Raw genomic sequence first — 141,495 nt, 5'->3', positions numbered from 1 at the left:
TACAGGTACCTGCCAGCTGTCCTCTGGCCTCAACAAGCACCAGGGACAGAGAAGGTGAAGGGGTGCTGGCGGTTTAGGGAACAGAGACATCGGAAAAGTCATTAGCAAGGGTTTGAAGGATGGGAGTGGTCGATCAGGTCGGCCAATTCTTCTGCCTATCGGCTTTTGTACTGGTGGCAGCATGCAGCGCTGATATTCAGGTACCAGCCCCCTCCCCGTGTCCTGCAGAGTTTACCGAAATTTGTTGACAGGCTGTGTTGCAGGAGCAGGGCCGGAGGAGGATTTAGGAAGGGTTGGTTAGACCCAGGTCTGGGTGCACCTACTTCTCACTCAGATCTTGTTCTGTGGCTGAAGTAATGTTGTGTTTGAACTCTTGGACAAATCGTGTCTCCCGGGTCAAGTGCTGGGGTTCATAGCACCGGCTTAGGAAATCCAGGTTTCACCTCTTCTCTCTCAGTCATAATATGAGGGCTGGAAAGGATGGGAAAGCTCCCGAGAGAGGAATGAAGCTAGGAACACACTCTCGGGACTTAAGAGAAAGCGGGGCTTTTTATTCGCACCGCTATGTACAGTGTTGGCTCTCCAACTCCGTGTTTACGCGGTGCTGGGTGAGAGAAGCCCCTCTGCCGGCAAGCACGGGTACCCGGCAACCTGGGGACAAGGTTCCGAAGACTCGGTGGGACGCCGTGGCTCCTCCCGGAAGGGCAGAGGACACCGAGCTCGACGCACGTGGACGGCGTGCGGCTCCGGTCACCAAGCTGTCCCGCGGAGCTCAGCGACCAGGCGGACCGGCGGCGGGCGGTGGAGGGGGCTGCGTGCAGATGCCCCACGCCGAGCCCGGCAGGAGGCGGGCAGTGTGACAGCGACTCACGCACGTGCCACGCGCACGCAGAGGGTGCCCCGCAGCCACGCTCCTCGGACGGGACGCGCCACGCTCCACCCGTCCAGCCCGCCCAGTCCCACCCCCGCTCGCGCGGCCTCGGGGAGAGCCGGGAGGCGTGGCCCGCGGGGAGCCCGCCCCTTTGATGTGCGCCGGCGCCGCGGTGATTGGCTGGGCGCTTGTGACGTGCGGGGACTGCGGTGGGCCCGGGTGCTGCGGCTGCCGCAGCGCCCGCCGCGGCTCGGGCTCCGGCTCCCAGGCATTTAAAGGGGACGCGGCGGCGGCCCCGGGGATGGAGGGCAGGTGGAAGGGACGGAACAGAGGCACATCATCCACGGTCCCTCAGGACTGGAGGGACGCGTGAGCCGGAGCCCAGAAATCCGGGGGTGGATAAGACTGCGTCCTCCCCAATTCCCGTAAGTACCCCTTGCTCCATCCTGCCCCCCAAACCCCTTAACTAGCCCCCTTCCCACTACTTTCACTCCAAACTCAACCGGGACAGACAGCGCGGCCGCCGCTGCCCCGCGTGAGTCCTGGGCTTCGGGGGGATCGCGATCTCAATGTTGGAGTGGGGGCCGTGTGGAGTTTGAGGGTGTTTCATGCGCTTGGTGGTGGGGTAGTCCCTGGGGCAGAGAACTGAGCCCCCTTCTTCACCAGGCTCATGGAGCCCAGTGCCCCTTCATCTTCGGGGACTATCCTAGCTCCCCGCCACCCACAAGTCCTCCCTTCTCCCGGAGCTGCGCACCCCCCGCCCGCATTAGAGCGAAGTGCCCGCCAGCTGGGGGTGTGCCAGAGTGCTTGCTTTCCAGTCACCTCTAAAAATATCTCTCCTGCTACCCCACCGGCAGCTGCCATCTCCCTGCCCCTACCCAGTGAAGATCAACCTCTGCTCGTCTACCCAAGCAGGGGACCCCAGAGGCGACGCCTAGTCCCAGATTCCTCACCGGCACCAGGGCATAGATCATTACTCCCTAGCGAGCCAGGACAGGGAACATTACAGAGTCTCTGGAGCCAAATGGGAAGGTTCAGAGAGTAGAGACCCCTGAGGTCTAATCCTGGTTCTGATGCTGTGTGACGCCCATGATGTCAGCCGGACCTCTCTGAGTCTCTTTGAACGAGAAAGGCGTTCGTGAAGTTGTGAGGGTTAGGGAAAGGAATCCCAGCTTAACTGTGAGATCTGATTTCTAGTGGTGGGCATATACTTAACTCTTGGAGCAGAGAGCGCTCGCTACTGTGATATTTCTGAAGTCCTCACCCCCATTCTCAGCCTGCATGTTTCTCGTGGAAAACTCCTCAAACTTTTCTACCCTATCCTCCATTAGGAGAATTCAAGCCTAGAGCTTAAGACACACAGACCTACCCCACCTTCCCACAGATTTAACTGAGTATTTGTCTCTGGGAGAGGTGGTGGTGCACACCTTTAATGCCAGGATTAAAGGCAGACCTCTGAGTTCCAGGCCAGCCTGGTCTACAGAGTGAGATCCAGGACAGGCACCAAAGCTACACGGAGGGACCCTGTATGGGGAAAAAAAATTGTGTCAACGGAGGGAGGGAGCAGGCTGGGAGCCTGTGATCTATGGAATCAGGGCCACAAAAGTTGGTCTTAGGTGGGACTAGAAAAGAATACTTTCTGCCCCAGAAAATCTGCTTCCTCTCCCTGCTAACATGCTGAAGAAACTCAAATCCTGTCTCCACAAGGGATTTTTGTTGTTGTTGGTTTTTTGTTTTTGTTTGTTTTGAGACAGGGTTTCTCTCTGAGTAATCCTGGCTGTCCTGGAACTCACTATTTAGAGAGGCTGGCCTTGAATTTAAGAGATTCCCCTGCCTCTGCCTCCTGAGTGTTGGGCTTAAAGGTGTGTACCACCACTGTCTGGCACCACACAGGATTTTATCACTCATACAAACCTGTCAGGAGTGAGTGACTTGTGTGTGTGGTTGTTGTTTGAAACAGGAACTTTTTGTGTAGTTCAAGCTGGTCTCGAACTCGGATTCTCCCGCATCACCAGGCCAGGCTACTGCCATTGACCTTTTCAAATGTTATGAAGCCAAATAACAACTAGGGATGAGCCGGGCGGTGGTGGTGCATGCCTTTAATCCCAGCACTCTGTGAGTTCGAGGCCAGCCTGGGCTACCAAGTGAGTTCCAGAAAAGGCACAAAACTACACAGAGAAACCCTGTCTCCAAAAAAAAAAAAAAAAAACACTAAACAAACAAACAAAAAACAACTAGGGATGTATGCTTCCCCAGCTGTGGGGCTGGGATGTGGGGTGTCACAGTGAGACTGCCTTAGCTTCTGGGAAGAAACCCAGGAGGCCTGGCTTACTGCTCTGCAGATAAAAAAGAAACAAGATCACCAGGAGTGGCAGTGCTGGACTCTAATCCCAGCACTTGGGAGGCAGAGGCAGGCAGTTTGAGGCCAGCCTGGTCTACATAGAAAGTTGCAGGCCAGCCAGGGTTAGGTAGTGAGGCTGTCTCCAACACAAAAATGAAGATTTCTGTAAACGCTCACTAGTATTAGGTAAAAACATAATTGTGTCTACTACTGTGAGACATGAGAGGTTTTTTTTTTTTTTTTTTTTTTTTTTTTTTTTTTTTTTTTTTTTTTTTTTTTTGGTTTTTCGAGACAGGGTTTCTCTGCGTAGCTTTGCGCCATTCCTGGAGCTCACTTGGTAGCCCAGGCTGGCCTCGAACTCACAGAGATCCGCCTGGCTCTGCCTCCCAAGTGCTGGGATTAAGGCATGCGCCACCACCGCCCGGCCGACCTGAGAGGTTTTAAGCATAAGATTAATATAATTTTTTAAAAGGAAGATAGGCAAATAGTTGACCCCCGCCCCCCAAGAGATGAAAATTTATTTAGCAGGGCAGGGTATTCATTACTCAGGATGCTGAGTTCAAGGCCATGTTGGGTCACCCTGTCTCAAAATTAAAAGCAAAAGTATTGGATTAAGGGTGTGCTGTATAATACCTGCAAAGACTGGTGGTCAGTCCTGATTATGGAAGGGACGGAGGGAAGGAAGAAATGCTGAGAGAAAAGAAAGTTGGTCTGCGTGGCTGCTGGAGGCCATTTGTGTCTTTGTATCTGCGGGGGGTGGGGGGCGCCCTTGATCTCCTCCCTCTGAGATTGCTTTTTACAATGGGTGTGGCACCCCCCCCCCCTTCTCCTCTAACGCTTGTCCTGGGACAAAGGTTATATCAGCCAGGATTCTGACTGACAGTTCCCCTAATATCCCCTGCATGCCATTCCCTTGTCCTTATCCCCATCCCCTTCTCTTCCACTATCTCAACAATGTTGTTTCCCAGGACACTACCATTTTTTTGCTGGTGAGCTTTATGGCCTCCTTCCAGTCAGTAGCTATAAATTGGGGGTGGGGTGGGGGCAGCACTAAAAGTCACTTCCCGTCTCTGCTGAAAAGCTTCGCTTTGAGGAACCGAGGGTAGCCAGTGATGCGTCTCTCTATAAAGACGGTTCCAGAGCCTGTGTCCACCTAGTCCTCTCCTCGTTTCTTCTGGAGGCAGTTGCCTCTGCTGCCCTGGGATGGTCAGGGAACGTCACCTTGACAAAGTCAGAGTTTGCCGCGCCACCTATTGTCACCACTAGAGGGCAGCAGCCAGCCAGCTCTTTGCTGTCTCTTCTCTGGTATCTTTCCGATTCCAAGCTGTATCTTTCCAAGTTTAAGAGGCTGACTGACCTCTGGTCTCTCAACCTGGGGGTGGAGAGGTAGGGGAGCAGGGAGGCACCAGAAGCTGTAGATGGTAACCTGCGTAGCTGCAGTGATGAAGGCCCCAACCAAAAGATCAGACCGGGTCACCTAAACTCTAGTAGAGGTCTTGTTGGGTAGTGACGGAGGTAAGTCTCATATCTCATGTAGAGCCCAGGGCTCTCAGCCTCTAGACAGTGGTGAAGCATTCATGAACCAAAGGCCACAGTGTTTAAACAACCCAGCCTCTGGGAAGTGAATGAATCCCTCTGTTCTCTGCCTTCAAGGGTCTAACGAACCATGAATGAGATTGGGAATAAAGGTGACTGACTGACTGACTGGTAAACTGTGACATTGCCCTACTCGTGTGTGGGCAAAGGTCATACGGGAGGAAGAAGCCCTGGACCAGCCTCTGAGATCTGGTTTGGAAAAGCCTCAGCCACTTGGAGTGAGTGGCTTTTGAGCAAGTCCCTTAGCCTGTCTGGATCTCCAGGTGTGCCCCCTTGTTACCTCTCTGGTAAGCCCGGGAACTGGCCAGGAGTGTTAATAGCAAGAGCTTGCTCTTGCTGAGAACCTGGGAGTGACTCCTGTGCTTGAGGAAATAGAGTCGGGTGGGCATCAGTGGTAAAAGGGAAGCCGGGTTTTGAGACAGGGTCTCTACATATCCCTGGCTGTCTTAGAACCCACTATGTAGACCAGGCTGGCCTCAAACTCAATAGATCCGTCTGCTTCTGCCTCCTTCCCAAGTGCTGAGGTTAAAGGTGTGCGCCAACACACCCCAAATGAACAGGTGTGGACTTTTGTGGGTTTTTTTTTTGTTTGTTTGTTTCAGGAGCTCTGGATGAAAGCTTGAGACCAACACAGTTCCTAGAGGTGGTGCCCAGGATAATATCCTGACAATGACCGGGTGTCTTCCAGCTGTTGGCCTACGATGCCTATCTAGGGTAAGTGGGACCCTTCAGGATGAGGCCTCATCCCCCAGCTTCTCCACCCTGAGATAGGAGGAACCCTCCTCTCCAGTCCCGTTCAGATTTGCCCTCTCCACTGGCGCTCTGTGAATCCCTAGACATTTCTCTGGTGTGGGTCCTGGTACCTTATATCCTCAACAACAGAGATCTCATGTCACTGAAACTCCCCCTGGCGACTACCAGAGGGATACAGTGGAAGGGACGGTCCTTTTAGGGGAGCCAGAGAGCCTCATTCCAATCCCAACTCTGAAATGACTGAAACTGTTGCTGTTTTACCAAAAGTTATCAGAAGTAATAGTGGGCGAGGGCTTGGGATGTAGCTCAATTGGCGGGATGCCGTTGGATCACTGGGATGGCAAAAACAGGAGGTTCAGGGGTACCGACCGCTACAGGGCACGTTTGAGGTCAGCCTGAGCTCCATGAGACCCTTTCTTTAAAAAGAAAGAAGTGGGTGTGATTGTGTGACGGGAAACCAGGTTCCACGTGGGTGAGCTGGGACAGGAAGCTCTTGCAGAGAGGCAGACGGACAAGCAGTATGGTGGATATTCTAGGACTTCCAGGGTCTGTTACTCTGCCCCTCCCGGACAGCTGCTGGCCAACAGAGGTGGCAGGGCCGCGTAGATGGGGGCTCCCGCTGTGTCTGTGTGCTTGCCTCTCTCTTTGTGCCCCAATACTCCCACCGATCCCCCATCCTCTCCCATGCTGTTCCCCCTTGGCCCAGAGTCCCACTACCTAAGGTGCCCACACTGTTCCAGTAGTCCGCTCTCCCCTGCCTGACTTCCTCCTAAATATCCCCTCCTGCTAGCTACCTGCCCCTCCCTCCCTCCCTGCCTTTGCCAGACACTGCTGCTCTCTTCCCTCTCCCCTACCTGTCCCCCAGGTATGTCGTGGCCTGGCGAGGGGGGCCCCCATTGCTTCTCCTGCTGCCTGCTTGCTTCGGACTCTGGCAGACACCCCACCTGCTGGCACGTTCTTCCCAGGGAATTGGCAAGTGATTAGCAGCAGCACAGGGCCCTACCGTCGCTCCCTGGAGGAGCCACATCTCATCCCTAAGCCCCTCTGCCCAGGGCCCTCTGGCTGGAAGCTCCCAAAGAGCCTCCCTGGGTCTTGTGTGGTCTGCACACCTCCCTGGTCCTTTCAAGGGCTCAGATCGAGTTCTCTGGCCAGGACCTAGCAGGATCTGGAACCTGGCTTTCCAAGCCTGGCACTTGAGAGCTCCGTCTAGGCCCCGGGGAAAGACCTGACACTCATTGCCCACCCGCCTTGGTGACGCCAAATCCGTTAAGGAACCCCAGGGAGTGATCCCTGACAAGCCATGCCTCCCTTCTCCTAAGCTGACAGCTGCTAAAGCCCCAGGGACCCCATGAGAGAGGCAGAATCAAAAAACCAAGGAAGCCTTTGGCTTCGAGACCAGTGTGGACCCCTTGCGTCAACCCCCCCACGATTAACTGAGAGACGGGCAAGGGACGGCGGGGTGTGGGCCCCACATCGGTTCCAGCTCCGACTTAACCAGCCTTGGGTCCTCCTCAGGTCTTGGATGTGCCAGCGATCCTGGCTGTGGCCCGCTAACCAGGCTCTCCCCGGCCGGCTCCCGCCGCGCCACCTTTCGCTTGCCCCCTCCTCCTGCTCCTCTTCCCCCTGCTCCCAGGACGGCAGGATGGCTGCGCCCGGCGCGCCTCGCTTCCTCCTGACCTTCGACTTCGATGAGACCATCGTGGACGAAAACAGCGACGACTCGATCGTGCGCGCGGCGCCAGGCCAGCAACTACCCGAGAGCCTGCGAGCCACCTACCGCGAGGGCTACTACAATGAGTACATGCAACGCGTCTTCAAGTACCTGGGTGAGCAGGGCGTACGGCCCCGGGACCTGCGCGCCGTCTACGAGACCATCCCCCTGTCGCCAGGCATGGGCGATTTGCTGCAGTTCGTAGCCAAGCAGGGCTCCTGCTTCGAGGTTATTCTCATTTCGGATGCCAACACCTTCGGTGTGGAGAGTGCCCTGCGTGCCGCTGGCCACCACAGCTTATTCCGCCGCATCCTCAGCAACCCATCCGGGCCCGACGCGCGGGGACTGCTGACGCTGCGGCCCTTCCACACGCACAGCTGCCCGCGCTGCCCCGCCAACATGTGCAAGCACAAGGTGCTCAGCGAATACCTCCGTGAGCGGGCCCGCGACGGCGTGCACTTCGAGCGCCTCTTCTACGTGGGCGATGGTGCAAATGACTTCTGCCCCATGGGGCTGCTGGCGGGCGGGGACGTGGCCTTCCCGCGCCGCGGTTACCCCATGCACCGCCTCATCCAGGAGGCCCAGAAGGCCGACCCCAGCTCCTTCCGCGCCCACGTGGTGCCCTGGGAAACGGCCGCAGACGTGCGCCAACATCTGCAACAGGTGCTGAAGATGTGTTGAACATCACCTGCGAGGGGTACCCGGGGACAACCGGCGGAAGGGGGGGGGCAGGACTGGGAATTGGTTAAGACCACCTGGTTTCACTCCTTCCTCTTCGCTCTGCTATGTTCCTCTGGGCATTTCTGGAATTTTGTCCGCTTGTGGTCTGGGAGCGGAGACTAGGAGCCGTCCCTATCTATGCAGTTACCACAGCTCGGCTGCCTCTTCTCCAGGGAGTGGCGAGCACCCCTTGGAAGGCAGGCAGTGTCCCTCGAACTGAGAGGAAGGGGCTCCTGGCAGCTGGGAGAAGGGATATCTCCCCACTACTTCAGCTGCCGCTTCGGCCGCGTAACTTCCCCTACCTAGTCTTCTTTCAATCGGACTCAGGAGGCCCCCCCCGCGCCCCGCCCCCAGTCCGCATGCCAGCGCCGGCTTCCTCGCGCAGACCCGCGATGCTCTCGGGAGACAGCTCCAAAGCATCCTTGATGTTGGGCCAGCCACCGCGATCCCACACCGCTGCTGCGCGGGTCGCGCCTTGCTTCCCTTCCCCCGCCCACCATGCCAGACACCCCCCAAAGGAAGAAAAAGCCAGAGGGAGCAGCCAACCTCCTGCTGGTGGAACGAGGCAGAACCAACCAATGACCTCGGAGAGTGTGACCAATCTCACTCCATCCTCATCTACCACAGCAAGAGACCAGGGACTTCACCAAAGCCGTCCTCCGCCCCCCCCCCTCCCTCAGCCCTTATGGAACAGAAAGCCATGTTTTTACGTAGAGCCAGGGAAACCCAAGCCCCTCCCCCTTCTGGTATTTCAGACCTATAAAGGAGGTGAAGGGGGGACAAACTGACTCATTTCTAGCGCCGCCGCCGCAGTCCGAGGGAGGGGTGAAAGAGGTGCCCTTAGCTGTCAGCCACATTTAAGTGGAGGAGACTTGAGGAACCCAGACTGAACGCAAGCAAGCAGCCAAAGGGTTTTGAGAGATGCCGCGAGTGGCCGCCTGTGACGGCTGGGGTCTACTGGGAACCCTAAAGAGGACTGGGATGGAAAGGTCCTCCTGGGTCAGTCTGCAGGGCTCTCTTGATGTCCCTTTCCATCACAAAACCCTGGCCCTCTAGCCCTGCGGGGCAAGAATCAGGAGGCCATCAGTTTTATTCAAAGCTGACAATTTGCTCTTTATGAGCTAGGGGTCCTCTGGGCAAGGTGCCTGAACTTCTTGGCTTTTAGTTTTTTTTTTTCGGGGGGGGGGTCCCCATCTGCAGCAATTCTCTTGTGGACCACCTCTCTCTAGCCTCTCCCCCGACCCCAGACACACACTTCCCCACTGCTGTGTGGAGCAGGGACCGAACACCATTCACAGCCCAAGAGGTAGACAAGTCCTTAGTCCAGCCTTGGCTGTGGAGCTGGCTTCTTGGGACTCAGGAGGCCCACAGAGGCAGTGCTGGATTGGTGCAGGGACAGATCTGTCAGCAGCTGGGCTCCACGTAGTTCCCTGGGAAGAATCCAGCGCCCTCTGAGCTGACCCCCTCACACCAGCCGTCAGAGTAGCGGCGTGTGACGCAGATGACGGTGCCCTCGGAGAAGGAGAGCTCGTTGTCCTTCTGGCGGGTGTATGGGTATAATGTCACCACTGCAGGGCAGGAAAGAAAAGCTTGCGAGAGGGGCCCTCTGCTCCCCCAATGGTACAGGAGCCCTAATACAGCGCTCCAGGGAGCATGTGGGGAGAAGACTGTAGGAAGAGCATCTGAGCCTTCACATCCCTCCCCAGCCCAGGCAATATTCAACACCAGGCCAGCTGCTCTTTTCCTAGCAGGCTTCAGAACTCAGTTCACAAAGGAAGGGGGTGGAGAGACAAAATAGGGTCACACCTTCGCAGGGAGAGCGAATGCCCCTGGGTCAGGGCAACAGAGGCCAGAAACCTGGCAATAGAGCCTGGTGCTTTTCAGTCCTAAGAGGACGGTACCTTTCTCCAAGTAGGCAGCAGGGACCCAGCTGGGCTCATCTGGTCCAAAACCTGGTGGGGGCGGAGGCAGCAGCCCCAGGTCATCCCCCTCCAGAGCTGGAGGAGGGGGCAGGGGCAGTTCTGCTTCTGGGAAGGCAGAAAAAAAAAATACATGTGTGTGTATGGCGTACATGTATGGTGGCACCGTCCTTAGGATCTAACCAGTGAGTATCGTCACCCACAATGCCCCCAGCCCATTGGTGGTGCTTGGAAGGACTCGGCACAGGGTAGGCAGACCCTGCTGGGCAACCCTTACCCAGGCGGGGTAAGCCTATAACGCCCGGCCCTGTCAAAGTTAACTTTAAATGAGAAGCTTCAAACACAGGGCTAGTGTAAAACAGGCTCGGTTCGCTGATTCCCTGGGGTTCCGGAGGAGCACAAGGTTGGAGCCCCAAAGGATGGATGAGAATCTCTAGTGGGTGGGGGTGAGGGGGGATGGGCACTTCTTACCTGGAGGGGACTGGGACACCTCCAGCGGAGGAGGCGGTAAGAAGACCTCAGCGGAGGCTGCTGGAGGAGGCGGCGGGGTGGCCAGTGCTAGAGGTGGAGGGGGCGGGGTGGCCAGTGCTAGAGGTGGAGGGGCGGGGTGGCAGGAGCTAGAGGTGGAGGGGGCGGGGTGGCAGGAGGTGGAGGGGGCGGGGTGGCAGATGCTGCCTGTCCCTTGGATTGGGGGATCCCACCGGCACCTTCCGCACTGCTAAAGACCAGAGAACACGCAGATGAGGGGAGCCTTCTAACAGCATCCTCCAAGGGGCCCCTCCAACCCAAAATCTGGCCTCATTATTTTTCCCACCCAGCGGTCCTTAGTTCTCAACCCCAGAGGTCTGGCAGGAACCCCCCCCTCTAAAATTCCACCTACTGTCTGCCCCCCACTAGACTCAAGCACTCACCCCGCCGAGGCCAAGGAAGACGCGGAGGAGGCAGCGGAAAGCTTGCCGTCGGGCACGGCGGGCAGCTGCACCGGCTCGGGGATCCGGGGTGGTCTCCTGGGGGTGGAGCAGGGTGGCATGAGGAGGGAGAGGGGGCCTCTGCTGAGCAGGACCGGGGTAGCTCGTGGAGGGAGAAGCTGGGCGCCAGGCTCAGGAGCACCAAGGCGCTAGGTGCTGCGGGCAAGGGGGGGGTGGGGGCAGTTGAGAACCACAGGGCCTGGGCAGAGCTGATGGGAATGGCCGGGCGGCCTCACCCCAGCGCGGCGGAGGCAGGTGTAGCAGGTGCCTTGATGCTCTTGCGAGACAGGGTCCCGGTCCGCGACAGCTGCGTGCTCAAGTCCTGGGGGGAGGGTGACATCTGAGGCTAGGGGAGCAAGCCTCACCCTCATCCCTAAGAGGGATTGGGGGAGGGCCGAACGAGACCTGGGAGGACTAGCCAGACTCAGCAAGTTCCTACTTCCACTTTCCAACCCGCCTCCCGCCCTACCCCCACCCCAGACGCGGGTGTCCTTGCCGGCGCCACAGGGCCTTAAGTCTGCAGCGGGTCCCACGGAGCCACCCACCCCCACCGAAAGAAACCCGCAAGCATAGACTCGTCTAAAGGCCACTTCCTCTGCATAGCCACGGAGACTTTGCACCCCCACACTATAGCAACTCTGCAAGGATCTGGGTGGCTCGGTGGTCCTTAGCTATGATTCGAGGTCTACTTCAGCAAGAGCTGGAGGAGACGACGTGTGGAGAAGGGAGACACATCACACAGAACTCGTTTCCATAAACTTATGGGACTGACCTCCCCAAATTCAAGGCAGAGGGATGGCAGAACCTAAGACACTTAGGAGAGTCGTTGATAGAGGGCAGCCCCCAATGCAAGAGACGCCTCTGACTTAGGGACTTCCCCCAGGATGAGCACCTGGGGCCCATGTTCTCTGTCACCCTGCCTCTCTAGAGACAAGATAAAGGGAACCTGAGGCATAAAGGAGAGGATGGAGGCTGGGCATAGAGTTCAGGGCTGGGCATAGAGTTCAGGGCTGGAGCTTGTGCTGAGCTTATGGGAGACCTGGGTTCCATCCACAGCACCGTCAAAAGAAAAAAAGATGAGAAGGTTGGACAGCAGAAAGAACTTACGGGGACCTGGGAGCTGAGGGGAAGACTTGTTCTCCCTTGGGGGCGGGGGACTGCCATAATGCAAGAGGTTAAGACCCAGGAGAGCTTCGAATCTGCTAGGAAGCAGTGGTGACAAAATGAACTATGTCCCCTCCACCAGCTGCTCTCTGTTGCTGCCTCCTGCCCCTCCCACCAGCATTCTGGGGTGACTTCTTAGAGCCGTGACCTCAAACCCCCAGACAGAGGAAGTTGCTGTTCTCATGTGGCTGAGAAGCGGTTCTCATGCATAGGTCCTGACGCCATCCCTCCACCCTCTTCCCCTTCACACACACACCCAGTGCCCATGGTGGGGGGCAGCTCATGATCTTTGGAAGCAAGAGTGTCTGAGTATGGAGCAGAGGGCAGTTAGGGACCTTGGGAGAGTGAGGGGCTTAGGCCATGTCTCCTGGCCATGGAAGTGTGAGAGAGGAAGGGGCCGTGAGGGAGGGCTAGAGCTTGGGAAGGAGACAGGCGGGAACTCCATGGCAGGAAAGGGTGGGCAGTGGGGACGGTAAAACGTGGAAAGGGTAAAGCTTCCCTTTACCTTGATTCCATGGCCAACGTCATCCAAGCAGCCAAAGTTGAGGGGTCGTCTGTGGTAGGGAGTGAGGGGAGGTAGGCTCTCGGGAGGGATGACCTTCTGGCCAGGGGGCAGCCGCATGACAGCAGCCAAGGTGCCGATCTCCCTTCTGGCCACCTTTTCCATATGCATGTTCACCATCTGCGTGACAGGGTTGGGAGGTGACAGTGAGGGGCAGCCTGTCCAACACCACTCCCTTTAAGAGAGGGAGAAACCTTGCACTCAGGAGGCAGAGGCAGGTAGATAGGTCTCTGTGAGTTTGAGGTCAGCTTGGTTTCTATGATGAGTTCCAGGCCAGCTACGACTACACAGTGAGACCCTGTCTCGAAGGAAAGGAGGAGGAAAGGGGATCATGGGAGTCAGGGAAATCCAGAGGAGGTTTTGTGTCTTCGTTGTCCATCCATTTGTTCTCCCCATCCCCTCCCCCACCCCCCACCCGTCCCGGTAGCCATACAGCAATTGGGAAAAGAGCAGCAGAGAGGATGAAGGCACTTTGGAGCAACTTCCTGGTGGAAGAGAACAAGGTTATTATTAGCTGTCCAGGAAACAGAAGAAGAAAAGGGAAAACAACATCCCTGGGGAGGCTGGGAAGGGATTGAAGGACAGGGCAGCCTTTGGAGTAGAAGGACACAGTGTGGAGGTGGCAGAGAATTGTAACTAAGTCAGCTCTCCCCTCTAGGGGACAAACGTGTGAATTAGCTTCCTCTTGGAATGTTCCCTCAGGCCTTGAGGGGTGGGACCTTGGATCTTCAGGAGGAAGAGGAAGACACACCCTATACGATGACCCCTTGGGGACATATGGTCAGACCAAAAGTGTAATTTCATGTGCCCTGCAGGGTCAAGAATCCAGGAAGGAAGGCTGAGGGTATTTGTGGGCCAAGGGTAGGGACTCTGTATGATGGTGTCAGAGATCCCTCTGGGGCTGAAGATGGGCTTGCCTAGCCGAGGGGAGGACACTTACTAATCATTGCCTATAATCATTGCCTATATTCCAATAACGGGAATGGCCTTTAGTCTCTCCTGATCTCTGCAGGTACTGTGACCGGCAGACAAAGCTTTTAGATATCCAGGGAGAAAGAGAGAGAGAGAGAGAGAGAGAGAGAGAGAGAGAGAGAGAGAGAGAGAGAGAGCTTTCAGAGAATTTTGCACTTAATGGGGTATCAAGGACCCCAGTAAGACATAGCCATGATGGAGGTCTCCAAGGTTCAGAAGGTGCCAACATTCTATAGTCAAGTTGGCAATGTGGACATGGAGAATATTTGAGTGGGACGGAAGAGCCGGGCTGAAAGGGGACGCCTCCCCACACCCTTACCTGGCTCAGCGTGCTGATCTTGGCTTCTACCTGCCGCAGGGCAGCGCCCTGTAGGTCCAGCATTCGAAGAGTATGCCCAGCCAGGTTACCCACTTGGTAGGCCACACTGGCCAGGGCCTGGGTGGTGAAAGCCATGGTCTCTTCTAATGCCTTCCGCTTGTCTGTGGCCTGAAATACACACAGCCTTGGCTTGAGGCCAGCACATTCCACTGCTTCCTAGGCAAGGTCTGGTGGGACCAGAAGAGAATTTAAGGAAGGCAGGAGCTGAACTTGGAGAACGCCACAGTCCTTAGATGCTTGTGGTAGCTTCCGGAAGGATGATGTTGTAGCAAGAAGGTTACAAGGGGTGTTAGGTAAACATGTCTGCAGCCTGGGAGAATTGCCTGTGGGGATGGGGAGGGGTCCTCTCCTCCAATAGTTGAGGTGAGGATTGAGTTGAGAGGACCTGACCCTACTGCCTTCCTCAGCCAAGTGCCTCTTTGCAGGCTGGATGGTGAGGAGTAGACAGGAAAGAGGAAGGCGATGCTGGCCTGAGGAGACATAACTAAATTTAAAAACCAACCAACCAATACCACACCCTTACCCTAAACCTGCGAACCAAAGCCCCCTCGGAGGAAGGCCAGAGCCTAACAGCCCCCAGCTGGCCTTGAACTTCTTTAGCCGCCATCCACAGGCAGGTGTGTAAGAACTTAGAAAAGGACTCTGTGTCCCAGAACCAGAATGTTTTTCTTTTTTTTTGTGACAGGGTTTCATGTAGTACAGGCCTCAAACTCTGTAGTAACCAAGGCTGGCCTCGAACTCCTGATTCTCCTGCTTCCGTCTCCGAAGTGCTAGGATTACAGGTGTGTGCAACCACATTTGGCTTTAAAACACCCCTTCCCCTTTACACACACCCGTTGCTTCTCTCCAGCCATCCTGGCCACTGGGGTTCTGTTCTCTAACAAGCTGGATAGTTTCCACCTTGGGGCCTTGGTGCCTGTACTTCCTGTCCTTTTTTTTTTTTTCCAGCTCCCGCCTCCAGCCAAATATAAGCACCACAAAAACAGAGAGCTGGTCCATCCTTTCCTGCATCCTTTGCTGGCATAGTGTCCCCACCACACCGAAGATAGGAAATAACTATGCATTTGTTGGCCGATGGGCAGGTCGAAGGGGAACCCAGCATGAGTTAGGCAGCTTCCTACTGCATGCCAGACACTAGCCAGTGCCACACTGCCAGTCAGTGGAAAAGGGGTGGCCAGAGAGTGGCTAAAGACAAAAGAACTCTTTTTTTTTTTGGGTCCCAGACCAGACTTGGGGGCTGGGTAAACCTTCTTGGGTCTCTTGCTTCCCCAAGCCGCTTCCTCCTTGGCCATCGACCATGAGCCTGCCGCACTGAAGCCTGTCCCTTTCTGGAGGCGGGGGAGGGGCAGAGACGAGTCCAGAGCAGAGGAGGCAGGCCAGGGTGTATACCCTGCGGCCTCCTGGCTCGGAACTTTGTGTACTCCATAGGACCTGTCCATAGGACACTACGAGAGCTGTGTCCTCAGTGACAGCTGGATTCCTCTTGTGTAGTCTGAACTAGAACCTTCTGGAAAACCCATGCCATGGTCCTCCCCTCCCTGCTTTTCTGTTCTGACAGCAGGAAAGCGATGTTCATTTGTGCCTATTTACATATAATCTGCATATGCAATGAAAATTTACATTTCATCAGCATATGCCACCCAAAGCCTTGAATAGGCAAAGAAACTAGAAAGGACTACAGGCTTTGTTCTAGATCTTGGTTTAAAGGGTAAGAAAACCGACCCCCTCTGCTCCTGGACTGTTCTCTCCCCAGCACAGCACACGGACTTAGCAACCAAAACAAGAGTTGTCTGCTCTGGGTATCTCCAGATGTCTTTACCCTCTAGCTTTGGTCTTGGCCCACAGTGAAGTCAGGATGAACAAGGGTCTGGGACCCTTCATCTAAGCTGGGTCTAAGCAAATGACCCTGTTTGCACACTCAGTCAACCCTGACTGAGAACCCTACACTTGACCCATCCACCTGCTGCTTTTCCCCTTGGGCTTCTGACTCCTCGTTAGTGGGGACGGATAGGATGGAGACCTTAGAAAAGACATCACCCTACACTTTCCTCTGTAGACAGACAGGCAGGGATGGTCATTGATTGTACGGTCTAGGAGGCAGCACTCTGCACAAAGGAATGCAGGGATTCCAACCTGGGTCAGGGCTTCTGATCCCCTGAGTGTCTGCGAAGGCTGTCACCCCAATAGAGTGGGTTCTGTTAGTCCATCACAATGGAATGGTAACAGCAGCAATAATAGCTGCATTTATGCTGCCCTTCTTACAGGGTGGTGGGCCTGGGCAACTGCTTCAACACATTGTTCCAGTTCATACTTGTTTGGAGAAGGTATAGAACCTCAGAGGAACTCCATCCACCCCCAAATGCTGGCACAGGCCTGTAATCCCAGTCTTCTGCAGCTGCGGCAGACAGGTCAGGAATTCAAGGCTAGCCTGAACTATAGAGAGACAGAGACAGGACAGAAAGGAAGGAAGGAAGAAAAAGAGAGAAAGAAAGAAAGAAAGAAAGAAAGAAAGAAAGAAAGAAAGAAAGACCAATGGGAACCTCACCATAGATTCCTAAGTGGATAAATAGAAGACCTGGGGACTCAGCCTTGCGGCTTCAATTCCTGTGTGCACACCAATTGTACACATGGGGTTGGATCCACCAGAAGCACTTGGGGGTGTGGGAAAGGACGGCTTCCATCCCTGCCAGGGGAGCATGCCGAAGTGCTGGGGGTGGGGGGGCAGGCCGGGGCAGAGCTGGTTTATAAGCCACATGCCAGATCATCTAGCTACAGTCTAGGTGTACATCTAGCTACACTCCGCATCACACACACACACACACACACACACACACACACACAGCAGAATGACATGCTAGGTAGCACTGTGGTCTAAAGGGTTAGTAACTGGACTCTGAGTCAGAACTCTGGCTGCGTTTTGTTTGGGGTTTTGATTTGTTGTTTTGGGCTCTTTGAGGCAGTGTCGTGCTATGTAACCCTGACTGGCTTGGGCTCACTTATGTGGAGACTATAAGGCAGGTCTTGAACTTTTGGAGATCCCCCTGCTGTAGCCTCCCCAGTGCTGAGATCATGGGTATGGACCACCACAACCAGCTAGAATTCTGAGTTTGAATCCTGTCCTGGTGACTATCTTGGAGGCCTCTGGGAGCACAGTTTAACCCTTTCCAAACCTCAGCTTCCTCATTGTGACCCTTAAATGGTCCTCACCTCACAGGACTGGGGACAAAAAGAGGCTGTTGGGGGCGGGGTACAGAGAGATGCCCTTTCCCATAGGCATTTGCTCCTCTTCTCTTCCCAGACCCCTTAGTATAGGAAGGGGCCCCTGGTGTTGTCTCACAGTTTGGCCAGGGGTAAGAGGTCAAAGACTTCGCCTGTCACTCTTAACGGAGCAGAGGAAACTGAGGACAAAGAGTGCAGATAAACTGTCCCCAGTGACACACCGTATCAGACAGGCAGAAGGATGGAGAGGCAGGGGCCCGGGAGAGAAGGCGGGGAGGCCATGCTTGGTTCTGCTGTTCCAGAGCTGGGTCACCCTGGACATGTCACCTCCCCTCCCTGAGCGGCTGTTTGCACACTTGGAATTCCAGTCTTTGTCTCACACGGTGACTGTGAGGGTTGACAGAGGCAGATGGGCAGCTACTAGGTCCCCTGCCCCTCTCCCCTCCCCAGGAACCGAAGCTAAGGAACAAGCATGAGATCCACAAGACTCCTCCAGGCTGGAGTGAGGCTTAGCTCAGCAAAAAAGCACTTCCCAGACAGCCCTGGGCTCCCTTCCCAAGGCCTTGAGAAACCGGAACAAGAGGACACATGACACACACAACAGCCAGGTGAGGTGGTGGGAGCCTGTAATCCCGGCACTGGGGGCTCAGACAGGAGGACCAGCCTGAGCTACAGTGAACTGGACAGTCCGGGCCACACAGGGAGACCCTGTCTCAAAATCCTCAAATAAACACAAATTGGAGTCTGCTCTCTAGTGCCTCCCTCCTCATCGGCTCTCAGCAGCCAGGCTGTAAGCCCCCTGCCTCTGCATCAGACCTCTTCTCTCATCCCGATTTGCTCCGACCCTGCTCTGCTCTCCCTCAAACATCAAGGAACAAACTCCCGAGGGTGGAGGTTTTCCTGACGACTCCCCTAGAGCCAGCCTGCAGAGGGTACCAGCGCCCGCCCGTGAGAGGAAAGGCTCTTGTAGGTCTTTGTAAGGGATGAGCTGGGGCACGGTGAGAGAACAGATAAAGTGTACAGCGATGTATACACATCCTCTACCTCTGAGGCTATGTCCGAAGAAATGCGGTGGCGCTTGGGAAATGTACGCTGTTGAAGCCTGAAGAGTCCTCAGCCAAGGCCAGAACAGGCACCTGTCAGAGGACCCTGCGAGGGGGACCGGGCGACAAGTCCCCTCCCGGGATGGGTATCCCGGCACGCGCTCTCTCAACTTACCTGCACGTAGTTATCCTCGCAGTAGTTGGCCACCCGCAGCAGGGCGCTGTGGTTGCCCCGCAGAGCCTCCCGGCCCGTGGGGATGTCAAACTCTTGCAGCTGCTGCAGCTCCGCCATGGCTCCGGCCTCGGTGGGGTTCCCTGGGGAGCCTGCTGGTTTTGAGCCTCACCCTGCCCCTGATTGGCCCGCTCTGCTTTCCCTCCCTCTCACTACTTTTGGTTTCCTCTGCGTGAGAGACCCAAACTTGCCTGCAAAGGGTAGGCATGCTCGTTCCGGGACAAGAGGAAGTCAGACCCTGGGTCCTGGGCCTGTGTCTCTCTGTCCCCAGCTCAGGAGAAGGAGGGGGAAGCCAGGGGCCTGTTCGGGGGGCTCAACCTCCCAATCTCACCGGGCAAAGGAAGGCAAGGTCGGGGCATCTGTGATGGCTCCCTGGTCCCGGAGAGGAAGCTAGTCGATGGGGGGAGGGGGTCATAGGGACAGGAGGAAGGGGCTGGCCTGCAATGGGGGTGGATTTTCCACTCATGGAACGAGGGAGGAAGGGCAGAGGGTGGGGGCTTCCTTGGGAAGCTTGGGGATGAGTCACCAAGGGATGGGGGAGTGGAGGGTGGATAGGATATGGAGATAAGTCATGGGGGGGGGGCAGGGCTGGCAGTGCAACAACAATGGAAAACAGCCCATGCAGCAGCAAGAAGTATCAGGGTTAGACACCAGGAAGACCGTCTAGAATTCCTGGAGAAGCGTGGGCAAGCCTGTGAAGGGTCAAGTAGGGAGTCCCGTGACCTGTGCTTTGTGCCTGATGAAGGTAGGAGAAGATGAAATTGACCAAATAAGAAGTATGAGGGACGCAGATGAGCAATGGGTGCGGGACACCACCATTCCCGATGGATGTGTGGGTCTGAGGTATCACTGGCGGACAGAGTCTTGAGTGGGGCTCATTGTATCGACTGAGAGGCGGACGGGTTGATGATTCTGTCCTAATCTCGAGTTCTTGGCGCTCCCAACTGGGAGTGGGACTTGATCCTGGGGCAAAGGACGGCCTTCTACAGCCCCTCCCCCTCCCAGTTCGTCATCCTCCTGGCAGAAGAGGAACCCTCACTGACCACATCAGTTCCTTCACATTCCCTCCAGAGAGTCCCTAGCTGCTGGACTAATGTCATCCAGAGCAGGAGCTCAGCTCTGCTAAATGTCATAGTCGTCGTCGGGTAGCCCTGGACGGGAGAGGGAAAGGGCAGGCTGTAGTTGAGTGTTGGGATCTGAAGAGAAGGCAGTTCCACACGCCAGGGAAGGCGTGGAGGCCAAGAAGCAAAGGCCATGGCATCGGGGTGACCGCAACCCCTGGATTGGAACGTTGAGTACTGGAAGTGAGGGTATGTTCTTATGGAGTGAGTGAAGAGTGAGCCTGGAGACCCTTGGAAGGTGACATTATGGAACCCCCTAATGGAAGGCACAGGGCTTCTGGATACGGAAAGCTAGGAGCTAGTGTGGAGTGTGTTGTCTGGGGGGGACCAGACTTGGAGCAGGCTCTGTGATGGACAAAGACAGGCAAGGGGAGCATGTGGGCTGGACTGAGATGTGAGATGGGGTTGGATTGAGGGGGGGTCACTAACGGAGAGCTGCTGATGTGGTGGTGCAGGGGCCCACAATGGAGGTGGCCTGTTTTTTTGCTTTGTGGTTAGAACAGTCAGTGTCTGCTGTGGAGGAGTGAAGGGCTGGGAGAATCAGGACTTATGACCCTGAGCTCATGATCAGCTTAGGCATTAGAGATTAGGCTTTGCCGACCATCTGCTTTATCTGAAGATTTTCAGCTGATGAGGCGCTAGCAGGTTCAAACACCATCGTGTCTGGGTCCTGGACTGGTGATTTCGGAGAGAGTGCTAGCAGGTAAGGAGGCTTTGGGGGCACTGGGATGGGGTCTAGTCTTAGTATTACCGGGGCTAAGCAACAGGCTGGTTTACCCTGGAGGGATGATGGCAATGATACTGTCAGAAATCAAAATAAGAAATATGTTATGTACCAGGCAGTATGGCAGTGTTTCCCATGCATTATTTTCTCATTTATTTCATGTGTATGAATGTTTTCCCTGCATGAATGTATGTGCACCACATGCATGCCTGGTTTTCACAGAGGTTAGAAGGGGGCATTGGATCCCCTGGAATTGGGGTTATGGATGGCTGTGAGCCAACAAGTGGGTGCTGGGAACTGAATCCTTGTCCTCTGTAAGGGCAATCAGTGCTCTGAAATGCCAAGCCGTCTCTCCAACAACCCCCATGCATTATTTTCTTAGTTCTCACAATAACAGTGGGGGTAAGGAGGTAGCTCAGTTGATAGAATGCTTGTCTAGCATGCTCAATACCTCGGGTTCCATCCTCAGCAGCGTACAATCTAGGTATTGTGGTGCATGCCCAGAACTCAGGAGGTAGAAGCAGAAGGATCGGGAGTTCAAAGTCATCCTCAGCTACATAAAGGGTTTGAGGCCTGGGCTACATGAGACGCTGTCTCAAAAAATAAAAGCAACGTGCCTATTATTATACTCATTTGCTGATGGGAAAACTAAGATTCTTTTTTCTTTCTTTTTTTCGAGACAGGGTTTCTCTGTGTTGCTTTGCGCCTTTCCTGGAACTCGCTTTGGAGACCAGGCTGGCCTCGAACTCACAGAGATCCACCTGGCTCTGCCTCCTGAGTGCTGGGATTAAAGGCGTGCGCCACCACCGCCCAGTCCAGAAAACTAAGATTCAAAGAAGCTGAGTGACTTGTCCAAGGTCACACAGGAGGGAGCAGCAGAGCTGGGGGTCGCAGCTGGCCTCTAGCTGACCCATAGTCTTAACACTAGGCATACTGTCCCCTTGTCAGGACCTAGAGACAAAGCATCCTCCTGAATCCTTTCATGGAGCATTCACTTTTCGTCCCAAATTTCCACACTTAAAAACCCATTTTCCCTTCCTTTTTCTGTTTCCTTCTTAGAAAGGTTCTTATCCAAGGGCAAAGACTGAACTACCCTATCTCACTGGCCACTTCCACTTCTCCTAAGCCTTCGTTTAGATAGAGCAAAGGGTGGAGGGATACTGTGAGGAAATGCTAGCCAATGAGGGATCTTGATTGCGGGGGTGTGGTCAGGGAGAGTGTGGAATTGGAGGCGTGGAGGGGGAAGTGCTCATGACTGTGGGATCCTGTCAAGGCTCTGGTCTCCCTCTAGGGCAGGATGGCCCAGGATCTCAGTGAGAAAGAGCTGCTGAGGATGGAGGTGGAGCAGCTGAAGAAGGAAGCGAAGAACCCTCGTGATCCGGTGAGTCCCTAGTCCCTCCTCCGGCTTCTTCACCTTCCTGTCAGAGTTAAGAGGAGACATAGCCCCAGGACAGATCTCTGGACTGGGGTGGGATATAGAATACAGTTGGGGTCCCTCTCACGTTCCTGGGCACAGGGGAGAGACTGAGAGCTGTGGGGAGCCCAGTGTGTCCAGCACTGGCCCCAGGCTGCGGTGGCCATGCATCCCTTCAAGTGTTTGAGGGTCAGGTCAATGGACTCACCCTCCTCCCCCTGCCTCTTTCCTCCACCTCCTCTTTCTCTTTGACTTCAACCTGTAGCTAGAGTTTTCCTGCCTTGCCCACAGTCAGGACAAATCTTTGTCACCCGCCAGTCCCACAGCCGCTCAGACCCAACCAAGTAAACACAAGAGACTTATATTGCTTACAAAACTGTATGGCCGTGGCAGGCTTCTTGCTAACTGTTCTTATAGCTTAAATTAATCCATTTTTATAAATCTATACCTTGCCACGTGGCTCGTGGCTTACCGGCATCTTCACATGCTGCTTGTCATGGCGGCAGCTGGCAGTGACTCCTTCAGCCTTCCTGTTCTTTCTTTTCTCCTCTCTGTTAGTCCCGCCTATACTTCCTGCCTAGCCACTGGCCAATCAGTGTTTTATTTATTGACCAATCAGAGTGATTTGACATACAGACCATCCCACAGCATCAAACCTTCCCTGCCCATTTTCCTAAGATTCCATGTCATGGATTCTGAGAAACAAACAAGAGCTGTGACCATGTTTTGTCATCTTACAGATTTCCAAGACCGGAAAGGAAATCAAGGATTATGTAGAGGCCCAAGCTGGGGCTGACCCTCTTCTCAAAGGCATCCCAGAAGACAAGAATCCCTTCAAGGAGAAAGGCACTTGTGTGATAAGCTGATGGCCCAGAGCACCCCCACTTTTTCCCCTGTTCCTCCTCACCCAGGCCCAAGTGTGCTGGGATCCCCAGGGACCAATGTTTACCTTCTCTTGAATTTAAAATGAGTAAAGATGCTGGGAAAAAAAATGCACACTGAGTCAGTTCTCAATCCTGCTTCCCACCCTGTCCTCCACCTGCCTGCCTTTGCCTTTTTTTTTTTTTTTTTTTTTTTTTTTCCTTCCAGAGCTGAGGACCAAACCCAGGGCCTCGTGCTTGCTAGGCAAGCGCTCTACCACTGAGCTAAATCCCCAACCCCCCTGCCTTTGCTTATGATAGGGCAAGGGGCAGAGAGACACAGTGAGGCCGTGCTAACCAGTGCGGGGCCTCCACTGGGAGATGTGGCGAGAAGAATGTAGAATTGAAGGCATGGAGGGAGACCCCACTTGAGGAGAATTTCCCAGCTGAGCAGGTGGCACATGTGTGGCAGGTCAGGAAGAATCTGCAGTGCCCTGAGGCCCCAGAGGACAGTTCTAGGGAGCATTCACCTAGAAGGGCCCCACCCTGACTTTTCTTCCTCTCCTCCTCCATGTAGTTTGGGCTAAAGATTGGGATGAGGGCTTCCCTGGCCCATGGCCTATCCTGATATACCCTTCCTAGTTATTTAGACCACAGCAGGAGGTAGGAATTCAGATGGGAGAGTGCTTGCCTGGCATGGAGGAGACCCAGGGTTCCATCCCCAGCACCACATAAACTGGGCATGGCAGCCCTTGCCTAAAATGCCAGCCCTGGGGAGTTGGAGGCTGGAAGATGAGAAATTGAAGGCCATGCTTACTACATAGGAAGTTTGAGACCAGCCTAGGCTATGGAGGACCCTGTCTCAATAAAATAAAACAAAAGAAGAAGCAAAACAAAAAACTACATTAGCTGGGATGGCCTGAAGACTGGGGTAGGGGCTGGGGAGAGATTTTGTAGGGTCATGATCACATGGTTTATTTAATGTACTGAGTTTCTGTTATGTGTTAATGTATTAGGCAGTACAGCCAGAAGTATGTGCAAGACTAGCTGGTTCATATTTTCATGGAATGTGGTAGAGAAAACCTAAGGAATTTGCAGTGACGCCCATAGAAGTCACAGTCCGGGAGAGTCAAGGGCCGTGCAGAAGCAAGCACACAGCAGATGCATGTTCAGGGCAGTGAACAAGGTCAGGGTGATCACCAACCAGAGGGCACAGCGTAAAGACGGTGAAGCAAAGAGGGAGACCCAGGTAAAGTCTGGAAGGATCCTTCTGTGTGTGTGTGTGTGTGTGTGTGTGTGTGTGTGTGTGTGTGTGTGAGAGAGAGAGAGAGAGAGAGAGAGAGAGCGCATGCTCAGTGGTTAAGAGTGAGTGCTGTTCTTTTTTTTTTTTTTTTTTTTTTTTTTTGCTTTTCGAGACAGGGTTTCTCTCTGTAGTTCTAGTGCCTGTCCTGAATCTCTCTCTGTAGCCCAGTCTGGCCTCGAACTCAAAGAGATCCACCTGGCTCTGCCTCCCGAGTGCTGGGATTAAAGGTGTGCGCCACTGCCGCCCGGCGAGTGCTGTTCCTGAAGAGGACCCAGTTTGATTCCTGGCATCCACACTGGGTGGCTCACAACCACCTATAGGTCCAGGGATCTGATGCATCTGGCCTCCAGGGATGAGCACACACCTCCCCCCATTATTAAAAATAACACACATACACAATTAAAAATAAATAGTAAGTAAAATATAAATTAAAAAATGTAAAGAACTATTTTCATGATTCAGTAGCACATTCCTATAATCTCAAGAATAGGGAAGCAGAGGAAAGAGAATCACAAATTCAAGTCCGGCATGGGCTCCATAGTGCACTCCAGGCTAGCCTGAGCTACTCAGGGAAACCCTGTCTAAAAATAGAGGAACTTTCTTCTTTACCTTAAGGGTAAACAGAAGCAGAGGAAAGTACTTAAGTGGCCAAGGGGCTGGCTCAGTTAGCAGAAGATCAGCCAGGTCCTGCTCAGGCCTGAGAACATAATTGTGGGCACAACTCTGAGGCTTTGTCAGCCAGGAGCTCCTGTCTGGAAGGATCATAGACAAGCATTCGTGGTACAGAGTACTCCCTGAAATATAAGAGAGGTTTGTGGGATGTTACAGGAACCCCCAGAAGGGCTCCCTAACCAGCTGAATGGGCACACCGAGTCCTGGGAGAGGAGATAGAAAAGGTCTCAGATGGAAGTAATTCCTAGGAGAACTGAATGCAAAAGGCTTATGCTAGGAATACATGAGGGGTGACACTCCTTGGGAAAAGGATATTGCAAAGAGAGGCGCAGAAAGGAGATGCCCAGCATGGTGGCATGCAATTCCAACATCAGGGAAGTTGATATAGCATGGTTTGAGGCCAGCTTGGGATACATAGTGAGACTCTGTTGTAGTGGGTAGCTGTTCCAGCTTTGACCTGGAAGTACTACCCCCAGTGAGGCTTCCGGTAACTGTCATGCCTACCTATGGCCTGCCTCTGAGGCGAGGCTGAGACAGGAGCCCTTAAGACCTGAGATCTGGATGTGCCGGCCCTTTTTTGGTTCCTGGTGAGCCTGGGTGTTGGATGGTACACCCAGCAGAGTTCTCCAGAGAACACCGCTGGACTGCACTTCACCTCTCCCGGACCCTGTAACTTATTCCTTTATTTGTAAGTTACCCCCCAAAAATAAACTTCCCTTTTAACTACGTGGAGTGGCCTTAATACTTCCACCAATACTCTGTCTCAAAAAATGTGTATATATTATCTTAGTCATTGTTGTATTGCTATATAGAGACACCATGACCAAGGCAACTCTCGTAAAAGAAAACATTTGATTGGGGGCTTGCTTAGAGTTTCAGAGCTTAGTCCATTATCATCACGGTGGGGAGCATGGTGGCATGCATGGTACTAGAGCGGTAGCTGAGAACTTTACATTAGGATACACGGGCAGTAGGCAGAGAGAGCCTGGGCCTGGTGTAGGCTTTTGAAACCTCAAACTCCACCCCTAGTGACACACTTCCTCCAACAAGGCTACTCCTATTCCAACAAGGCCACACCCCTTAACCCTTCTAATCCTTTCAAACAGTTCCACTCCCTGGTGACTAAGCATTCAAATATATGAGCCGATGGCTATTCTCATTCAAACTTTTTTGGTTGTTATATTTTGCTGTCTTTTGAGACAAGGTCTCACTAGCTAGCCTGGAACTTACTATTTAGACCAAGGTGGCCTCAAACTCACAGAGGTCTACCTGTTTGCCTGTGCCTCCTGAGTGCTGGGACTAAAGGCATGCATCCCCATGCTCAGCTGGAACTGTATTTTTAAGGTTTTGCTTTTTAAGACACATTTGATTTATATGTATGAGTATTTTGCTTGAATGTATGTGTATGTACCATGTGAGTATCTATTGCTTGCAGAGGTCAGAAGAGGGCGCCAGATTCCCTGGAATTGGAGTTATAGACGCTTGTGAGCTGCCATGTTGGTGCTGGGAACCAACATGAGTCCTGTGCAAAGCTGGACTGCTGCGCCATCTCTCCAGCCCCCAAGAACTGTATTGTAAATGGACCAGCAGTCAGGTGTGAACCAAAGGCCAAGAGGAAGTCCCCGGTCCTTAGGATACTCTCTAGAGGTGGAGTGCGTGGTCAGGAGGGTCTCTTATTTGTTGGGCTGGGCTACATAACTTGATCTGCTGAGAGTGACTTCCTGATGTTAGAGGGAGACTTCCTGGTGTTTCATTTGTCTGTTTGTTTTCTTACTGGTGATACAGTCTCATACAGTAGCCCGGGCTGATCTCGAACTCACATCAGTACTTCTGCCTCCACCTCTCAGTGTGGATGACAGGCGCGAAATCTGTTCTTTACAAGGCTGGAAGTGTTTTACTGAGATCTTCTCACTAGGTAGCCCAGCTATACTTAAACACCAGATCCTCCTGCCCCAGCTTCTACAAGTGTTACACAGTATACCCACTTGTGTTTCCCTAATACCGTAATGAATGTGCTTCTCTGAGCACAGAGCACAGCTCCCACTTAATGGAATTATGGTGCTGGGTCCTGGCACACCATTCCTTCCTCTTGTGCCTAATTCCTGAGTGAGCAGGTTAAGAGGACAAGAACAGGAGATGAGGAGACGGCCCTGGGTAAAGTGCTTGCTTTGCAGCTACAACGCCATGTTTTTTAGAGGGCAGGCATGAGGTAGCCTGGTGGCGCACGACTTAGGTTCCGGCACTCAGGAGGTAGAGGCAGGTGGAGCTCTGTAATTTGGAGGCCAGCCTGGTCTAAAGAGTGAATTCCAGCACAGGCAGGGCTTTTTGTTTGTTTGTTTGTTTTTTGCTTTTCGAGACAGGGTTTCTCTGTTGTAGTTTTGGTGCCTTTCCTGGATCTTGCTCTGTAGACCAGGCTGGCCTCAAACTCACAGAGATCTGCCTGGCTCTGCCTCCCGAGTGCGGGATTAAAGGTGCGCGCCACCACCGCCCGGCACAGGCAGGGCTTTATAGTGAGAATTTATGCGGGGGGTGGGGTGGGGGGAGCAGAGACAAGTGGATTTCCGAGGCTCACTGGGCAGTATACTGACCTCCTGATTGATGAGTTCTAAGGCAGTGTGAGACCCTGTCTCAAAAAACAAACAAACAAACAAAAAGGTGAAAAGTATTTGAAGAAAGACTCATCCTCTGGCTTACACACATATATACAAACACACAAAAAGAGAATGAACATGATCATTTTGTGAATGGGTCACTGATGGGATCTCACAAACAGAGAATGAACATGATCATTTTGTGAATGGGTCACTGATGGGATCTCACAAACAGAGAATGAATATGATCATTTTGTGAATGGGTCACTAATGGGATCCAAGCCACCCTTCCTGTCTCAGTCTCATAGCTCTCCAAGGGTTTGAACCCTGAGTGGTACCACTGGTTCTTCAGAGTGCACCAGGCAGTTTTTCCAATGGAACCTAGCCTGGGCACAATGGTGTCACCCAGCAAGGCTGAGACACTGCACTGTCTTTCCCAAGTCAGCCTATCACACTGCCAAGTCCACTGCTTACAGATTCTGATCACACACCCTGGAGCCATCAAATTCTACCACCATTGGCTGCTTGGCTTCCTTTTAACAGATTTTTCTTTGGTGTTTTTGTTTTGTTTTGTTTTCAAGACAGGGTTTCTTTGTATAGCCCTGGCTGTCCTGGAACTAGCTCTGTTGACCAGGCTGGTTTCGAACTCACAGAGACCCACCTGTCTCTGCTTCTCCAGTGCTGGCATGAAAGGCGTGTGCCACCAAAAATACACCCAACCACAGTTTCCCCTCCCTCCACTTCTTTCAGTTCCCTCCCCACCTCGGTGGTTTTATTTTGAAATATCTTTAAATTTCCATAAACATTGCAGAATTGCAAAAAACAGAATTCCCCTCTACTACCCAAGTTGCCCAATGGCAACCTCTTTTATGGCCACGGCATTTATTAAAATGAAGAAATTAAGAAATGGGCATGGTGGTGTAAGCCTGTAACCCCAGCACTAGTGAGAAAGAGGCAGGAGGATTACCAATAAGACCAGCATGTTCTACATAGTGAGTCTCAGGCAAGCCAGGGCTACACATTGAGACTTTGTCTCAAACAAACACTAGGAGGCTGGAGAAATACTTCAGTGAGCAAAGATACCTGCTGCCGAACTTGAGGACCTGTGTTGGATCCCCTCCAGGTGGAAGAAGAGAATCAGCATTTGAGAGTTTTGCTCTGACATCCACGGGTGTCAGAGGCCCTGAAATACTGACATGTGTGCGTGCACACACACACACACACACACACACACACACACACACACACACACACACAGGCATTAGTACAATGCTATTAACTAAACTCATGACCTTGTTTGGATTTCTCCGGATTTTTCTCTAACGTCCTTTCTCTGCACCAGGATTCATCTTAAGTTTATTGCCTTTCTTTCTTTTTTACTGGGAAGAGGTTTTTTTTTTTTTTTTTTTTTTTTTTTTTTTTTTTTTTTTTTTTTTTTTTTTCTTGGTTTAAGACAACATGGTCTAGGACATCATGGCTGTCTAGAAGCCTCTCCATATTGGAGAATACAACACTGACTCCTAAGTCACTGCTTATTTCAGTGGAGACAATCTGCAGTTCCCTCAGTGACCCACCACTAGAGACCTGTCTCCGGGCTCACCCCAAAGGGTCTAGCCTCAATATCTTTTTAGATGTTTGTCTTCCGCTGTTAGTTGTGTTCCAAAACCTCGACCACCTGACCTCAGGAATCCTGGAAGATGGAAAGGCCTTTCAGGGCCACCGTTCTCAGGGTGAGAAAGGGGAAGCAGTCTGTACAAGGCAGCCAGCCTCCGGAATGTGGTTAGGAGATGCATGGCTCGGGAGATGGAGTAGGAAGGAATGGAAGAAATAGGAGAAAGACAGAGAAAAAGTGTCAAGGATGCTTCCTTCGACTTTATCGTGCTCCTTGGGTGGTGAGTGAAGGGTGAAGCCACAGGTACGGAGACCACCACATACACGAGTGCTCTCTCTCTCTCTCTCTCTCTCTCTCTCTCTCTCTCTCTCTCTCTCACACACACACACACACACACACACACACACACCACACCACACACACACACACGCACGCACGCACGCACGCACGCACGCACACACACACACTTTCTCAGAGATTCCCCTAGGCATCACCCCTCACTTACTCATATCATTGACAGATGGTAGCTGATCTTCCCTGACAGGCCGAATGATCAAGAGGGCTGTGTATGTTTGAAAGGAGGCCAGAAACAGAGTTTGTAAGAGCCCCAGGCTGAGGAGGAGGGCCAGTGAAGGGGACTGAGAGCTGTTGGGTCAGAAAATCCAGAGGGTCTAGAATTGGGGAGGAGGCCTGTGCTAAGTCATTTTCAAGTTTCAAACTTTTGTTTTCTTTTCAAGACGGGATCCAATGTAGCTGGGACTGGCCTCAAACTCGCTGAGTAGCAGAGAATGGCCTTGAGTTTCTGATCTTGCTGGACCTTCTCCCTCAGCTCCTCAAGTGTTGAGATTATCGGTTTGTGCCAGGCCATGGGGCATGCTAATTCCTCACGACACTAATTCTCCACAATTGTAAAGCTCTCAGGCTCTCATCTGTAAAGGCTTTATTGCCTCCCTCTCTACACAGTAAGGTAAGGACGCTTTGCCTCTGGCTAGCCACCCAAGGCTCCAGCTTCCTGGGGAGCGCCATCCTGCCCGGAGCATCCCTGTCTTTACAGCAATCTATGTGGATTCCTCTTCTTAAAGTCCTTCTTGTTTGCTTTGGCATTTTTTTTTCCTAGAAAGGGTTTCTCTGTGTAGAACTAGCTGTCCTGGAACTCGCTCTGTAGACCAGGCTACTCTGGGACTCACAGAAATCCTCCTGCCTCTGCCTCCTGAGTGCTGGGATTAAAGACGGTCACCACCATGCCTGTCTTGTTTTGGCTTTGAGACAGCTTTTCAGTACTTAACTCCAGGTTGGCCTACAACCCGTTATATAGTCTAGACCTCCCTCTAACTCACTGTCCTGCTTCAGCCTTCCAGGGGTCAGGATTAGGGGTTCAGTTTTAATATTTCCATCAAAATTTCCATCTTGACTGGTGAGATGACTCAGCAGGTTAGAGACCTTGCTGCACAGGCCTGATGACCCAAGTTCAGTCCCCAAAACTCACAGTGGGAGGAGGGGACCTCAGGAAAGTTGTCCTCTGATCTCTGCAAGCACTCCTTCCTCGACCATGCATGCCCACAGTCATATGCACACATCACACCCCCACGTAAAAATAATACGGTGTGTGTGTGTGTTTTACTTTTAATTTTGCACGTGTAAATGCTTTGCTTGTATGAACTGTGTTTATGTCTGTCGCCATGGAGGCCAGAAGAGGGTATTGGGTCCTCCCGAACTAAAGTTACAGGTGCTTGTTAGTTTCCATGTGGATGCTGGGAATAGAACCTGGGTCCTCTGCAAGAGCAGCCAGCTCTCTTAACTGATGTTGCTCCGGCTCCGATTAAATTGTTGGGTTTTTGTTTTGTTTTCCGTTTAAGGACTTCAGACTCCTTGAGGGCAGGGGTCAAGGCTTGCTTTATCTCATTGACCCTAGAGGGTGCTGGTCAACTTGTGTGAAAGGAGTCTATGTTTTGCAGTTCACAGGCTTACTGTGTGCCAGACAATGTGGTGAGTGCCGCACATACATTATCTTACCTGCAAATGGAAACCAAGACAAGGAAGGGCAGGCTGGGGAAGGTAGACTCCAAAACCAACTTTGCTGGTCCAAGGGTGCTGCCCTCTGCTGGTGACTTGGACTGGGACAACATGCTACACAAAAGGTATTCTGTAGTACCTTCCAGAAAATTGAGTCAATCTCTTTTTGGGAAGAAAACCATGAGAAGGGACCTCTCAGACTCTTAGGAGAAAAGAGAGTTCCCTCCAAAGGTACAGGGGCTAGGAGAGAGGAAGAAGGGGGCCAGAAGAGAACTGGAGCTAGAAAAAGAAGAGAAAGATGATGGGGAACGCTGGTTGAAACCAACTTTTTAAAAATAACATACATCGGGATGGGGGAGGTTGCTCAGTGGTTCAGAGCACCTGTTCCTCTTGCAGAGGATCTGGGTTCGATTCCCAGCGCCCACGTCAACGCCCTCTTCTGACCACCTAGGTGCACAGGCAGGCATGCATACATGCAGGCAAAACATTCATACATAAAATAAAATGAATAAGTCGAGAGAGAGAAAGAGACAGAGACAGAGACAGAGACACAGAGAGAGACAGAGAGATGATCCAGGTGTGGTGCATGCCTACAATTCCAGCCCTCTGTTGGATGGAGGCAGGCTATATTGTAGTGAATTTAAGGCCAGCCTGGGCTACTTGTCTCAGGGAAAAAAACCAGCAAGCCAAATAAAAGATACTTATCCTTAACATGTGAGAATACATTCTGATATTTTTCTAGGTGTTTTGTTTTAAGATTTATTCATTTTACTTTATTTATGTGTGTGTTACCTGTATAAGTTTATGTGCATCATATGTATGCAAGTGCCCTTTAGGGGCCAGAGGGCATCAGCTCCCTGGAACTGGAATTATTGGATCCTGGGACTGGGTTTCCCTGTGTAGATCAGACTGGCCTCAAACTCACAGAGATCCACCTGCTTCTGCCTCCCAAGTGCTGGGATTAAAGGTGTGTGTCACCACCACCTAATTCAGATCATGTTTCTTAAACTTATATTTCAGCGGTGTGTGTGTGTGTGTGTGTGTGTGTGTGTGTGTGTGTGTGTGTGTGTATTCTAGTTTTTGAGGCAAAAAGTTATCTGACTGACAATCTTAGCACCAACAAATAAACAAACCAACAGAAAAGCAGGAGGGGGGGGGCTGGAAAGCTCCTGGCCAGCAAAGCTGAGCTGGAAGTGAGGATTCACTGCAGATGGAAACAGAAGGCCTGACTCTATGGAGTGGCAACTCCCCCTGAGTGCAGAAACTTCCGACACCACAGCAGACAGGTCTCTGTGTTCCCCGGACGATCTCCAGGCACCAGAGGTTCCATCACTCAAGACTGTTCCGTTGATGGACAGCACCAATTGCTAGAATGTTCTTCCCAATTGCCCTCCAACTTCCACCCCTCAGTTCTCATTCTCTCCCTCTGTTGCAATCCAGACTAGAAATGCGTAAGCGAATACATTAAGTAGCTGTCATGTTCTCTTTTTCCCTCACTGCATTAGCATTTCTTCTTTCTAGTATCTGAGCTTCTAGGACTTCACTAGTCTGGTCGTCTTTTTAGAAGTCAGCATTATTGAACACAGCAGACAAGACCAGACAGAGACGAAGGGCTTCTCCTCCTCCTCTCGCTCTCCCAAAGAGTGTGTGTGTGTGTGTGTGTGCGCACGCGCGAGCGTGTTCCTGGTGAGTTGGGTGGAGGTTAATGTGTGTTTGTGTGTGTGTGTGTAGGTCAGAGAACAGCCTCTGGGAGTCAGTTCTCTCCTTCCTCTTTATGCAAGTTCCCAGGTGGAACCCAGGTCACCAGGACTGTATGGCAGGTGACTTCACTCATGAGCCATATCACTGGCCTCTTTCTTTCTCTGACAGAATCTCATGGAGTCCAGGCAGTCCTCGACCTTTCTGTGTAGCTGAGGATGACCTTGAACGTCTGATCCTGCTGTTCTTACCTTCCAAGTGCCGGGATTATTGATAGGCCGGTGACAACACACCTCCCTAGGGCTTTTGTTTGTTTTACAAATTCTCAAAACACTGACAGGCAAAAGGCCCCACTGTTATTCTTTTACCAAAAGAGGCTTAGAACATTCAAATTGATTACCCAGATATATTTAGCCAATGGAGGGAGGATGGCTTTATCCAGATCTTCCTTTGACACCTAGATGTGGACTGGGCTTGTAAATGCATCCTTGTGTCTAGTAAAAGCAAAACCATATTGCTGGATAGCTTTTTGTTTTAGACCAAGTCTTTTTAAAATTTATTTTCATTTATTTATTTATTTTCATTCATTCATTCATTCATTCATTTATTTATTTTGAGACAGGGTCTTTCTCCATCTCCCTGGCTGTCCCAGAACTCACGATGCTGACCGGCGCTGCCATCAGGCAGCTATGTGGCATCCAATTGAGCTCCTTAATGATCCGCCACATCTGCCATGTAATGGCTGTTTTGGGTTTCCAAAGCAAGGTGCCCACTCAAGTCTGAGGCGGTTTTCCTCTTGATTTTGCTGTTTAAAAACGTGTGTGCATGTGGCTGTGAATGTGGAAGCGAGAGGTCAGTCTTAGGTGTAGTTCCTCAGGCATCTTTCACTTTCTTCTTTTAAAAAGACAGCTTCAGCCGGGCGTTGGTGGCGCACACCTTTAATCCCAGCACTTGGGAGGCAGAGCCAGGCAGATCTCTGTGAGTTCGAGGCCAGCCTGGGCTACCAAGTGAGCTCCAGGAAAGGTGCAAAGCTACACAGAGAAACCCTGTCTCGAAAAAATAAATAAATAAATAAATAAATAAAATAAAAAAAAAATAAAAAGACAGCTTCTCTTATGGGCTGGCCAGTGAGCCTCCAGAGACCCTCCCGTCTCTGCTTCCCCAGCGTGGAGAACTATACACAAGTTCTGGGGATTGAACTCAGGTCCTCATTACTGTGTACAAGAACTTTTCTGGCTGAGCCATCCACCCTCAGTCCATGGCTTTGTTCTTTTTCTGCAGTTTTCTTACAGATTTTTAGAATTTGTTATATTTACTTATTTAGATTTCTTTATCACTTGTGCATTACACATGCAAATCCCTATTCTGTGGCTTACCTTTTGTCTTCTCATTATGCCGGGACACTGAGGGCCTTGCACACTTTACCACTGAGCAACAGACATGCTCTCTTTCTTATTGGTATCTTCTAATAAGAGCATAGAGTGGCACACTCATCTCGCGAAGCGTGACACTCTTGGGTCCTTAATTAAGGCTTTGTTTAAACTGAGATGCAGGTATTCCCCTAGGTTGTCACCCCAAGCTTCCCGGCTTTCTTCACATTCAGGTCAACAATTCACGTGGGATTCACTGCTGTGCTTGGTGTAAATTAGAGAGGATTCCGATTTCATATTTTTCCATATAAACACAATGGTCCGATGTCAAGGAGGTCCTTTCCCCTACTCTATTGTGCCAACTTTTATTATTATTTACATTTTCTTTCCGGGACACCTTTGTTATAAATTGACTACTGTCCATAAAGGTGGGGCTGTATCTTGGTTCTCTATTCTATTCCATCGGTATGTTTATCCATCCAGATATTATCTTAATTTCTTTAGTGTACTGTTGACAAGCAGCTTTATTCTCCGCGAGCGCAAGTCCTTCCTCCTCTCATGCTTAGATATTTTTTGAGGCTGGGATGGCTCATTCAAACGGATTCATTCAGACGTTTTAAAGAGTGCGTGGGGTCGGGCCGGGAAGAGGTGTGCTCTGAGGATTCATAGGAGAGTCTAGCGAGGCTCCTTTTTGTTTCCATGGCATTCTCCCAAGGGTGGGGACCTATAGCCACGGTGCCAATCACTCTGTAGGGAGACCATAATGCGTCAGCAGGCTCCCTCGTCACTTACCCTACTGGGAAAAACACATCTCAAAATCCAGATACGAACCCAAAGATGACAATACTCCCTGCACACATCTTCACCCTGTCGTAGAGGTGCGCCTTTTCCCGCAGGTCCCACGGCCTCGCGCGCGCTGCTGCAGGCGGAAACCCTTAGCGAATGTCTGTCCTCCGCTTGGAGGAGCACCCCATGGACGGCGAGAAACGGTCCTGGGCAGCTGTCCGCTAAGGGACTGTTGTCTAATTGGAAAACGAACCTCGCTAGGTGAGCAGCGCTTAACCAAAACCAAACCACGGGTCTCTGACCCCCCAAACGCACCAGCCTCCGGGTACCACTCGCTTGTGACCAATCAGAGGTCTCCTGGCGTCACTTGCCCGCCCCTTAGCCATGTCCGGCCACTTCATTCGCTGCTTACAAAGCAATCCCGCCGCGCGTTCGGCACACCAGCCAATCAGAGGATACGGGGCGGGACCTCCCAGGCGCATGGAGTGAGGCCGTACCCCGCCAGGAGAGCCTCGGGAGCCTTCGAGTTCTTTCGTTTTTCCCTCCGGGGTAAAGTTATGTTCAGTCTTCCATCAACACATGTATTTTTCCGCCTGACTCGGCGCGCGTGCGCAGTGCCACCCAGCCCGGGCTGTTCCTGAAATGTAAGCGTGTTGAACCCGGGGGAAGCCGAACAGCCGTCCTGCAGGTCAGTGCATCCCGCGTCCAGCCTCGAGTTGCTCGCTACTTCCTGCAGGCCCCAAAACAAGGAGTGTAAGGCCAAAAAAGGTTCAGTGAGGTCCCACCGAGATTTGAACTCGGATCGCTGGATTCAAAGTCCAGAGTGCTAACCATTACACCATGGGACCTGCTGGCGGCTTTAGGCGCCCGGCAGCCTTCTCAAGCCACATGACGTTGGGTAACCTTTCTTAAGCTTCGCTACACTTGGTTTGGGCCGCTGGCCGAGGGCCGCCATGGCGGGCAGACACGGAACCACCAAGATTCCCCTGTCCCCACGAGTTCCAAACGTTCCCGGCCCCGAGGCGTCACTGCTTCCGGTGCTCCTCCAGGGGTCCCGGCCCTTGCCCCCAAGTCCTGGGGGGCGGCGAGTTGTCGGGTCGGAGCGAGTCTGGAGAAAGCGCCCCGGACTCCGGGCAGGAGGTTCGGCTCGCGCAGCCTCGCGCTGTCTGCTTGTTTACTGTGTTTCTAGGAGGAGGACCGTGGCGAGGGCGCTTTGGCCCAGCGGGGAAGGACGCGGACTGGCACATGGTGGCACAGCCGTTCAAACCCCGGACACGCCTGGGATGCAAACCCGGGATGCCGGAGAGTGCGCCCCACCTGGTTGCGGCAGCCAGCGCTCCACGCAGGCCAGGTTATCTGCACGGTTGATCGGCGGCGCTTCCAGTTCTGCTCCCCCGCGTGTGTGCGTCTGCACTCCGGCGCGCGCCTCTGAAGCCGAAACTTCTAGCATTTGGATCCTTAGAAAGATACAGACAGACAGACAGACAGACCTTAGAAAGATACAGACAGACAGACAGACAGACCTTAGAAAGATCCAGACAGACACACACACACACACACACACACACACACACACACACACACACACACACACACACACACACCCCAAGACACTTCCCTGGGCTCTCTCGTGCATCGTTGACTCTAAATGTGTTTCTGCAGGTCAGTCTAGGAACAGTTTACGTGTCATTTTGACTCAGCAATTTCACCATCGGGGGGCATTATCCTACTGGGCATCCGGCTTGTTTAAGGAAGTTCTCGACTCTGTATTGTTTATTATAATACAGTGAGAATTGCCAAAATAAACAATGGCTATTCTGTAAGTGCTGTACAAGAGTTTAAGAAATTGCTGTGTGTGGGGGCACCTCACACAGAGGTGTTTGTGCTCACAGAGAAGCACTAGGGGAATCAGGGATGTTAAACACACTGGGTTGTGTCCCTTCCCTAAGAGAGATGTATATAACCTGTTTCCACCTAGAAGGCTGGGAGTGGACGTGATTAACAGCCTGGTGACCTTTGTGCTATCTGTGTGGCAGAGACCCCACCAGATCCTCCCCCAGACCCTTATCAGTAGCCTGTTTTCCTCTCAGTCCATCTATAGAAACAAGTTGTTTGTTTGGTTTTGGTTTTTCGAGACAGGGGTTGTCTGTGTAACAGTCCTGGCTGTTCTGTAACTTGCTCTGTAGACCAGGCTGGCCTCGAACTCAGAAACAGGCTAGCTTCTCCCTCTCGAGTGCAGGGATTAAGGGCTTGCATCACTATAGAAACAACGTGTACTTTACAAAGAGTTTCAATGTAGTCATGTCTTAAGCTTTGTTGTGCACATAAGATTGAGTTAATTATTACCAGGAAAGTTTTCACCAAATTGTGCTGTGCTTAAATATACCTAAGATAAACTCCTTGGTGTCAGGTTCTCAAAGTTTGAACCAGCACTGGCTAGTGAGTCGTGTTGAATAGAACTACCTTCTTGCCTCCTGTGGATCATTACTCTGCTGGCCTTGGTGGACACAGACACACAGACACACAGACACACACACACACACACACACACTGCAAACTTGTATTGAGACAAAAGACAAACCAAACAAATGCATAATAAGATGCCATGCGTGTGCAAACAGAAGAGCGTAACAGAACTTATATAATGAATGTGTGTGTGTGTGTGTGTGTGTGTGAGAGAGAGAGAGAGAGAGAGAGAGAGAGAGAGAGAGAGAGAGAGAGAGAGAGAGAGGTGTATGTAAAGGAGATTTATAGAATGACTTACAGGCTTCGGTCCAACTGATCCAACAATGGCTGGCTGTGAAATGAGTTCCTTGGTCAGAAGCATTACTGTGTGGAATACCGTGACAGTGGATAAGGCATTCTGTTAGTTCACGGATGGTGGTTTTGGCAGAAGGGTTATGCACAGCAAAGGTAAATCCCTAACCTGAATAAACATCTACGCCTGTAAGGACAAAGTGTTGTCCTTTCCAAGGAAGAAGTGAGCCAATGTAGTCAAACTGCCACCAGGTCGCCGGCTGGTCACCCGGAATGGTGCCATATCTGGGGCTCATTGTTGGACTCTGTTGTTAGCAGATCTGGCACTCAGCAGCTGTAGCCAGGTCAGCCTTGGTGACTGGAAGCTTCCAGCAGATGATGTGGCCGGGTTAAAGGTGTGTCTTCCCACATCAAGATCTAGATTAGAAGCAGATCTTCCCACTTCAGATTTAGCAAAAATTCCTCACAGGTGTGCCCCCCAGTTTTAGATTTTAGTTAATCTCAGGTTTATTCACACTGACATCCAAGAACAGCCATCGCAGGCAGCTCTCACTTTCTTAAGGAATCCAGTGTTTCGCAAGTCTGAGTGACAGCAGAACTGTGCCCCAGGACAGATGCACTTACTCTCCAGGCTCAGGGAGTATGTGTGTGTGTATGTGTGTGTGTGTGTGTGTGTGTGTGTGTGTGTGTGTCTGTCTGTCTGTCTTTAGCTGCCCCAGGGCAGATGCACTTAACTCTCCAGGCTCAGGGTGTCTGTCTTTAGCTTGGCCAGATGGACTTAGGATCCAGAGACTGATGCCCAGAAGCCGGAGGTTTTAGAACTGGATCCAGTTTTGGTAGTGTCCCAGACACCCATTGGCCTCAGTGCGGTAGGGCAGTTGTGCCAGGTCCACGGACTCCTCAAGTGACATGCCAACCACACTGGCCTTGCCGTTCCTGGTCGGCTCAGTCCCCTGGCTTTTTTTTTTTTTTTTTAAATTATTTTATGTTCATTGGTGTTTTTGCTTGCATGTGTGTCTGTGTGAGGGTGTCAGGATTTCTGGAGTTGCAGTTATAGACAGTGGTGAGCTGCCATGTAAGTGCTGGGAATTGAACCCGGGTCCTCTGAAGAGTAGCCAGTGCTCTTAACCACTGAGCCGTCTCTCCAGCCCTCCCCTGGCTTCTTGGCCACTTTCCTGAGTTCGTTTGGCCCACCACTCCTAGTGCTGGCGGGGAGTTATCCGCTGTCCTTCTGATAGCTCCTCCTCAGTATAATGTATGACTTCCTTTACCCCTGCATGCCATCAGGAACGTGGTCAGCCCAAGTCTAGAACGCTCTGTTGGCAACAGTCTGATCTGGGGAGTGAATGCACAAGAACTTTTCTAGCTGGGTGTGGTGGTGGTGGTGGTGGTGGTGCAAGCCTTTAACCCCAGCACTCAGGAGGCAGAGGCAGGTTGCCTCTGAGTTGACCTGGTCTACAGAGGGAGTTTCAGGACAGCCAGCGCTACACGGAGAAATCCTGCCCTAAAAATAAATAAATAAATAAATAAATAAATAAATAAATAAATAAATGGATAAATAAAAAATAAATAAATAAATAAATAAATAGGAAAAGAAACAAGTTTGAAACCCGTTTTGAGAACCAATTCTACCTTGAGCTTGTTAGGGGTTCCCTTCCTTGAAGGTTGAGCCTGAACACCAGGCATTTCCAGACCTGTTTTCCTGCTTATTTTATTCTTATGAAGGCCGGATATGATGGCGCAGGCCTTTAATCTCAACACTCTGGGGGCGCAGGCAGGATGATCTCTGTGAGTTCCAAGCCATGCTCCCCCCACCCCCAAAAAGGGTTCCCTGACTCACAGAGGACACATTGGCATTATCTCTCTCCTCTCTCCCTCTCCAGGGTTTCACTATGTCGCTCCCCCGCCGCCCAGCACTGTGTAGACCAGAGATCAAAGGCATCGTTATCACAACTGGCCTGGCATGGTTTCTCAAGAGCTGCTGTAGGGCAGGAATCTATCCCTGCAGGGTGTAGGCGACAGTTCCTTCTGCTTTTACAGGGGTGACAGTGACTCCCCCCTTCCATCCCCACTTCTCCCTGTTCGGGTTCGCCCTCTGCATTCCCTCCACGTTCTGTCTTGGCTTAATCTCAGCTCAACTGACATGCTCACTGGAACCCCCTTCTTTCATTCCTTGGGTGACGGAATGAAATGAATGGATTGCTTCCCTTCTTGCCTGGGATTCGGTTTTTCTCACCCACTCGTTCACTCCATTTGGTGTGGCTGGGACTTCTCAGGAGAGCCTCTGGGCCTTGCCAGTCTTCAGATGTGGCTGGTGTCTTCCCAGACTTGGGTCACTGAACCACTTGCTAGGGCCATAGGGGCATCCAAAGGAAGAAATGTTCCCGTTTTGTGCTCAGAGACCCTTAAAGTCACACTGTCATGTAACACTACCCTTGGGAAGATGGGGACAAAGTCTACTCACCCAATTAGGGAACCAATGACAGGCCAAAATAAGGAAACCCCTGTAAGACGAATTTATAAACAGTCTTATTAATAAAAAACCCCAGAGCCAGATAGTGGGGTTAAAACCGAGAGATCAGAAAAGCAAAAAGAAGCCAGCCATGTTCTCACCATTTGGAGAGCCTCAGCCAGAGACCTACTTCCTGTATACCCACGCCTATATGCCATTCTGTTCTGCCATCTCATTTCCTCTCTCCGCCCAGCTACAACTCTTCCTCTTCCTGTCTGTCTGTACAGACCTCCAGACCATTGTGGTTAGTGCTGGGATTATAGGTATGTACCATCAACACCTGGCTCTGTTCCCAGTATGGCCTTGAACTCACAGAAATCCAGACGGATCTCTGCCTTCCAAGTGATAGGATTAAAGGCGTTTGCTACCATTGCCTGATCTCTATGTTTACTACAGTGGCTGACTTTTTCTTCTGATCCTCAGATACACTTTGGGGTACACAGATAAACTATCACCACAAACCTCCCAAGCCCATGGTAGTGAACCAGTGAGCTTTATTGGTGTTACTTACAGGGTGTTATTAATTGGGGTTACTTATGGGTGAGGGGTTACCATAGGAGCAGAAATGACCGAAAAGTCAGCTGCATCATGAAAGCCCACGGTGTCACAAAAGCTGCATCCCCAGAGCCCCTGTACAATTCGCAGGCAGCTCTGCGGTTGGAGAGTGTCTGTTTCAGGCAGTGCAGCTCATCTGAGAATTGCCTTGCAGCCGTCCATACCGCATCTATCCATACACTTGGGAGGGAGGGGCCTAGTGTGTCTGGTGGGTTTCAGGGTCTTCCTGAAGCCTTTGAGTTGAATGGAATGCCTCACACGCCTTTAGGACATGGGGTGTTCCTGAGGAAAAGGGGTTCCTGGGTCATAGCAAACTCTACCAGAGCTCCATCTTCACTGACTCTCTCCTGGAGAGATGGTTCTAGATCTGGAAGTAGAGAAGAGACCATGCTTGAGCATGTTGATGATAACCCCGTCAAAATGGAGGCTGTGAGAGCTGCTGTGAGCGTGTCTGGGGTTCCCACACCTTGCTTTGAGTGCTGGTGATCTGAGCTCAAGTCCTCATGCCTGGGTAGCAGGCGCTTTGGCTTGAGAGCCATTTTCCCAGCCCCTGACTTGGGTTTTGGAAAAAACAAAATAAACAAACAAAAAAACTCACTGTATACCCGATTCGCAGATCCTGAATTCAAGGCTGGGATTAAAGGCCCTCACCACAGCCAGCCAGCTGGTGTATCCCGCCCCCTTCATCCTCCCTTTTGGTGTTTGGCTTTCTATGGACCAGCTCTGAGCGATAATTCATTCAGGAAGTAAAATATAAAGTGAAGTGTGTTCAGAGTGTCCAAAATTTGCCTCGAGTAAATTGGAGTAAATGTAAATTTTAAAATTAGAATTATTTTTCATGACTTAGAAGTTATTTTTATTCTAGTATATTCTATAATATTAAATATTTATTTTATATTACACATTAATTATACAAAAATTGTAATAAATAAGTATATTTTAAAGTCAATGTTTCAAAGCTTAAAATCAAACCAGAAGTGGTGGCTCACACCTGATATTGCAGCACTGAGAGGTGGAGGCAGGAGGATTGCCATGAGTTTGAGGCCAGCCTGATCTACAAAGTGAGTTCTAGGCCAGGCCATCTCAACAAAATAAGATCAGAGTTATTCTGGTTCACATTTACCCGTTCAGTCATCCAATCATTTATTTATTTTAAATTTATTTATTTATTTATTTATTTATTTTGGTTTTTCGAGACAGGGTTTCTTTGTGTAGCTTTGCGCCTTTCCTGGAACTCACTTGGTAGACCAGGCTGGCCTCGAACTCACAGAGATCCGCCTGCCTCTGCCTCCCAAGTGCTGGGATTAAAGGCGTGCGCCACCACCGCCCGGCTATTTTAAATTTATTTTTGTGCATATGTGTGCCTGAGTGTGTGTATGCAAGAGCCTTGGAGGTCAGAAGAGGTTTCCAGCCCCCTGGAACTGGAGCTACTGGAGTTATAGACATCGTGACTCATCCTGTGGGTGCTGGGAACCGAACCCAGGTCCTCTGCAAAAAGCAGTAACCACTCTTAAGCACTGAGCTATCTCTCCAGGCCCCTGTCCATTCACTTAAACACAGACTTTCTCATAGCCCAGGGTGGCCTTAGCGCTCTTATCTCCCCTTCTTGAGTTCTGGGATTACAGCTGTGCATCATAACATCTGGCTTTGAATAACATTATTGTAATTCGACTTGGTGAAAAATGAAATGATTGCAATTTTAGCGTTATGAAACCGAAGGCTGGGGCACATTGACAGTGTAAAGTTTATTTGTATATGGAATGATTCCCACCATCATGCTAGTTAGCCGCTTATGATTAGCTGAAGCAAGCATATGGCTATCTACCTTTATTTCCAGTTGATTTGATGAAGAATTTTCAGGTCAGTATTCTGTAGCAGGAATCTTAAAAGTTCTTATTAATAAAATCAAACCTGAGGCCAGTTACTGTGGTCAATGCTGGTAGATCAGAGAGACAGAACAAGCCACAGCTAACCTCACCTGGTCAACTTCTCAGCTGGTCTTGTTTCCTCAGACTGGATGCTTCTGTGTCCTCATCCCAATGGCTCTCAGCTGAACTGCTGCTTAAAAGCCTGAATGCTTAACCAGCCAAATGCTGAACCAGCCAAATGCTGAACCAGCCAAACGCTTCTAGTTTCTGGTCCTCACGCCTTATATATCTTTCTGCTTTCTACCACCACTCTCTGGGATTAAAGGCTGGCTTTCTGGGATTAAAGGCGTGTGTCACCATGCTTGGCTTTTTCCAATGTGGCCTTGAACTCCCAGAGATCCAGAGGGATTTCTATCTCTGGAATGCTAGGATTAAAGGCATGTGCTATCACTGCCTAACTAGTGGCTTTTCTGTTCTCTGACCCCAGATAAGTTTATTAAGGTACACGATATTTTGGGGAACACAATATCACCACAGTATTCTTTATATAATTATGTTTTATACACACACACACACACACACACACACACACACACATATAATTATTGATTCTTTGGGAATTTCACATGATGCACCCCAATCCCACCCACCTCCCAGCCCCTCCATATCCTCCCCGACCCCTGCAACATTCCCCCCCAAGAAACCCAACCCCCCCCAAATCAATTAAAAACAAAAGAACACAAACAAACAAGAGACCCACCCCGCTCATTCCTTTCCAACATTTCTTCATTCACCCCAGTGGGTCCTTCGGTGTGTCATGCAGTGTACCCTTTTGTCCAATTAGCCCCACTCACAAAGTGTTCATTGCCTCTGGCATGCCATCATCATTGGACCCTCAACGAAACCCCTCTCAGATACCCTGCTGTTGCCCCGAGTCGTGGAGATCCTGCGGTTATCATTGTGAAGGACCAGTCCCTGCAACTCACTCCAGCATCATAGACGGGTAGATGTTAGGGTGGGCCAACCCAAGGCCCAGGAGGTGGGTCTGGAGGAACGCTGAGCTGGTTGGTCTGGGCCACTGGGACTGCCCCCTCAGTCGAGGGGCAGAGCCAGCTTCCTAGGCCTGTGCCATCGGGGCCAGCTCTCCTGCTGCACTGTCCAGCCAGGGGCAAAGTTACCTATCCCAGGGCCAGTGAGGATTTCAACACGCATGGTTCCTATGACCCCCTGTGGCAACACGGGCCATGGCCATCATCACAGACCCCAGCTACAGCAGGAAAACGGACCCAGACATGGTCCTTGCAGCTCGGGCCCAGGTTTCACCATGGCCCCAGTGGCAGCCCAGGCCCTGAGACTCCAACACAGTCTCAGGTGGCTATCCAGACCCCGGGCACCCACACAACCCTTGATGGTAACAGGAGCCACAGACATCAACTCAGCCCCTGGCTGCTGCTGGGCCAGGGACCCAGACATGGCTCTAGGCAGCACCCGGTGCTCCGACAACACCATGGTCCCCTTTGGCAGTGCAGGCCACCCAGATCGGCATGGTCCTGGTGGTGGACTAGCCCTCAGACAACATGGTCATAGGTTGCAGCCTAGACCCTGGGCATCCGTGTGGCCCTTGGTGTTACCATAGGTCACAGACATCAGCACAGATCCTGGCTGTGGTAGGACCACAGACTCAGACACAGTCCTTGGTAGCAGCCCGGGCCCAGATGTCACCATGGCCCCAGGTGGCATTACAGGCCACTCAGATTGGCATGGCCTTTGGTGACACCATGGGTCACAGACCGCAGCTGTGATAGGACCATGATCAGGTCAGTATTCTTTTAATCTTGCTTAAATAGCGTTCAGTGTCCACACAGTGAGTAAAGAAGTTCTATCATGCTTTGTTGTAGGACTGGTCCAGCCCTGCTGTGTGCTCAGTCCCCTCCCCCAGCCCCACCAGCTGCAGTACTGATGCTCATCTGACTAGAACTCAGCTTCCAGCAGCCCTAACTACCAGCCACACTGTGGTCTGAACCAGGCTGTAACCTCTCCAGGCAACGACACTAGCTATTCGTGTTCATTGACTCTACACAAGAGAACCGAACAAAAATGTGTGGACGATGGTGATACTAAAAATGATGTTCTGATCACATCATTTCATCTTTGTGTGTGTGTTTGAGACAAGGTCTCTCTGCGTAGCCCTGGCTGTCCTGGAACTCATCATGTAGACCAGGTTGGCTTTGAACTCACAGAGATCTGCCTGCCTCTGCCCCCTGAGTGCTGTCATTAAAGGTGTGTGCCACTATCTACTTTTATTTTCACATTTATTGATGGTATGTGGGAAGGGGGGGGCACGTGCTCATGGAGGTCAGAGGATGATTATGAGAGTCACTGCTCCCCTCCCACCATGTGGGTCTCAAGGGATCAAACTCGGGTTGTCAGGCTTGGCAGCAGGGCTTTACCCACTGAGCCATCTCGATGCCTCCAGCAGCCATTCTCGTGATGGAGGGTCCCAGTCAACATCTTCCTTATCATCGGCTCAGGTGAGTGAGTTGCTCTCTGTACAGGTGTTTCATAAATGGGTCTGTGGTCCTACCCCAGCCCTGTCATCTCCACCGCCCTGATCAGGGATTGGCCCATTGTAGGAGTTTTCCTTTCCTGGAGTCACTCGAAAATAAACACACTGAGGCTTATATTAATTACAAATGCTCGGCCAATAGCTCAGGCTTATTACTAACTAGCTCGTACATTTTAAGTTAACCCGTATTCCTTATTTACACTTTGTCACGTGGCGGTACCTTTATTAGCATGGCACGTTCATCTCCTGCTCCCTCTGCATCTGGATGGTGACTCCTCTGACTCTGCCCTTCCTCTCCCAGCATCTTCCTTCTCTCTGTGTCAGGCTGTCTCACCTAATTTCTTCCTGCCCAGCTATCAGCCAATCAGCTTTTTATTAACAACAAAAGCAATACATATTTACAGTGTACAAAGATTGTTCCACAGTAGCCCATTTTTAACGTCTTCTAGCTGAATAACTCAGTACCTGAGCTACCCATAGCCCTTGCTCCAGCTACCAGCTGGTTTGCCCCTTGTGCCTCTCATTAGAGGAGTCTGTCTTTGGTATCCCTAATGGCCAGTCCTACTAGTTGTGTTGCCCACAGCCAATCTGCTTTGTTTATTGGGTTTCCTGTTCCTTGAACTTCTAAGTGGAGCACTGAAGATAGTTCTTGAAGTAGTGGAGAGCTAGCTTGAATTGGACTTGAGCATTGGTGTTGGCCCGGTATGTGTTATAAGACTTCTCCAGGGCAGCCATGTCCGGATCCTTCTGTGGTTCCCGTGGCTGGTGCTGTACAGTCACCTCTGGGCATGAGCCCACCAACAGGCTCCCCAGCCCATCAACAAAGAACTCTGCAAAGAGAGGAGGAACGGGAGACACAGGGAGCTGCAGTCAGCCAGGCTTCCCCAGCCACACTTGAGGGGAGCACCTGGTTCCTAACCACAGGGAAGGCCGGCATCTTGTGGAGCCGGACCCTTGGCTCCAGGGAGTTCTGGAGTTGGAAGGGAAGAAACAGATAACTTCGTTTCTCCATTAGGAGTGTGAGCAGAGGTACCAACGGTTTCCATTAAATGGTACTGTGGGTTCTGGAGTGGAAGTGGGGGGGGAAGTCACCAGGTGCAGTTTTAGGGGGCAAAGACTTTCTGAGAGAAGAATGTGAAGCAAGGTCACAAAAGTAAAGGACAGAGCTTGGGGAAAGGAAGTGGGGTGTCTCCAATGGGCAGAGGCAGCCTAGGGGAGACACAGAGAGCTGAGGATGGCAAGAGGGGCCATGAGCTCCATAGTCTAGGGGCGAAAGGGGAAGGAGATCCCTGGTGTAGCGAGAAGGGGTTTCCGAGGAGGACCCCCTCCCCACTCCCTGCCTCACCCCTCCAAACCTCACACCTGAGTGAGCCACTCGCTGTAGGCGGGGATCAAAACCAACTCTCCGGAGTTGTTCTGTGTGAGCCAAGAAGAAGTTGACGACACCGCTGGTCACCACGCATCTGGGGAAGCCATCGAGGGCCTGGAACCCTCCCCACCTCTGGTGAAGACAGCCCCCCTTCTCGCTGTGCTCCAACAACAGCCTGAACTGGAACGCGTTTCCCTGCACGCTGCCACCAACCTAGTCAGCAAACAGAAACCGGGGCCTGAGCAGGGTCAGAAGCCATCCTTCTAGGAAGCCTCGCTGGACTGCCTCCCGCAGAAGTTGCACTCTGTGGATCTAGCCTCCAAAGGACCCTCAGTGGCTCTGCCATGTGGCCACAGCTCTTTTCATACTGCTGCTGGGTCCTTTGGATCACTGAATCCCCATCTCCACACGCACATACAAATGTGTATACACATACGTACATAACTGCTTTGTAGCTCAGGCTGGCCTTGAACTCCCAAGTTCTGCTTCCACCACCCAAGTGCTGGGATCGCAGGCATGCACCACTGCACACAGCTAATATTTATATCTTTAGGGTTTGTTGTTATTGTTGTCTTTGTATTGTTGTCTCACTCTGTAGACCAGGCTGGCCTTGAACTCACAGAGATCCTCCTGCCACTGCCTCCCCAGTGCTGGAATTGAAGGTGTGCACCACCGTGTCCAATTGTATTTTAAATTTAAAACAAATGTCACGGAGGATGTAGAGATGTCTCAGAGGTTAAGAGCACTTGTTCTTGCCGAGGACCTGAGTTCTGTTCCTAGCCAGCACCCACAGGGCAGCTCACACCCATCTGCAACTCCAGTTCTAGGGGATCCAACACCCACTTTTAGCCTCTGTGGGTACCAGGCACACTCATGGTGAACAGATATAGATGCAGGCAAAACAATTCTACACATAAAATAAAAATAAATCTAAAAAATAGTTTTAAATGTTATGACTGAACAAGAACACAGTTCACTTAAACTTCATACAGTCCAGAAAAAAATTAGAAACGACGTATAAACATGCTGTTTTAAAAACAGAACAACTGTGAACTTTTTAGCATGGGGTACAAAATTTGCTCAAAGGCCTGGAGAGATGGCTCAGAGGTTAAGAACACTGGCTGCTCTTCCAGAGGTCCTAAGTTCAATTCCCAGCAACCACATGGTGACTCACAAAATTTGTTCAAAGAAAGCAATTAAGGGATCAGAAGCAGAACTCATGCACTCTCGAGGCAAGCTGTGAACGCCTCCTCCACCTCATCTTTCCCCTCTGCTCCTCCCTCAGACACGGACATTCCAATGTAGCTAGAAGTTTCTCCAGTCTTCCCTGGGCCCTGCGGTCCCATGGCCTGCTTATAAAATAACCACACAGAGGCTTAATATTGTTTATACCTGCTTGGCCATTAGCTCAGGCTTATGACTGACTAGCTCTTACACTTAAACTCAGCCCATTTCTGTTAATCTATATGTTGCCACGTGTTCCGTGGCTTTACCTGTGTGTCATTACACGCTGCTCCCTGGACGGTGGGCTGGCATCTCCTCACTCAGCCTTCTTCTTCCCAGAATTCTCCTTGTTTGCTTATCCCACCTATACTTCCTGCCTGGCTACTGGCCAATCAGCATTTTATTTATCAACCAATCAGAGCAACACATTTACAGCATACAGAGTGATATCACTCATCATTTCTATTTTCTCCATCCCTCCTCATCACTACAGACTGAGGCTGGCTGAGCTTGGCCATTGTCCCTTACCACATCCAGTTCCGTTTTCTCCAGGACATCCACCAGTACCTCAATCTTGGTTTTGTTGTCGAAGAGAAAGTCATCATCCACCCAGAGGACATATTTAGTGTTCACCTGTGAGATGGCCAGGTTCCTACCAGCAAACCAGCCCTGCAGGTGGCATGGGGTGGAATCAGCAATTGTCATCTGGGGGTAGGGTTTCCTGAATTCTCAGTGGCCAGGCTGCCTCCCATCATGGGGGACGCTGGAATCTGTGGGGATTCCATAGTTCAGACAGGCCGACAACTGCTGGGTCAAAGAAGTCCGTGCCTCAGAGAAACATGGCAGGGACAGTGAGTGACCTTCTGAGATCATAACAGACCACTGATTCAGAGACTGAGACAAAAGGTGGGAAGCCCCTCTTTGGTCCAGTGGCCTCTGGGAATGGACTGGAGCCCTTCTACCTCCTGGGAGATGTTGCTTTGGGGAACATCTGCTATCAAGGATAGCTTTCCCTTTCTATCTTTGGGGGAAGATGGGAAGGAAAGAGGGAGGAGAAGAAACAGGCCTTAAGGGGGAGGGTAGCTTGGGCACAGTCACAGGGAACAGAAGTCTGTTGTTACCCCTCACACCACAATCAGATGTCAGCTCCCATAAGAACCTCTGTCAATTTCCACACCAAATGGGTGAAAATGGAGTAAAACTAACACTTCGTTAATGTGCAAACGTGAGATTGATACAATTTCCCTCTGCATCTGAATGAGAGAATCCCCGGCCCCTCTTACCACAGGACTCTGCTCCCTAGAGCAGACCATGGACGCTGCTGAAGCTGGGGCTCTCCTGTTCTGGGAGCCAGGTGTTCCCAGTCTGAGGGGAACGTACCTTCCCGAAGGGCATGGAGTAATACTCCACATAGTCATCTTTAATTTCCAGGGGCTCCTTGCTGTCATCGGCCACAATCACAGTTAAGTCTGGGTAATATTTTCGAATACTCTGCAGCAGGATCTTAAGCTTGTGGGGACGGAGGAAAGTCTTGGTGGCAATGGTCACCAGATTCCTGAGCTTCCTCTCTAGAGAAAAATTTAAAAGTGGATGTTGGAACCGGACTCTGGCTTTGCTCTGTTCAGCTGGGTTTTGCTTTGTTTTGTTTTCTGCCAGGCCAGGGATTGAACCTAGGGTCTCATGCATGCTAAGCAAGCATTTAACAACTGAGCTGCACTCCCGTCACCTGATGGCTTCTTTCTCCTCTGACCTGTCAGCGTTGGGGACCTCAGGCCTTCTGTACACAGAAAGTGCTTAATTAGAGTTTGTCAGCTGCACTGGGAAATTATAATGTATAATGGTGGTCTTTCTTTGGACCACCAGCTCCCAAATAATGACACGGAGACTTTTTATTAATTATGAAAGCTTGCCAGTCATTGGCGGCCCACACCTTTGATCCCAGCACTTGGGAGGCAGAGCCAGGCAGATCTCTGTGAGTTTGAGGCCAGCCTGGTCTACAGAACAAGATCTAGGATAGGCATCAAAACAATACAAAGAAACCCTGTCTCAAAAACAAAAACAAAAAACAAAAGAAACAAACAAACAAAAACAAACAAAAAAATAATGAAAGCTTGGCCTTAGCTTAGGCTTGCTCCCAACTAGCTCTTATAACTTAAATTAATCTGTTTCTATTAATCTACATTCTGCCATATGGCAGAAGTCTGAATTCCTCTGCATCTGGCTGGCAAATCTCCCGCCCAACACACACACACACACACACACACACACACACACACACACACACACACACACGTGCTCAGATTCTTCTCCCCAGTTCCTCTCTTTCCCCGGAAGTCCCACCTATCCTCTCTTGTCTGGCTATTGGACATTCAGCTATTTATTAAACCAATCAGAAGATGTCGTATGCAGGTGAGGTAGACCAGAGACACATGTTCACACGGTGTGTTCAGAGATCCCACAACAGTACAAGGTTACCCAAGTGGGTGAAATCTTTTCACCCCTGCTTGGCTTTACCATGCCAATTTCCTGCTGTCTGATTCTTCATTTTCTATTTCTCTGTTAGCAACCCCTTGTGTCCTGCTTCCATCTAAATACTAGAAGTCACTTAAGGGGTTCCAGAGGAAAGGTTCCCGAGCCTAGGAAGAGAAGAAGCGGTCTAAAGGACTCAAGACCTACCCTTGCCATCACTTCTAGGAAGAGCTTCCAAGGAGAAGTCTCCTGGCCTCTGTCTCAGGAAGGCACAGTTAGAAAGAAGTCTACCTGAAGACCAGAGGACCTGGACCGGGTTGTGCACTTTAAAGCATGTGACTCATAAAAATAAACAAACAAAAAACCCACACAGCTTGGAGAGGCTGGGGAGATGTTCAGTGGTTGAAACACTTGCCACTCAAATGTGAATTCCCCCCAAGTTCATATCCACAGAACCCTCATACATGCTGGTGGACGGTGGTGACATGCCTGTAAATCCAGCCTCAGAAGATGGATTCAGGAGATCCCAGAGCAAGCTGGCCAGGGAGAGAGTGGCTGTGGCTTTGACAGACAGACCCTCTTTCAATGAATGAGGTGGGACAGTGGTGGACGATAATTCCAGACGTTCAATAATATTCTCATCCCCAACTCGATACATAGTTTGAGCTCACCCTGGGCCACATGAGATCTTGTCTCAAAAAAGGGCTGGGGCGACTGGAGAGATGTCTTAGCAGGTAGGAGCACGTACTTCTCTTGCAGAGAACCAGAGTTTGGTTCCCAGCATCCATGCCAGGTGACTCACAACCACCTATGCCACCAGCTCTAAGGAGATCCAACCTCTGGCCTTTGTGGGCACCCATACACAAGTGCACGTGTGTACACACAAAATAAAAAATAATAAACATGAATTATAAATAAAAAATGATCCCTCTGTCTCAGTTACTTTTCTAGTGCTGTGAAGAGACACCATGACCAGGGCAGCTTATACATAAATCATTTCCCTGGGGGCTTGCTTACAGTTCCAGAAGGTGAGTCCATGACTGTGGTAGTTTGAATGTAACTGGCCCCCATAAGCTCATAGCGAGTGGCACTATTGGGAGGTGTGGCTTTTCTGGAGTAGGTGTGACCTTGTTGGAGGAAGTATGTCACTGTGGAGGTGAGCTTTGAGGTCTCATATATGCTCAAGCCACGTCCAGTATCTCAGTTAACTTCCTATTGCCTGCACAAGATGCATAACTCTTGGTTACCTCTCCAGCTCCATTCTGCCTGCATCCACCATGTCCCACCATGCTGATAGTGCACTGAACCTCTGAACTGTAAGTCACCCAATTAAATGTTTTCCTTTATAAGAGTTGCCGTGGTCATGGTGTCTCTTCACAACAGTAGAAACCCTAACTAAGGCAATGACCCTCATGACAGGGAGCAAGACAACAAGCAGGCAGGCATGGCACTTTAGAAGTAACTGAGAACTTTTTTCTTTTTAAGATTTATTTAATTTTATGTGCATTGGTGTTTTGTTTGTATGTATGTCTATGTGCGGGTGTCGGATTCCCTGGAACTAGAGTTACAGACAGTTGTGAGCTGCCATGTGGGTGCTGGGAATTGAACCCAGGTTTTCTGAAAGAGCAGTCAGTGCTCTTAACCACTGAGCCATCTCTCCAGACCCCGAAAGCTAACATCTTATTCACAAGTAGAAGAAGAAAGAAAGAGAGACTGGGTCTGGTATGCACATTTGAAGTCTCAAAGCTCACTCCCAGTGACACACTTCCTCCAACAAAGCCACACCTCCTAATCCTTCCCAAAACAGTTCCACCAACTAGAGACCAAGCCTTCAAATATGTGAGTCTATGGGAGCCCTTGTTATTCAAAGCACCACACCCTCTAACCTTCACCCAGCCTGATGCAATCCTTGAGTCCCAAGGACAAGAACCTTACCAGGTCCAGGGTCATACAACTTGGGTACAATAGGTTGGTTGATGGTCACTGGAAACTTGGCCACTGAGGACTTGGACTCCAAACTCACTGGAAGGGAAAGAAAGGTAAGAGCCCAGGTAGTGTGACTTCTGATGAGACCCTGCTGCCCCAAGGAAGCCAATGAAGCCCGCAGCTGCAGGGAGAGTCCCAGTTCGGAGGAGACTGAGGACCCATGCAGCAGGCTGGGCATCCTGGCTCCTGCCTGTGCATTCCTGGGGCGACCTGCGGTAAGGACATGCTGCTGGAATGGGCTGGAGATTCAAGGATCTGGATTAAGTTTGATTCTGCCAAGAGCTATCTGAAATAAGTCCCCCCCTCAGCTTCTCCAATGACAAGACCAAGACAGCTCTGTCCACTGCACCTTGTCACAAGGGTCATTTTCTGAAGGGTGGAGGATGCGCACTATAACTACGGAAATAACCTGGGACATCCAATCCTCCTGAGTCCACCTCCCACGTGCTAGGGTTTTAGGCATAGCACCCCCATGCCCAGTTTTAAGTAGCGCTGGGGAATCGAACCCAGGGCTCTGTGTATGCTAGGCAAGTCCTCTACCGACTAAGCTAAATTGTTATTTGCTCATATTGCATTTTCCTGATTACTGTGCTATGCAGGCTACTCAAAAAAGAAAAGAAAAAAGAAAGAAAGAAAGAAGAGGATACTTTTAACTGATGCAGATAGAAATTGAGGCTGTCCAGAGGGAGACAGGATTTGTTCTCCCAGGAGTTTCTATAATGGGGGTGTGGAGAGAGACAAGGTTCCAAGGGGAACTGGAAACATCCTCTCTTTCCAGAAGTGCTCAGGACGAGGTATTGATGCACAGGCTGGTTGGGCTGGTTGCCTTCTCAAGGGAAGCAGAGGCAGCTTTAGAAGCTGCAGAGAGGTCATCAAAATGGCTCAGCAGGTAACTAAAGGTGCTTGCTGCCAAACCCGGTGACCTCAGTTTGGTCCCTGGATCTCTCCTTCTCACACAGTAGAAGGAGAGAACCAACCTTTCAAGGTGTTGCCCAACATCCATACACCCGCTGCAGCACGTCCATGCCCCCCAATAAACAACTGAATGGAATTTAAATAAAGACAAATAAAGATAAAAGTTCCAGAGGACGGCTAACAGAAGTAGATAAAGTTGGCCAAGCATAGGGATGTATGCCTATAACCCAGCATTATGGAGGCTGAGGTATAGGAACTGATTATTTGAGGCTAGCTCAGGATATACAACAAGATCCTGCTGCAACAAATGAACAGACAAGTAAAAAACAAAAATAAACTGAGTGTGGTGGTATACGCCTATAATCCCAAAACTTGAGAAATGAGAACAGAAGACCTGGAGTTCAAGACCAGCCAGCCACAGCTACATACGAGAGTTTGGGATATCCTGGGCTACATGAGAGCCTGTCTCAAGAAACAACTAGGCTAGGGGTGTAACTCAGTTGGTAAAGTGCTTGTGTACCACACAGGACGCCCTGGCTTTGATTCCCAGCATTGCATAAATCTTATTGGAGGTCCATCTCTATCATCCCAGCACACAGGAGGTGGAAATGGAAGAAGCACAAGCTCAGAGTTCGATGTCAGCCTGGGATCTCTGAGACCCTCTATCAAGCAAAACAAAACTCCATCAAACTATAGAAAAACTCGGATGGTGCTAAGGCTTGGATCAGTGTCCCCAAAGGTCCACATAGCATAGGCATAGGCCACTGTGGCGACACTGGGGGCTGGAGCCCTTAGGAACTACGGTCTGATGGGAAATGTTCAGGTCCCCTTAAAGGGCATGCCTTTAAGGTAACAGCAGGGTCCACTTCCCATCTCTTCTGTTCCTGTTTGCTTCCTGGCTTGAGATAAGAGGTAATATTTTATCATACTATGCTGCCTCGCCACTAGCCAATAGCAAAAGGGCCAGCTCACCATGGACTGGAGCCTCCCAACCTGTGAGCCAGAGGAACCCTTTCCTCCTCTGTGTGATCCCAAGTATTAGCTAGTGACAGGACAATGACTTGGTGTCTGCCATACGCAAGGCGAGCAGTGTCAACGACCTTTCTCAAGTCCCTCCATGGGGTCAGTGGCAACAGGGGACACTATTGGGGGCTATAAATAGGAAGGTAAATGTCTAGGCTTAGAATCTGGCACACAGGAAGAATCTTTGGAGCAGGCTGGCTTCACGGAGGAGGAAGATTTTGAGAGGGATTTGGTGCTATGTTCCAGCCCCCTCAGCATTTTGCCGTCGGAAGACAGACTCTCACCCATGTCCACCTTGTGAAGCTGGTACACCTTGCTGGTGTATGTCACATGCTGAAGGATGAAATTCAGGAGCTTCTGGTCACTGGTGGAAATGGTCAGCTGCTTCTGGCCTCTGCCCTGCACCACACTGTCTGGGACATCAGCAAGGGTGTTTAGTGTTCCCAGAGACGCTCTCAGGGTGACCTGGGGGTAGCATTAAGAGCACTCATATTATTGTGCGGCTGTCAGTTACCCCCATCCATCTCTAGAGGTTCTTTGTCCTATCCAATGAAACGTTATAGTCTCCCATCCTCCAAACCCCGATTCTAAGTGCTGCAGATGGACAAAAAGCCATTCACAGGAAAGGCAAGTACCGAGGATGACCAGCAGGGGGCAGAGCACCCAATGGAAGAGACCCATCAAGAGCGAGGACAGGATAAGGCTAGTTGTAAAGGGAGTGGACGATTCTTCAGCTATGGCCCTCTCCCTCACCTCTAAGACCTAGAGACTCATGGATTTAAAGGACTCATTTCTGCAGACATCTTTATCTTTGGGTTTATGGGACACTGTTCAAGACTTCTGAGTTATTTCTTCTCCTTCTCTTCCTCCTCCTTCCTCTTCCTCTTCCTCCTCCTCATGCCCTACCTCCTCCCTCTGAGGTCTTACTGTGTTGCCCAGACCATCCCTGGACTCCAGGGCTCATAAGATCTCCCTGCCTCCTGCCACTACCCCCCTAGTAGCTGGGGTCACAGATGGGGCCCCTTTGCCCGGCTCCCCTGCTGCCACTATTGATTACTGCTTGTCAATCACTCTCCCTCCTATTCCCTCCGACATTCAATACGAGTTTCCCAGGACTTGGTTCTGGGTCTTTTCCTCTTATTGTAGCACAGTTCCTTGCCAGAGGATTTTTATCCATCATTCATTTTCAAGTGGTTTCAAAATGTTTATCTCAGCACAGTTTGGTGGCACATGTCTTCAGTTCCTGCACTCTGATGTCTGTGAGACTGAAGCTAGCCTGGTCTACATAGCGAATTCCCGGCAGTCAGGATGAGGTAATGAGAGACCTTGCCTCAGGAAAAAATAGTGAAACAAAATGTTCGTCCCCGGCTCATCCCCCTGCCTTCACCCTGGGTGGTGGCTTGAATGAACAGCTCCCACAGACTCATATGTTTGCATTCGTGGACCCCAGTTGGTGGAACTGTTCAGGAAGGATTAGGAGGTGTGGTCTTGCTGGAGGCAAGGCTTTGAGACGTCAAAAGTCTCCTACCATCAGGCAGTGGTGGCGCACGCCTTTAATCCCAGCACTCGGGAGGCAGAGCCAGGCAGATCTCTGTAAATTCGAGGACAGCCTGGTCTACAAAATGAGTTCCAGGACAGCCTGTTACACAGAGAAACCCTGTCTCAAAAAACCAAAAAGGAAAAAAACAAACAAACAAACAAAAAACATAGCAAGTAAGGCAAAAAGAAAAAAAATGTACAGTTTGAAGAGAAAAAGAGCAAGCCAGTGAGCAGTGTCCTTCCACGGCTTCTGCTCTCAGCTCCTGCCTTGACTTTTGACGATGCACTGTGATGTGGAACCATAGCAGAAATAAGCTCTTTTCTCCCCAAGATGCTTTTGGACGTGGTGTTTAGCACAGCAATAGAAACCCTAACCAAGACACCCTGCTAGGAAGGCTCACATGCATCTCAAACGTAGTATATTAAAAACTAAACCACTGGGCTGGAGAGGTGGGTCAGCTGTACAATCACGGGAAACAGAATATGGGGCCCGGCAACCACATGACAAGCTGGGAATTCTGTGAAAGCCTGCAACTCCAGCTCTGAGAGATCAGATGTACGTACATTCATGCACACACATATACACACACAGACACACAGACACACACACACACACACACAGGCACACACGCACAAAGTATTACCCAGGCGTGATGACCTGAGTTCAATTCTCAGTACCCAAAACAAACAAACAAACAAACCAACGAATAAACAAAAGAAAACGTGTTAAATCGTTTCGTTACTAATAGAAACCGCTGTTGTAAGTCCATCATCCCCTCTCACCCAGTGTAGGAGGCACTTACTTCCATTCCAGCTCTCAGGTGCCCAAAGAGTGGCTTTTTTTTTTTTTTTTTTTAAAGACAGGGTTAGCTGTCCTGGAACTCGGAGTGCTGGTATTAAAAAGGTGTGGGCCACACCACCCAGCGTGGCCCTTCTTGCTCGGCTACACCGGCAGCCCACCTGGGAGCAAGTTCTGCCCATTAGTTCTACCTAATGATGCTGCAGCTGGAAGCAAGCTTTTCTCCATCCCCACAACCCTAAGGGCTCCTCCTCCACTCTTTTCTCTGGTGTCTGCAGCAGCCGGGCATCCTTGTGGGAAACCGACTGGCTGGGTGGTACCACCACTCCTGCCGAAAACTCGGGCCAATCAACGGATAATTCTCTGAGAAGCAAGTTCGTAGACCACGAGGGTAAGAAGCATTCAGCCACACCCACACCGTAACCAGGCACAGACAAGCACATGATAGAAGGGCTAGAGGCATGGCTCAGTGGTAGAGCATTTGTCCTGCATGTGTGAGGGCCCAGATTTCATCCCCAGCACACTCACAAATACATGAATCACAGATATGAGAAAAATGACGGGGATGGGATGGGAGGGCTTGTGCGGGGGGCAGAGGAGGCCTCTGAGGACACAGGGCAGCTCATTCACCCCTTCTCCACCCTCCGGTCAGTCTCTGGGGATGAAGGATGCAGATCCCACTTCTGAGCTGAGATGGCACAGCGGGTAGGGACACTTGCTGGGTACGTGTCAGAACCTGGATTTGAGTGCCCGGTTCCCACCTAAAAAAGTCAGGCAACCCCCAAAACTGAAGAAAAGAGACAATGAGGCTGGAGGGTCGTGGGGGCTGGCTAGCTATCAGCCTAGCCAAAACACAGTGAGCTCCCCAGAGTCTCAAGGGAACAGGGTGGAGAGCCCTATAGTAGAGGACAGCAATGAGCTTCTCCGGCCTCCACACTCTGCCCTGTGTAGGTACATCTGCACACACACTCCCAGCCTCGTTCCCTGGGGCCCTTTTGCAGGTCCTGGATGAGACTATACCTCACCCATCACACCCCCCACCCTAAGACCTCAACCCAGAGCTGCGCTGAGCACCCCGGGGAAGGCGGAGCACCCTATACTTTTCCTGTCAGAGGCCACACAGGCAGCAGCCGTGGATGTGGCAGCCGCCGCCTCCTAAAGCGAAACAACCACGGTGACAGCTGTGAGCTCTGTGTGGCTTTGGAAGTACTCCCTGCAGCCACTCCAGTGACTGCAACACCCCCATGCGCTGGCCCCATGTCCCACTTTGAATTCATGTGGTGATTCATCTGGATCATCAATAGGACTCGGTTGGAGGCTGAGATCAGCCATAGTCGTGGGGCAGTGCCAAAAGCGCTGGGCTGGGGGCTCTTACCTCATAGACTGGGGCATCCGGCCCTTCATACTGGAGGCCTGAAAGACACAGGAGAGACCAAACAAAAAGTCTGAGAGAATACTGACACCCCCTAGTACACTTCCCTATCTCTGACTCCCACATACATCTGGAGAGCCCACCGAGTGTTATTTTCTATCAGACAGCAGTTGACCTACCCCAGTCCCCATTCCCAGGGCTGTGAGATGGCTCCATGGTCTCAAACCCACACGGACCTAAGGCTTCCTGTGCTCACCTCAGCTTTGGGTTCTGTGAACTCACACAGCCCCTTCCAGACGGTCCTGCTACTGAAGGGAAAGCAACAATGGAGTACGATGATGTTTTGTTTGTGCTCTAAAAAATAAAGCTTGTGCCGGGCAGTGGTGGCACACGCCTTTAATCCCAGCTCTTGGGAGGCAGATCTCTGTGAGTTCGAGGCCAGCCTGCGCTACAGAGCGAGATCCAGGACAGGCACCAAAAAACTATACAAAGAAAACCTGTCTCGAAAAACCAAAGAAAGAAAGAAAGAAAAAAGAAAGAGAGAAAGAAAGGAAGGAAGGAAGGAAGGAAAGAAAGAAAGAAAGAAAGAAAGAAAGAGAGAGAGAGAGAGAAAGAAAGAAAGGAAAGAAAGAAAGAAAGAAAGCAAGCAAGCAAGCAAGCAAGCTTGCCTGGAGATCAGAGTGCAGAGCTAGCCACTAGAGGTCAGGCAGTGGTGGCACACATCTTTAATCCCAGCACTTTGGAATAGGAAACAGGAAGTGATATGGCTGGGTGGAGACAGGAGCTCGGCTTTTTCAGTCTGAGGATTCCTAGAGCTAAGAAGTCTTTCTAGTGGCTGGCTTCTTTATTTCTCTGATCTCCAGGCAAGCTTTATTTGTTAGGGCACAAACAAAATATCACCACAATGGAGACATAATGAATAACCCTTAGATGAATCTGGGAAGAGTTGCACTCTCAGAAATAGAAGTTTAACTTGCCAGGAGGTGGGAGAGGGGATGTGATGGTCAATGTTAATTATCAACCTGGCAGGATCTAGAATCACCTGGGAGAAGGACATCTGGGCATGTCTGTAAGGTACCGAGAAGACCCACCCCCTGTAGGAGGCACCATTCCCTAGGCAGGGGATTCTGGATTGTGTGAATGGATAAAATCAGCCGAACACTGGCCTGCCTGCACTTGTTGCCCTCTTCTACTGACTGGCCACACACAGAACATGACTAGCTGCTTCAGGCTCCTGACGCCTCGATTTCCCCACCACGACAGTCTGTAAACTGGAACTACGAGGTAAAATAAACCTTTCTCCCCTGAATTGCTTTTTTGTCAGGGTGTTTTATCAAAGCAAAATTAAGATGAGGGAGTTATTGGTAAATGGGTATAATGTTTCAGTGTGCATGTAGAATACACATTGCAGGTAGAGTGCTTGCCTAGCATGCACAATGCCTTGGGTTTGATCCCCGGCACCACATAACCCTGGGCATGGCCGTGCAAGCATGCATTCCCAGTACTCAGGTAGTAGAGAAGAGAGGGTCAGGAGTTCAAGGCCCAGCCCATCAAGGATGGAGGAAGAGCTCATGAGGCCACACCCATCTGTGAGGAGCTATCCGCAGTTAATGGCTGGAGAAGGGGAGACAGTTTCTTCAGTGGTGTAGCTGCAAGTAAGCTGCTCGAATAGTAGTGCGTGACACCACCCCAAACTCTTGCAAACAATCCTAGTAAAACTCATTGGGTCATATTTATTTATTTTTAATTTTGTAGTTAATTTTTTATATTTTATATATATATATATATGAGTGTATTTTGCCTATATGTATGTATGTATGGGCAGGGTTTTGTTTTTGCTTTTTCGAGACAGGGTTTCTTTGTGTAACAGCCCTGACTGCCCTGAACTTGCTCTGTAGACCAGGCTGGCCTCGAACTCACAGAGATCTGCCTGCCTCTGTCTCCTGAGTGCTGGGATTAAAGGCGTGCGCCACCGCTGCCTGGCTTGTCAGGATATTTTATCTACGTAACAGGAAACAAACAAACAACAAAATGACCCTCCAAGGCTTTCAAATCATTTGTGACAGTATTCCTTGAAACTACTAAGTGGATTAAGCAATTTAATATTATTTCATTCAAAATAAAAAAACACACAACAAACAGACCGGAGAGATGGCTCAGCAGTTAGGAGTGCTCACTACACAATCAGAAGGATCTGAGTTCAGGTCCCACAAGTGCCTGTTATCTTACATCTGAGGGGTGCAGAGACAGGAGGATTGCTGGGACTTGCTGACTTCCAGCCTAGCAGAGAATTATGAACTCCAGAAAACCTGCCTCAAAAGGAAAAGGCAGAGGTAACAGAGGGCATCGCTAACACGGTCTTCTGACCTCCATACACATCTACATGTATTCATGTACATATATACTCACACAGACACAGAGATGCATAGATACTAAGTCTTCTTAGATAAACAAAAGTCAAGCAAATGTGTGTGTGTGTGGTTTGTTTTTGTTTGTTTTTTCTTGAGACAGGGCTTCTCTGTGTAGTTTTGGTGCCTGTCCTGGATCTCACTCTGTAGCCCAGGCTGGCTTCAAATTCACAGAGATCTGCCTGGCTCTGCCTCCTGAGTGCTGGGATTAAAGGTGTGCACCACTGCCGCCCAGCGATGGTTTTTTGTTTGTTTGTTTGTTTTATAAACAAGTTACCCAAAATGTAAAATCATTTTTAAATGGCTACTGGAAATCATTACCAGGGTTAAGGGTATTCCTCACAGGCCTGGTACTTGTCTAAAAAGCCTTGGGTTCAACCAACAGTGCTCTCCCTCTGGGCAAGATTTATTAGTTATCTCACAGGAAGTAATTAAGTGTGACCTCAGCTTGAACGGAAGGCTGGCAAGCAGTAGAGGAGGAAGTTTAGCTGTCACTGGGCCAAGGGGGCTGCTTCTCCCTCCCCTTGTTCCGTCGGGAAGGCTCGGCCACAGATCTGGCACCTGCCTGCCTTCTGTCCCGGGCACTCGCTCTCACCTCCACCTGTTAGCAGTGTGAGTTTGGATAATTTGGGTCTCGCGCATGGAGACTCGCTGGATCCCGTGTGCCACTGTCACCCAGCTCAACTCAGGTCTTTTCCATGGCTCATGGCAGGGGCTGTTTGCCTCTGGATGCCAAGAGCCCATAGCAAGGGAGGCATTTACCAGATGGTGCGGGGTCCACCCACCACTTCTGCGGGGAAAATGCGCATATTGCTTACGGTGTCTCCTGGCCTTGCTGCACTTGGCTTTGAAAAAGCAGGCGATGGAGAGGCAGAGGGATGCGTAAAGACCCCATGAAGGCTAGTTTTGTTTTCGTTTTGTCTTTATTGTTTAATCTTATTTGCTTTAATTTGGGGTGTTTGGTATGGAGGTGTGGGGTTAAAACTGTGTAGCTGAGGCCAGCCTCAAATTCCTGATCCTCCTGCCTCAGTCTCCTGACTTGTGTGTGAGTACTAGTGTGTGCTGCCACACTGAGCTTGGAAAGGAATTTAATTGTTATTTCATTTTACCTTTTAAATTTTTTATTTTGTGTGCAGGGAGTGTGTGTGGGGGGTACATGCATGCCATGGTTCATGTGGGCAGGTTAGGAGCCTGAGGAAGCTGGCTTTCTACCACGTGGGTCCTGAGTATAGACCTCAGGTAGCAGCCCGGGCATGGACACCTTTTCCTACCGAGCCATTTCCTCTTCCTGCCCTATGAGGGAGTTGAACCGACCTAAGCATTCTTTTCAGAACATCCTCCCTGGAGATAGGTCCATCTATTCGCTCTTGGTGCTAGAGGACCTTTGAAAGCCAATTATTCCCTACGATTCCCCCAGAGACCCACAGAATTCCAATTTCCATATTATCTTAGAGCCACAGGGAATCTGCAGCTACAAAGAGAGATTCTGGGTTGTGGAATCAGAGAGGAAATCCTGTGGAAGCCCGTAGAGGCTCTCTAGTGAGACCTTACTCAGGGTCAGAGAATCGGGGCTTGCTTTACCCAGCAGGGCTGCATAATGGGATGATTTGGCCACAGGCATGGTTACCAGGTGTTCTGAAGGGTCTACACTCAGCTGCATGGTGTGGGCTTTGATCTTAAAAGGGGGAGGTCTTTTGCCTCGCCCCTTGGCATTATATAAAAAGCCCTTTGGAATAAACCTCCAGGTGAGTAGGTATTGACCCAGGGCCTTCCCAAAGCTATCCTGTCTCTCTCTCTTTTTTTTAAATTCCACATTCTATTTATTGATGATAAAAATTCTCATGTGAAAACCCGAAGTATGATCTGAGCATCCAGCCAGCCACCTTTTAAATAGTAAGGTGTTTTTTTTTTTCTCGAGACAGGGTTTCTCTGTGTAGCTTTGTCCCTTTCCTGGAACTGGCTTTGGAGACCAGGCTGGCCTCGAACTCACAGAGATCCGCCTGCCTCTGCCTCCCGAGTGCTGGGATTAAAGGCGTGCGCCACCACTGCCCGGCCCTGTGTCTCTTTCTTATTGTCTCCTTCTATCTTTCTATCTAATGCTTTCTCATTCCTCTCTCCACCCCCTAAGAACCCTTCGAAAGGTGGACGCTGGTCTCCCATGGACTCCCACAAAGTCCCACAAGCTTCCTGCGTTGTGCCAAGTGTGCAAGGACACCCAGTGAATGGCTGGCTGCAGCCTTTTGGGACGCAGGTATACCCACCTGGGATGAGAATTGTGTGCAGGGGAATCACCTCCACTCCATGGACTGGGTATCCAAAGGGGAGATTGGGTGGAGCCAGCAGAGGTGGTGGGCGGGGCAGCCCTTTTCTTCGGGAGATAGCAAGAATGAGTCAGTGTACAACAAAACACATTTTAAAAATCACCATCGGCAGCAGCAGCAAGAACAAGTGAAATTATCACCTGCACATACATACGATTTAAAATAATAAAAAGTAAATCTTGATGAAAGAATATCTGCATTCCTGACAGACCAGTTATATTTGCCTGCTTCCTGAGGTGGAATATGTCTATGCCAGAAACAAGTATCAAAGACTTCAATGCAAGCAGGAATCAAGATTCATGTTCAGTTACAACCAACTATCGCTGCCTAAGAAGTATTTCTCTAAAACCTCTCGGCTTTTAGTTACTTTTAAAGGGGCTGTCACAAGTGACTCCATCTTATTGGTCTGAGACAAGTCTTGCCATGAAGCCTAGGATATCCTTACACTTGTAATCCTCCTGTTCTCGGCTTCCCACATTTTGGGATTACAGGTAAGTACTACCCTGCCCAGCACGTACAATATCCCCTTTAAGAAAAACCAGCCAGAACTTATTTTAATTCAACCACCCATCTTGGTGTCCATCCTTTGTAACTGAAAAGGATGGACTGGGGCTGTGGCAGGGCCTTTGCCTAGCACATGCAAGGATCTGGGTTTGATTTCCAGCACCACGGGAAAGAACCGGGGGTGGGGCATGGAGTGCTTGCCTAGCTTATAAGAGGCCCTAGGTTCAGTGTCCAGCACCGTCAAAAGATAAAAAGTGACCCACTGGAGAGATGGCTCAGCGGTTAAGAGCACTGGCTGATCTTCCAGAGGTCCTGAGTTCAATTCCCGGCAACCACATGGTGGCTCACAGCCATCTATAATGAGATCTGGTGCCCTCTTCTGGTATGTGGTAGACAGATGGTATGTTCCCAGCATAGATAGTCACCTTCTGTGCTGGGCTGGGCACCTCGTGGCTGCGCCACCACCATGACTGAGTGAGCGGTGTTGAGCTCTGTTCCTTTTCCTCTACTGATTTTATTGAAAAGTTTTATGTGCACAAAACCCTCCAGATCTCCCTTGGAGGACTCTATTCTCTACTGTCTTCCTCTCTTTATTCCTGATGGTTCCTCCTGGGGGTTCCCCGAAGGAGGGGGAGGTCCAGACTTTTTTCTTAGGGCTCCTCACTCCCTTAAGCGCTTGGAGTGGGTGTTTGTTCTCCCTGGTGACCCCAAGAGCCCCCCCAGTCCGCATCACCTCCTCTGAAAGTGTTCAAATTCCGCCTGTCTCCTGACAGTCACAGCTGGGAACTCATTCTGGCTATAAGCACCCTGAAAATTGTATTTTCTTCGCAGCTGGCCGGAGTCACAGTCGCACTGGTTTTTAGGAAACAGCCTAAAACATACAAGGGACACAGATACACGTGGATGGCTGAAGGGAGTGAGGGGACCTTAGCCCTAATCTTGTGTGACACTCACCCTGAAAGTCTCTTTTCCTACGGGGCTCTCCTAATGTGGGGGGTGGGGCTCACAGAGACAGCTTGAGGCAAGCAGGAGGGAGGGTGAGGGGAAGGACTGAGAGGCTCCTCCCTTTTCTTCCTTTTCCCTTCCCCTTAGAGACGAGCTCTTGTCTATGTGGCACAGACTGCCCTCACACCCATGGCACACACCCTACCTCAGTCTTCTGAGTGTACCACCATGCCTAAGAGCCCTCTCTGGAACTACCCCTCCACCTAGCTTCTTTAAACCCAAGAGCCATGGGCACTGCAGGTGGCAGTAAGTCCCAGTAGGGCAGACGCCAAGAGGCGACATCTTTCCCCTGAGGTTATGTGGTTTCTGGGTGCTGAAGAGGACAGAGACTGCGTCCCACAGACCACGCCTGGTCTCTGAGAGTCACTTTAGTCATCAGTACCTGTTCAGAACTGCCCATAAGGCCTAGGCCCCCAGGGAGACGCAGGGAAGAGACCCAGAGTCTCACCAGATGCCTTCGTAGGTAAAGAGGTTCCTCAGGTGCTCCTCAGGTAGAAGCTTCATCACTGAGCCACCCGGCCCAGGCTTCGGGAACTCTGGCTTGAAGCTGCTGAGCACTGCTTGAAAGGGCACATTTCTGGACATAAATAGAAGAACCACAAGTCCTAGGATTGTGAGTGAGATCTTGAGGAGCCACAGAAATCTGGAGCTGGCAGAACACACAGAGAAAAAGCAAAATGCATAAAAAATGTCTGACCTCAAGGAGCTGGGACGACAGCTTAGTCAGAGACGCCGCACACGAGGACCTGAGCTCAGTCTCTGGCACCCACATAAAAAGCTGGGTACGGACCGGGAGAGAGCTCCGCGGGTAAAAGAGGACTTGATTTCCAGAACCCACAGTGGGAGGACCGGACCAGCTCCCTCCCACAAACTGTCCTCTGACATCCACACCTGAGCCATGGCATGTGTACATATACATCCACACGCACATTCAATAATGATCATTTAATTTGTTTTGTTTGAGACAGGGTCTCACCATATAACCCTGGCTGGCCCGGAGTTAACTGTGTAGATCATTCTGGCCTTGAATTCGTAGAGATCTGCCTGCCTCTGTCTCTCATGTTGGGACTAAAGGGGTGTGCCTGCCGCCTTGGTACGTGCTTGCAGCCCCGAGATGATCAGGACAACAATGGAGGGTCTTGGGGCCTCACCGGCCAGCCAGTCTCCCCTAATGGTGAGCTCTAGGCCAGTGAGAGGCTCTCTGAAAGAAGGTGAAAGGGATTACTAAGGACAACTCAGAAAGAGAGAAGGAAGGAGTAACAAAGGACTTGGGAAAATTAAGGGATGGGCAAAACAATCTCAAAATGAGGGGTGCAGAGAAGCTCACGTATTAACCACTTTTGTGTCAAGTCGATTAAAAGATTTGCTGAAAGCATCTGAAGTGGGCTCTCTTGGCCCCACGGTTTCAGAAGTTCAGGCAGTCATTGCAGAGGCAGCCCCAAGGAGGTTCCTCACACCACAGCCAACAGGAAGTTGGGGAAGGGGAGATCTAGAACTCTGCGTTTGACATTTATTTATTTATTTATTTATTTATTTATTTATTTATTTATTTATTTATTTATTTATTTATTTATTTATTTTACTTCTTGCCCCAGGCCCAAAGGACAGTACCACCTACATCAGAGTAGGTCTTTGTTTGTGCTGGGACCCTCTTCCTAGGGAGACTAGAGCAAACACCTGTTCACTCTAAATAGAGACTAACAGCATACCAGCATAATGATCACACCGAAGACCAACCTGGCGAATCAACGACTTTATCGGGAAAACGAGTGAGAGGTTTCTCACAGAAGAGACAACCCGAAGGCAGCTGTATCACCAAAGAATGGACCCCAACATGGGTCAAAACTCATGAAAGTCGTAACCCCGGAGCTCTCTGCAGAACTTGCAGGCAGCTCTCCGGGTCTGAGCGTCTCCTCCAGCAGCTCCGACGCTGGTGGAAAAGCCCATCCCCAGCAGCTGCTCGCTGCATTCGTAGTCTTAGGAGGGCCCTGAATATCTTGTGGGGTTTTTTTTGGGAGGGGTAATCAAAACAATCTCACAGCATTTATTGTCACCTGATAATAACATAAGGGCCACTAAAACAATATGAATAAATGTTTCGGACTGTGCTCCCAACAGAAGACGCCTTTACTGTACTTCCGCTTCAACTTCTCAGTGCTTGCCAGTTTCTAGTTGGAAACACCCTGGAGCAGAGTAATATTGTCTCCTTTCAGCACCATCCCACCCAGATGTCTCCTTGACTCTGTTGTAGAGTCAATTTCTTCTGCATCATCTAATACGAGGTCCATGGACCCATCAAAGCCAATAATACAACCCTCTATCCGCATATTCACTTGCTCATACGGCCAGACCTGAATCCCAGACCTATTTGGCAAGTATCTGAAGATGGAGTTGATGAGCTACCCATCACCTTCTGCACCTTCTGGCCCTGGCCACCGTACGCCACGGTGGAAGTGAGTAGGAAGGCGCCTCAGAAAGCCATCTTGTTCCGTGTGTTTGTTTGGTTGGTTGGTTGTTTTTTGTTTGTTTTTTAAGAACTTTTGAGACTTGAGTTGTTTCTTTTTTGAGTACACCACCCACCTTTCTGGAGGGGATGTTTTAACTCAGAACTTCCTGAGCCTTAAGGAGTCTCCTGTTTAATCCTCTCTGGAAATAGCTTCACCGACTATCTCAGTTAGGACTCTGTGTGTGGGTGGGTTTTTTATTTTTATTTTTATTTATTTATTTATTTATTTTTTTGTGTGTGTGTAGTTTTTTTAAGACAGGGTTTCTCTGTGTAGCCCTGGCTGTCCTGGAACTCACTCTGTAGACCAGGCTGGCCTTGAATTCAGAGATCCACCTGCCTCTGCCCCCGACTGCTGGGATTAAAGGCGTGCACCACTACACAGCCTGGCTCAGGTAGGGTTTTATTGCTGTGAATAGATGCCATGACCACAGCAACTCTTATAAAAGAAAACATTTAATTTGTAAAAGAGTCTCTATGTAGTCCCACCTTAAGCTTTATTGTGCACCTGGAACTGGACTGATTGTTGCCTGAAAATCTTTCCCAAATTGTACTATGTTTTCAGCATGCTGAACAACGAACCCCCTGGCATTAGCCTCCCCGGAGTCTGATCCAGGCTGACAAGTCAGTCCGCACCAGGTTTTCATTCTCATCTCTGAGGTTCGCTTCCCCGTATGACACCTGCTGGGACCTGTCCTTGTGAGAGCTCCATCTTGTCTTAGTCTCTATTCTGTTGCTGGAGAGACACCATGACTGAGGTAGCCCTTCTAAGAGAAAGCGTTTCACCGGAACTCGCGTACAGTTTCAGAGGTCAGTCCATTATCACCACAGCAGAAGGCATGGTGGCATGCAGGCACACGTGGTGCTGGAGACGTAGCTGAGAACTACATCCTGATTTGCTGGCCGAGAGACTCTGTGCTTGGCATGGGCTCTTGAAACCTCAAAGCCCACCCCCAGTGACACACTTCCTCCAGCAAGGCCACACCCCCTAACCCTTTGAAATATAGGGCCACTCCCTGGTGACCAAGTATTCAAATACATGAGCCTATAGGGGAGCATTCTTTAATTTTTTTATGTTTTACTTATTTTGAGACAGGGTCTCTCTATGTAGCACTGGTTGTCCCAGAACTCTCTCTGTAGATCAGGCTAGTCCTGAACTCACAGAGATCTGCCTGCTTTTACCTCCTGGGTACTGGGACTAAGTTGTGTGCTACCACCCGCCCAGCTAAAATTTTTATTTTTATTTTATCTTACAGGTGTAGGTATTTTGCCTGCATGTATGTCTGTGCACCACATTCATGTCTTGTACCCACAGAGGCCAGAAGAGGGTGAGTACGGTTGTAGATGGCTGTGAGCCGCCATGTAGGTGCTGGGAATCGAACCTGTGTTCCCTGGAAGAGCAGTAGCCAGTGTTCTTAACCTCTGAGCTATCCTCTCCATCCCCCTAATGGGAGTCCATTCTTATTCAAACCACCACGCATCTATAAATAAAGAGATAAATAAATCACTTGGGAGGCAGAGGCAGGCAGATTTTTGTGAGTTCAAGGCCAGCCTGGTCTACATGGTAAATTCTAGGACATCCAGGGATATGTAAAGAGACTCTGTCTCAAAAAACAAAAAGGAAAAAGAAAAGAAAAGGAGGAATAGCATGGTTATAGAACAAGGACTCAACAAGTACATGGAATAAGTCCATGACCAGAAATGCTCAAGTATATTAAAAAAAATTATGGGAACTCGTCACTACCTTTATTATGTATTCCTGTTAACATCTGAACTTTGTAAAATGGTGGCAAAACACCTTCATTTAAACTAATCAAATTACAGAAACACTAGCAAAAAACAGACCCTTATTTTCTTCATCAACTTTTTTTGTTTGTTGTCTGTTTTTGCTTTGTTTTGTCTTTTTGAAACAGGGTCTCTCTGTGTAACAGCTCTGGTTGTCCTGGAACTCTCTTTATAGCCCAGGCTGACCTCAAACTCACAGATGCACCTGCCTCTAGTTCCAGAGAACTGGGATTAAAGGTATGCACCACCACGCCCAGCTCTTCATCGATTTCTTAGCCTCTTAAAAACTATTATTTATTTATTTCGTGAGGGGGTTAAATCAGTGTGCACATGCTATGGCACACATATGTGGAGGTCAGGAGACAACTTTTGGGGGTGAGTTCTCTTTTTCTACCATGTGGGACTTGGAGGTGGGACTCGGTTTGCCTCTCTGGGTAGCAAGAACCTTTACATGTGGAGCTATGTTCATGGCGCTTGGAGTTTTCCTTTAAAAAACAAAAACAGGCCGACCTCAAACTCACTGTCTAGCCAACAACGATCTTCATTTCTTGTCCTTCTGCCCCCACCCCCTCGCCCAGGTGGAAACTACAGGTGTACAACACTGCTTTAAATTTAAATTCCTGGATGTGTAGTTTTGGTAATGCTATGGATGGATCGTATCTCCAGGCTTTGTGTTTGTCTGGCAAGCATTTTACCACTGAGTTACACTTTCAGTGCCAAGTTCTTAGACTTCTGAATTCCCCAGATCTGACTAGAGCCAAGGAAATGTCCTGAGGTATAATCATTAACAGAGATTGTTCTAGCAGGAGATTACTAATAAAGGTTTAATTTTTACTGAGTAAGTGCAGAGTTTGTCCTTCTAAAACAGGCCAGCCTGTGTTTCCATGCCGACTGGTCGAAATAATAATGAGCCTGTTGTTTGGGTTGGATTGTATTGAAGAAACATCCAAGAAAGGTCCAGAATGCAACTTGTAAAGTCAGTGTCAAAATAAAGACCCGGGCCGGTTGGTGGTTGACACTGTGTCCCTCCGGTCGCTATGCCACTGACATCGTTTGCTTTTGAAATGAGCAGAAACCGAGAACAGCTGAAGCCTGAGCCCTGGATAGCGCTTCCTCTTGTTCCCACACAGGAAGGTAAGATAATGATGATGATGGTGATGATGATGATGGTGTTTTTCAATGTTTATAACCTTTACTGCATTTTTCTTTGACAGGTTCATGCATGCACCGAGAGCGTTCTGATCACTGCAATTCTCCTTCTCTAATCTCCCTCGTAAGTCAATGTCAACCTGTGTCTGTACACACCACAGAAATCCGCAAGATCTGCCTTTTGCTTTAGAAACTCACTTTTAAGGTTTATTTTTTTAAGTGTGTGTGTGTGTGTGTGCGCGCGTGTGAGTGCCCATGGAGTCCAGATAAGGGCATTGGATCCCCTGGAGCTGGAGTTACAGGCAGTTGTGAGCCACCCACCATGGGTCCTGGGAACTGAACCCAGATCTTCTACACAAGTAGCATGCGCTCTTAATTGCTGAGCCATCTCTCCAGCCCCTAGCATTATTTTTGTGCACCTTGTCACCACCATCCTCTCCTGAGTCATGACTATACAGAAACACTGTAGAAGAAGAGATGGGATATTTACATATGTATCAGAACTTTAAAGAAAAAATCCTGCATAGTGAAAAACATTTCTGACGTAAAGCTGGTGTCTTAGTCAGGGTTACTATTGCTATGATAAAACCAAAAGCAAGCTGGGGAGGAAAAGGTTTGTCTGGCTCACAGTCCCATATCTCTGTTCATCTTCCAAGGAAGTCAAGACAGGAAACCAAACAGAAGAGGAGCCTGCAGGCAGGAGCTGACGCAGAGGCCATGGAGGGAGCTGCTTACTGGCTTGCTCCACATGGCTTGCTCAGCCTGCTTTCTTATAGAACCCAGGACCACCAGCCCAGTGATGGCCCCACCCACAATGGACTGGGCCCTCCAACATCAGTCATTAAGAAAGTGCCTTACAGGCTTTCCTACAGGGAGATCCCCCCACCCCAAGACAGGATTTCTCTGAGTAGTCCTGGCTGTCCTGGATTTTGCTCTGTAGACCAGGCTGGCCTCAAACTCAGAGATCTGTCTGCCTCTGCCTCCCAAGTGCTGGGATCAAAAGTGTGCGCCACCACTGCCTGGCTAAAAAATGTGCAGTGCACAAGAGGACAGTTCTTGACATCGACCTTGAACCTTCACATGCACACACCTGTGTGTACACCTACACACACTTCACACAAACAGAAAGATTTTTTTTAATTAAATTAAAAAGAAGAAAGGGGGCTGGAGAGAGATGGCTCAGTGGTTAAGGGCACTGACTGCTCTTCCAGAGGTCCTGAGTTCAATTCCAGACCCCACATGGCAGCTCACCACTGTCTGTAAAATTACAATTCTGGAAGTTCACACAGACACACATGCAGGCAAAAACACCAGTGCACATAAAAATTTAAATTTCAATTAAAAAAATCTTTAGAAGTGAACTTAAAAAGAAGAGGAGGGCTGGGCAGTGGTGGCACACGCCTTTAATCCCAGCACTCAGGAGGCAGAGCCAGGCAGACCTCTGTGAGTTCGAGGCCAGCCTGGTCTACAGATCGAGATCCAGGACAGGCACCAAAGCTACACAGAGAAACCCTGTCTCAGAGAAAAAAGAAGAGGAGGAGGAGGAGGGGGAAGGAAGGTGGTGATGGTGTGGTGCCTTTAATTTCAGCAGTAGGGAGGCTGAGGCAGGGGGATTGCTGAGTTTGAGGCCAGTCTGGTCCACAGATCGAGATCCAGGACAGCCAAGGCCTCACATATAAACCCTGTCTCAAAAAAATAAGAAGATAGAAGAAGATGATGAAGAAGAGGAGGAGGAGGTTTAAGCAATGGCATTCTCTCTCTGCTTCCTGCCTGCAGGTACAAGGTGACCAACTGCCTCAGCCTCCTCCTGCCACCAGTCTCTCCCAGGATGGATGTTCCCTCAAGTCCTGAGCCGAAGAAGCCGTTCCTCAGCTGCTTTTGTCACAACAATGAGAACAATAACTAGTGTGCCACACACACACACACACAGCGATGGCCGCACAGTAACTAGTGTGCCCACCCCCCCACAGCGATGCCCACACAGTAACTAGTGTGCCCCCCACAGCGATGGCCACACAATAACTAGTGTGCCCCCCACAGCGATGGCCACACAATAACTAGTGTGCCCCCCACAGCGATGGCCACACAATAACTAGTGTGCCCCCCACAGCGATGGCCACACAGTAACTAGTGTGCCCCCCACAGCGATGGCCGCACAGTAACTAGTGTGCCCCCCACAGCGATGGCCACACAGTAACTAGTGTGCCCCCCCACAGCGATGGCCGCACAGTAACTAGTGTGCCCCCCGACAGTGGTGGTCGCACAGTAACTAGTGTGCCCCCCACAGCGATGGCCGCACAGTAACTAGTGTGCCCCCCCAAAGCGATGGCCGCACAGTAACTAGTGTGCCCCCCGACAGTGGTGGTTGCACAGTAACTAGTGTGCCCCCCACAGCGATGGCCGCACAGTAACTAGTGTGCCCCCCGACAGTGGTGGTTGCACAGTAACTAGTGTGCCCCTCCACAGTGATGGCCGCACAGTAACTAGTGTGCCCCCCCACAGCGATGGCCGCACAGTAACTAGTGCCCCCCCCCCACAGCGATGGCTGCACAGTGTAAAGAAGGTCTTTTGGGACTCACACTTTTCCCGTGATTCATCTAAAAGCCTGAGGTGGAATTGGGACCATCCTCCTCCTCCTCCAATCACAGAGGACCAGATGGTGCACACCATCATACCATAGATCAAAAGCTGGATCCTCCCCTCTCCCACTCCCACACAAAACCCGTGTGGAGATATCAGAGGGCATTAAGACAATGGGAAAAATAATGAGCAATAATAATAAAAGCAGCTCTCCCTGGAAGCAGTCTGAGGTAACCTGTGAAAATAGTTCATTATCGTCTTGCCAGGTGTGACGGTTCACAAATTTAATCCCAGCATTCCCTAAGCAGAGGCAGAAAGATCTCAGTGAGTTCCTGGCCAACAAAGCTGAATTAGTGAGACCCCCACCTCATAAATTAAAGAAAGAAAGAAAGGAAGAGAGAGAGAGAGAAAGAGAGAGAGACAGAGAGAGAGAGAGAAAGGGAGAGAGAGAGGGAGGGAGGGGGAGAGAGGGAGGGAGGGGGAGAGAGGAGAGAGAGAGAGAGAGAAGGAAAGGAAGAAGGAAAGAGAGAAAGAAGGAAGGAAAGAAAGAAAGAGAGGAAGGAAGGAAGGAAGAAAAAAGAAACGGAGAGAGAGAGAAAGGGGAAAAGAGAGAGAGACAGAGAGAAAGTCACTACTATTTTTTTTTTTTTGAGACAATGTCTTTCTATGTGGCTGGCCTGAAACTCTCTATGTAAATCATGGCTAGCCTCAAATTCACAGAGATTGGCCTGCTTCTGCCTCCCAGAGTGCCAGCATTAAAGATGTATGTCACCTCTCAGAGTACCACCTGTCTGTAAAACTGTTCCCACCTTCAAGGATATTGTAATATGACTCTCTTCCTCCAGGCATATTTTGGAGGAGAGATTCTTTGGTTGGTAGTGTTGCTGTTGATAGTTTTAAGTAGAAGGAGCCAAGGGATGATCACAGGACTGTGTTGTGATGGCAGCCATTACGTCCTGCTCTCTCTCAGCCGCAAGTAATCTTGGGAGATGCTAGAATACATAGGAGATAGATGGTGGACTGGAAATGGGGCTCCACAGTGTGGCTCAACTTTGCACTAATGCAGCTGAGGTCACCCATGCTCCTGTAAGGAACCCCTCATTCATGTTCTGTCTGTAAGTCCCCCAAACTCATTTCCCGGTACCCATTTGGTGGCTCATAACTGTCCATGACTCCATTTCCATGGGAGTCTTCTGGCCTCCATTGCCACCAGGTGCACATGGGGTACATGGACATACATGCAGGCCGGCAAAAACCACCCATACACATAAGCATAAATAAATCTTTAAGAACACAGACAAAGCCAGGCGTGGTGGCACACATCTTTAATCTCAGCACTCAGGAGGCAGAGGCAAGTGGATCTTTGTGAGATTGAGGACAGCCTGGTCTACAGAGAGAGTTCCAGGACAGCTGGGGCCACACAATGAAATCTTGTCTAAAACGAAAAACGAAAAAAACTGAAACAAACAAACAAACAAAACACAAACAATACAACTGCACTTCAAGTTGGGTACAGATTCTCTGGACAGTGAACTCATCCAGGTTAACAGAGTGCTCAAGCTGTGTGACCTCCTGACAGAGCTCATGGACAGACTGACCCATACAGGAGCTCCCCTGCCTCATACAGTTGATCCTTACTGTCCTAAGCCAGAAGAAGGTATTGCACAGGGGAAAAGATGACCTCAGAGAAATGAGAACTTACGGTGTGGGATTAAATGTAGCATAAAGTAAAATGTAAAACCAAACGAACAACCTACCCTTCAAACCATAAAATATGCAAAAAATCCTTTGGGGTAATTCCCTCTGAGGAAGTCCATATGACCTTTGAGGGTATCTAACCTTCTCCCTGAGCACCCCTATTTTCACTGTATGCTTAAATCTAATTAAGATGCTTCCCTAATAAAATCCATCTCTGCTTTGAAAATTAAGTCCTATGGGGTCCCAAGTAAAAACGCCCAACAACTTGAGTTCAACCCTGTAACCCATGTAAAAATCCACATGCTGTGGTGCACATCTGGGATCCCAGAGCTTCTAAAGCAGGATGGGAAGTGCAGACCGTAGATCCAGCCCAAGGCTCAAGAGCCAGCTGACCTGGAGCGTTCTGTGCATCAACAGAACCTGGAGAATTCCTGCCTCAAAAACAAAGTGGACACTGAGAACCGATTCCTGAAAGCTGTCCAGAGACGGCATGTGCACACCCTGGAGCAGGCAGGCCTGTGTGCACATGCACGCACACTCACACAACTAATAAATAAAAACTTTAAGTCCTGTGGAGAAGGGAGCGTTTTACCTTGAGCTCAAGGGAGTCTGGCTAGTATTGGTGTTGGTGTAAGGCTGTCAGGTAACCAAGTCACCAGAGCTCCTCACACCAGAGGTCAACACTGGGTCACGTCTCACTAGTTTACACACAGCAGGTGAGTGGGAAAGTTAAAAAAAAAAGTCTGTAGAACAGCAAGGGACAGAGAGACAGAAACAGACGTGAGAGGACCCTGAGCAGAATGCAAAGCCTCTGGGACCTGGGTCGGGGTCGGAGCTGCTGGGCACAAAGAGTCTCGGTCTTGGTTGCCCTTGTCCGGTTGTTTGGGGTTTAGAAAAGGGCTTTACAAGGCAGGAAGGGACCACCAGTCGACACCGTCAGCAGTCTGCCTATGGTTTTTCCAGGAAGTAGGATGCAGTCAGCTGTGGTTATCAAGTGGGTGCATCAAAGGCAACCTGAGTCCTCGGCTCACTGTGGTAACCGGTCTCCGAGGTGTCTTTGGTTTCCACCCCGAGTTAGCCACAGTTTTGTGTAGCCCTTTCTCACACTGGCTTTTGTGATCAGCAAGCACGCACATAATAATCTTACCAATTTCTGCAATTAGGTAATAAAAGTCATGGTGGCTCTGGCCTTGGTGGCTGTCACAGATGATTTGCTCTGAGGAGGAAGTCATTAGGTCTCAAACTGAGACTGAGGTGCCTGCTTAACACATCAAAGCAGACTCTGGTTGCCAGGTTCTTCCAGCATCCCCCAGTCCCCACCTGTTATCTGGCCCTCCTGGCTGGCACACCTTGTCCCCTACTCTAACTTTCTCCAGTCCAGGGGTTGGGCTGCCCTTCCCTCAGCTGCCCTTCCCTGTATAGTCCATATATAAACCATTTGGGTTATCCTTTCATCTACCCCTTTACCCTTCTGGCCTCTTGGTCTGGCTCCTCTCTCCTCTCTCCTCCCCTCTGCTGTGGAATAATCCTTCTGTACACTGTGTGAATGAATACATGTCGCTATGATTGGCTTAATAAACAAGCTGACTGGCAAGTAGCTGAACAGAATAAAGTTAGGCAGGAAAGTCAAACCGAGAATGATGGGATGAGAAAGGGCAGAGTCAGTGGAGTTGCCAGCCAAATGGAGAACAAGTCGGACACACTAAATGGGTTAGAGGTAAAAGCCACGAGCCTCAGGGCAGCACACAGATGAATAGAAATGAGTTAAGTCGTAAGAGCTAGTTAGTAACAGGCCTGAGCTATTGACCACGCATTTATAATTTATATTAAGTCTCCAAATCAGCTATTTGGGAAGCGGCTGCTAGTTATTTGGGAACAGGCAGGTCGGGACAGGAAATTTCCACCTTACAAATGGTGCCCACCATCTGGTACAGATCAACATAAGACTTGAAAAAGCTTTTTAAAAGGTTCTAAACACACCAAAACAGAGCTAAACTTGACTCCCTAGTCTTGTGTCTCTCATGCCAGCCACAGTACAGAGACGCATCTCCTGGCAGCTGCCAGTACACCATGAGCTAAGCCACATGGCAGGTTCCCGAAGTCTCTCACATGAGAAAGGCCAGAGAGACAGTGTTCTCAGTTTAATAACTACGCCTCCTAGACAACATGCTGGTAGTAGGTTTGGGTAAGCAACAGCGTTGTGAGAGATTAAGGTGGAGTGATGACTTATGAGCTAGCTGAACTGTGGAAGGATGAGAAAAGTTAAAAACTACAGGGCAAAGCTCAAGGCAAGAAGCAGTGGTGCAAAGAGGCGTCTCCAGCCACTGCCTGTGGGTGTAAGCTGCAAGCTCCACCAGCATGCTGCATGTTGAGGTTTGGGGATTTTGCTCATGCAGATGGAAAAGGTTACAGATCCGCAGTAAAAACAGATTCAGACAGAAGAAACCTCTAAACGGGTTACATTGTGTTTAAAAATATATGCAGGCTTAGGAGAGAAAATAAAAGGGTAGAGAAAGTCCTTAAAAAAGAAATGGGGGGGGGGTTTGGGGATTTAGCTCAGTGGTAGAGCACTTGCCTAGCAAGCAAAGGCCCTGGGTTCAGTCCTCAGCTCAGGGGGGAGAGGAGAAGTAGAGTAATAAAAAACATAATAAGCCTCGTAAAGATGGGAAATACACAGAGTCTGGATCCTGTATGTTATTGTGTTGTCTGAATTTTTTGGCTGCTAGGAGACTCTGGATTATAAAAACTGCTAGAATAAACCAACCTATATATTTTAAAAATATCTTGACTTCAAAATTTAAGTCAAAAGATATGTTACTTTGAGGGAAAGATTATGCTTTTGTTTCCACAGGAAATGAGAGGCTATGGATCCATTCCAAGTTAAGGAAAATCAGGCTTGATCGAGGAAGACCCCTTAAAAAATCTGACTTCAAACATAAAGAAATAAACCTAGAACTACAAGACACATAATGTATATTTTATCTGCTCAAACATAAAACAAAAAAAAATCACCTTCGGCTGACTTACATACAATGCACAGTCTATACTTGTACTAATGCAGATATGCATCTTTAAAAGTTTATATATTTTCAGAGCAAGGGGACCAAACAACAATAAAAATGGATGGCCCAGGTGATCCAGCATTTCAAAATGCCTCTGCTACAGTCTCCTCAAAATTCTGCATCCAGAACAGCTTCAAGGCTGCTGGTTGAGATGATAGAGCCTCACAGAATACTCCAGTCAGGACTTGACCATAACCTTGAATTTTATCAGGGTCCCCCAAAAATTATCAGAGCCCCCAATCAACAGGAAGTAGTCTGGAAAACTACATCCACATTCCCCCAAAATAGGTTATGGATGTTTATTATCATTTAAGGGGAGTTGGTTACAAGTTGCTATTGGTAATGGTCAGGAAAAAAGCTGAACAAAGATTAGATTCAAGGATCTCTTTCTAAAAAGAAAATGGGGGGAGTATAGAAATGATGGGATAGAAGGTTAAATACTGAATCTACTTTTAAACAAAAAAAGCAACTATTAGTCTTTTTTTTTTTTCCCCAAGACAGGGTTTCTCTGTGTAGCTTTGGAGCCTATCCTGAAACTCTCTTTGTAGACCAGGCTGAACTCACAGAGATCTGCCTGCCTCCACCTCCCGAGTGGTGGGATTAAAGGTGTGCACCACCGCCACCTGGTACAACTATTAGTCTTAAATATATACATTGGTATGGATTTTGGCTTATTGATATAAATTTAAAGTTAATTTTGTTATACTGTATAAATATTTCTACTTGTTGAAGGTACTGTGTTTGGAGCTCATTTAAAAATGTAATATGTAATTAAGAAATACAGATTAATAGCCATCTATAATAAACTTATAGTCATGTTAGGTATGTTTTCAAAGTCTTACATGGATATATTTAGATAGATAAATGGTCTTCAAACACATCAAAAACCTACAGAATATGGCATTTAATATCTACTTCGGAGAAGATGATGGGCATCAAAGAACCTCTGTATGGAGTTTGCTTTCTTTATGGCAAAAGCTAGCCATTTTGGAAAAAATCTACCCTTACCTCAACTTCTGACAATATACTGTCCAAACTGAACCAGTAGGATGCAAGAAAGGTGACTTCTGAGCTTTGCCAAGACAAGGTAGGGCAGTCCTTTACAATTCTCTGCTTGTCAGATATGCTGGACCTGTAGGCCAGAGTTGGATGCTCCAACATTGCAGAGGAAATTTGGGTCCAGGCAGCCTGATGTTCCTGTCATTAGGTAACATTTCATCCTTCTAGGAACTTTGATAGAGTTAAAAACTAAATTATTAAACTTATAGTTTTCCTTAGTTATGATAGAAAGCAAATTAGGTATAAAACTTTAGACTCATTAAGATAAGATAGATAATAGAGTATTTTCTCTAATTTTGCCAAATACAAAAATATACTGGGCCGGGCGGTGGTGGCGCACACCTTTAATCCCAGCACTTGGGAGGCAGAGACAGGAGGATCTCTGTGAGTTCGAGGCCAACCTGGGCTACCAAGTGAGTTCCAGGAAAGGCACAAAGCTACACAGAGAAACCCTGTCTCAAAAAAACCAAATATATATATATATATATATATATATATATATATATATATATATATATACTGGATATTGTAACTGTAATTCATACTTGATAACTGGTTTTTTATGGGTGTTTTGATTTTTAATTTGTTTTTATATTATGTGCATTGGTGTTTTGTCTGCATGTATGTCTGTGTGAGGGTGTCAGGTCCCCTGGAACTGGAGTTACAGACATTTGTGAGCTGCCATGTGGGTGCTGGGAATTGAACCTGGGTTCTGTGGAAGAGCAGTCACTGGTCTTAACCACTGAGCCATCTCTCCAGCCCCTTGATAACTGTTTTGTAGTATATAATTTTACTATGTTAAAGTTAAAACCTTCCTTTTTAATTAGACAAAAGGGGGAAATGCTGTGGAATAACCCTTTTGCACACTGTGTGAATATATGTCGCTATGATTGGTCTAATACACAAGCTGACTGCCTAATAGCTGAACAGGATAAAGTTAGACAGGAAAGCCAAACTAAGGATGATGGGATGAGGAAGGGAAGAGTCAGTGGAGTCACCAGTCAGATGGAGAACAAGTCGGACACACTAAATGGGTTAGAGGTAAAAGCCACAAGCCTTATGACTTCACATCGATTAATAGAAATGAGTTAGATGTAAGATCAAGTTAATAACAAGCCTGAGCTATTAGCCAAGCACTTATATTAAGTCCCCAAGTCTGTTATTGGGGAGCAGGCAGTCAGGACAGCAAAACTCTGCCTACACCTCTCCTCATATGACTCAGTCTGGTCATATTCACTCTGGACTCTGTCCGGTATCTCTGCCTCTGGCTCTGCTCTCTCTTTTATCTAGAGTAAACTTTCTCCTCCACCATATCTAGGAGCAGTCATGTCCTTCCTTTTTAATTTCTTCTTTTCCTTCAGAAGCTAGCTTCCATATGGTGAGTTGGTGGAGTCCCACCTGAAGAGGATCTACAGCCTCTAGCCACAGCAATGAGCTAGGAAGTGGGCACTGGAGCCTGATTCAAGCTTTAGACTAATCATAGTCAATATTTTCATTAAAATGTTTAAATCTGAGCGTATCAGGGCATACCTGTAATCCCAGAACTCAAGAGGCTGAGGAAGGAGAGTTTGAGGCCAGCCTAGGCTACAGAACACATCTTTAAAATAAATCAAAAGGCGCAAAGCTACACAGAGAAACCCTGTCTCGAAAAACCAAAAAAAATAAATAAATAAATAAATAAAATAAAATAAATAAATCAATGAAACTGTGATAACATTTAGGTTTATGATTGATTGGTTGATTGATTATATTGATTGTGGTACTAGAACTCAAACCCCCACACCCAGCCTGTCATTTTTGATGAATTCTTAAGCATCTTTAAACAGTCTCAGCTTTACTTCACAACTTGTCATGTAGCAATAAATAAACCCCAAGTGAACAATGGCTTTTTGGTTGTTGTTGCTTTCTATGTCTTTTTCATGTTTGGTTTGAGACAGGGTCTCCCTATGTAGCTCTGGCTATCCTAAAACTCTCTATGTAGCCAGGCTGGCCTTAAACTCAGAGATCCATCTGTCTCTGCCTCCCCAGTGCTGGCATTAAAGAAGAGTATGTGTGTGTGTGTGTCTGTGTGTGTATGTGTCTGTGTGTGTGTGTGTGTCTGTGTCTGTGTGAATGTGTGTGCATGCACATGTGTACAGGCATGATGGGGTGGGGCACACATGCAAGTGGGGAGATCAGAGTACAACTTCATGCAGTTAGTTCTCTCCTCTCACCTTTATGTGGTTCCAGGGTTCAAAGCCAGGCCCCTCAGGCTTGTGATCCAAGTGCCTTCACCCACTGAGCCAGCTCACGGGCCCTTTACTTTGGGGAATTTTCATTTTTGCACGAGGAATCTTTTATCCCAGAAAGGTAGGACTTTCTGGGCGATTGCCTACTGCTCATCTTCAAGTGAGCACTGCATCTTTAAGAACTTCCCTAACATGGAATTTAATCTGCAGAACTCATAGTTGGGTACTTGACTCCCAGCATCCACCTGGGATGCTAGGTCTTGGGAGGCTCGGTGTTAGGTCTCAGGCTGTCCATACATTCAGAAATGAGCTCAACCAGCCTTCCTCAGGAACTTGTGACACCTCTTCCCTGTGGAATCTGCTTCCCTCCATGCACTAAAACCACGATTTTGAAGATGAAACCTGAGTTTCATTCTACCTGAGGAAATTTTTTTTCTTTTTCATTTTTCAGGACAGGGTTTCTCTGTGTATCTTTGGCTGTTCGGGAACTCACTCGGAAGACCAGGCTGGACTTGAACTCACGAGGATACGCCTGCCTCTGCCTCCCGAATTCTGGGATTAAAGCTGAGCGCCACCACCACCTGACTGATACTTGAAGTTTTAATTGACGTTTAAACTTTAAAACACCATGAGGCAGAAGGATCAGGCCAGTCTGGGTTACAAAGTGAGTCTGAAAGCCCAGACAGAGCTACATAAACCATGTCTCAAGGAACAACAACAACAACAACAACAAAAAAAAAAAAAAAAAAAAAAAAAAAAGAAGCCAGGTGGTGGTGCCTCATGGCTTTAATCCCTGGAAGAGGCAAGCAGATCTCTAAGTTCAAGGCCAGACTGGTCTACAGACTGAGTTCCAGGACAGCCAGGGCTACACAGAGAAACCCTGTCTCTAAAAAACAAGCAACAACAAAAACAAACAAATAAACAAAAACTAAAATGTTGAAACAGAGCGAACTGCCAAGTATAACATGGCGTGTGAGTTTCTTGGTGGTAGGTTTCTGGTTTGGACTTTGCTTTAGGTGGGGATGAAGCTGTAGCTCAGTAGAAGGGCATACACTTAATACTCCTAAGGAGCTGGGGCCAGTACCCAGCACCACCAGAAACTGCTTGGAAAGTGTAATATTTCATCAAGTATGAACTCAGCATCTTAGCTTACCAAGTCCCTTCCCCTTTCATAAAATAAAGCATGAACTCAGGTCCTCACGCAAACTACAAGCATTCTACCACCAAGCTACATCCCTGGCCTTTGTAATCCTTTACTTCCTACGGATTCCATACAATCTGAAAAACTTGAAAAAGCATACCTTTTCAGTGGCCCTGAAACGAAAGAAAAACTGGGAAGATGCTCAGCAGATGGTAGAAGCCCCTGCTGTGGGACCCCGATGACCCGAGTTTCACCCCAGAACTCACATAAAAAGCTGAATGTAGCTGCGGTGGTGGGGTGGCAGTGGCCTCAGCAGGAGAGGAGGCCACCATTAACCCTAGCACCTGGAGGCAGAGACAGGTGGGATCTCTGTGAGTTCAAGGCCAGCCTTGTCTACACAGCTAGTTCCAGGGCTACCCAGAGAAACCTCATGCTCCCCACCACACCTCAAAAAAAGAAATGTGTTGTTCAAGTTCCAAGGGAGGAAAATGTAATGTTGGAATGAAAGTTTTGCCCATGACATCTGATTTGATGGTGTGTGTGTGTGTGTGTGTGTGTGTGTGTGTGTGTGTGTGTGTGTGTAGGTTTCAGATCCTCTTGGAGCTGGAGTCACAGGTGCTTAGGGCCTGCTAGACATTAGTGCTGGGACTCGAACTCAGTGCCTCTGCAAGACCATTGTGTGTTTTTAACTACTGACCCATCTCTCCATCCCCCAACAACTGTCAAATGAAATTCTAGTAAATGTCCCAAATAATCAAAATCCAGGATGGAGGTAAACTCCAATCAGCTCCTTCCAGCATGGTCCTGGGACAACTTTCTCCCTCAGTCTCAACTGTAACATGGAGAGAGGTATCAGCACTTCTTCTCCATGGGCCTTGTCAGGAGCACAGTTGACTCACCCTAAGTAAATGCTGGTCTCCTGACCCTTCCCTGTCATCACGCTTTTCTGTCCACTCACAGAGCCAGCTCCTGAGTGTTCTACGGGGTATAGAATGAATTGAACTTTTTAACCCCCTTTGCAGACAGGGTCTCACGAAGCTGGCCTCAAACTCACAATGCAGCAAAAAATGACCTGAACTGCTGGAATTACTACAGACACACACTGCCACACTGGTTTTTGAAATGAATGTAAAAATTAACATGTATTCAGTGTAGTTTATGGACAATAATGTCTCTCTGAGTTGGTAGGGTATGCTGAGAGGAGCTATCGCATTTCAGGGGCTAGAAGAGACAGACGATGGTTTCCCAAGATGATGGTTTCCCCGGGACCGCAAAGGCCAGCACCAAGCAATAGAAACAGGAAAATAGCACACAGCTTGGATTAAGGTTGTAGATCTAGCTGGGTGGTGGCGGCACACGCCTTTAATCCCAGCACTTGGGAGGCAGAAGCAGGCGGATCTCTGTGAGTTTGAGGCCAACCTGGTCTACAGAGTGAGTTCCAGGACAGGCTCCAAAGCTACACAGATAAACCCTGTCTCAAAAAAACCAACCAAACAAAAAAAGATTGTAGCTCTAGAAGCAAAATTCTAGCTTTTCATAAATGAAGGAAAAATGAAGTTTGTCAAACATCTGCCAGCCTTAAATTCATTGACATCATTCATGTTCACTGAGCCCGTTAAATGAGCCCAGCTTCTACCTTCCCCCTGAAGTCCTCAGCAGTGGGCAAGGGTACACGAGAGATCTGCCTTCCCCCGCACTCCCTGCATCTTTTGTGGAACATGTGCTTTAAAACAAACAAACAAAATCCCGGTGTGTGCATAGTGGGCAAGCACCATACCCCAGAGCGACACCTCCTCAGTCCATTTTAAAGTTGTGAGACAGGATCTCCCCATCTAGCCTCTCAGGGAGTTAGGACTGAGCCCAAGGCTTCTGGAGTGTCAGGCAAGCCCTGCACCAACTGAGCTACATCTCCCTTAACTGCATTTGCATTTGGGGAAAAAATAGAGAAACTAACCTTGGACCTGAATTTATAGAAATGCGCTTCCCCTGCCTCCCAGTGTTGGGATTAAGGCGCGTGCCACCATCACCTGGCCACAACACTCTTTCTAATCCTTATATGTAATTTGTAAAAAGTAATCGAACACGTCCAAGGACATTTTTTCCCCGCATTCATTATTAAGTCAACCTTCCAGCGTCTTCGGCGTGCGGTGCTGTGGTGCAGGCTCACTGAGGTACAGCTGAGCACCTCAGTCCAGACCCCAACATTCTGGAACCATGGAGTCTGCGAAGGTGGCTATGGAACTCTCTGGAAGGGATTCAGGGACCAAGGCTCCTGAACTTGCCTCAGCCCGCATCTGACCCCTAGATCCCAGAATTCAGTCAGATAGGCGCCTAGTCTCTGCTTAGGGATTCAGGGCTTCTAGCCGTGCGCCCGGCACCCCCAAGGCACCACCCCACGCTCAGACCTGCCCTCGGCGTGTTCTTGACCGTGGAACAACTTCCAGGTCGGATTTTCACACGGGAACCCCGTTCCCTGTTTGCACCGGAGCAGCAGCGGAGACAGGGGGCGTCGGGGGGGGGGGGGGGGGGGGTTGTGTCCAGCCAAGGTTGCACGCACCGTACCCGGAGGCTGCTGCCACCCACGCGAGGACTCCCCGGGCTCCACCCGCCACCTGCCCTCCGCCCGCGCACTGCCGCCCCCGCACCGGTTGCTCCCCAGCATCGCGAGCCACTTTTTTCTCGGGCCAGGGACACTCACTAAGTCATCGGGGATTGCTCTGGCCACCTCTCTGCCGACTGCACAGCTGGTTGTGTCCCAACCGGAGAAGGAAAAAGCTGCGGGGACCGTGACCGCCCACATCTCACAGACCCCGCCCAGGAGCTGGATCTCGCCAGGCGTCCACGCTGCCCTCCAATAGTTTAGTCATTGTTCGGGTTGGTCCATTGTGACTGTGCGCGCCAGGGTCTCACGCCCCGGGAACTGCGGTGGTCCCTGAGGCCACCACCGCCCCAGCCTTTCCTACTACAAGAGTTGGGAGCTCAGCTCTTCATAAACTACGACATCCCCAAGGACAGTTCTGAGGCTTGCCTTTCAGATGAAGAAACTGAGGCAAGGTGGGGGTAACCAAACTGTAAGTAGAGTTACCCTGCCTTAACCCACTTTGGGTGTATTTTATTTCCCTGGGGTTCAGTGCTAAGAATGCAAGCCACCTCTGCTCTACCCGCAGGGCAGTCCACCGCACCTCCTTGGTGGGCACGTCTTTCTGGGGGAAGTGGAGTGGATTTGGCATTTCCCCCAAACTCCAGGATAGACTAGAACTGGGTGAGGTTGGGCGAAGCCCCAGTGCTTTCCCCTTCAGAAGCAAAAGGCGTCACTAGTCTTGTGTTCTCCCTCCAGGGTCGTCCTCCCGGATGCGGGGCGGGTCCTCGCACCGAGTGGTTAACCTGGGTGCACACAGCGCCTGACAGTTGCGCAACGCCTCCCTGGACCATCAAGCATTTCTATAGTCCCAGCCTACATCTCCGACACCTCCGCCCCTACCTGCCCTTCCACAGCTCAAATTTCAGTTCCCTCTAACTTACCTTTGCCCTACCTCCACCTTCCCTGGACACTCCACTGCAAATCGTCGGGACAAGACCCAGGAAAGTAAAGCTGCAACCTAGTCCAACCCCCCTCACAAGAACTTAACTCGCCACAAGATGCCTTTGTGCTTGGTTTAAAAAAAAAGAATTTCACACGAAATTGTTCCGCATTTGCGAAAGCCTTTTCGGAAGGCGTTGGGGGTGGTTTTCGAGGGCTCTTCTCGAATGGGATTGTACTCTTTTGTTCTGACCCAGCCAAATTGCATGCAAAAGGCTAGTTCCACTTAGACAGGATTGCGTGGGATTCCCTGTGAACATGCGGTATGTATGCATTTCATCATACCTTGCTGCGTCGCAAAAAGGAAGTAAGGTTAAAAAAAAAAGTAATTCCGGATATGCAACCAGTTAGGAACAATACAGTTACAGATACGCAAAAACAGGTGTCTGTGGTGGAGTACAGCTGTAACCCAGCGCTCGGAAGGTAGATAGAGGCAGGAGGATCAGAATTCAAGGTCACAGGGACCTGTCCCCCTGTCTCCTTTCTCTAGTACGCATCACCACACTTGGCATTTCCCTGTGGACTCAGGTCCTCTACAAGAGCAACAGGCAATCTTAACCTTTGAACCATCCTTCCAGCCCCTGGAAAACGCATTTAAAAAAAAATTATTTATAGAGCCTGTATGATCAGAAGATCTCATTACAGATGGTTGTGAGACACCATGGGGTTGCTGGGAATTGAACTCAGGACCTCTGGAAGAACAGCCAGTGCTCTTAACCTCTGAGCCATCTCTCTAGCCCTTGGGAAACACTTTTAAACAAGAAATTTTAAAAAGCTTCTCAAGTCTGAGTCATTAACTCGTGGAATTGTGGGGGCAGACAAGGTGATTCTGAATTCTACGAAAGTAGAGAAACTCAGTGATTTAACTATAGACAGGGTTTCTCTGTGTAGTCTTGCCTTTCTGGAATTAACTCTGTAGATGAGACTGGCCTTGATCTCAGAGATCCACCTGCCTCTGCCTCTCAGGTTCTGGGATTAAAGGTGTGTGCCACCACTGCCCTGCATATGACACCTATTGACTTGTGTGTGTTGAACTACCTTTGCATCCATAGAATGGAACCAGCTTGATCATGCGCCACAAGACCAGTTTTACATAACAATGATAACTGAACCCAGGGCTTCTTCATGTACTTCGAAAGAAAAAAAAAAACACTCTGTCAATTGAGGTACAACTCCAGCATCTCTCTGATTTTTTTGGTGGGGAGGGGATTGATTTTTCAAGAGTGGAGTTCTATGTGCAGTTTTGGCTGTCTTGGAACTTGCTTTGTGTACCAGGCTGACCTTGAACTCACAGAAATCCATCTGCCTCTGCCTCCATTCCTGCATTCTCTCTGATTTCTAATTTTGTTTGTTTGATTTAAGACAAGGCTTCTCTGTGTAGCCCTGGCTGTCCTGGAACTCACTCTGTACACCAGGTTAGCCTTGAACTCAGAGATTTTTTTTTTTTTTTTGGTTTTTCGAGACAGGGTTTCTCTGTGTCACTTTGCACCTTTCCTGGAAATCACTCTGTAGCCCAGGCTAGCCTCGAACTCACAGAGATCTGCCTGTCTCTGCCTCCAGATTAAAGGCATGCACCACCACCGCCCAGCTGAACCTGCCTCTGCCTCCCAAATGCTGGGATTTAAGTCACGCACCACTGCCCAGCTTTCTTCTTTTTTTTAACCCTGACTCTTCTCATCTATGGATACAGCCCCTCATCCACTGTCTTACCCCACCGTCTGTATGCCTACATTGGGAAGGCAGACGGGGAGTGTCTTTTGAGCAGGTCTGTCTTTGGGAGGTACTGAAATGACGTGGGTGCCTAGATTATGTGTCAAAGGGACAGACACAAAGGACAAGGAGTATGAGGCATTGTCAGAATCAAGAAGTCAACACTCTCTGGGAGTAGATTCAACTTTTTACACAGGACATTTATTGTTACAAGAAATTTATTGTTTGTGCACTCAAGGTAACCTGAGGAGCAAAGACAGATGGAAATAGAGGCTGTCAACTGTCTTTGTTCTGGTTTGGTGACTGGAAAAAACTTGTTCTAGTGTGGTGACTGGACAAGGAAAACTGGTACTGGTTTGGTGACCTTGTGTCTATGTTCTATCCTTCCTCTTTTATGTTCTTGAAAAATACTCTGGTGGGGCAGGCAATGAGTTTCACGCCCCTGGACCTGGTTAGGTCACACTGCAAGGATTTTAAACATTCGGTGTATTGAATGGAGAGCCTGGAATTAATTTGCAATGGGGAAACTAAAGATCTTTTCCAGTAATACTGACTGCCCGTGTAGCCATGTTGTATGATATTTTGTTTGTGTTCTGGCAAATAAAGCTTGCTTGGAGTCAGAGGGCGGAGCTAATCACTAGTTAACCATAGAGGTCTGGAGGTCTGTATAGAGAGGAAGAAGAAGTGATTTTGGACTAGGGGAACAGAAGAGGAAGGAAGTGACTGTGACTTCTCTCCTGCTTCTCTGATCTTTCTGGTTTTACCCCTATATCTCAATCTTGATTTTTTTACTGATAAGATTAATTAGATTTATTCTTCATAGCTACTGCTTCCCACTTCTGTTGATATAATTTATAGCCTTGTGAGGTCCTTGCCACTGCCTGCTCTCCCACCTTAACGGTTTCCTGTCCTGACATAGCCTAAGAAACTGCTTAATTAAACCAGCTTATATAGTTTAAAAAGTCTTGACTTAAAAGTCAAAAAAATATGTTTAGAAATTATGCTTGTGTTTTCATAGGAAAAAAAAATATATGGTTTTTGGTCATTCAGACTCAGTGGGTTATAAATATTTGTCATCATTTAGTTATTAAACCAATAATTGAACCCAGGGCTGCTTCTTGTATGCCAAAAAGGCACTCTGTCAATTGAGGTACAACTCCAGCATCTCTCTGATTTTTTTTGGGGGGGGGGGCGGGGGGAGATTGATTTTTCAAGAGTGGAGTTCTATGTGTAGTTTTGGCTGTCCTGGAACTTGCTTTGTGTACCAGGCTGGCCTTGAATTCACAGAGATCCATCTGCCTCTGCCTCCATTCCTACATTCTCTCTGATTTCTAATTTTTTGGGTTTTGTTTGTTTGTGTGTTTTAAGACAAGGCTTCTCTGTGTAGCCCTGGCTGTCCTGGAACTCACTCTGTAGACCAGAGTGAGTCTTGAACTCAGAGATTTTCCCTGCTTCTGCCTCCTAAGTGCTGGGATTTGGTTTTTTGGTTTAAAGTTGTTTTTGTTATAATATATATCTATATGTTTCTACTCTTGCTTAAGATACTGTACCTATACAATATTCTAAACTACTAAAAAAAACACAAAAGACTTTGATAAAAGGTTTCATGTTATAAAAAAAAAAGCTGGTTATTCTTCACTTCAAAATGTTTGCTAGAAATGGGATCATGTTCTTTAAAGGAGAGAGGAAAACTGAGGTCCCATGTCAGACTTATTTAAAAATATAACATATAATTAAAAATACAAGTTAATAATCAATCATTATATTATAGCCCTCTAAGTTACAGGGTTCTATGATTGGCCTTCTATGAAATGGCAGGGCTAAAGCTCCTAGCTATTGAAAATTTCATTGAGAAGTCCAAACATGTTTCTTTTTTATTTGTTTATTTATTTATTTTATTTTATTTTTTGGTTTTTTGAGACAGGGTTTCTCTGTGTAGTTTTGTGCCTTTCCTGGAACTCACTTTGTAGACCAGGATGGCCTTGAACTCACAGAGATCTGCCTGTCTCTGCCTCCCGAGTGCTGGGATTAAAGGCGTGCACCGCCACTGCCCAGCTGTTTATTTTATTTTATTTTTGAAGCAGGATTTCTCTGTGTAAGAGTCCTGGCTGTACTGGAATTCACTTTGTAGACCAGGCTGGCCTTGAACTGAGACCCCTATGCCTCTGCCTCCAAGTGCTGGGATTAAAGGAGTGTGCCACCACTGTCAGGCTCAAACATGTTTCTTAAAAATTGTCAATATTAGGCGCAAAGCTACACAGAGAAACCTGTCTCGAAAAACCAAAAAAAAGTCAATATCATATCAGTGGTCTATAAATAAAAATTGCAGTCTAGCTGCTCCTGTAATGTCTATGATTACAGGATATAATATGATATATGATATACTTATGTCTATGGATTAAAAAATACAAGATAAAAGCAAAACAGGACCTGAGAGGCCCTTTTGACTAATACATCTACAAGGTAACAGGATGGCATGATTGTTGTTATCAAACTTAGATATATTTTCAAGATTAAGCCTAGGTTTGTTTAGCTCAGATATATTTAATAGATACTGATCTTCAGATCTCTCAAAGATCTGATGAATATTGCATTTAAATCACTTAATAAAAATCTTACTACAACAGACAGAGACTCACAGCTCCTAACAACGATTCCTAAGGTTTCCAAAGAAGATATGGAACAACAGGATGATGTCACCTGGATTGTTGATGATAACACTGACCACTAAGAAAGATGCCCCAATGTAACACCTGCTGCCAAGACCTGGCCCAAACTATAGACAAACAAGATCAGTCTTCCCCAGGTTCCTCTTCCATAGGAAAAACTCTCACCTTATGGACCTGGCGGCTAAAGACTGATGCAGTTCTGGTATCTCTGCCTCCAACATGATAGAGACTACAGGATCCTGGGATGGCTGCCTAGATAATGGACTAGTATGTCACTTTTAATAGATTTGGAAGCTTCTTGGTCTGTCCTTCTGCTTACTCAGGTTTCATTTATCCTTCTCAGATCTCTGATGGTATTGATGGCTAGGCTAACTATAACTTTGTCAGCTTATCAGCATCAGACAACCAGATTCTTCTACAAGGCAATAGATAGCTTGTTAGCTCATTTTATATGTAAAAATCAAGCCTTACTTTTTCTAAAGCTACTAGGTTTCCTATAGAGAAAAAATAAAGAGGTTTCAAATGTAACTTTCCACTAAAGGAACATGATTTAAAATGACTGTTCTCAATAATTACTTATGTCTCTGATAAATAATTAAATTTAAAAACAGAAGTCTATATATATTCTGATGATCTGAGATATATAAAAGTCTGAAAACATAAAAGCTTAAATAAATTCTGAAGGCCTTAAAAATGATTTAATATAAATACAAGTTACAAAGGTATAAATAAATGATTTAAGGTATAGAAAATGCTTCAGATTTCTTACCCCTTCTATGATATTGTTATATTAAGATTTCAAGATTCAGAGTTTAACATTAATAGAATGCTGATAAGCTAGTAGAGCAATGACTGCTTACTGTTTAAGTCACAAGCTCATAATTTTAGATTTCTTTTGGTTATTTTCTAAATATAGATTTAAAGATAATTCTTTCTCATCAGGCCAAAGACATCTCTGTCCAATCTACATCTGACTCTCTGGACAAAAAAAAAAGTAAATGCTTTTTACCCAAATCATAAGTCTTAGATCCACCTGTCACAGGTTAAATAAAAAATTTCAAATATAAGGTTTTTTTTTAAGTTCCTAATTATAACTTCTGTCTCCAGTCTTTCTCAGAAGATTTCCACTTGGCTGACAGACACGTCCAAGCATCAGCTGCCGACTACACCCTATTCCAAATGGCCATGGGCCCTGAACTTGCTGAAAGCTGATGCTGTGGGATGTTCTGTATGCTCTGAATGTGTTGCTCTGATTGGTTAGTAAAGTGCTGATTGGCCAGTAGCCAGGCAGCTATACTTATAGGCGGGACAAAGAGAGAGAAGTCTGCGAAGTGGAACGCTGAGTTAGGAGAAACTGCCAGCCGCCACCATAAGTGAGATGCAAAGCACCGGTAAACCACAAGCCACGAGGGAACTTATAGATTAATAGAAATGGGTTAATTTAAGATATAAGAACTACATAGTAAGAAGCCTGAGCCATTGGGCCAAACAGTTTAAGAATATAAGTGTCTGTGTGTTTATTTGAGTCTGAGTGGCTGCCGGCCTGGGCAGGACTGGAGATAACTCCAGCTACAAGCTGATATTGAGCAATGAAGTCAATGTAAATGCTGTCTCTTCAGCTGGTCAGTGAACCAGATGCGTTTAAATTCTCTCCTTTGACTTGTTGGGCCTCATAAGGGCCCGGATGTGGGGCCCAGTGTAACTTCCTGAGCCTAGCTTGAGTTTGGCGACCTGTCCTGGGACATGACTTCCGCATACCAGTGACTCAGCACTCACTACCCGACCTAGAATCGCCTCTGCCTAGTAACTGCTGAGATGATATCATCTCACTGGCCCGCCATCCTCACCCTTTCCCCCATCACCCCAACCTATATAAGTTCACTCCTGATGCAATAAAGCGAGTTCCTGCTTCGACAAGACTCCTGGCCCAGTGTGCTTCTCTCCGGTGGAATGGGGGGTCTGGGCCGTCCGACACTCACCATCCAGTTCAGTCCCAGGGACAGACCGGCTGGATTGGTCCTGCCTTCGTCCTAACTGTTGGTCAGACCAAAAGACTTGTATCCCGTGTGAGGATCCCGGGGCTCAGACTTAAGGTTCGAGTGGACAGTTTTGCCCCAGGGGATGGCTAACAGCCTCCCTATGCGTCAGTACTTTATATCACATATTTTTTCCTCCCTAATAGGATGCCCCAACATTTTATATTATATTTACTTGGATGATATTATTCTTGGAAGCCCCACTTTGACGGGCCTTCAGGACCTCACCACTAATTGCCTTACCTTTTTTTTTTTTTTTTTTTGGTTTTTCGAGACAGGGTTTCTCTGTGTAGCTTTGCACCTTTCCTGGAACTTGCTTTGGAGACCAGGCTGGCCTCGAACTCACAGAGATCCGCCTGCCTCTGCCTCCCCAGTGCTGGGATTAAATGGGTGCGCCGCCGCCGCTGCCGCCGCCCCCCCCCCCCCCACACACCTTACCATTTTAAAAGATCATAATTTTAGGGTGGCTCCAGATAAAGTACAGTCCATTCCCCCCTTTAAAATTCTGGGCTCTCTCCTGTCCCTTGACACAGTTTCCCCAGCTAAACCCCAATCGCTTATTCAAGAGACCTATACCTTAACTCAGCGTCAAAAGATGCTGGGAGAGAGAGACTGGCCGAGGCCATGGATCCCTGTGCCCACAGAACAGTTAACCCCTCTAAATGAACTCCTTAAGGGCCCTGACCTCTCATCCCAGATTACCTCATCCTCCCACCATTTGCAAATCTTGCAACAGGTTCAACAAGCCATTGATACAGCGGCCCTAAAGAGATTTGACCCTGACCTGCCTGTCCCCCTGTGTATTTTTCCTGGGGGAAACCTTATGCACTGCGCTGTTAGTACAAGAGGGGGGCCCATTCACTGGGTTCACCTCTCAGTGGGTGGAGCCCCCCAGGTTTACTCTCTGACCAAACAGGTAGCTGATTGCATTATCAAGGGCAGGATATTTGGCACAGAACCTCATTCCATTATTGTTCCATTTAAAATTACTGACTTTACCTGGCTTCAAAGAAATAATAGCAGGATTGCCATAGCCCTTGAGGAGTTTCTGGTGAAGGTTGATTGCCATTATGGCTCTTATACATGGATGAGTTCCTTCTCCCGTCTGGAGTGGAGGCCCCCTAGAATTTTTCTGACCCACCCAAACCCCAATTTTCCTATGGTGTTTACTGATGGGGGACGTTTGGGGGTCTCCCTAGTTGTGTTCCCACCCCTTGGGTGAGGAGAGGAACCTATACCTATAAAAACAATCTCCCGAGAGGTGGAGGGGTCTGCACAGTTTAAGGAACTGTGTGCTGTTGTTATGGCGCTAGATTCCATATCATATCACAGTCATTTAATCTCTTCTCTGATAGCCTGTATGCTGTAAATCTTTTGCCCAACACGGTCGAAGCCTGTATTAAATTAGATTCCAACCCATTTCTCCTCTTATGATTCAGGCTCACTCCTTACTTAAACAGAGACTCAATCCCATTTATTTACAACATATTAGAGGCCACCAAAATTTGCCAGGATTTTTTTCCAAAGGAAATCAGCTGGCTGACCATCTGGCTTCTATGCCTCAATGTAATACTGTTAACTAGGCCACAGATTTCCACCTACTTACCCATGTTAACTGGAGAGGCCTAAAACATGAGTTTCCTCAGGCACTGGTTAAAGATCTCAAAAAAAACTGTCCGGACCTATAAGTCTTGTCAGCCATTCCTTCAGATCCCTCTCCTCCAAAAGATGGGGAGCAATCCCCGAGGTCTTCACCCCAATCATCTCTGGCAGATTGATGTCACACATTATTCTCCATTTGGAAAACTTAAATATGTGCTGTGGATATCATTCTATATGAATAAAACACTGATGGCCAGTGACCAGGCAGGAAGTAGGTGGCCAGGCAGGAAGTAGGTGGGACAAGGAGAGAGGAGAATTCTGGGAAGCGGAAGGCTGAGGGAGAGACACTGCAGCCACCCCTGGGACAAGCAGCATGTAGAGACTCTGGTAAGCCACCAGCCATGTGGCAAGGTATAGATTTATAAAAATGGGTTAATTTAAGATAAAAGAACAGTTAGCAAGGGAATAAGTAGATGGACTAATTCTCACGGTCTGTAGCTTCTCTCCTGGGCCCCTGGGAAGAAGATTATCAAGGAAGGACCATAATAATTTTCGAGACAATACTATAAAACCCGCATTTAGCACAAAGAATTCAAATCTTCTCATCTCCTCCACCTAGTAAGACTTTCATGCAAATGTTTCAACCTCTCCACAAGTAAAAGGCAGAGGCCCTGCTGCATTTCCAGGACAGAAGTGTCTGAAGAGGCCAACAACCCCCTTCCTGCTTTCCTCTGCAATGATTGAAAGGAAAAGGATTCTAACTGAAACTTAACTTTCTGCGCATGTTTGTTTTGCTTGCACGTATGTCTGTGCACCCCATGGATGCCTGGTGTCCACGAAGACCAGAAGAGGGTGTGAGCCCCGCTGGATCTAGAGTTACTGGTAGTTTTTTATTAAGTCTCAAACCCTGGGACAAATGGCTGAGGGGCCTGTTGAACATATCAAAGCAGACGCTGGCCACCAGGTTCTCCCAGCATCCCTCAGTCCCTACCTGTTACAGGGTATGGCTGGCATACCCTACCCTGTACCAGCCTCCCAGCTCTCCAGTCCAGGGTCTGGGCTGCCCTTCCCCCAGAGGCTCTGCCCAGCCATTTTGGTTACCTGCCCTTCTTTGGTCTACTTTTACCTTCTCGGCCTCTTGGTCTGGCTCTTCTCCCCTCCCCCTCTCCTCACCTGGCTCAGGGTCACGTCCACTCTGGACTCTCCCAGACGTCCCTGCCTCTGACTATGCTCTCCCTTTTATCTACAATGAACTTTCTCCTCCAACATACCTAGGAGCAGCCATGTCCTTTCCTTTGTCTTTATTTTCATTCAGTTTGAGCAGTCATGCGGGGGCTGGGAATGGAACCAGGGTCCTCTGGAAGAGCAGCCAGTACTCTTAACCACTGAGCCATCTCTCCAGCCCCTGCACCCATTCTTTTTAAACTAGCGAGTTGCAAAAGACTGTAAGGTCAGACCCCAGCCAATGAGGAAAAGACACAGCTTGCACTTTCCTAAGAATAAAAACCAGGTATACTTCCTGCCCTGTTGTGCGTGCTTTCTGATTTGATGAGCAGCGCATCACCCCCTCCCTCCACCCTGCCCACCCACCCTCATCAAGGGTCAAGTTTTGCCTTTGTCAAGACACTTCTATTTGGGTTGTGGTCTCTTTCCTTTCCACCCCAGCTTGTTTCTAACTGGCCCTCACCTCCTGTAACAGGCACTTAGAAGCTGTTTGTTCTCAAACCTGACCCCATAAGGTATATATAATTAGGATGGAAGCCAAGCACCTCTCATCAGTATTTTGAATCCCCAGTATTAGGTTTCTCTGCCGATGCAATAATCAAATAAAGCCGAATTAAAAGTCCAGGATTAATGAGTAAAGTATTCCTGGGTGATCTCAGGGGGAAGAAGAAATCACGTGGTAGGTCTGTGGACCGGAGCTTAAATACCCTACAGTCGTGGTCTTGAGCAGCTCGGAGAGGGCAGGTTAGAATGGGGGAGAGTGAGGCTGGAGCAGAGCCTCCAACTTAAACAACTTCTGCCTGCATTTTGTGGCTGCTCCTTGACTCTGGCTCCAGCTCCTGCTTGATTCTACACAGGAGGATAGGCAGGAAGGGGTGTCTGTCTACCTGCCCTGACTCACTGCCCTGCAAGGCTGAAGGGAAAGATACAGATTGTCCTAAAACTGCAATCACTTTGGATTCCAGAAACAACAGAGCACCACAGAACAGACGAGGCCCAGATGAAGGCAAGGCTGTTCCCTAGAGCAGGAGTGATCATCAGGGAACCAGTGGGATCATTAGTGGGGACCAGGCAGACTGCTCCCCTCAGGGAACAGAAGCAGTGACCTTTTGTGAAGTGGTAGGTATTGAACCCAGGGCCTCATGCATGCTAGGCATCACTCTACAACTGAGCAACTTCTGGGTGTTCCTGGAGATTGCCATGTTGTTTGACCACCAGAACAGCAGCTGCACCTGAATCTGCTACTGCCTACAGCTCCGAAATCACTTCTGAGTGCCACCAGAACGGCCTCAGCTGCTTCAGCCAACTGTAGTTTTTAACTAAGTCTCTGTCATTCTATTTACCAATAAAGACGAGGGAGTCAGATATTGAGGTCAAGAAGCAGCCAGCTGACCTTCCTCCCTAGCTGGTGACCCAGTAAGAGAGAGCTTCTCTTCTGCGGTCCCAAACCAAAAAAGACCCTCCCTACTACTTCCTTTGCATTTTCTGGACTCCTTATAACTCTCTATGGCTACTTCCTGTCAACCAGTTATGGTGGTATTTTCTTTGTACTGAAATGTGATTTTAATTGTATGTTAATACATAAAGTTGCCCGGGGGTAAGAGTTATTAGCAAGCCATAGGAAAGCAGGGCGGTGGTGGCGTACACTTGTAATCCCAGCACTTGGTAGGCAGAGCTAGGTAAGTCTCTGTGTGTTCAGGGATACAGCCAGCATTGGAGACACATGCCTTTTAATCTCAATACCATAGAAGACCTGGAGGGCTGAACTTACAGGTAGTCACAAGGCAGTCACGTGGTTGGGTTTACAACCAATGAGAAGGCAGAACAGAAAGTTTATATAAAGACAAACAGACAGGAAGTAGGTCCCTTTTTCGGAGAGGTCTCTTGGCTACCTGCAGCAGGCAGGTAAGGCTCTTAGCTCTGATCTCTTGGCTTTCTCCTTTGCATTGGTTCTGTGTTTCTTATTTAATAAGACTGTTGGTTACATCTACAACCAGTTGCTGGCTCTGCCTCTTGACCCAGGGTTTTATTTAATTAATGCAGACTCAGGGTTCACAGTGTGATTAAATTTCCCACAACACTGCCATCCACATGGTTTTTTGTGAAAAGGCAGGGGTTTTGTCCATTGACCTAGAACTTGTCCATTAGGCTAGGTTGGCCAGTCACTAAGATCAGGGATCCTCCTGTCTCCGCTCCCCAGTGCTGGGACTATAAGTGTGTGCCGCCACACTCAACTTTGTGCCTGGTTTGAGGTCAAACAGATTCCTATGCTTGTGAGTTTTATTGACTGAGCTTTCTCCCAGCCCATTACAGCTCCTTATTGAGAGCTGGAGGGAAAGCTCAATTCATAGAACATTTGCCTATTCTACTGGAAGTCCTGGGTTTGATCTGCAACACAGCCTAAAGCCCACCACGTGGTCCACACCTCCGATCCCAGCACTCTGGAGGCAGAGGTAGGTAGGTCTCCTCCAGTGCAAAGCCACCGTGGTGTACACAGTGAGTCAGTTAGAGCTATGCAGTGAGACCCTGTCTCAAAACAAAATAACAAACACAAGAATCAACAATGCCAGCAAGTTAACTCAGCTGGTTAAGGCTCCTGCTGTAGGGTAAAGGGGCCAGTAAAAGAAAACCCTGGCCCTGGGACTAGAACCAAAGAAACACACCCTACTCCTAATCAATTCAGGAATTGAAAACCAGCCAATCCCAGAGCATGAAACCATCCAATCCCTGAGCATAAAATCCAACCAATCTCTGAGCTTGTCCCAAGATCAGGAATTGAAATCCTACCAATCCCCACCCTGAAAAATCTCCCAAACCCTATACTTGTTCATTTTGGGGCTGCGCCTTTGCCATCCTGGCAGAGGCAGTCACTCTTTTAGGTTCCTCCCTCCCAATAAATCTCTTGATTGAAGTTTGTGGCACCAACTCTCTTTCTCCAGAGCTGAGCAGGAATGTAACAACTTTCTTTTTTTTTTTTTTTAAGATTTATTTATTTATCATGTATACAGTGTTCTGCCTGCATAGATTGCACTGCAGGCCAGAAGAGGGCACCAGATCTCATTACGAATGGTTGTGAGGCACCATGTGGTTACAGGGAATTGAACTCAGGACCTCTAGAAGAGCAGCTGGTGCTCTTAACCTCTGAGTCATCTCTCCAGCTCCAAGGTGTAACAACTTTTGCTGAAGAAGAGCAGAGCTGTGATACTCTTGCCAGATCGGAGCAGAACTGCTACGTTTCTGTCCAGGAAACTCCTAAGAGCTGTAACAGCTCTCGCCAGATTGGAGCAGAACTGCTACGTTTCCGTCCAGGAAACTCCTAAGAGCTGTAACAGCTCTCACCAGTATGGAGCAGGAGCAGAGTAAAACTCTTAACACTTTGGCTGGGAAACTTTCCCTCGCCTGAGCAGAGTGTTATTATCCTCTGGGGAAGCTCAACAGAGCTGTAACATTTCTCCAGAGCAGAGCTGATCTGTGACTGCCTCACTGGGGAAACTCTCCTCTGCTGGAGCAGAATCATTAGACTTGCATAGGGAAACCTTTCCAGGACCCAGGACTGTGACACTTTGCTGGGGAAACTATTCCCTACAGGAACAGAGCTGTAGGCAAACCTTGGCTTCCGAATGCCAGGATACCTTTCCCTTCAGAGCTGAAACACGTACGCTTGCTGCCAAGCTTGACAACCGGAGTGGGATCTACAGGATCTCCACCAAGAGAGCAACAGCTCCCATAAGTTGTTCTTTGAGCTCCAGATAGTCACTGTGGCATGAACACATCTAGACATGCATTTACACAAATGCTCACAAGATAAATAAATATAAAACAAACAGAGCAACTTTAAATCCTTCTTATCTAACCACCTTGAAAGATCAGAACTGAGATAAAGATGAACCAGAGCACACCTTAGTCAGGACTTTCTGCTTCTGGGGTGTTTGCTTGTTTCTTTCATTCACTGTGTATCCTAGGCGGGCCTTGAACTCAGTGTTCCTCTGCCTCAGCCTCCCGAATGCTAGGATTACAGACATCCTTCACCAGGCCCAGCTTAATGCTGCATACCTCTTGCCCCCCACTCAAATTCTTCCTCTAAACCTAAAACTCACAGCAAACTTGAAGCCACGGGACCTTTCCATCTGCTCCTCACCATCGTGCATAGTCTCGTCCTCATGATTTCCCTTTGCTTGTCCCCTGATTAATATGTTAATATTAATCACGAGTGGTCAAGCCTACCCTGTAGGGCTGTCGGAGCCAACACCTCTACCCTAAAGCTCTGGTTAGAGTCCTAACATTATAAACCGAGCACCAGCCTTCCAGCAAATGAACTTTCTTCCTTTACTTTTTTTTTTTTTAAGATTTATTTTATCTGAGTACTTTGCCCATATGTACGTTTACAAAGTGTGTGCCTGGTGCCCGTGGAGGTCAGAAGAGGGCATCAGATATCCTGGAACTGGAATTAGGGATGGTTGTGAGCCACCATGTGGGTGCTGGGAACTGAATCTGGGTCCTCTGAGAGAACAACAGGTGCTCTGGGCATGGTGGCGCACGCCTTTAGTCCCAGCACTCAGGAGAAAGAGGCAGGAGGATCTCTGAGTTTGAGGCTAGCCTGGTCTACAGAGCCAGTTTCAGGACAGTCAGAGTTACAAAGAAAACCTGCTTCAGAGGGGAAAACAGCAACATGTACTCTAAACTGCACAGCTACCTCTCCAGTCATCTTTCTTTCTTTTTCTTTTCTTTTCTTTCTTTTTTTTTTTTAGGCAGGGTTTCACTGTGTGTCTTAGGCTAGCCTGAACACACAGTTTCCCACAAACTCCCCTGGCCCCACTGTTAATATTCTGATTCTCCCCTTGAAATCCCACCCCTTGGCACCACCCTGAGTCCTGATGTAAAAGTCTCCTTCTAAGGAAAAACTCCTCCCCTTCCTCTCTCCTGCTTTTCCTTCCATGAGGTGTGCACCCCTTGACACCTCTCTCTCTCTCTCTCTCTCTCTCTCTCTCTCTCTCTCTCCCTCTCTTTCCCCCTCTTTCCCCCTCTTTCGTAGCTTTCCCTTCATTTCTCTATTATAATAAACTCTCCATTTGGATGCAGCACCTGGGTTGTGAATTACTGGCTGCCTCTGCTGCCATACCCACATGGCATGCATCTGCCCAGCATATTTCTCCAAAAAATTATTCCTCGGTTTGGGGTTCCTGCTTCTCTTCAGTCTGACAATGGCCCGGAGTTCACCTCTCAGATTTCTCAGACACTAGCTAAGGCTCTTAACATTCCTTGGCATTTTCATATTCCATACCATCCTCAATCCTCAGGAAAGGTGGAGTGTACCAACCGGTCATTAAAAACTATTCTTGGGGCTGGAGAGATGGCTCAGAGGTTAAGAGCACCGACTATTCTTCCAGAGGTCCTGAGTTCAATTCCCAGCACCCACATGGTGGCTCACAACCATCTGTAATGCGTGGAGTAACCACATGAACCTTGTATGCGTGCGCGACCCAGTCTTTATAAGCAGGCGCCATATTCCTGGTTTTCTTCTTTATGCACGTGTCCTTCCGCAGGCCTGAGCACACTTGTCTCTCTCTCTCTTATCTTAATAAAACTCGTTATGGATTCTGTCGTGTTCGTGACATTTCCTCGCAGGGTAAGAGCACCGCCAAATAACTAACAATGTCGTCCTCTGCTCCCTGTTCCCATGACAGGCTGGAGGGCTAGGTTAGGTGTAGCATGAATCTTAAAAGGTCTTATTAATAAAAACAAACCCAGAGTCAGGTATTGGGGTGAATGCTGAAAGATCAGAGAAACAGAACAAGCCACAGCCACCTCACCTTAATAACTTCTCAGCTGATCCTGTTTCCTCAGACTGGAAGCCTCTGAGTCCTCATCCAAATGGATCTCAACTGAACTGCTGCTCAAAGGCCTAAAAGCTTAAAAAGCCTAGATCCTGGTTTTCATGCCTTATATACCTTTCTGCTTCCTGCCATCACTTCCTGGGATTAAAGGTGTGTGTCACCATGCCAGGTTCAGTTTCCAGTGTGGCCTTGAAATCACAGAGATCTGGATGGATCTCTGCCTCCAGAATATTAGGATTAAAGGTATGTGCTACTACTGCCTAACCTCTGTGTTGAATATTGTGGCTGTTCTGTTCTCTGACTCCCCAGATAAGTTTATGGGGTGCACAATATATCAACCACAGCTAGGACTGGAAACCCTGCCATACAAGTCCACCAAGAGAATCTTTTTCCTTTTCTCAGAGCGTCCTTTGCTCAGAGTTGGGCTGACTCACAAGCCCCTCTTCTCCTTGGGATCTTTCCTGTCACTCTCAGGAGACAGCTTAAGAAATAATTATGTCTACATAAATCATTCAGGATTATAATCTGGCTGTACTCAAAGATCAGAACTACAACTACAAGGCCTCAAAAATGCTAATAGATTCAGTTATCACTGTCAACAGCTAAAAGAAGGTCTCTCCTTATCAAGGTCTATTCAGGCTTAAGAATATGAACCTCAGCTGGGCGGTGGTGGGACAAACCTTTAATCCCAGCACTCAGGAAGCAGAGCCAGCCAGATCTCTGTGAGTTTAGGGCCAGCCTGGTCTACAGAGTGAGATCCAGGACAGGCTCCAAAACTACACACAGGAACCCTGTCTCAGGAAAAAAAAAAAAAAAAAGAATGTGAGCCTCCCTGTCCTTGCTAACTTCACTGAGCTGTAACTAACTAGGAAACCTGTATATTCAGATTTAAGTCATATGTATGCTCTCAAAATTATAAATACATCTAACGGATTTTGTTCCCCTAGAATATGGCATTTAATATAAAAGCCTTTTTATGATAAAGAGACCCTGTATCTCCTCCAAGAAGACAGATGGCCGCAGAAGAACGTCCACATGGAAGCTCATGGCAAGGCCAGCCACGCAGCGGAAAATCTGATCCTGTCCAGACTGCGAATAAATGGAACACTGGAGGATCGACTGCCCCATGCTGCAAAGTCAGGGTGGGTCAGTCTCCCCAAGTTTCTACTACACAGAAAAAAACCTGTCAGATCTTCTGGGCCTATCAGCTGAATAACTGCTCTCTTTTGGGCTTCTGCTCCCCGCCCCCAACAACAACAACAGAGAGACTTGGGATTGCTAACTAGGTAGCTGGAAAGCTGTCTCACTTCTTAAATGTATCCTTTTCAGTTTAACAGCCCCAACCCCAAGATAATATATATATGCTCTCCAATTACAGACAGGTATGCCTCATTCACAGACTTCATGGTACAGGATAGACCAGTTTCAGATATAACTCCAGAGGTTCAACATTTTAATACTGAAAAAAATGTAGCTTTGATAAACTGATAGAACATTAACTACAAAGAGTTCTTAAGAGTCCTTAAATGGATTTTTAACCCTTTTGCCATGATGTAAATCCATTCCAGCTGTCTTACAGATACCTACAGGCTCCTGGGGAAGGTTTTGTTGCTGCATCAAGAAATCTGATCTGATGAAAACAATCTCCAGAGCCCATTTCTGATACCCCCTATTTTTCGAGGATATTTTCTGCTGGGAGTTGCAGAAATATGAACTAGGAATTCAGCTGGCTATGGCAAAAGCTAATACCTGGAAGGAGCCAAGGGCAATTCCAGAGGATAAAGTCAAGACTCAAGGAAGACTTGGTGATATTTGCCTTGGATATTAGCCGTTTTCCTGCAATTGCAATGAATTTCTTGTGTGCTACTGTGGCTTTTCCATCCAATTCTTTTTCCAAAAGCAGTGTGTTTTCATCATTCATTGGGTACAATTTCCCCTCTACTAATGGAATATTTAGACAACCTTCTATGCTGACAGCGATAACACAGCCAGAACCCCAGTTTCAAGTCTCCCTGTAATTATCCTCATTAGCAACATCAGGACAGAACCATCTCTGAATGAAAGTATCTTATCTGAGAAACTTCACAGACTTTCTAAAGAACAGACCTATCTGTCAGAGAAGGTTAAGATTTACACTATTGCCCAGGCCAGGTGGATGTGCAAATTAAGCTTAATTTCTCTTCTTCCAAATCTTATCTCTAGTTCCAGATCTCCCGCTAACAATTACCAGATGCACAGGCTGCCTAGTGACTGAGCACATTTCTTCTGCTCTGCCAGAAAACCTCCACAGCCAAGATAGCTTGGGCAGATAAGGGGCCAAAGGAAAAAATAAGGCAGTTTTATTTTCACTCATCACTGACAGACTCCTAACACCTTACCTAACCACGTGTAAGAATATAGTTTGAGCACATAAATCCCCTCTTCCTAGATATTAACAGAATTTAGCCCTCAGTTGATTCTATTCCCCATTAGTCACTTCCCTTTTGGGTTGCAGATGATGCTGACAATTACTGTTCCTTATGGGGATCTTATCACCCCTCCCTTTGACCCTGAGGGAATTCAAGCCTGGTGAAATTGTCTTAGCCAGGGCATTGCTATTGCATGGGTAAATAACTATAGACCTCAGAGACCTGGGGAGGTCTAGATTGGAGGAGAACTACATGAGTGGAGGAGTAGATTGAGAACTAGAAGAATGAGATAGAAGATGAGGAAGAGCCAGGTGGAGAAGAACAAGATGAGGAAGGAGATGGGAGAGGAGCTAAGACAGGAAAGAACCTGACTGCTACTTGAGGTTTTTTGTTTGTTTGTTTTTAAGATTTATTTATTATGTATACAATGTTCTGTCTGCATGTGTCCCTGCAGGCCAGAAGAGGACACCAGATCTCATTACAGATGGTTGTGAGCCACCATGTGGTTGCTGGGAATTGAACTCAGAACCTTTGGAAGAGCAGCCAGTGCTCTTAACCTCTGAGCCATCTCTCCAGGCCCCGCTACTTCAGGTTTTAATTGACACTTAAACTTTAAAACACCATGAGGCAGAAGGACCGGGCCAGCCTGAGCTACAAAGCGAGTTTGAAATTCCAGACAGAGCTATATAAACCATATCTCAAAGAACAAACAAAAAGAAGCCAGGTGGTGGTGCTGCACGGCTTTAATCCCAGGCAGAGGCAGGCAGATCTCTGAGTTCGAGGCCAGACTGGTCTACAGAGTGAGTTCCAGAACAGCCAGGGCTACACAGAGAGGCCCTGTCTCTAAAAAACAAGCAACAACAAAAACAAATAAACAAAAACTTAAAATGTTGAAACAGAGCAAACTGCCAAGTATAACATGGCGTGTGAGTTTCTTGGTGGTAGGTTTCTGGTTTGGACTTTGCTTTAGGTGGGGATGAAGCTGTAGCTCAGTAGAAGGGCATACACTTAACACTCCTAAGGAGCTGGGGCCAGTACCCAGCACCACCAGAAACTGCTTGGAAAGTGTAATATTTCATCAAGTATGAACTCAGCATCTTAGCTTACCAAGTCCCTCCCCCTTTCATAAAATAAAGCATGAACTCAGGTCCTCACCCAAACTACAAGCATTCTACCACCAAGCTACATCCCTCCCTGGCCTTTGTAATCCTTTACTTCCTACGGATTCCATACAATCTGAAAAACTTCAAAAAGCATACCTTTTCAGTGGCCCTGAAACGAAAGAAAAACTGGGAAGATGCTCAGCAGATGGTAGAAGTCCCTGCTGTGGGACCCCGATGACCCGAGTTTGACATCAGAACCCACATAAAAAGCTGAATGCAGCCCGGGGTGGCAGTGGCCTCAGCAGGAGAGGAGGCCACCTTTAACCCTAGCACCTGGAGGCAGAGACAGGTGGATCTCTGTGAGTTCAAGGCCAGCCTGGTCTACAGAGTGAGTTCCAGGACAGCCAGGGGTACACAGAGAAACCCTGTCTCGAGAAACAAACAAACAAAACTGCCAGCTTAAACTGGCCACAGTGGCACATGCTTTCGATCCTGGTACTACAGAGGTAGGAGGAGGATCTGGCATTCAAGGTCATCTTTCATTTTGAGATGAAACTCCATCTCAAAATTAGAAAGGAAGGAAGTATAGGGCAGGCATGGTGGGTGGGGGGAGCACCTGGGGCGTCAGGTGTTGGAGGAGATGGCAGGATGGCTGAGCAAGTCCTAAAGGTGCTTGCTACCCTGGTGACATGAATTTGACCCCATGCAACCAACAAGGTAGAGGAAAAGTTGGCCTCTGACCTCCACGCGCATGCCTTGCAGACAAAAAGCCATCCTCCAAAATGCACAACTTCCCTGAAATTAATTGGAACTCATTTAAAGAACTGTGTTACCTGGCAGTGGTGGCACACGCCTTTAATCCCTGCACTTGGGAAGCAGAGGCAGGTGGATCTCTGTGAGTTCAAGGACAGCCTGGTCTACACAGCTAGCTCCAGGGCTACACAGAGAAACCTCATGCTCTCCCACGCACCCACCCCCCAAAAAAGAAATGTGTTGTTCAAGTTCCAAGGGAGGAAAATGTAATGTTGGAATGAAAGTCTTACCCAGGACATCTGATTTGATGTTGATGTCAAATACACCACAGTTCACCACTTCTCCAAGATTGGGACTTGAGTATTTCCAGGACCTAGTAGGACACCCAGCACAAAGTAGGGAGCATCCAACATCTGGCTTTGGTTTTTGTTTTTATGTTTTTTAAAGTGTGTGTGTGTGTGTGTGTGTGTGTGTGTGTGTGTGTGTGTGTGTGCGCGCGTGCGTGCGTGCGTGTGTGTGTGTGTGTGTGTGTGTGTGTGTGTGTGTGTGTGTGTAGGTTTCAGATCCTCTTGGAGCTGGAGTCACAGGTGCTTAGGGCCTGCTAGACATTAGTGCTGGGACTCGAACACAGTGCCTCTGCAAGACCATTGTGTGTTTTTAACTACTGACCCATCTCTCCATCCCCCAACAACTGTCAAATGAAATTCTAGTAAATGTCCCAAATAATCAAAATCCAGGATGGAGGTAAACTCCGATCAGCTCCTTCCAGCATGGTCCTGGGACAGCTTTCTCCCTCAGTCTCAACTGTAACATGGAGAGAGGTATCAGCACTTCCTTCTCCATGGGCCTTGTCAGGAGCACAGCTGACTCACCCTAAGTAAATGCTGGTCTCCTGACCGTTCCCTGTCATCACGCTTTTCTGTCCACTCACAGAGCCAGCTCCTGAGTGTTCTACGGGGTATAGAATGAATTGAACCTTTTAACCCCCTTTGCAGACAGGGTCTCACGTAGTTGGCCTCAAACTCACAATGCAGCAAAAAATGACCTGAACTGCTGGAATTACTACAGACACACACTGCCACACTGGTTTTTGAAATGAATGTAAAAATTAACATGTATTCAGTGTAGTTTATGGACAATAATGTCTCTCTGAGTTGGTAGGGTATGCTGAGAGGAGCTATCCCATTTCAGGGGCTAGAAGAGACAGATGATGGTTTCCCCGGGACCGCAAAGGCCAGCACCAAGCAGTAGAAACAGGAAAATAGCACACAGCTTGGATTCTTGGATTAAGGTTGTAGATCTAGCTGGGTGGTGGTGGCGCATTCCTTTAATCCCAACACTGGGAGACAGAAGCAGGCGGATCTCTGTGAGTTCAAGGCCAACCTGGTCTACAGAGTGAGTTCCAGGACAGGCTCCAAAGCTACACAGATAAACCCTGTCTCAAAAAAAAAAAAAAAAAAAAAACAAACAAAAAAAGATTGTAGATCTAGAAGCAAAATTCTAGCTTTTCATAAATGAAGGAAAAAACGAAGTTTGTCAAACATCTGCCCGCCTTAAATTCATTGGCATCATTCATGTTCACTGAGCCCGTTAAATGAGCCCAGCTTCTACCTTCCCCCTGAAGTCCTCAGCAGTGGGCAAGGGTACACGAGAGATCTGCCTTCCCCCTCACTCTCTGCATGTTTTGTGGAACTTGTGCTTTAAAACAAACAAACAAACAAACAAAATCCCGGTATGTGCATAGTAGGCGAGGGCCATACCACTGAGCGACACCTCCTCAGCCCATTTTAAAGTTGTGAGACAGGATCTCCCCATCTAGCCTCCCAGGGAGTTGGGATTGAGCCCAAGGCTTCTGGAGTGTCAGGCAAGCCCTCCACCAACTGAGCTACATCTCCCTTAACTGCATTTGCATTTGGGGAAAAAATAGAGAAAATAACCTTGGACCTGAATTTATAGAAATGCGCTTCCCCCTGTCTCCGAGTGTTGGGATTAAGGCGCGTGACACCATCACCCGGCCACAACACTCTTTCTAATCCTTCTATGTAATTTGTAAAAAGTAATCGAACACGTCCAAGGACATTTTTTCCCGCGTTCATTATTAAATCAACCTTCCAGCGTCTTCGGCGTGCGGTGCTATGGTGCAGGCTCACTGAGGTACAGCTGAGCACCTCACTCCAGACCCCAACATTCTGGAACCATGGAGTCTGCGAAGGTGGCTATGGAACTCTCTGGAAGGGACTCAGGGACCAAGGCTCCTGAACTTGCCTCAGCCCACATCTGACCGACCCCTAGATCCCAGAATTCAGTCAGATAGGCGCCTAGTCTCTGCTCAGGGCTTCAGGGCTTCTAGCCTTGCGCCCGGCACCCCCAAGGCACCACCCCACGCTCAGACCTGCCCTCGGCGTGTTCTTGACCATGGAACAACTTCCAGGTCGGATTTTCACACTGGAAACCCGGTTCCCTGTTTGCACCTGAGCAGCAGCAGAGACAGGGGGCGTGGGGGGGGGGTTGGTTGTGTCCAGCCAAGGTTGCACGCACCGTACCTGGAGGCTGCTGCCACCCACGCGAGGACTCCCCGGGCTCCACCCGCCACCTGCCCTCCGCTGGCGCACTGCCGCCCCCGCACCGGTTGCTCCCCAGCATCGCGCGCCATTTTTTTCTCGGGCCAGGGACACTCACTAGCTGGAAGTCATCACGGACTGCTCTGGCCACCTCTCTGCTGAATGCACAGCTGGTTGTGTCCCAACCCGAGAAGGAAAAAGCTGCGGGGACCGTGACCGCCCACATCTCACAGACCCCGCCCAGGAGCTGGATCTCGCCAGGCGTCCACGCTGCCCTCCAATAGTTTAGTCTTTGTTCGGGTTGGTCCATTGTGACTGTGCGCGCCAGGGTCTCACGCCCCGGGAACTGCGGTGGTCCCTGAGGCCACCACCGCCCCAGCCTTTCCTACTACAAGAGTTGGGAGCTCAGCTCTTCATAAACTACAACATCCCCAAGGACAGTTCTGAGGCTTGCCTTTCAGATGAAGAAACTGAGGCAAGGTGGGCGTAACCAAACTGTAAGTAGAGTTACCCTGCCTTAACCCACTTTGGGTGTATTTTATTTCCCTGAGGTTCAGTGCTAAGAATGCAAGCCACCTCTGCTCTACCCGCAGGCCAGTCCACCGCACCTCCTTGGTGGGCACGTCTTTCTGGGGGAAGTGGAGTGGATTCGGCATTTCCCCCAAACTCCAGGATAGACTAGAACTGGGTGAGGTTGGGCGAAGCCCCAGTGCTTTCCCCTTCAGAAGCAAAAGGCATCACTAGTCTTGTGTTCTCGCTCCAGGGTCGTCCTCCCGGATGCGGGGCGGGTCCTCGCACCCAGTGGTTAACCTGGGTGCACACAGTGCTCGATAGTTGCGCAACGCCTCCCTGGACCATCAAGCATTTCTATAGTCCCAGCCTACATCTCGGACACATCCGCCCCTACCTGCCCTTCCACAGCTCAAATTTCAGTTCCCTCTAACTTACCTTTGCCCTACCTCCACCTTCCCTGGACACTCCACTGCAAATCGTCGGGACAAGACCCAGGAAAGTAAAGCTGCAACCTAGTCCAACCCCCCTCACAAGAACTTAACTCGCCACAAGATGCGTTCGTGCTTGGTTTAAAAAAAAAAAAGAATTTCACACGAAATTGTTCCGCATTTGCGAAAGCCTTTTCGGAAGGCGTTGGGGGTGGTTTTCGAGGGCTCTTCTCGAATGGGATTGTACTCTTTTGTTCTGACCCAGCCAAATTGCATGCAAAAGGCTAGTTCCACTTAGACAGGATTGCGTGGGATTCCCTGTGAACATGCGGTATGTATGCATTTCATCATACCTTGCTGCGTCGCAAAAAGGAAGTAAGGTTAAAAAATAAAGTAATTCCGGATATGCAACCAGTTAGGAACAATACAGGTATAGATAGGCAAAAAACAGGTGTCTGTGGTGGAGTACAGCTGTAACCCAGCGCTCGGAAGGTAGATAGAGGCAGGAGGATCAGAATTCAAGGTCACAGGGACCCGTCCCCCTGTCTCCGTTCTCTAGTACGCATCACCACACTTGGCATTTCCCTGTGGACTCAGATCCTCTACAAGAGCAACAGGCACTCTTAACCTTTGAACCATCCTTCCAGCCCCTGGAAAACGCATTTTAAAAAAAAATTATTTATAGAGCCTGTATGATCACAAGAGGGCACCAGATCTCATTATAGATGGTTGTGAGACACCATGGGGTTGCTGGGAATTGAACTCAGGACCTCTGGAAGAACAGCCAGTGCTCTTAACCTCTGAGCCATCTCTCTAGCCCTTGGGAAACACTTTTAAACAAGAAATTTTAAAAAGCTTCTCAAGTCTGAGTCATTAACTCGTGGAATTGTGGGGGCAGACAAGGTGATTCTGAATTCTACGAAAGTAGAGAAACTCAGTGATTTAACTATAGACAGGGTTTCTCTGTGTAGTCTTGCCTTTCTGGAATTAGCTCTCTAGACGAGACTGGCCTTGATCTCAGAGATCCACCTGCCTCTGCCTCTCAGGTTCTGGGATTAACGGCGTGTGCCACCATTGCCCGGCGTATGACACCTATTGACTTGTGTGTGTTGAACTACCTTTGCATCCATAGAATGGAACCAGCTTGATCATGCGCCACAAGACCAGTTTTACATAACAATGATAACTGAACCCAGGGCTTCTTCATGTACTTCGGAAAAAAAAAAAAAAAAAAAAAAACAACAAAAAAACACTCTGTCAATTGAGGTACAACTCCAGCATCTCTCTGATTTTTTTGGTGGGGAGGGGATTGATTTTTCAAGAGTGGAGTTCTATGTGTAGTTTTGGCTGTCTTGGAACTTGCTTTGTGTACCAGGCTGACCTTGAACTCACAGAAATCCATCTGCCTCTGCCTCCATTCCTGCATTCTCTCTGATTTCTAATTTTTGTTTGTTTGATTTAAGACAAGGCTTCTCTGTGTAGCACAGGCTGCCTAGTGACTGAGCACATTTCTTTTGCTCTGCCAGAAAACCTCCACAGCCAAGATAGCTTGGGCAGATAAGGGGCCAAAGGAAAAAATAAGGCAGTTTTATTTCACTCATCACTGACAGACTCCTAACACCTTACCTAACCACGTGTAAGAATATAGTTTGAGCATATAAATCCCCTCTTCCTAGATATTAACAGAATTTAGCCCTCAGTTGATTCTATTCCCCATTAGTCACTTCCCTTTTGGGTTGCAGATGACGCTGACAATTACTGCTCCTTGTGGGGATCTTATCACCCCTCCCTTTGACCCTGAGGGAATTCAAGCCTGGTGAAATTGTCTTAGCCAGGGCATTGCTATTGCATGGGTAAATAACTATAGACCTCAGAGACCTGGGGAGGTCTAGATTGGAGGAGAACTTCATGAGTGGAGGAGTAGATTGAGAACTAGAAGAATGAGATAGAAGATGAGGAAGAGCCAGGTGGAGAAGAACAAGATGAGGAAGGAGATGGGAGAGGAGCTAAGACAGGAAAGAACCTGACTGCTACTTGAGGTTTTTTGTTTGTTTGTTTTTAAGATTTATTTATTATGTATACAATGTTCTGTCTGCATGTGTCCCTGCAGGCCAGAAGAGGACACCAGATCTCACTAGAGATGGTTGTGAGCCACCATGTGGTTGCTGGGAATTGAACTCAGAACCTCTGGAAGAGCAGCCAGTGCTCTTAACCCCTGAGCCATCTCTCCTGGCCCCGCTACTTGAGGTTTTAATTGACACTTAAACTTTAAAACACCATGAGGCAGAAGGACCGGGCCAGCCTGGGCTACAAAGAGAGTTTGAAATCCCAGACAGAGCTACATAAACCTTGTCTCAAAGAACAAACAAAAAGAAGCCAGGTGGTGGTGCCCCATGGCTTTAATCCCTGGAAGAGGCAAGCAGATCTCTAAGTTCAAGGCCAGACTGGTCTACAGAGTGAGTTCCAGAACAGCCAGGGCTACACAGAGAGGCCCTGTCTCTAAAAAACAAGCAACAACAAAAACAAACAAATAAACAAAAACTAAAATGTTGAAACAGAGCCAAGTGCCAAGTATAACATGGCGTGTGAGTTTCTTGGTGGTAGGTTTCTGGTTTGGACTTTGCTTTAGGTGGGGATGAAGCTGTAGCTCAGTAGAAGGGCATACACTTAACACTCCTAAGGAGCTGGGGCCAGTACCCAGCACCACCAGAAACTGCTTGGAAAGTGTAATATTTCATCAAGTATGAACTCAGCATCTTAGCTTACCAAGTCCCTCCCCCTTTCATAAAATAAAGCATGAACTCAGGTCCTCACGCAAACTACAAGCATTCTACCACCAAGCTACATCCCTGGCCTTTGTAATCCTTTACTTCCTACAAATTCCATACAATCTGAAAAACTTCAAAAAGCATACCTTTTCAGTGGCCCTGAAATGAAAGAAAAATTGGGAAGATGCTCAGCAGATGGTAGAAGCCCGTGCTGTGGGACCCTGACGACCCAAGTTTGACCCCAGAACCCACATAAAAAGCTGAATGCAGCCAGGGGTGGCAGTGGCCTCAGCAGGAGAGGAGGCCACCTTTAACCCTAGCACCTGGAGGCAGAGACAGGTGGATCTCTGTGAGTTCAAGGCCAGCCTGGTCTACAGAGTGAGTTCCTGTCTCGAGAAACAAACAAACAAAACTGCCAGCTTAAACTGGCCACAGTGGCACATGCTTTCGATCCTGGTACTACAGAGGTAGGACGAGGATCTGGCATTCAAGGTCATCTTTCATTTTGAGATGAAACTCCATCTCAAAATTAGAAAGGAAGGAAGTATAGGGCAGGCATGGTGGGTGGGAGGAGCACCTGGGGTGTCAGGTGTTGGAGGAGATGGCAGGATGGCTGAGCAAGTCCAAATCTAAAGGTGCTTGCTACCCTGGTGACATGAATTTGACCCCATGCAACCAACAAGGTAGAGGAAAAGTTGGCCTCTGACCTCCACGCGCATGCCCTACAGACAAAAAGCCATCCTCCAAAATGCACAACTTCCCTGAAATTAATTGGAACTCATTTAAAGAACTGTGTTACCTGGCAGTGGTGGCACACGCCTTTAATCCCTGCACTTGGGAAGCAGAGGCAGGTGGATCTCTGTGAGTTCAAGGACAGCCTTGGTCTACACAGCTAGCTCCAGGGCTACACAGAGAAACCTCATGCTCTCTCACCCCCGCCCCCCCCAAAAAAGAAATGTGTTGTTCAAGTTCCAAGGGAGGAAAATGTAATGTTGGAATGAAAGTCTTACCCAGGATATCTGATTTGATGTTGATGTCAAATACACCACAGTTCACCACTTCTCCAAGAAGTTGGGACTTGAGTATTTCCAAGACCTAGTAGGACACCCAGTACATCTCGATTTGTTTTTTGTTTTTATGTTTTTTTTAAGTGTGTGTGTGTGTGTGTGTGTGTGTGTGTGTGTGTGTGTGTGTGTGTGTAGGTTTCAGATCCTCTTGGAGCTGGAGTCACAGGTGCTTAGGGCCTGCTAGACATTAGTGCTGGGACTCGAACACAGTGCCTCTGCAAGAGCATTGTGTGTTTTTAACTACTGACCCATCTCTCCATCCCCCAACAATTGTCAAATGAAATTCTAGTAAATGTCCCAAATAATCAAAATCCAGGGTGGAGGTAAACTCCGATCAGCTCCTTCCAGCATGGTCCTGGGACAACTTTCTCCCTCAGTCTCAACTGTAAAATGGAGAGAAGTATCAGCACTTCCTTCTTCATGGGCCTTGTCAGGAGCACAGTTGACTCACCCTAAGTAAATGCTGGTCTCCTGACCTTTCCCTGTCATCTCGCTTTTCTGTCCACTCACAGAGCCAGCTCCTGAGTGTTCTACGGGGTATAGAATGAATTGAACTTTTAACCCCCTTTGCAGACAGGGTCTCACGTAGCTGGCCTCAAACTCACAATGCAGCAAAAAATGACCTGAACTGCTGGAATTACTACAGACACACACTGCCGAATTGGTTTTTGAAATGAATGTAAAAATTAACATGTATTCAGTGTAGTTTATGGACAATAATGTCTCTCTGAGTTGGTAGGGTATGCTGAGAGGAGCTATCCCATTTCAGGGGCTAGAAGAGACAGATGATGGTTTCCCCGGCCAGCACCAAGCAATAGAAACAGGAAAATAGCACACACCATGGATTAAGATTGTAGATCTAGAAGCAAAATTCTAGCTTTTCATAAATGAAGGAAAAAACGAAGTTTGTCAAACATCTGCCAGCCTTAAATTCATTGGCATCATTCATGTTCACTGAGCCCGTTAAATGAGCCCAGTTTCTACCTTCTCCCTGAAGTCCTAAGCAGTGGGCAAGGGTACATGAGAGATCTGCCTTCCCCCTCACTCCCTGCATCTTTTGTGGACTGTCTTTTGCTTTAAAAAAAAACAAAAACAAAAAAAAAAAAAAAAAAAAAAAAAAAAAAAAAAAAAAAAAAAAAAAACGATCCTGGTAAGGGTGCACAGGAGGCGAGCACCATACCCCACAAAGCAACACCTCCTCAGCCCATTTTAAAGTTGTGAGACAGGATCTCTGCACCTAGCCTCAAAATTGTGGGCCTCTGCCTTCCAGGGAGTTAGGATTGAGCCCAAGGCTTCTGGAGTGTCAGGCAAGCCCTCCACCAACCGAGCTACATCTCCCTTAACTGCATTTGCATTTGGAAAAAAAACAAAACCGGAGAAACTAACCTTGGTCTCGAGTTTACAGAACTGTGCTTCCCCCTGTCTCCGAGTGTTGGGATTAAGGCGCGTGACACCATCACCCGGCCACAACACTCTTTCTAATCCTTCTATGTAATTTGTAAAAAGTAATCGAACACGTCCAAGGACATTTTTTCCCGCGTTCATTATTAAGTCAACCTTCCAGCGTCTTCGGCGTGCGGTGCTGTGATGCAGGCTCACTGAGTTACAGCTGAGCACCTCACTCCAGACCCCAACATTCTGAAACCATGGAGTCTGCGAAGGTGGCTATGGAACTCTCTGGAAGGGACTCAGGGACCAAGGCTCCTGAACTTGCCTCAGCCCGCATCTGACCGACCACTAGATCCCAGAACTCAGTCAGATAGGCGCCTAGTCTCTGCTCAGGGCTTCAGGGCTTCTAGCCTTGCGCCCGGCACCCCCAAGGCACCACCCCACGCTCAGACCTGCCCTCGGCGTGTTCTTGACCGTGGAACAACTTCCAGGTCGGATTTTCACACTGGAACCCCGGTTCCCTGTTTGCACTGGAGCAGCAGCAGAGACAGGGGGCGTCCGGGGTGGGGGGAGGTGTCCAGCCAAGGTTGCACGCACCGTACCCGGAGGCTGCTGCCACCCACGCGAGGACTCCCCGGGCTCCACCCGCCACCTGTCCTCCGCCGGCGCACTGCCGCCCCCGCACCGGTTGCTCCCCAGCATCGCGCGCCACTTTTTTCTTGGGCCAGGGACACTCACTAGCTGGAAGTCATCGCGGATTGCTCTGGCCACCTCTCTGCCGACTGCACAGCTAGTTGTGTCCCAACTCGAGAAGGAAAAAGCTGCGGGGACCGTGACCGCCTACATCTCACAGACCCCGCCCAGGAGCTGGATCTTCCCAGGCGTCCACGCTGCTCTCCAATAGTTTAGTCTTTGTTCGGGTTGGTCCATTGTGACTGTGCGCGCCAGGGTCTCACGCCCCGGGAACTGCGGTGGTCCCTGTGGCCACCACCGCCCCACCCTTTCCTACTAGAAGAGTTGGGAGCTCAGCTCTTCATAAACTACGACATCCCCAAGGACAGTTCTGAGGCTTGCTTTTCAGATGAAGAAATTGAGGCAAGGTGGGGGTAACCAAACTGTAAGTAGAGTTACCCTGCCTTAACCCACTTTGGGTGTATTTTATTTCCCTGAGGTTCAGTGCTAAGAATGCAAGCCACCTCTGCTCTACCCGCAGGCCAGTCCACCGCACCTCCTTGGTGGGCACGTCTTTCTGGGGGAAGTGGAGTGGATTCGGCATTTCCCCCAAACTCCAGGATAGACTAGAACTGGGTGAGGTTGGGCGAAGCCCCAGTGCTTTCCCCTTCAGAAGCAAAAGGCGTCACTAGTCTTGTGTTCTCCCTCCAGGGTCGTCCTCCCGGATGCGGGGCCGATCCTCGCACCAAGTGGTTAACCTGGGTGCACGCGGGCCTATAGTTTCGCAACGTGGCCCCTGCTTCTCTCCAGATTGGTCCTTTTTCTCCCTGGGTCATCAAGCATTTCTGTCCACCCTGCCCCACTCCTTGATCTCCCTGTCCCCTCCGCCCCTACCTGCCCTTCCACAGTTCTCCCTATCTCGACCTTTGCCCTACCTCCACCTTCCCCGGACACTCCACTGCAAATCGTCGGGACAAGACCCAGGAAAGTAAAGCTGCAACCTAGTCCAATCCCCCTCACAAGAACTTAACTCGCCACAAGATGCCTTTGTGCTTGGTGCAAAAAGAAAAAAAAAAAAAAAAGAATTTCACACGAAATTGTTCCCCATTTGCATTTGTGAAAGCCTTTTCGAAAGGCGTTGGGGGTGGTTTTCGACTGTTTTGTTCTGACCCAGCCAAATTGCATGCAAAAGGCTAGTTTCACTTAGGATCGCATGGGATTCCATGTGAACACGCGGTACGTATGCATTTCATCATACCTTGCTGCGTCGCAGAAAGGAAGTAAGGTTAAAAAAAAAGTAATACGCAACCAGTTAGGAACAATACATTTATAGATAGGCAAAAACAGGTGTCTGTGGTGGAGTACACCTGTAACCCCAGCGCTGGGAAGGTAGAGGCCGAAGGATCAGAATTCAAGGTCACTCTTAGTTACATGTGAGTATACAACCTACAGAATGGGGCGGGGAGGGGTGTGTGTGTGCGCGCCAGCTGTATACCTGACAGGGGGTTACCGTAGAATATACAAATAACTCGAAAAACGAACGAAGTCATTTTTTCCCCTAGTTCCAACTCCATCATTGGTTTTGGCTTTTTGTTGTTGTTGTTGTTGTTTTCCCCTTTTTGTGGTGGATATGAATTCAACTGTGGCTATCGACATGGCAGGTTTCAGGCCAGGACAAATGGCTGTGTGTGGTGCCTGTTAGCACGCCAAAATGCATGCTGGCCCCCAGGCATCCTCAGTGTCACAACTACATGTGGTCTTTTCAGTTTTTCTCACCCCAGCCGCCCTACCCTAAACTTCTCCTGCGCGCATGGGGGTGCATGGGCTTCCCTCCCCTGCCTTCTCAGCCCCTTATAACCCTGCCGTTTTGGCTACGCACACTCTTGGTTTTTCTGTTTTTGTCTCCCTCTCTTCGCCCCTTCTCTATTTCTCCTTTCTCTCGGTGGCCCTCACCCACCCACCCAGGCCAGGCTGCCGCCTGGCCGGCCGCGTTCACTTTACTAATCTACTATTTTCTCTCCGTGCTCTGAGGACTCTTCTCCAAGTGCCTCCGGCTGTACGCTCCCTCCCCTCAAACCTCCCGGCGGCGGGGGCATAAATAAACAAGGGCCTCCTAACCTAACCTGCTGCTGATTCCACTCGCCTAAAGTAAATATGGACCATTTGTTTCTGCTGGCTTCTGCCATCCACCATGTTTGACTCCAAATTCTAGAGTGTGCCTCCTGGATGGCTCCTTCCCTCTACCTGCTGTCCTCCGCTGTGATCAGGGGCATCACCTCTCTGTCTCTGTCTCCAGGAGCCTGCGACGCCTCTCTCCCTCCCCGCGCCCGGGGAACCGGTCACGTGGGAAGATTCCGTCACTCCCGCCACCAGCTCTCTCTTCATCTCCTAGGTGAGTGTCACCCTGGAGCTGCCTGCTTTGTCTTGCTGGAGCCTGCTCTTACTGTGAAAGTCACAAAGTGTGTGAGGATGCTCCTTTCACCCTCCTGGTCCCGCATCGCATAGAAAGGGTCCCCTCTCCTCTGTGATTTGGGACGTTTCTATCTGGCAAGTCTCCCAGCCTGCTTGAGGATGCCCCAAATTGAAATTCCTGTGGCCAGGGCACTTCTCTCTCTCCCCCTCCCCCTCTCCTCCTCTCCACCAGGACTCAGCTCCACCCTGGGGCTTCCTTCTTTTCCCCTAAATGCTGCCTGTCCTGTTTCTTCCTGGCGCCCTCCTGGACCTCTACCGCAATGGAATTCTCCCTCTGGTAAAATTCCTGTTTGTGACCCTTGTCCCTCTTGTGTCTCAGCTCCCTTTGGAATTGGAGCCTTCCCTCTGGAGGAGTCGGTGTGCAAATCTTTCTCTTTTCATCCTGGGACGCAGGGATTGCATTAAAGCCACAATGTCTTGCCACTAATGGCTTGAACTCTATATAGATCCATGGCCACATTAGGACACACCCAGTTGTCAAATTCTACAGATCAACAGCTACTGCCAACTGCACCAGCAAATGATCCCAAAAGTCTCCAGTTGCTAAGCTTTTTCTACTCCCTCCCTCCCTCCCCTCTCTCTCTTTTCTCTCTCTCTCTCTCTCTCTCTCTCTCTCTCTCTCTCTCTCTCTTGTTTTTCAAGACAGAGTTTCTCTGTGTAACAGTCCTGGCTGTCCTGGAACTCTGTAGACCAAGCTGGCCTTGAACTCAGAGAGACCAGACTGTCTCTGCTTCCCAAGTGCTGGGATTTAAAGCTTGGGCCATCACCCTATACTCTTAAAAAAAACCTCTTATCTCTTTACCTTCTTTGCTCTCTGCTCCCAGAAAGAAATCTTGTAAAACTATTGTGTAAACTCTTTATCTCAGGATTTGTAAATTCACTGGGTATGGTTTAAAGACCTGTAAAATCTGTAACAAAAGTTAACTTAAAAGTTATAACAAACTGGGCGGTGGTGGCACAAGCCTTTAATCCCAGCACTTGGGAGACAGAGGCAAGTGGATGTCTGTGAGTTTGAGGCCAGCCTGCAGAACTATTACCAGGATGGCCAGGGCTATTACATGAGAAACCCTGTCTCAAAAAACAAACAAACAAAAAAGTTGAACAAGCCTGCAGGCACAGTGGTCCATGCCTTTAGGGAGGCAAAGACAGGCGGATCTCTAAGTCCGAGGCCAGCCTGGTGTGCAAAGTGAGAACAGCCAAGACTACAAAGAGGAACCCTGCCTCAAAAAAAAAAAGTTACAAAAGGTTGATAGTTAAAAAATCTCTAGATAAGGTAATCTTAATTTACTACAACAAACTATATATAGCTTGGGTTCAACTCTTGTTTCAGAAAATAGATGTTTTTAAATAGCAACCGTTGGGCTTGCCTTAATCTTGGCTGACGACCTCTTCATTGTGGCTGGCAGCCACCTTTTCTAAAGCTAAAAGAGAGAACATACCATGTAATCCGCCACCATCTTGACTAAGATGACCACAAGGTAGAAACCAACTAAGGCAGCACTCACAAAATTCTGTAGTCCTTCTGAGCCCTCTGCTTATCCTGGCCTCTCCTTTTAGACTAAGGAGACAGCCGGTCTCCAAGGTTTTGCATTAGGATGGATTTTGTATGATGATTTTTGTCCTTCGAGTAAAAAATGTAGATAAGCAACAGCATATGTTTGATAGATAAGGTATTTTTGATAAATACAGTTTATATAAATTCCTAAGGTTATAAAGGCCTACTCAGAATAACAAAAGCTGACTGTCTTAGTCATTCTGCTATTGCTATGAAGAGACACCACGATGACCACGACAACTTTTTATATATATATATATATATATATATATATATATATATATATATAATGTATACAGTGTTCTACCTGCATGTATGTAGGCCAGAAGATGGCACCGGATCTAACTACAGATGGTTGTGAGCCACCTTGTGGCTCCTGGGAATTGAACTCAGGACCTCTGGAAGAGCAGACACTGCTCTTAACCTCTGAGTCACCTCTCCAGTCTGACGACAACTCTTATAAAGAAAAACATTGAATTGGGGCTGTCTTACAGGTTCAGAGGTTTAGTACATTATCAGCATGGTGGGAAGCATGGCAGCATGCGGGCAGACAAGGTGCTGGAGAAGGAGCTGAGAGCTCTACATTTGGATCCACAGGCAGCAGGAGAGAAAGAGAGAGCCACTGGGCTTGGCTTGGGCTTCTGCACCCTCAAAGCCCACTCACAGTGACACACTTCCGCCAACAAGGCCACACCTACTCCAACAAGGCCACACCTCCTAATAGTGCCACTCCCTGATGACCAAGCATTCAAATCTGTGAGCTGATGGGGGCCATTCTCATTGAAACCACCACACTGACTTAGAGGTGTATGTCTAACCACATCTGTCTTTGCTAACTGTTCAACACCAGGCTTCTAGAAAAATTTAGTAACAATGTATGTCTGATAAATAAGACTTGTTTGATAAACACAGTTTATAAGATCTGTTCAAGCTCACAAAAACCAACTTGAAGATATATGTCTAGCCTCTTGGACTTTGCTAATTTTGTTAAGCTTTAGCTATTAGATAAACTGAGTCATACCAGAAACTGAATAGGGTTCTCAAAAGAGATACAAATGGCCAATAGAGTTTTTCTGCATTTTATTTTCTTCTTATCTGTGTATGCATGTTCACATGATGTGTTTATGGGGGAGGTATTGAAGGACAACTCTTCGGAGTTGGTTCTCTCCTTCCAGTTTTCGGGGGGCTCTAGGGCCAAATTCAGGTTGTCAGGTGTATAAAGAACTTTAACCGCCGGGCAGTGGTGGCGCACACCTTTAATCCCAGCACTCGGGAGGCAGAGCCAGGCGGATCTCTGTGAGTTCGAGGCCAGCCTGGGCTAGTGAGTGAGTTCCAGGAAAGGCACAAAGCTACATAGAGAAACCCTGTCTCGAAAAACCAAAAAAAAAAAAAAAAAAAAAAAAAAAAAGAGTCAGGGATCATAGATTCACAACATGCCCCTACGGTTGGGCATGGTTGCACATGTCCGGCCGCCCTAGACACTTCCACCTAGCCGTTCCGGGTCAAAATAGCCAGTTCTGGGTCAAAACATCTCTCGTGACCAAGACCCCATGGCTTTGCAGGATTGTGTAAAGTGTGCAACGCAACCATGTGATCTACACGCATGCGTGGAGTAACCACATGAACCTGTGTATGCGTGCGCAACCCAGTCTTTATAAGCAGGCGCCATATTCCTGGTTTTCTTCTTTATGCACGTGTCCTTCCACAGGCCTGAGCACACTTGTCTCTCTCTCTCTTATCTTAATAAAACTCGTTATGGATTCTGTCATGTTCATGACATTTCCTCGCAGGGTAAGAGCACCGCCAAATAACTAACAATGTCGTCCTGTGCTCCCTGTTCCCATGACAGGCTGGAGGGCTAGGTTAGGTGTAGCATGAATCTTAAAAGGTCTTATTAATAAAAACAAACCCAGAGTCAGGTATTGGGGTGAATGCTGAAAGATCAGAGAAACAGAACAAGCCACAGCTACCTCACCTTAATAACTTCTCAGCTGATCCTGTTTCCTCAGACTGGAAGCCTCTGAGTCCTCATCCAAATGGATCTCCACTGAACTGCTGCTCAAAGGCCTAAAAGCTTAAAAAGCCTAGTTCCTGGTTTTCATGCCTTATATACCTTTCTGCTTCCTGCCATCACTTCCTGGGATTAAAGGTGTGTGTCACCATGCCTGGTTCAGTTTCCAGTGTGGCCTTGAAATCACAGAGATCTGGATGGATCTCTGCCTCCAGAATATTAGGATTAAAGGTATGTGCTACTACTGCCTAAACTCTGTGTTGAATATTGTGGCTGTTCTGTTCTCTGACTCCCCAGATAAGTTTATGGGGTGCACAATATATCAACCACAGCTAGGACTGGAAACCCTGGCATACGAGTCCATCAAGAGAATCTTTTTCCTTTTCTCAGAGCGTCCTTTGCTCAGAGTTGGGCTGACTCACAAGCCCCTCTTCTCCTTGGGATCTTTCCTGTCACTCTCAGGAGACAGCTTAAGAAATAATTATGTCTACATAAATCATTCAGGATTATAATCTGGCTGTACTCAAAGATCAGAACCACAACTACAAGGCCTCAAAAATGCTAATAGATTCAGATAGCACTGCCAACAGCTAAAAGAATGTCTCTCCTTATCAAGGTCTATTCAGGCTCAAGAATATGAACCTCAGCTGGGCGGTGGTAGTGCACACCTTTAATCCCAGCACTCAGGAGGCAGAGCCAGGCAGATCTCTGTGAGTTTGGGGCCAGCATGGTCTACAGAATGAGATCCAGGACAGGCTCCAAAACTACACAGAGAAACCCTGTCTCAGGAAAAAAAAAAAATGTGAGCCTCCCTGTCCTTGCTAACTTCACTGAGCTGTAACTAACTAGGAAACCTGTATATTCAGATTTAAGTCATATGTATGCTCTCAAAGTTATAAATACATCTAACAGATTTTGTTCCCCTAGAATATGGCATTTAATATAAAAGCCTTTTTATGATAAAGAGACCCTGTATCTCCTCCAAGAAGACAGATGGCCACAGAAGAAATTCCACGATGAAGCTCATGGCAAGGCCAGCCACGCAGCGGAAAAACTGATCCTGTCCAGACTGCCAATAAATGGAACAATGGAGGATTGACTGCCCCATGCTGCAAAGTCAGAGTGGGTCAGTCTCCCCAAGTTTCTACTACACAGAAAAAAACCTGTCAGATCTTCTGGGCCCATCAGCTGAATAACTGCTGTCTTTTGGGCTTCTGCTCCCCACCCCCAACAACAACAACAGAGAGACTTGGGATTGCTGCCTAGGTAGCTGGGAAGCTGTCTCACTTCTTAAATATATCCTTTTCAGTTTAACAGCCCCAACCCCAAGATAATATATATATGCTCTCCAATTACAGACAGGTACGCCTCATTCACAGACTTCATGGTACAGGACAGACCAGTTTCAGATATAACTCCAGAGGTTCAACGTTTTAATACTGAAAAAATGCAGCTTTGATAAACTGATAGAACATTAACTACAAAGAATTCTTAAGAGTCCTTAAATGGATTTTTAATCCTTTTGCCATGATGTAAATCCATTCCAGCTGTCTTACAGATACCTACAGGCTCCTGGGGAAGGTTTTGCTGCTGCATCAAGAAATCTGATCTGATGAAAACAATCTCCAGAGCCCATTTCTGATACCCCCTATTTTTCGAGGATATTTTCTGCTGGGAGCTGCAGATATATGAACTAGGAATTCAGCTGGCTATGGCAAAAGCTAATACCTGGAAGGAGCCAAAGGCATTTCCAGAGGATAAAGTCAAGACTCAAGGAAGACTTGGTGATATTTGCCTTGGATATTAGCCGTGTTCCTGTAATGAATTTCTTATGTGCTATTGTGGCTTTTCCATCCAATTCTTTTTCCAAAAGCAGTGTCTTTTCATCATTCATTGGGTACAATTTCTCCTCTACTAATGGAATATTTAGACAACCTTCTGTGCTTACAGCGATAACACAGCCAGAACCCCAGTTTCAAGCCTCCCTGTAATTATCATCATTAGCAACATCTGGACAGAACCATCTCTGAATGAAAGTATCTTATCTGAGAAACTTCACAGACTTTCTAAAGAACAGACCTATCTGTCAGAGAAGGTTAAGATTTACACTATTGCCCAGGACAGGTGGATGTGCTAATTAAGCTTAATTTCTCTTCTTCCAAATCTTATCTCTAGTTCCAGATCTCCCGTTAACAATTACCAGATGCACAGGCTGCCTAGTGACTGAGCACATTTCTTCTGCTCTGCCAGAAAACCTCCACAGCCAAGATAGCTTGGGCAGATAAGGGGACAAAGGAAAAAATAAGGCAGTTTTATTTCACTCATCACTGACAGACTCCTAACACCTTACCTAACCACGTGTAAGAATATAGTTTGAGCATATAAATCCCCTCTTCCTGGATATTAACAGAATTTAGCCCTCAGTTGATTCTATTCCCCATTAGTCACTTCCCTTTTGGGTTGCAGATGATGCTGACAATTACTGCTCCTTGTGGGGATCTTATCACCCCTCCCTTTGACCCTGAGGGAATTCAAGGGAGGTGAAATTGTCTTAGCCAGGGCATTACATGAGTGGAGGAGTAGATTGAGAACTAGAAGAATGAGATGGAAGATGAGGAAGAGCCAGGTGGAGAAGAACAAGATGAGGAAGGAGATGGGAGAGGAGCTAAGACAGGAAAGAACCTGACTGCTACTTGAGGTTTTTTGTTTGTTTTTAAGATTTATTTATTATGTATACAATGTTCTGTCTGCATGTGTCCCTGCAGGCCAGAAGAGGACACCAGATCTCACTACAGATGGTTGTGAGCCACCATGTGGTTGCTGGGAATTGAACTCAGAACCTCTGGAAGAGCAGCCAGTGCTCTTAACCCCTGAGCCATCTCTCCAGGTCCCGCTACTTGAGGTTTTAATTGACACTTAAACTTTAAAACACCATGAGGCAGAAGGACCGGGCCAGCCTGGGCTACAAAGAGAGTTTGAAATCCCAGACAGAGCTACATAAACCGTGTCTCAAAGAACAAACAAAAAGAAGCCAGGTGGTGGTGCCACATGGCTTTAATCCCAGGAAGAGGCAAGCAGATCTCTGAGTTCGAGGCCAGACTGGTTTACAGAGTGAGTTCCAGAACAGCCAGGGCTACACAGAGAGGCCCTGTCTCTAAAAAACAAGAAACAACAAAAACAAACAAATAAACAAAAACTGAAAATGTTGAAACAGAGTCAACTGCCAAGTATAACATGGCGTGTGAGTTTCTTGGTGGTAGGTTTCTGGTTTGGACTTTGCTTTAGGTGGGGATGAAGCTGTAGCTCAGTAGAAGGGCATACACTTAACACTCCTAAGGAGCTGGGGCCAGTACCCAGCACCACCAAAAACTGCTTGGAAAGTGTAATATTTCATCAAGTATGAACTCAGCATCTTAGCTTACCAAGTCCCTCCCCCTTTCATAAAATAAAGCATGAACTCAGGTCCTCACCCAAACTACAAGCATTCTACCACCAAGCTACATCCCTGGCCTTTGTAATCCTTTACTTCCTATGGATTCCATACAATCTGAAAAACTTCAAAAAGCATACCTTTTCAGTGGCCCTGAAAGGAAAGAAAAACTGGGAAGATGCTCAGCAGATGGTAGAAGCCCCTGCTGCGGGACCCTGATGACCCGAGTTTGACCCCAGAACTCACATAAAAAGCTGAATGTAGCTGTGGTGGTGGGGTGGCAGTGGCCTCAGCAGGAGAGGAGGCCACCTTTAACCCTAGCACCTGGAGGCAGAGACAGGTGGATCTCTGTGAGTTCAAGGCCAGCCTTGTCTACACAGCTAGTTCCAGGGCTACCCAGAGAAACCTCATGCTCCCCACCACACCTCAAAAAAAGAAATGTGTTGTTCAAGTTCCAAGGGAGGAAAATGTAATGTTGGAATGAAAGTCTTACCCAGGACATCTGATTTGATATTGATGTCAACTACACCACAGTTCACCACTTCTCCAAGAAGTTGGGACTTGAGTATTTCCAAGACCTAGTAGGACACCCAGCACAAAGTAGGGAGCATCCAACATCTGGCTTTGGTTTTTGTTTTTATGTTTTTTTTTAAGTGTGTGTGTGTGTGTGTGTGTGTGTGTGTGTGTGTGTGTGTGTGTGTGTGTGTAGGTTTCAGATCCTCTTGGAGCTGGAGTCACAGGTGCTTAGGGCCTGCTAGACATTAGTGCTGGGACTCGAACTCAGTGCCTCTGCAAGAGCATTGTGTGGTTTTTTGTTTTTTTGTTTTTGTTTTTGTTTGTTTGTTTTTGTTTTTTTTCGAGACAGGGTTTCTCTGTGTAGCTTTGCACCTTTCCTGGAACTCGCTTTGGAGACCAGGCTGGCCTCAAACTCACAAAGATCCGCTTGCCTCTGCCTCCCGAGTGCTGGGATTAAAGGCGTGTGCCACCACCGCCCGGCCGAATTGTGTGTTTTTAACTACTGACCCATCTCTCCATCCCCCAACAACTGTCAAATGAAATTCTAGTAAATGTCCCAAATAATCAAAATCCAGGATGGTGGTAAACTCCAATCAGCTCCTTCCAGCATGGTCCTGGGACAACTTTCTCCCTCAGTCTCAACTGTAACATGGAGACAGGTATCAGCACTTCCTTCTCCATGGGCCTTGTCAGGAGCACAGCTGACTCACCCTAAGTAAATGCTGTTCTCCTGACCGGTCCCTGTCATCACGCTTTTCTGTCCACTCACAGAGCCAGCTCCTGAGTGTTCTACGGGGTATAGAATGAATTGAACTTTTAACCCCCTTTGCAGACAGGGTCTCACGTAGCTGGCCTCAAACTCACAATGCAGCAAAAAATGACCTGAACTGCTGGAATTACTACAGACACACACTGCAACACTGGTTTTTGAAATGAATGTAAAAATTAACATGTATTCATTGTAGTTTATGGACAATAATGTCTCTCTGAGTTGGTAGGGTATGCTGAGAGGAGCTATCCCATTTCAGGGGCTAGAAGAGACAGATGATGGTTTCCCCGGGACCGCAAAGGCCAGCACCAAGCAGTAGAAACAGGAAAATAGCACACAGCATGGATTAAGATTGTAGATCTAGAAGCAAAATTCTAGCTTTTCATAAATGAAGGAAAAAACGAAGTTTGTCAAACATCTGCCCGCCTTAAATTCATTGGCATCATTCATGTTCACTGAGCCCGTTAAATGAGCCCAGCTTCTACCTTCCCCCTGAAGTCCTCAGCAGTGGGCAAGGGTACACAAGAGATCTGCCTTCCCCCTCACTCTCTGCATGTTTTGTGGACCATCTTTTGCTATTAAAACAAAACAAAACAAAACAAAAAAACTGATCCCGGTACTGGTGCACAGTAGATGAGCACCATACCCCACAGAGCGACACCTCCTCAGCCCATTTTAAAGTTGTGAGACAGGATCTCCCCATCTAGCCTCCCAGGAAGTTGGGATTGAGCCCAAGGCTTCTGGAGTGTCAGGCAAGCCCTACCCCAAATGAGCTACATCTCCCTTAACTGCATTTGCATTTGGAAAAAAAAAAAAAAAAACGGAGAAAATAACCTTGGTCTCGAGTTTACAGAACTGTGCTTCCCCCTGCCTCCCCAGTGTTGGGGTTAAGGCGTGTGACACCATCACCCGGCCACAACACCAAAACACTCTTTCTAATCCTTCTATGTAATTTGTAAAAAGTAATCGAACACGTCCAAGGACATTTTTTCCTGCGTTCATTATTAAGTCAACCTTCCAGCGTCTTCGGCGTGCGGTGCTGTGATGCAGGCTCACTGAGGTACAGCTGAGCACCTCACTCCAGACCCCAACATTCTGGAACCATGGAGTCTGAGAAGGTGGCTATGGAACTCTCTGGAAGGGACTCAGGGACCAAGGCTCCTGAACTTGCCTCAGCCCGCATCTGACCGACCACTAGATCCCAGAACTCAGTCAGATAGGCGCCTAGTCTCTGCTCAGGGCTTCAGGGCTTCTAGCTGTGCGCCCTGCACCCCAAAGGCACCACCCCACGCTCAGACCTGCCCTCGGAGTGTTCTTGACTGTGGAACAACTTCCAGGTCGGATTTTCACACGGGAACCCCGGTTCCCTGTTTGCACCGGAGCAGCAGCGGAGACAGGGGGCGTCGGGGGGGGGGTGTCTCCAGCCAAGGTTGCACGCACCGTACCCAGAGGCTGCTGCCACCCACGCGAGGACTCCCCGGGCTCCACCCGCCACCTGCCCTCCGCCGGCGCACTGCCGCCCCCGCACCGGTTGCTCCCCAGCATCGCGCGCCACTTTTTTCTCGGGCCAGGGACACTCACTAAGTCATCTCGGATTGCTCTGGCCACCTCTCTGCCAACTGCACAGCTGGTTGTGTCCCAACCCGAGAAGGAAAAAGCTGCGGGGACCGTGACCGCCCACATCTCACAGACCCCGCCCAGGATCCAGGAGCTGGATCTCGGGGAGCTGGATCTCGCCAGGCGTCCAAGCTGCCCTCCAATAGTTTAGTCATTGTTCCGGGTTGGTCCATTGTGACTGTGTGCTCCAGGGTCTCACGCCCCGGGAACTGCGGTGGTCCCTGCGGCCACCACCGCCCCAGCCTTTCCTACTACAAGAGTTACGAGCTCAGCTCTTCATAAACTACGACATCCCCAAGGACAGTTCTGAGGCTTGCCTTTCAGATGAAGAAACTGAGGCAAGGTGGGGGTAACCAAACTGTAAGTAGAGTTACCCTGCCTTAACCCACTTTGGGTGTATTTTACTTCCCTGGGGTTCAGTACTAAGAATGCAAGCCACCTCTGCTCTACCGGCAGGCCAGTCCACCGCACCTCCTTGGTGGGCACGTCTTTCTGGGGGAAGTGGAGTGGATTTAGCATTTCCCCCAAACTCCAGGATAGACTAGAACTGGGTGAGGTTGGGCGAAGCCCCAGTGCTTTCCCCTTCAGAAGCAAAAGGTGTCACTAGTCTTGTGTTCTCGCTCCAGGGTCGTCCTCCCGGATGCGGGGCGGGTCCTCGCACCAAGTGGTTAACCTGGGTGCACACAGCGCTGGATAGTTGCGCAACACCTCCCTGGACCATCAAGCATTTCTATAGTCCCAGCCTACATCTCCAACACCTCCGCCCCTACCTGCCCTTCCACAGCTCAAATTTCAGTTCCCTCTAACTTACCTTTGCCCCACCTCCACCTTCCCCGGACTCTCCACTGCAAATCGTCAGGACAAGACCCAGGAAAGTAAAGCTGCAACCTAGTCCAACCCCCCTCACAAGAACTTAACTCGCCACAAGATGCCTTTGTGCTTGGTTAAAAAAAAAAAAAAAAAAAAAGAATTTCACATGAAATTGTTCCGCATTTTCGAAAGCCTTTTCGGAAGGCGTTGGGGGTGGTTTTCGAGGGCTCTTCTCAAATGGGATTGTACTCTTTTGTTCTGACCCAGCCAAATTGCATGCAAAAGGCTAGTTCCACTTAGACAGAATTGCGTGTTATTCCCTGTGAACATGCGGTATGTATGCATTTCATCATACCTTGCTGCGTCGCAAAAAGGAAGTAAGGTTAAAAAAAAAAGTAATTCCGGATATGCAACCAGTTAGGAACAATACAGTTATAGATACGCAAAAACAGGTGTCTGTGGTGGAGTACACCTGTAACTGTTCCTTTACCTTAAATTAACCATTTCTTTTTATCTATGCCTCACCACATGGCTGGTGGCTTATCGGCGTCTTCACATGCTTCTTGTCATGGCGGCAGCTGCAGTGTCTCTGGTCATGGCGGCGGCTGCAGCATCTCTGGTCATTGGGGCGGCTGCAGCAGTCCTTCTGCCTTCCTGGGCCTTTTATTTCTCCTCTCTGCTAGTCCCGCCTATCTTTCCTGCCTAGCCACGGCCGATCAGGTTTTATTTATTAACCAATCAGAACAACTTGACATACAGACCATACCCCAGCACAGCCAAGTGCAGACCATCTCAAACACCTGCACTCAGGCCCATGGTCCTAATCATCCTCTATACGGACCTGCTGGGTAACGCCACAAGGAACCCAAGAAGGGCTCCCACAGGACATACAGAACATCCCACAGCACTTCCCCTTTTCTTTTTTTTTTTTTTTAAAAAAAAGGAAGGTTTTAACTTTTACACATCTCCAAAGCCAGCTTGGTATATTTGGGAATTTGGGCGTAGCTTCTCTTAACTACTTCCTGCTGGAGGGGGGCGCTGTATCTTATGGGGACGCAAAGAATATTTAAGGATCATGGAGTAGTCCGTGAGGCTGTATCGTCTGAGCCAGTTGCCTTGAAACAATTCTGGATGTTGAATCATCTGGACCATGGTGTCATCAGAGACCTTCAGGGGGTCTTGGCTGGTCAAACCTGATGTATCTTAATCTGGAACAAATCCATAGCCTCTGGCTTTCTGTGAAAACAAAAGCAGAGTCTCCTTTCCAAAGTAACACATCCTTATATCCAAATTTTAAAGTCAAAGTATCTTTAATATATACATATTGGTTTAACTCAACATCTTTTACGATCAAATGTTTTTCTGCAGTTAAAAATCCCAAAGACAATATAATCCAAACTCTCTGTGTGATATCCATCTTTACATGGCTTATTTTTTATATTACTTTTACTTTCTCTTTAAAGACTTTATTTTTTTTTTTAACTTTCTATTTCTTTATATAACTGTCTATGTTCCTTTTCCTCTCTCTTCCAAGCCTATGTACATTTTTACACACATTGTAAAGCATTTAAAGTCTTGTTCCATCTGAATCTGTCTTATTGCAAACTTATTGCTTTAAACTGTAGCCTTCTAAGCCTGAAACAGCTCTGTGGCTGCTGGCTCTGCCCCCTTCAGCTTCCCAACATGGTGGTGGTACGTTTTCCACCAGCTCTGGGAGCCATCGTGGGTCTGTGCTTTTATCCAAGCAGCGTGTAGCCCAGAAACCTTTTTTGTTTTGTAACTAGCAAAGGCTAAATCCACCACGCAGCTTAATGTGCCACTTGCAGAGGCCTCATTCCCGCCATACTGCAGGTCAAGCACACATGCCAGGAACCCGCCAGTAACTCAAACCGGCAGCTGCCGCTCATTTGAGAGAGAGAATTAGGAACTGTGGGGCGTTTACCGACGTCACCGTTCCTGGAGAACTTACCGACGTCACCGCTCCGTGTGTTGAGTTCTGAATCCTCTTTACCACCACTCGAGGATTCTTCTCAGATCACACTTTATTGGAGCGCCTCTTGGTTAAGGGACTTTATCTTTAGTATTTTTTTTTTTTTTCCTAACACCGGCCTTTATCCCTGTTCATTTGTCCTTTTTCTTTAGTCCCTCTTTTTTTTTTTCTTCCCTTTTTTTTCTTTAGCCCTTTTTTCTTTAGCCCCACGTTAGAATCTTTTCTCAGGTTTTAGGTAGAAACTCTTGCCCCACTTTTGGCGCCATTTGTAGCTTGAGAGTTTTCCTGCCTTGCCTACAGTCAGGACAAATCTCTGCCACCCGCCAGTCCCACAGTCGCTCAGACCCAACCAAGTAAACACAGACACTTATATTGCTTTCAAACTGTATGGCCGTGGCAGGCTTCTTGCTAACTGTTCCTTTACCTTAAATTAACCATTTCTTTTTATCTATGCCTCGCCACATGGCTGGTGGCTTATCGGCGTCTTCACATGCTTCTTGTCATGGCGGCAGCTGCAGCATCTCTGGTCATTGCGGCGGCTGCAGCATCTCTGGTCATGGCGGCGGCTGCAGCAGTCCTTCTGCCTTCCTGTTCTTTTATTTCTCCTCTCTGCTAGTCCCGCCTATCTTTCCTGCCTAGCCACTGCTGATCAGGTTTTATTTATTAACCAATCAGAACAACTTGACATACAGACCATACCCCAGCACAGCCAAGTGCAGACCATCTCAAACACCTGCACTCAGGCCCATGGTCCTAATCATCCTCTATACGGACCTGCTGGGTAACGCCACAAGGAACCCAAGAAGGGCTCCCACAGGACATACAGAACATCCCACAGCAGGGGAGGGGATTGATTTTTCAAGAGTGGAGTTCTATGTGTAGTTTTGGCTGTCTTGGAACTTGCTTTGTGTACCAGGCTGACCTTGAACTCACAGAAATCCATCTGCCTCTGCCTCCATTCCTGCATTCTCTCTGATTTCTAATTTTTGTTTGTTTGATTTAAGACAAGGCTTCTCTGTGTAGCCCTGGCAGTCCTAGAACTCACTCTGTAGACCAGGTTAGCCTAGAACTCAGAGATTTTTTTTTTTTTTTGGTTTTTCGAGACAGGGTTTCTCTGTGTCAGTTTGCACCTTTCCTGGAAATCACTCTGTAGCCCAGGCTAGCCTCGAACTCACAGAGATCTGCCTGTCTCTGCCTCCAGATTAAAGGCATGCACCACCACCGCCCAGCTGAACCTGCCTCTGCCTCCCAAATGCTGGGATTTAAGTCACGCACCACTGCCCAGCTTTCTTCTTTTTTTTTAACCCTGACACTTCTCATCTATGGATAAAGCCCCTCATCCACTGTCTTACCCCACCGTCTGTATGCCTACATTGGGAAGGCAGAGGGTGAGTGTCTTTTGAGCAGGTCTGTCTTTGGGAGGTACTGAAATGACGTGGGTGCCTAGATTATATGTCAAAGGGACAGACATAAAGGACAAGGAGTATGAGGCATTGTCAGAATAAAGAAGTCAACACTCTCTGGGAGTAGATTCAACTTTTTACACAGGACATTTATTGTCACAAGAAATTTATTGTTTGTGCACTCAAGGTAACCTGAGGAGCAAAGACAGATGGAAATAGAGGCTGTCAACTGTCTTTGTTCTGGTTTGGTGACTGGAAAAAACTTGTTCTAGTGTGGTGACTGGACAAGGAAAACTGGTACTGGTTTGGTGACTTTGTGTCTATGTTCTATCCTTCCTCTTTTATGTTCTTGAAAAATACTCTGGTGGGGCAGGCAATGAGCTTCATGCCCCTGGACCTGGTTAGGTCACATTGCAAGGATTTTTAAACATTTGGTGTATTGAATGGAGAGCCTGGAATTAATTTGCAATGGGGAAACTAAAGATCTTTTCCAGTAATACTGACTGCCCGTGTAGCCATGTTGTATGATATTTTGTTTGTGTTCTGGCAAATAAAGCTTGCTTGGAGTCAGAGGGTGGAGCTAATCACTAGTTAACCATAGAGGTCTGGTGGTCTGTATAGAGAGGAAGAAGAAGTGATTTTGGACTAGGGGAACAGAAGAGGAAGGAAGTGACTGTGACTTCTCTCCTGCTTCTCTGATCTTTCTGGTTTTACCCCTATATCTCAATCTTGATTTTTTACTGATAAGATTAATTAGATTTATTCTTCATAGCTACTGCTTCCCACTTCTGTTGATATAATTTATAGCCCTGTGAGGTCCTTGCCACTGCCTGCTCTCCCACCTTAACCGTTTCCTGTCCTGACATAGCCTAAGAAACTGCTTAATTAAACCAGCTTATATAGTTTAAAAAGTCTTGACTTAAAAGTCAAAAAAATATGTTTAGAAATTATGCTTGTGTTTTCACAGGAAAAAAAATATATGGTTTTTGGTCATTCAGACTCAGTGGGTTATAAATATTTGTCATCATTTAGTTATTAAACCAATAACTGAACCCAGGGCTGCTTCTTGTATGCCAAAAAGGCACTCTGTCAATTGAGGTACAACTCCAGCATCTCTCTGATTTTTTTTTTTTGGTTGGGGGGGGGGGATTGATTTTTCAAGAGTGGAGTTCTATGTGTAGTTTTGGCTGTCCTGGAACTTGCTTTGTGTACCAGGCTGGCCTTGAATTCACAGAGATCCATCTGCCTCTGCCTCCATTCCTGCATTCTCTCTGATTTCTAATTTTTTGGGTTTTGTTTGTTTGTGTGTTTTAAGACAAGGCTTCTCTGTGTAGCCCTGGCTGTCCTGGAACTCACTCTGTAGACCAGAGTGAGTCTTGAACTCAGAGATTTTCCCTGCTTCTGCCTCCTAAGTGCTGGGATTTGGTTTTTTGGTTTAAAGTTGTTTTTGTTATAATATATATCTATATGTTTCTACTCTTACTTAAGATACTGTACCTATACAATATTCTAAAGTACTAAAAAAAAACCACAAAAGACTTTGATAAAAGGTTTCATGTTATAAAAAAAAAAAAGCTGGTTATTCTTCACTTCAAAATGTTTGCTAGAAATGGGATCATGTTCTTTAAAGGAGAGAGGAAAACTGAGGTCCCATGTCAGACTTATTTAAAAATATAACATATAATTAAAAATACAAGTTAATAATCAATCATTATATTATAGCCCTCTAAGTTACAGGGTTCTATGATTGGCCTTCTATGAAATGGCAGGGCTAAAGTTCCTAGCTATTGAAAATTTCATTGAGAAGTCCAAACATGTTTCTTTTTTATTTGTTTATTTATTTATTTTATTTTATTTTTTGGTTTTTCGAGACAGGGTTTCTCTGTGTAGTTTTGTGCCTTTCCTGGAACTCACTTTGTAGACCAGGATGGCCTTGAACTCACAGAGATCTGCCTGTCTCTGCCTCCCAAGTGCTGGGATTAAAGGCGTGGACCGCCACTGCCCAGCTGTTTATTTTATTTTATTTTTGAAGCAGGATTTCTCTGTGTAAGAGTCCTGGCTGTACTGGAATTCACTTTGTAGACCAGGCTGGCCTTGAACTGAGACCCCTATGCCTCTGCCTCCCAAGTGCTGAGATTAAATATCAAATTGCAGTCTAGCTGCTCCTGTAATGTCTAAGGATATACTTATGTCTATGGATTAAAAAATACAAGATAAAAGCAAAACAGGACCTGAGAGGTCCTTTTGACTAATACATCTACAAGGTAACAGGATGGCATGATTGTTGTTATCAAACTTAGATATATTTTCAAGATTAAGCCTAGGTTTGTTTAGCTCAGATATATTTAATAGATACTGGTCCTCAGATCTCTCAAAGATCTGATGAATATTGCATTTAAATCACTTAATAAAAATCTTACTACAACAGACAGAGACTCACAGCTCCTAACAACGACTCCTAAGTTTTCCAAAGAAGATATGGAACAACAGGATGATGTCACCTGGATTGTTGATGATAACACTGACCACTAAGAAAGATGCCCCAATGTAACACCTGCTGCCAAGACCTGGCCCAAACTATAGACAAACAAGATCAGTCTTCCCAGGTTCCCCTTCCATAGGAAAAACTCTCACCTTATGGACCTGGCAGCTGAAGACTGATGCAGTTCTGGTATCTCTGCCTCCAACATGATAGAGACTACAGGATCCTGGGATGGCTGCCTAGATAATGGACTAGTATGTCACTTTTAATAGATTTGGAAGCTTCTTGGTCTGTCCTTCTGCTTACTCAGGTTTCATTTATCCTTCTCAGATCTCTGATGGTATTGATGGCTAGGCTAACTATAACTTTGTCAGCTTATCAGCATCAGACAACCAGATTCTTCTACAAGGCAATAGATAGCTTGTTAGCTCATTTTGTATGTAAAAATCAAGCCTTACTTTTTCTAAAGCTACTAGGTTTCCTATAGAGAAAAAATAAAGAGGTTTCAAATGTAACTTTCCACTAAAGGAACATGATTTAAAATGACTGTTCTCAATAATTACTTATGTATCTGATAAATAATTAAATTAAAAAAACAGAAGTCTATATATATTCTGATGATCTGAGATATATAAAAGTCTGAAAACATAAAAGCTTAAATAAATTCTGAGGGCCTTAAAAATGATTTAATATAAATACAAGTTACAAAGGTATAAATAAATGATTTAAGGTATAGAAAATGCTTCAGATTTCTTACCCCTTCTATGATATTGTTATATTAAGATTTCAAGATTCAGAGTTTAACATTAATAGAATGCTGATAAGCTAGTAGAGCAATGACTGCTTACTGTTTAAGTCACAAGCTCATAATTTTAGATTTCTTTTGGTTATTTTCTAAATATAGATTTAAAGATACTTCTTTCTCATCAGGCCAAAGACATCTCTGTCCAATCTACATCTGACTCTCTGGACAAAAAAAAAAGTAAATGCTTTTTAACCCAAATCATAAGTCTTAGATCCATCTGTCACAGGTTAAATAAAAAATTTCAAATATAAGGTTTTTTTTTAAGTTCCTAATTATAACTTCTGTCTCCAGTCTTTCTCAGAAGATTTCCACTTGGCTGACAGACACATCCAAGCATCACCTGCCGACTACACCCTATTCCAAATGGCCATGGGCCCTGAACTTGCTGAAAGCTGATGCTGTGGGATGTTCTGTATGCTCTGAATGTGTTGCTCTGATTGGTTAATAAAGTGCTGATTGGCCAGTAGCCAGGCAGCTATACTTATAGGCGGTTCAAAGAGTGAGAAGTCTTCGAAGTGGAACGCTGAGTTAGGAGACGCTGCCAACCGCCACCATGAGAAGTGAGATGCAAAGCACCGGTAAGCCACAAGCCACGAGGGAACTTATAGATTAATAGAAATGGGTTAATTTAAGATATAAGAACTACATAGCAAGAAGCCTGAGCCATTAGGCCAAACAGTTTAATAATATAAGTGTCTGTGTGTTTATTTGAGTCTGAGTGGCTGCCGGCCCGGGCAGGACTGGAGATAACTCCAGCTACAAGCTGATATTGAGCAATGAAGTCAATGTAAATGCTGTCTCTTCAGCTGGTCAGTGAACCAGATGCGTTTAAATTCTCTCCTTTGACTTGTTGGGCCTCATAAGGGCCCGGATGTGGGGCCCAGTGTAACTTCCTGAGCCTAGCTTGAGTTTGGCGACCTGTCCTGGGACATGACTTCCACATACCAGTGACTCAGCACTCACTACCCGACCTAGAATCGCCTCTGCCTAGGAACTGCTGAGATGATATCATCTCACTGGCCCGCCATCCTCACCCTTTCCCCCCATCACCCCAACCTATATAAGTTCACTCCTGATGCAATAAAGCGAGTTCCTGCTTCGACAAGACTCCTGGCCCAGTGTGCTTCTCTCCGGTGGAATGGGGGGTCTGGGCCGTCCAACACTCACCATCCAGTTCAGCCCCAGGGACAGGCCGGCTGGATTGGTCCTGCCTTTGTCCTACCTGTTGGTCAGACCGACAGACTTGTATCCCGTGTGAGGAATGGAAGAATGCTGATGAGCCAATCGGTCTATGGGTGACTGTACCCCCATAAGAGAAGGAGCGGTCTTCTTCTAAACTAAATCCTGCCTTGGAGTCCCTGCAAATACTACTAAAGAACAGGGCTCTCAACCTCTCTGATAGTCAGGCATTCCAGACATGGACTTACCTCATTAAGATCGCCCCATGGTTGCCTGCTGGCCATCTTTTCCAATGGGACACCTGGGATAGAATAGAAACCCTGATTCACAGGGCCCAGGTTGACAGATGAGAGATTCCTCCTCTGGGAACTATCCTATTGTTACAGCCTTCAAAGGCTGCTTTCCACCAAGGCCCATTAAGGACAAACGGTCAGTGGCTACCTCGGAAAACTCTAAGAGGGGAGACATAAGTCCAGAGTCCTACAAGGAGAAGGGGCCTGTAGAGAGAACTCAAGGAGAGGAAATGGAGCCCAGGGAGGAAAGAAACATAAAAATTCAAGTCATGGCTTGGGGATTTAGCTCAGTGGTAGAGCGCTTGCCTAGCAAGTGCAAGGTCCTGGGTTCAATCCTCAGCTAAAAAAAAAAAAAAAAAAAAAAAAAAAAAAAAAATTTGAGCCACACCCGAATCAAAAACCCCGAGTCAGCCTGGCTCATCCAGCTCATTATTTCCATCTCTTGATCCCTTTGATGTCACCCCCTGGCCTTCAAAGGGCCCTTCAACATCCACTCTTCCTACCAATCCATTCCTCAACTCCTCTGTCCCGAATCCCCCCCACCCCCATCCACCTGCACCTCCGCCCTACTCTGGGTGGGGTGCGGCCCCAGGGGATATGACTGGCCTCTTGCCTGTTAATATTAACCCCAGTGGCAATCACCCACTTGCCTGGTATCCCTGGGAGGCTCAGGACCTTAAGGACCTTAAAAAGGGCCATTTCAGAGGACAGGCCAAATTCCCCTTGGGCTGTGACTATCCTTCTGGGTCTGGCTCATCAAGCCTTGACCACTCGGGATTAGAAGGCCCTCTCCAAAGCAGTCCTCCATGGACCTCTCTACTTGAAATGGGATGCCTTAAAGATCTCAAAAAAACTGTCCAGACCTGTAAGTCTTGTCAGCCCTTCCTTCAGATCCCTCTCCTCCAAAAGATGGGGAGCAATCCCCGAGGTCTTCACCCCAATCATCTCTGGCAGATTGATGTCACACATTATTCTCCATTTGGAAAACTTAAATATGTTTTCTTTCCACAGATGCTTTCTCCCATGCCTGTTGGGCATCAGCTCATCCCGGGGAAAAATCCAAACATGCTATTAGCCATGTGCTCCAATGCTTTGCCACCCTCGGTTGACATAGCCAAATCAAAACAGATAATGGCCCATGCTTTACCTGCAAAGCCTTTATAAATTTCCTACACACCTGGAAAATGTCTCATTCTACTGGCATCCCCTATAATCCTAGGGGTCAGGCCATTGTGGAGAGATTCAACCGAATACTTAAGTCCTGATTACAAAAACAAAGGGGGAGTCTCTACCCCCACATGATCAACTAAAAAAAGGCATTATTAACCTTAAATATTTTAAATTGTTCTAAGGAAGATAAATATTTGTCTCCTTTTCAAAAACATTGGTCCTCATCAGTTACCTACAGTACCATCTGGGTCAAGTGGAGGGACCCCTTAACTGGGGCCTGGAGAGTGCCAGACCTACTCCTCACTGCAGGACGAGGGTTCGGATGTGTCTTTCCTCAAAATGAAAGAGACCCATCTGGGTACCGGCCAGAGACCTCAAATATTTACCCCCAACAAGGGGACAATGATAAAATGTCTCCGGGGAGTGTTCCACCCCGGAGGATAGTCTTTTTGTTTCTGCCTCAGAAACGACCAAAGGTGCAGATGCTGTTGTATGCTCTGATGCTGATGTTAATTGTCCAGCCCAGTGATGGAGATTTGGTAACCCACATGACGTCAGAGCCATCCTGATCAAATGCTGGGGAGTCCTGTGACTACAATGGGAGAACATTTGAGATTTTATACATACACTGGTCTCCCATCAGTCATTCAGATTGTGGTGCTAAAATTGCCTATAATTTCATTGATACCTCTGGGTCCCAGGTTTCTGGGTCCAACAAGTGGGTATGTGTGCAAAGCCAAAAATCATACCCACGGTAAATGGCACACCTGGGCCCTTCCCCTGCACCTCCTTTTACCAATCCATGCATGCCACCTGCTACACTGTGGTACATGAATGCATTAGAAAGACTGATAATAAGACCTACTGGATTGCCACCAGAAATGGCATTGGCCATTCGGGTATTTGGTTTTGCCTAGGGAGGCACCCAGCGGGAACTGAACCCTGTTTTGGCCACTCTGGGGACCATGTTTGCTGGGAATTGGAGGCCCCCATCGGTTACTCATGGCGGCAGAGTGCAGGACCAGTTGTGGATTTTGACTGGAGAACTAGAAGAATGAGAAGGAAGATGAGGAAGAACCAGATGGATAAGAACGAGATGAGAAACACCAAGAAGGGATAGAACTGAGATGAGAGAATTAAGATAGAACTTAGAGGGGACAGCAGATATGTAGTGAGAAATCGGGAAAGAAAGGAGCTAGGCACAAGAACAGAACTGAAGCTGTGTAGATGGGATTTTATCCCAGGGAATAAGTAGATGGACTAGGTTCGTAGCTTCTCTCCTGGGCCCCTGAGAAGATTATCAAGGCAGGACCATAATAATTTTCGAGACAATACTATAAAACCCGCATTTAGCACAAAGAATTCAAATCTTCTCATCTCCTCCACCTAGTAAGACTTTTATGCAAATGTTTCAACCTCTCCACAAGTAAAAGGCAGAGGCCCTGCTGCATTTCCAGGACAGAAGTGCCTGAAGAGGCCAACCACCCCCTTCCTGCTTTCCTCTGCAATGATTGAAAAGAAAAGGATTCTAACTGAAACTTAACTTTCTGCGCATGTGTGTTTTGCTTGCATGTATGTCTGTGTACCCCATGGATGCCTGGTGTCCACGAAGACCAGAAGAGGGTGTGAGCCCCACTGGATCTAGAGTTACTGATGGTTTTTTATTAAGTCTCAAACACCCTGGGACAAATGGCTGTGGGGCCTGTTGAACATATCAAAGCAGATGCTGGCCACCAGGTTCTCCCAGCATCCCTCAGTCCCTACCTGTTACAGGGTATGGCTGGCATACCCAACCCTGTACCAGCCTCCCAGCTCTCCAGCCCAGGGTCTGAGCTGCCCTTCCCCCAGAGGCTCTTCCCAGCCATTTTGGTTACCTGCCCTTCTTTGGCCTACTTTTACCTTCTGGCCTCTTGGTCTGGCTCTTCTCCCCTCCCCCTCTCCTCACCTGGCTCAGGGTCACATCCACTCTGGACTCTCCCAGACGTCCCTGCCTCTGACTATGCTCTCCCTTTTATCTACAATGAACTTTCTCCTCCAACATACCTAGGAGCAGCCATGTCCTTTCCTTTGTCTTTATTTTCATTCAGTTTGAGCAGTCATGCGGGGGCTGGGAATGGAACCAGGGTCCTCTGGAAGAGCAGCCAGTACTCTTAACCACTGAGTCATCTCTCCAGCCCCTGCACCCATTCTTTTTAAAATAGCCAGTTGCAAAAGACTGTAAGGTCAGACCCCAGCCAATGAGGAAAAGACACAGCTTGCACTTTCCTAAGAATAAAAACCAGGTATACTTCCTGTCCCGTTGTGCCTGCTTTCTGATTTGATGAGCAGCGCATCACCCCCTCCACCCTGCCCACCCACCCTCATCAAGGGTCAAGTTTTGCCTTTGCCAAGACACTTCTATTTGGGTTGTGGTCTCTTTCCTTTCCACCCCAGCTTGTTTCTAACTGGCCCTCACCTCCTGTAACAGGCACTTAGAAGCTGTTTGTTCTCAAACCTGACCCCATAAGGTATATATAATTAGCATGGAAGCCAAGCACCTCTCATCAGTATTTTGAATCCCCAGTATTAGGTTTCTCTGCCGATGCAATAATCAAATAAAGCCGAATTAAAAGTCCAGGATTAATGAGTAAAGTATTCCTGGGTGATCTCAGGGGGAAGAAGAAATCACATGGTAGGTCTGTGGACCGGAGCTTAAATACCCTACAGTCGTGGTCTTGAGCAGCTCGGAGAGGGCAGGTTGGAATGGGGGAGAGTGAGGCTGGAGCAGAGCCTCCAACTTAAACAACTTCTGCCTGCATTTTGTGACTGCTCCTTGACTCTGGCTCCAGCTCCTGCTTGATTCTACACAGGAGGATAGGCAGAAAGGGGTGTCTGTCTACCTGCCCTGACTCACTGCCCTGCAAGGCTGAAGGGAAAGAGACAGATTGTCCTAAAACTGCAATCACTTTGGATTCCAGAAACAACAGAGCACCACAGAACAGACGAGGCCCAGATGAAGGCAAGGCTGTTCCCTAGAGCAGGAGTGATCATCAGGGAACCAGTGGGAACCAGTGGGATCATCAGTGGGGACCAGGCAGACTGCTCCCCTCAGGGAACAGAAGCAGTGACCTTTTGTGAAGTGGTAGGTATTGAACCCAGGGCCTCATGCATGCTAGGCATCACTCTACAACTGAGCAACTTCTGGGTGTTCCTGGAGATTGCCATATTGTTTGACCACCGGAACAGCAGCTGCACCTGAATCTGCTACTGCCTACAGCTCCGAAATCACTTCTGAGTGCCACCAGAACTGCCTCAGCTGCTTCCGCCAACTGTAGTTTTTAACTAAGTCTCTGTCATTCTATTTACCAATAAAGACGAGGGAGTCAGATATTGAGGTCAAGAAGCAGCCAGCTGACCTTCCTCCCTAGCTGGTGACCCAGCAAGAGAGAGCTTCTCTTCTGCGGTCCCAAACCAAAAAAGACCCTCCCTATTACTTCCTTAGCATTTTCTGGACTCCTTATAACTCTCTATGGCTACTTCCTGTCAACCAGTTATGGTGGTATTTTCTTTGTACTGAAATGTGATTTTAATTGTATGTTAATAAATAAAGTTGCCCGGGGGTCAGAGTTATTAGCAAGCCATAGGAAAGCAGGGCGGGGGTGACATACACTTGTAATCCCAGCACTTGGTAGGCAGAGCTAGGTAAGTCTCTGTGTGTTCAGGAATACAGCCAGCATTGGAGACACATGCCTTTTAATCTCAATACCATAGAACACCTGGAGGGCTGTACTTACAGGTAGTCACAAGACAGTCACGTGGTTGGGTTTACGACCAATGAGAAGGCAGAACAGAAAGTCTATATAAAGACAAACAGACAGGAAGTAGGTCCCTTTTTCGAAGAGGTCTCTTGGCTACCTGCAGCAGGCAGGTAAGGCTCTTAGCTCTGATCTCTTGGCTTTCTCCTTTGCATTGGTTCTGTGTTTCTTATTTAATAAGACTGTTGGTTACATCTACAACCAGTTGCTGGCTCTGCCTCTTGACCCAAGGTTTTATTTAATTAATGCAGACTTGGGGTTCACAGTGTGATTAAATTTCCCACAACACTGCCATCCACGTGGTTTTTTGAGAAAAGGCAGGGGTTTTGTCCATTGACCTAGAACTTGTCCATTAGGCTAGGTTGGCCAGTCACTAAGATCAGGGATCCTCCTGTCTCCGCTCCCCAGTGCTGGGACTATAAGTGTGTGCCGCCACACTCAACTTTGTGCCTGGTTTGAGGTCAAACAGATTCCTATGCTTGTGAGTTTTATTGACTGAGCTTTCTCCCAGCCCATTACAGCTCCTTATTGAGAGCTGGAGGGAAAGCTCAATTCATAGAACATTTGCCTATTCTACTGGAAGCCCTGGGTTTGATCTGCAACACAGCCTAAAGCCCACCACGTGGTCCACACCTCCGATCCCAGCACTCTGGAGGCAGAGGTAGGTAGGTCTCCTCCAGTGCAAAGCCACCGTGGTGTACACAGTGAGTCAGTTAGAGCTATGAAGTGAGACCCTGTCTCAAAACAAAATAACAAACACAAGAATCAACAATGCCAGCAAGTTAACTCAGCTGGTTAAGGCTCCAGCTGTAGGGTAAAGGGGCCAGTAAAAGAAAACCCTGGCCCTGGGACTAGAACCAAAGAAACACACCCTACTCCTAATCAATTCAGGAATTGAAAACCAGCCAATCCCAGAGCATGAAACCAGCCAATCCCTGAGCACAAAATCCAACCCATCTCTGAGCTTGTCCCAAGATCAGGAATTGAAATCCTACCAATCCCCACCCTGAAAAATCTCCAAAACCCTGTACTTGTTCATTTTGGGGCTGCCCCTTTGCCATCCTGGCAGAGGCAGTCACTCTTTTAGGTTCCTCGCTCCCAATAAATCTCTTGATTGAAGTTTGTGGCACCAACTCTTTCTCCAGAGCTGAGCAGGAATGTAACAACTTTCTTTTTTTTAAGATTTATTTATTTATCATGTATACAGTGTTTTGCCTGCATAGAGTGCACTGCAGGCCAGAAGAGAGCACCAGATCTCATTACGGATGGTTGTGAGGCACCATGTGGTTGCTGGGAATTGAACTCAGGACCTCTAGAAGAGCAGCTGGTCCTCTTAACCTCTGAGTCATCTCTCCAGCTCCAAGGTGTAACATCTTTTGCTGAAGTAGTGCAGAGCTGTGATGCTCTTGCCAGATCGGAGCAGAACTGCTACGGTTTTTGTCCAGGAAACTCCTCAGAGCTGTAACAGCTCTCACCAGTATGGAGCAGGAGCAGAGTAAAACTCTTAACACTTTGGCTGGGAAACTTTCCCTCGCTGGAGCAAAGTGTTATTATCCTCTGGGGAAGCTCAGCAGAGCTGTATCATTTCTCCAGAGCAGAGCTGATCTGTGACAGCCTCACTGGGGAAACTCTCCTCCGGTGGAGCAGAATCATTAGACTTGCATAGGGAAACCTTTCCAGGACCCAGGACTGTGACACTTTGCTGGGGAAACTATCCCCTTCAGGAACAGAGCTGCAGGCAAACCTTGGCTTCCGAATGCCAGGATACCTTTCCCTTCAGAGCTGAAACACGTACGCTTGCTGCCAAGTTTGACAACCGGAGTGGAATCTACAGGATCTCCATCAAGAGAGCTCCCATAAGTTGTTCTTTG

At 48.3% G+C, this 141,495-nt stretch overlaps 4 protein-coding genes, 1 long non-coding RNA gene, 1 other non-coding gene and 1 pseudogene across 13 annotated transcripts; 3 read left to right on the top strand and 4 right to left on the bottom strand.

The window, feature by feature from the left end:
- The first annotated feature begins 1,068 nt into the window (after nt 1-1,068).
- Nucleotides 1,069-8,776, top strand: Phospho1 (phosphoethanolamine/phosphocholine phosphatase 1). 3 transcript variants are annotated; one of them, XM_028869008.2, is made up of 3 exons: nt 1,069-1,296; nt 5,411-5,522; nt 7,195-8,776. In XM_028869008.2, exons 2-3 carry the CDS (start codon nt 5,478-5,480, stop codon nt 7,951-7,953), a joined length of 804 nt encoding a protein of 267 aa, XP_028724841.1. In that variant the 5' UTR covers nt 1,069-1,296; nt 5,411-5,477; the 3' UTR covers nt 7,954-8,776. The 3 variants fall into 3 exon arrangements, with proteins under 3 accessions (XP_028724841.1, XP_037056440.1, XP_028724840.1); XM_037200545.1 differs by lacking the exon at nt 1,069-1,296 and adding an exon at nt 4,766-5,095; XM_028869007.2 differs by lacking the exon at nt 1,069-1,296 and having other exon boundaries at nt 5,435-5,522; nt 7,077-8,776.
- A 288-nt stretch (nt 8,777-9,064) lies between these two features.
- Nucleotides 9,065-18,522, bottom strand: Abi3 (ABI family member 3). The gene is made up of 9 exons (XM_028869013.2): nt 18,394-18,522; nt 13,897-14,064; nt 12,549-12,725; nt 11,116-11,201; nt 10,823-10,918; nt 10,582-10,629; nt 10,383-10,489; nt 9,894-10,019; nt 9,065-9,560 (listed from the first exon to the last, which is right to left on the bottom strand). The coding sequence occupies exons 1-9, from the start codon at nt 18,508-18,510 to the stop codon at nt 9,397-9,399; spliced, it is 1,089 nt and encodes a 362-aa protein (XP_028724846.1). The 5' UTR covers nt 18,511-18,522; the 3' UTR covers nt 9,065-9,396.
- Gngt2 (G protein subunit gamma transducin 2) lies at nt 17,766-22,691 on the top strand. Of its 5 annotated transcripts, none has more exons than XM_037200548.1 (4): nt 17,766-17,783; nt 20,191-20,274; nt 21,587-21,676; nt 22,450-22,691. In XM_037200548.1, exons 3-4 carry the CDS (start codon nt 21,593-21,595, stop codon nt 22,573-22,575), a joined length of 210 nt encoding a protein of 69 aa, XP_037056443.1. In that variant the 5' UTR covers nt 17,766-17,783; nt 20,191-20,274; nt 21,587-21,592; the 3' UTR covers nt 22,576-22,691. The 5 variants fall into 5 exon arrangements, with proteins under 5 accessions (XP_037056443.1, XP_028724844.1, XP_037056442.1 ...); XM_028869011.2 differs by lacking the exon at nt 17,766-17,783 and adding an exon at nt 18,573-18,650; XM_037200547.1 differs by lacking the exon at nt 17,766-17,783 and adding an exon at nt 18,669-18,799.
- Nucleotides 22,692-35,390: 12,699 nt separating this feature from the next.
- Trnaq-uug lies at nt 35,391-35,462 on the bottom strand. The gene has a single exon. It is a non-coding gene; the product is annotated as a tRNA-Gln (tRNA).
- Nucleotides 35,463-45,222: 9,760 nt separating this feature from the next.
- Nucleotides 45,223-113,454, bottom strand: B4galnt2 (beta-1,4-N-acetyl-galactosaminyltransferase 2). 2 transcript variants are annotated; one of them, XM_028869111.2, is made up of 11 exons: nt 113,395-113,454; nt 64,255-64,455; nt 63,535-63,672; nt 62,238-62,344; nt 57,572-57,609; nt 54,143-54,323; nt 51,870-51,956; nt 48,846-49,033; nt 47,994-48,134; nt 46,235-46,454; nt 45,223-45,702 (listed from the first exon to the last, which is right to left on the bottom strand). In XM_028869111.2, the coding sequence occupies exons 1-11, from the start codon at nt 113,406-113,408 to the stop codon at nt 45,497-45,499; spliced, it is 1,521 nt and encodes a 506-aa protein (XP_028724944.2). In that variant the 5' UTR covers nt 113,409-113,454; the 3' UTR covers nt 45,223-45,496. The 2 variants fall into 2 exon arrangements, with proteins under 2 accessions (XP_028724944.2, XP_037056968.1); XM_037201073.1 differs by lacking the exon at nt 113,395-113,454 and adding an exon at nt 83,710-83,809.
- LOC114692995 lies at nt 65,975-83,673 on the bottom strand (annotated as a pseudogene).
- LOC119086961 lies at nt 83,833-84,678 on the top strand. Its single transcript, XR_005090375.1, has 2 exons — nt 83,833-84,082; nt 84,349-84,678. It is a non-coding gene; the product is annotated as an uncharacterized LOC119086961 (long non-coding RNA).
- Nucleotides 113,455-141,495: the final 28,041 nt, after the last annotated feature.

Source organism: Peromyscus leucopus, chromosome 8b, assembly GCF_004664715.2.
Source record: "Peromyscus leucopus breed LL Stock chromosome 8b, UCI_PerLeu_2.1, whole genome shotgun sequence".
Taxonomy (NCBI): domain Eukaryota; kingdom Metazoa; phylum Chordata; class Mammalia; order Rodentia; family Cricetidae; genus Peromyscus; species Peromyscus leucopus.
The sequence above is the reverse complement of the archived record's forward strand: the minus strand, read 5'-3'. Positions and strand labels throughout refer to the sequence as shown.

Excerpts from the sequence above, each read along its gene's own strand:
- Phospho1 (XM_028869007.2), top strand. The coding sequence starts at position 7,084 with ATGTGCCAGCGATCCTGGCTGTGGCCCGCTAACCAGGCTCTCCCCGGC.
- Abi3 (XM_028869013.2), bottom strand. The coding sequence starts at position 18,510 with ATGGCGGAGCTGCAGCAGCTGCAAGAGTTTGACATCCCCACGGGCCGG. Across the intron at positions 10,919-11,115 it reads CCTGCCTCCGCCGCGCTGGG|GAGACCACCCCGGATCCCCG; the intron begins GTGAGGCCGCCC and ends CTCCACCCCCAG. Across the intron at positions 9,561-9,893 it reads TGCTGCCTACTTGGAGAAAG|TGGTGACATTATACCCATAC; the intron begins GTACCGTCCTCT and ends CCTGCCCTGCAG.
- Gngt2 (XM_037200548.1), top strand. The coding sequence starts at position 21,593 with ATGGCCCAGGATCTCAGTGAGAAAGAGCTGCTGAGGATGGAGGTGGAG. Across the intron at positions 21,677-22,449 it reads CGAAGAACCCTCGTGATCCG|ATTTCCAAGACCGGAAAGGA; the intron begins GTGAGTCCCTAG and ends GTCATCTTACAG.
- B4galnt2 (XM_028869111.2), bottom strand. Across the intron at positions 57,610-62,237 it reads GCACACAATTCTCATCCCAG|GCCTCCAGTATGAAGGGCCG; the intron begins GTGGGTATACCT and ends TGTGTCTTTCAG. Across the intron at positions 45,703-46,234 it reads ACAGCGAGTGGCTCACTCAG|AGTTCTTTGTTGATGGGCTG; the intron begins GTGTGAGGTTTG and ends CTCTCTTTGCAG.